Genomic DNA, 134,187 nt, shown 5'->3' with positions numbered 1-134,187 from the left:
GGACCTCCAGCTTGCTCTCGGCTTCCTTAGGAAACACTAACAACGGTTTGAAAGAGAGTGAGCTCTCTGTCATTAGGGGCGTTCAAGAAGACATTGGATGACCATCTGGCCAAGATGTGGTAGAGGAGATTCCTGATTATTTTGCAAAAGTAAAAAGATTTCCGAGGACCTTTCCAAATTTGAGAGCAGAGGACTGTGTGCTTAGGGAGACAGCATGTTTCGGAAGCTGACTGGGCAGAGGCCCAAGCTGAGGGAATAGAGACAAGTCTGGAGAAGGAAATAAAGAAAGAGAGAAGAAAAAATCTGAAAGTGATTGTGAAGACGAAAGCAGATTCTTCGCTTCCAAGAAAGAGACTTGGAGCACCAACAGGGATAAGGAGACAAACTGGGTTGATGCCTGGAGAGGAAGTTAGGGGAAATGTCAATGTTTCTCAAATAGCCTTGCCCAGAAAATGTGTCAACAAACACCCAGCCAAACTTCACCGAATACAACTCAGGCAACACAGCCGAGGAGCAGAGGAGGAGCAGTCTCTGGAGACAGAAGCACTTGAATTGAGTTAAAAATACCTTAAATTCACAATCAATCAAAAATGCTAAAGGCCCAGAGAATATATTTGGACTGGACGTCTTCCATTTCCCTGAAAGTAGGTGGTGTGGGATTCTTTTTTGAGCATTATCTGAATCAACATTGGGGCTGGGGAGGACTAGCCTTGTAGTGAGAAATCACCTTTTAGCCAAGGAGTATCCTGAATGCAATTCCAGAGGGAACTCTAGGGACTATTCCTAAAATGGAAACCAGGTCCAGAATGCATCTTTGCAGCCTGGCAGGCTGAAGGGATAAACAGATTCAGGTGAAAAAAAAAGGATTCCTTTTTACAGTATCCTACGGGATGCCTTTTTTTCCTGAAATCCTTTTGAAATCTCCTTCAACTCCTCTTTTCAACCATGGGGTACAAAGACTTTAATAAGTTTCGAAAAAAATGTTTCAAAATAACTCCTTTCTTACACATGTAAAACATTGAGAAAATATAGATGCACCAAGAGAAGGGAATACATATTCTGTTTCTCTACTACCCAAAAATAAGCATTTTGCTATGTCTACCACATTTAAAATTGTTTTAATTTTTGGTTTTGGCATGGTTCAAAATCAAAGTGGCATTAAAAAGATATTCCTTGAGAAGTATTGCCCCTCCCCTTCCCCCTCCATCATGTTTCCCACCCACTTCCACCTTCTCAGGTAAACTCTGATTGTTTTTACATCCTTCTAATGTTGTCTAATGCAAATACAAGTACAAACATAAATTCTTATTTTACCCCTGTCTTACTACAAAAGGTAGCATATCACATACATTGCATTCAGCTTTTTGACTTGACAATATATTCTATTGCTTTTTATTTTCCATGTTTATGCAAACATTAGTTTTTACTGAAATGGGATGATACTTCTGTAACTTGCTTTTTTTTTTACTTAAAAATTGTTTGTGGACCTCTTTGCATATTTTCAAATATTCTTCCACAGTATCATCTTCAAAAGCTGCAATGTCTGGAAAAAGCCCTGGAATATCGCTGTGGCTGTTTTCTGCCTCCCCCAGGATAATCTCACTTGGAGTTGAGAGGTCTGTGGATGACTTCCAGCTCAGCCAGTTACCAGATGTGAGAATTTAGGCAAGGCCGAATTTAGGCTCTGAGCCTCAGTTCCCAATACTAACACTTCTCACTCATAGTAATGCCAGATTTGCCTCTAACCCAGGGCAGTAGTGAGAATTAAACGAGACAATGGTCAGGAAACCATCACTTAGGAACCAAACACTTTCAGTAAACACTTTTTCTCAAAACTTTTAGTTTTCTAAAAGCATTTTTCTTATTACACATTTAATGTATATGCATTATAGAAAAATTAGAAAAAGTAGTAAACCAAAAATAGAAAATCAAAATAATCCATAAATTTGCAAAAAATCCTTTCAGATAGTTCATATATATACATATACATGTGTGTATATATATATATATATATATATCTGTGTGTGTGTATATATCTACATACACAATATATAATTTACAAAACTTGTTCATATTGTACCTTTTGGTTTTGTAACCTTTTACTCCCACTCAACAATATATTTAAATACTCTTCCATATTCATAAATATAATATTTATTGTTATTGGCTACATCAAATTCTGTTGTATTCGTGAACATACCATGCTTTTTCTAACCAACCTGAAAATGTAAGTTCTTTTGAGGTTTTTATTGTGTATAATGTTATGCTGCACGTCTTTATAGTCAAATATTCGCATACATTGAAGAAGTCAATTTAGAATGCATGTTGCATGTTTTCTTTTTTTCACTCAACAAACGCTGTGGAGCACCTACTATTCTCCATGAGCTGTCTGGGTGCTAGAGTTACGAAGATGAGTCTGGTACAGGAACTGTTAATCTAGGAAAGAATACCAAATCGTTATTACATTTTGGGTTCGCTGACCTCTCTAGGGTTCCTGATGTGCCTGGCGGGACTTTTCACAACCCTAAGCTGTATTCATAGAGCCTGACTTCATTTCCCAACTTGAAGTGACCCTTTCTCTGCCTGGCAAACTTCTACTCATTTGTCAAGACCCAATGCAAATATCTCCTGCTCTATGGCACTTTCCCTGATACCCCAAAAGAGAATAAGACTCTCCTAGAGAATTATACGGCCCCAGAGTACCTGTTACATTCCATTTGTAATTATCCATATACTTTCCTATCTTATCTCTTCCCCTGCACTTTAAGTTTCTAGGAGTTGGTTCCTAGCTTCCTAGTTTCCTGTCTTGCTTATTATCTCCAGCCGTGCCCAGCGAGATGCCTAACACATAGCAGATGTTCTCGCTGAACACTTATTGAGTGAATCACCAGTACCACATGGTTAGTAAAATAATAAATACAACAACTGAAGTTACATTATTGGCAAAGAAGGGCTGTTAACAAAGACCTGTGGTCAGCAGCCAGCTTAAGGGATGGCTCAGCTGTCCTGGCCTATGGGCTGGGTCAGCTTTTTTTCCATGTCCCAATTTTGTCACTCTCTCTCTTGACCATGACTGTTGAAGGCTGGCGACTGTTGAAGGCCTTCATTCCTTGGTGCCTTGGTTCACTTTTAGGCAGCCAAGGGGCAGCAGAGGCTCAGCAGGGAAATATCTACGGCCTAAAACTTTTATACAGTTATAAAAGTTATACAGTTTATACAGTTATACAGTTATAACTGTATAAAAGTTTTAGGCCTCTTGCAACAAACATCCAAGTCATAAGTACAAAGGAAAGGTCTCTTTTATTTATTTATTTATTTATTTATTTATTTATTTATTATTTTTGTGTTTGTATGTGATGGAGTCACTCTATTGCCCAGGCAGTGCAGTGGTGCGATCTCGGCTCACCGCAACCTCCGCCTCCCAAGTTCAAGCGATTCTCCTGCCTCAGCCTCCTGAGTAGCTGGGATTACAGGTGCTTGCCACAATGTCCAACTAATTTTTTATATGTTTAGTAGAGATGGGGTTTCACCATATTGGCCAGGCTGGTCTCGAACTCCTGACCTCAGGTGAGCCACCTGCCTTGACCTCCCAAAATGCTGGGATTACAGGCATGAACCACTGAGCCTGGCCAGAAAGGTCTCTTTTAAAGGAACATATATATGGCCGGGTGCGGTGTCTCATGCCTGTAATCCCAGCACTTTGAGAGGCCAAGGCAAGCAGATCACCTGAGGTCAAGAGTTCGAGACCAGCCTGGCCAACATGGTGAAACCCCATCTCTACTAAAAATACAAAAAATTAGCCAGGCGTGGTGGCGGGCAACTGTAATCCCAGCTACTCGAGAGGCTGAGGCAGGAGAATCACTTGAACCCTGGAGACGGAGGTTGCGATAAGCAGAGATTGCGCCACTGCACTCCAGCCTGGGCAACAAGAGCGAGACTCTATCTCAAAAATAAACAAATGAAAATATATATAAAATCATGAATACCAAATTTGGTATTAAAATGTTTATTTCGGCCGGGTGCAGTGGCTCATGCCTGTAATCCCAACACTTTGGGAGGCTGAGGCAGGCAGATCACGAGGTCAGGAGTTCGAGACCAGCCTGGCCAGCATGGTGAAATCCAATATCTACTAAAAATACAGAAATTAGCTGGGCATGGTGGCACGTGCCTGTAATCCTAGCTACTCAGGAGGCTGAGGCAGAAGAATCGCTTGAACCAGGAGGCGGAGGTTGCAGTGAGCTGAGATCATGCCACTGCACTCCATCCTGGCAACAGAGAGAGACACCATCTCAAAAAAAAAAAAAAATTTACTTCAACCAAGAAATCAAAACAACTTACAAATCTTTAAAGCTGGACCATATCACAAGACCCTATCTGACACACCATTCTAATATTTTTTTAATTTTTCAGCTATTCTGAGGGAAAAAATACAACATTAATCTGAAATTAAGGAGTACAAAAGAACAACACAAATAAATGGCTACAATCTGGGGCAGGAAATAAACACGAGACTGTAGCATCTTGTAGTGCCAGAAAGTAAGGAAATGCTAAAAAATAAATAAATTTTTAAAAATTGGTGGTCATATTTCAAAGGAATAAGAACTAGGTGAAAGAACTCCCAATGGCCAAAGCTGGAACAACTTAAGCAGCAAAATTAACAAGTACAGGAATATCTCATCGTATTGTGCCTCACTTTATTTTTTTTAACTTTTAAGTTCAGGGGTACATGTGCAGGATGTGCAGGTTTGTTACATAGTTAAATGTGTGTCACGGGGGTTTGTAGTACCTATTACTTCATCATCCAGGTAATAAGCCTAGTACCCACTAGTTATTTTTCCTGATCCTCTCCCTCCTCCCACCTTTCGCACACCAGTGGGCCCAGTGTGTGTTGTTCCCCTCTATGTGTCCCTGTGTTTTATCATTTAGCTGCCACCTATAAATGAGAACATGCAGTATTTGCTTTTCTGTTCCACATTAGTTTGCTAAGGATAATGGCCTCCAGCTCCATCCATGTGCCTACAAAGGACATGATCTCATTCTTTTTATGGATGTGTAGTATTCCATGGTGTATATGTACCACATTTTCTTTATCCAGTCTATCGTTGATGGGCATTTTGATTGATTCTGTGTCTTTGCTATTGTGAATAGTGCTGCAATGAAAATATGTGTGCATGTGTCTTTATGGTAGAACGATTTATATTCCTTTGGGTATTTACCCAGTAATGAAATTGCTGGGTGGAATGTACTTCTGTCTCTAGTCTTTGAGGAATTGCCACACTGTCTTCCACTGTGGTTTAATTTACACTCCTACCAACAGTGTAAAACTGTTTCTTTTTCTCCACAACCTCACCAGCATCTTTTTTTTTTTTTTACTTTTTAATAATAGCTATTCTGGCTGGTATGAGACAGTATCTCATTGTGGTTTTAATTTGCATTTCTCTAATGATCAGTGATGTTGAGTTTTTTCTCAGATGTTTGTTGGGCGCACATATGTCTTCTTCTGAGAAGTGTCTGTTCATGTTCTCTGCCCACTTTTTAATGGGGTTGTTTTTTTCTTACAAATTTGTTTAACTTCTTTATAGATGGTGGATTTTAGACCTTTGTCAGATGCATAGTTTGCAAAACTTTTCTTCCATTCTGTAGGTTGTCTGTTTACTCTGTTGCTAGTTTCTTGCGCTGCGCAGAAGCTCTTTAGTTATTTAGATCCCATTTGTCAATTTTTGCTTTTGTTGCAGTTGCTTTTGGCACCTTTCTCATGAAATCTTCGCCGGTGCCTAGCACCTAAATGGTATGGTGTTGCCTAGGTTTTCTTCTAGGGTTTTATAGTTTTGGGTTTTATATTTAAGTCTTTAAATCATCTTGAATTGATTTTTGTATATGGTGTAAGGAATGGATCCAGTTTCAATTTTATGCATATGGGTAGCTAGTTATCCCATGTGCTTCACTTTATGGCGCTTCACAGACATTGTGTGTGTGTGTGTGTGTTGTTTTTTGTTTTGTTTTGTTTTTTACAAATTGAAGGTTGTGACAAACCTGCATCAAACAAGTCTATTGGTGCCATTTTTCTAATAACATTTGCTTACTTTGTGTCTCTGTGTTGCACTTCAGTGATTCTCACAATATTTTAATACTCAATTCTTTTTCATTATTTTTATATCTATTACAGTCTTCTGTGATCAGTGATTTTTTTTAGATGGAGTCTCACTCTGTTGCCCAGGCTGGAGTGCAATGGTACAATCTCTGCTCACTGCAACATCTGCCTCCTAGGTTCAAGCGATTCTCCTGCCTCAGCCCCCCCAGTAGCTGAGACTACAGGTGCCCACCACTACACCTGGCTATTTTTGTATTTTTAGTAGAGACGGGGTTTCACCATGTTGATCAGGCTGGTCTTGAGCTCCTGACCTCAGGTGATCCACCCGCCTCAGCCTCCCAAAGTGCCGGGATTACAGGCTTGAGCCACCGTGCCCGGCCATGTGATCAGTGATTTTTGATGCTACTATTGTAATTGTTTTGGGGCATCATAGGGCAAATTTAATCAATAAATGTGTGCGTTCTTACTGCTCCACCAGCTTGTTGTTCCCTGTCTCTCTCTCTCTCTCTCTCCTCCTTATTCCCTAAGACACAATATTGAAATTAAGCTGATTAAAAACCCTACGATGGCCTCTGAGTGTTGAAATGAAAGGAAGAGTCGCACATCTCTCACTTTAAATCGAAAGCTAGAAATAAGTAAATTTAGAGAGGAAGGCATATTGAAAGGCAAGATAGGCCAAAAGCTCTTGCACCAAACAGTTAGCCAAGTCATAAACGCAAAGGAAAAGTTCTTGAAGGAAATTAAAAGTGCTCCTCCAGAGAACACATGAATAGTAAGAAAGCAAAACAGCCTGTTTGCTGATATGGACAAAGTTTGAATGGTCTGGTTAGAAGATCAAAACCAGTCACAACATTCCCTTAAGCCAAAGTCTAATCCAGAGCAACTGGATTAACTCTCTTCAGTTCTATGAAGGCTAAGAGAGGTGAGGAAGCTGCAAAAGAAAATTTGGATGCCGGCAGAGGTTGGTTCATAAGGTTTAAGGAAAGAAGCCATCTCTATAACATACAAGCGCAAGGCAAAGCAGTAAGTGCTGATGGAGAAGCTGCAGCAAGTTATCCAGAAGATCTAGCTAAGATTGTTGGTGAAGGTGGCTACACTAAACAACAGAATTTCTTTTTTTTTTCGAAATGGAGTCTCGCTCTATTGCCCAGGCTGGATCTGGCATCTATCCAGGCTGGATCTGGCATCTATCGCCCAGGCAGTGGCATGATCTCTGCTCACTACAACCTCCCCATGCCGGGCTCAAGAGATTCTCCTGCCTTAGCCTCCCAAGTAGCTGGGACTATAAGTGCCTGCCACCATGCTCGGCTAATTTTTGTATTTTTAGTACAGACAGGGGTTTCACCATGTTGGCTAGGCTGGTCTCAAACTCCTGACCTCAGGTGATTCACCTGCCTCGGCCTCCCAGGCCTCCTGTTGGAAGAAGATGCCATCTTTTCTTTTGTTTTTTTTTCTTTTTGTTTTTTTTTTTTTAACAGTCTTGCTCTGTCACCTGGGCTGTAGTGCAGTGGTGCGATTTTGGCTCTCAGCAACTTCCACCTCCAAGGCTCAAGTCATTCTCTCACCTAGTAGCTCTCTAGTAGCTGGGTCTACTGGCACAAGCGATCCTGTCACCTAGGAGCCTCCCTAGCAGCAGGGACTCCTGGCACAAGCCACCACCTGGCTAATTTTTTTTTTAGAGATGAAGTCTCACTATGTTGCTCAGGCTGGTCTCTGACTTCTGGGCTCAAGCAGTCCTGCTGCCTCAGACTCCCCAAGTGCTGGGATTACAGGCATGAGCCACCAAGCCTGGCCTAGAACTTTAACAACTGAGAGAAGTCAATGCCTGGCTTCAAAGCTTCAAAGGAAAGACAGACTCTCTTGTTAGGGGCTAATGCAGCTGGTGACTTTAAATTGAAGCCAATACTCATTTACAATTCCAAAAATCCTAGAGCCCTTTAGAATGATGCTAAATCTACCCTGCCTGTGCTCTAGAAATGGAACAACAAAGGCTGGATGACAGCACATCTGTTTACAGCATGGTTTATGGAATATTTTCAGCCCACTGTTGAGACCTACTGCTCATAAAAAAAAGATTTCTTTTCAAAATATTACTGCTCATTGACAATGCACCTGGTAACCCAAGAGCTCTGATGGAGATGTACAAGGAGATTAATGCTGTATCCATGCCTGCTAACACAATATCCATTCTGCATCCATGGATCAAAGAGTAATTTCAACTTTTAAGTCTTATTATTTAAAAAAATAAATCTTGTGAATGCAATAGCTGCCACAGCTAATGATTCCTCTGATGGATCTGTGCAAAGTAAATTGAAAACCTTCTGGAAAGGTTTCACCATTTTAGATGCCATTAATAACATTCATGATTCATGGAAGGATTTCAAAATATCTACATTAACAGGTATTTGGAAGAAGTTGATTCCAACCCTCATGGATGACTTTGAGGAGTTCAAGACTTCAGTGGAGAACGTAATCTACGGTTACTGGTAGAAATAGCAAGAGAACTAGAATTAGAAGAGGAGCCTGAAGATGTGACTGAATTGCTGCAATCGCATGACCAAACTTGAACAGATGAGGAGTTGCTTCTTACGGATGAGCAAAGAAAGTGGCTTCTTGAGACGGAAACTACTCCCGATGAAGATGTTATGAACATTGTTGAAATGACAACAAAGGCCTTAGAATATTACATAAACGTAGTTGGTGAAGCAGCAGCAGGGTTTGAGAGGATTTGTCTCCAGTTTTGAAGGCATTTAACATTTTACTCTGGGTAAAATGTTATCAAACAGCATTGGGTGCTGTAGAGAAATCTTCCATGGAAGGAAGGGTCCATCGATGCAGCAAACTTCACGGTTGTTTTATTTTAAGAAATTATCAGCCAGGAGCGGTGGTTCATGCCTGTAATCTGAGCACTTTGAGAGGCTGAAGTGGGTGGATTGCTTAATTCCAGGAGCTCAAGACCAGCCTGGGCAACATGATGAAACCCTATCTCTATTAAAAATACAAAAAATTAGCCAGGCATGGTGGCACATGCCTGTAGTCTCAGCTACTCGGGAGGCTGAGGTGGGAGGATCACCTGAGCCCAGAAGGTTGAAGCTGCAGTGACCCAAGATCGCCACAGCTTCCTCAACCTGCAGCAACCACCACCTTGACTAATCACAGCCATCAATATCAAGGTAAGACTCTCACCAGCACAAATATTATGACTTACTGAAGACTTGGGTGATCATTGACATTTTTAGCAACAAAGTCATTTTAATTAAAGTATGTACATTTTTTAGGCCTAATGGTATTGCACACCTAATAGACTATAAACATGTATAGTGTAAACATAACTTTATACACTCCAGGAAACCAAAAAAAATTATGTGACTTGCTTTATTGTGATATTTATTTTATTGCAGTGGTCTGGAACTGAACTCACAATATCTTCGAGGTATTCCTGTATTGGATTGTAAACCAAAATATAAACTAAATATCCAGAGTTCACATTGACATAAATGATGGAAGGAAGGAAGGAAGGAAGGAGGGAGGAAGGAAGGAAGGAAAGAAGGAAGGAAAGAGGGAGGGAGGAAGGAAGGAAGGAAGGAAGGAAGGAAGGAAGGAAGGAAAGAAGGATCTTCCATGGAGAAGAATTTCAAATAAAGTACATAGATGCTGCCCACTTGAGGAGGGTTATGTAACTCCCCACTCCTTAAGCGTGGGCTGTGCACAGTAACTTCATTCCAAAGAGCACAGTTAGGTCAAGGGGAAATGGGAAAAGTAGCTTTACAGTGGAGAAACCTGACAAACGTTACCCCAACCAGCAGATCAAGGTCAACATTAACGGTGACAAACTATATTAATAGATTGACACGATGTTAAGAAAATGGCACTTTACCTCTGCAGACTTCCTCCCAAAGACCCATAACCCCAGTTAAACAATGAGAAAAACAAATTCCAATACAGGGGCATTCTTCAAAACTTGATCAGTACTCCTCAAAACTGGTCGTCATAAAAAAAAATGAAGGTCTGAGAGATTGCCATAACCAAGAAGAGCTTAAGGATACATGGCAACTACAAACATAATGTGATATTTTGGATGAGAGCCTGAAACAGAAAAAGAACATTAGGCAAAAAGTAAGGAAATCTGAACAGAGTATGAACTTTAGTTAATGGTAATGGATCCATCTTGGTTTGTTAACTGTAACAAATGTACCTTACTAATATAAGGCATTAGTAGTAGGGAAAAACTGGGTGCAGGGTATACGGAAACTCTGTACTGTCATCTCAACTATTCTGTGAATCTAAAACCATTCTAAAAAATAAAGGCTATTATGAAAAAAGGCTGTAACCTATTGAACTCTATAATTGTATAATGAAATTATTCTTAAACTACATAACTTCACTTGTGAATGATGGTGTGTTGAAATTTTATCACAGGAATGCTTGTTCTTCAGGCCATTCTGCTCCATCAGGAGACATGGCCCCTGTTCTCCTGTGTAGAACCACCACACTCTATCAGTAGTGAGGGGTTCCTCTATCTTACCTGGAAGCATTCTTGAAAATTAACAGATAAAACTGAGGTGCTCCTGTAAAAGTAGGAATGGGGGCCTAGAGACCAGAAAATTGGCCCTCTTCTCCCGAGCCCTGCACGAGAGGCAGGGACTCCCCAAGGCTTTGAGGAGTGAGTCTGATCATTCATTCAACAAATATTTGCATTGCTAGGGGGAACAGTGGTGAACAAGAGAGACATCCCTGCTTTCTGTAAGAGGTGGTCTGCAAAATCCTAGACCGAGCCAATGGTTCTCAATCGTGGCGGAACTTTAGGATCTCTTCAGGCGAGCTTTAAAAACATACCAATGCCTGGGCCTCTTCCCAGGCCAATTACTTGAAAATCTCCGAGGGTGGAACCCAGAAATCTGTATGTGTTAAAAGCTCCCCCAGGAGATTCCAGAATGTAGCCAGGACTGAGACACATTAACAAAATGATCTAAGAACAGCTGACTCTAAAACGGGTGTTCTGTGATCTTTGTCATCATGCAACCAGAGGAGAAAAGGGCTGAGGACCAGACCCTGGGGCGTGTCCCCTCCCCCCCCAGGGAGTCTGGAGAGAAAGGAGCTATGGTAGCAGAGGTTCCTGAGCTGAAGGCAAGGCTGGTGCTGGCAGAAGTGGGGGCGAGGGGAGTGTGCTGAGGAGCAGTGCGTAGCAACCCACACACTTGCTCGTTTTAGAACAAATCAGCGCTTCTCAGACATATGTACTGAAGAAGCCTCCTCCTGGAATTTTCCAGAGGACTACGGAGCTGAAGACAACTTCCAGCATAAAAAGCATCCAGCCTAGATTCTGCCTATCTTGATACAAAGAATCTCAAGACTGGAAGGTCTGTAAGGGGTCACCAATGTCTCTCTCTTTCTATTTCTCTCTCTCTCTCTCTCTCTCACACACACACACACACACACACACACACACAGAGACAAGGTCACACAAATGCACACGTTGTGAGCTGTGTATTTAGAGCAAGTTTTCATGGTGCATCTGAACATACCATGTGGCTATTTGATCTGTCTTTTGGCATTTTTACAGCCACAAACAAGAACAGAGCTAAGGAGAAACCTGGAAAACATGGGTGAGGGATAAAGAAAGGGAAGATCAGATGACCAGTGGCCTAGAGCTGAACAACTACCCCTCTTCTTACACCCTTGTGAGGAAGGTATGACTCTCTCCACCTTACAGAGGAGAAAACTGTACCTTAAACAGTCAAATGTCTTCTTCGGGGTCATTTAGTTAACATAGGACAGAGCAGGATCTACTCATCGTCACAATTTCATCCCTGTTTCCAGATGAGGAAACTGAGGCAGGAAGATGGTGGAAGCAAAGCTGGGCTTTGATGTTGAGAGTAGGTCAATACTTTCTCCTGGGTATCACGGATGCTATCGATCTGGGAGGCACCATCTGCTTCCCGCACCCCCGCCATGCACACGCCACAAGGAAAGGCGCAGGAGAACTCTCTGCACTATCTTTACAGCTTTTCTAGAAATAGAAAATTATTCCAAAATTAAAAGTTTATTTTAAAATAGCACATATTCAAGATGATTGCACTCAAAACTCTTTCATATACTATGGATAAACAAGGTAAAAAATTTTCAAATATTGGTTTATTGATCTTTATGCATTTTTCAATATCAATTTCGGTGTATGCTTTATAATATACGTATCAATATAAAAGCATAAATACAGGTTGTATTCATCTCTTAAGTCTGAAAAACAAAGCACCACAAACTGCATGGCTTGAAACAACAGAAATTTACTGTCTCACAGTTTGAAGTCCAAAGTCAAGGTGTCAGCAGGGCCATGCTCTCTTTGAAGCCTCTAGCGGAGGATCTGTTTCATGCTTTTCTCTCGGCTCCTGGTGTTGCCAGCAATTCTTGGTGTTCCTTGGCTTGTAGACACATCACTCCAGTCTGCTTTGTTGTCACACAGCCTTCTCCCTGGGTATCCCTCTCTGTTTGCCTTCTCCTCCTCTTCCTTTTTTTTTTTTTTTTTTTTTTTTTTGAGATGGAGTCTCACTCTGTTGCCCAGGCTGGAGTGCAGTGGCTTGATCTCGGCTTGCTGCACGCTCTGCCTCCCAGGTTCGAGCAATTCTCCTGCCTCGGCCTCCTGAGTAGCTGGAATTACAGGCATGCGTCACCATGCCTGGCTAATTTTTTTGTATTTTTAGTAGAGATGTGGTTTTGTCATGTTGGCCAGGCTGGTCTCAAACTCCTGACCTCAGATGATCCACCCACTTCAGGCTCCCAAAGTGCTGGGATTACAGGGATGAGCCACTGCACCCAGTCATTCTCCTCTACTTATAGGGACACTGATCATACTGGATTAAGGCTCACACTACTCCAAAATGACCTCATCTTAACTTACATCTTAGCTGTATCTACAACTACCCTATTTCCAAGTAAATCACATTCTAAGGTTCCAGAAAGGACACACATCTGGGGGGGGAACACTCACTAACCCGGTATAGTCGGCCCCAGGGCACCACAAAATTCATGTTCATCTCATGCAAAAATACATTTGCCTGATCCCAAAATTTTAAGCCATTCCACTATCAACTCCAAGTTCAAAATCTCATCTAAATATCCACTTTCAGGCCAGGCGAGGTGGCTCATGCCTGTAATCCCAGCACTTTTGGAAGCCAAGGCAAGAGGATCACTTGAGGTCAGGAGTTCGAGACCAACCTGGCCAACATGGTGAAACCCCGTCTCTACTATAAATACAAAAATTATCCGGTCGTGGTGGCAGGCGTCTGTAACCCCAGGTACTCAGGAGGCTGAGGCATGAGAATCGCTTGAACTCAGGAGGCGGAGGTTGCAGTGAGCCGAGATCGTGCCACTGCACTCCAGCCTGGGCAATAGAGAGTGAGATTCAGCCTCAAAAAAAAAAAAAAAATCGACTTTAAAAGTCCCAAATTTCATCATCTAAATCAGTTATGAGTGAGAGTTGGGGTATGGTACATCCTGGGAAAAATTCTATCTGTGGACCTGTGAAATCAAAAACAAATTATCTGCTTCCAAAATACAATGATGGACAGGCATAGAATAGACACTTCCATTCCAGAAGAAAGAAAGAAGAAGGAAACAAAGGTGTCATGTGTCCCAAGCAAATCTGAAACCCAGTACACAAGTCTGTACTAATGTGTGATAAAAGGGACTACTATTTACATATATATATATTTATTTATTTATAAATATATATTAAATTTATTTATTTATATTATATATAAATGTATATTTAAAATATATATTTTTTATATATAAATATATAAATATATATATATATATATATTTTTTTTTTTTTTGAGACCAAGTCTGGCTCTGTCACCCAGGCTGGAGTGCAGTGGCATGATCTCAACTCACTGCAACCTCTGCCTCCCAGGTTCAAGCGATTCTCTTGCCTCAGTCTCCCGAGTAGCTGGGATTACAGGCACGCGCCACCACACCCAGCTAATTTTTTGTGTTTTTAGTAGAGACAGGGTTTCGCTATGTTGGTCAGGCTGGTCTCAAACTCCTGACCTCAAGATTCACCTGCCTCGGCCTCCCAAAGTGCTGGGATTACAGGTGTGAGCCGCTGCGACCGGCCTATATATATTAAATATATATAAGATGCTACCTACTTTGTCCAAGCAGGTTGTGTCCTGTGCCACATATTTCCTAGCCATTGTTACAAATAGCCCTGTTGCAAGAGGTGGCTGCAATTTCAAGCGATATCCAGCCACCAGCCACTGATCCCCACTAAACAGATCTATTGGGATTGGGAAGATTTCTAAGAATGAAATGAAAAGTTACCTTTTTCGGATGAAAGTCCTGGGTCTGTCAGGCTTTCAGGACAGTGATTTGCATTCTTTCTTTTCTTCTTTGGATGAATATAATGGCAGCTCTAAAGAAGGCAAATTCTGGCCGGGCGCGGCGGCTCACGCTTGTAATCCCAGCACTTTGGGAAGCCGAGGCAGGCGGATCACAAGGTCAAGAGATCGAGACCATTCTTGCCAACATGATGAAACCCCCGTCTCCACTAAAAATACAAAACTTAGCTGGGCTTGGTAGGACACACCTGTGATCCCAGCTACTGGGGAGGCCGAAAGAGAAGAATCGCTCGAACCCGGGAGGCAGAGGTTGCAGTGAGCCGAGATTGCACCACTGCACTCCGGCCTGGCAACAGAGCGAGACTCCATTTCAAAAAAAAAGAAGGCAAACTCTGGAATGTATTATCAAAATAGATTGTGATCACAGAACTAATTCTTTTAGCTAAGGTAGTATCCTCAGCAATCAGAATCTGTAGAGTTGTTTTGCTTTAAGTATTGAGTTAAAATTCTAAAACTGTACATCAATCTGGGAGGGACATTACTCCTACAAATAAATTAAATGTGATTTAAAATGAAACATCCCTATTTACGACTTGGGGCAAACTAGGATTGGATTAAACTGGTTGATAATACAATGTTGAAAATTATCCAAGATAACTCATAAAGTTCCATCTACATGTTTGTATCTCCAAACACTTGCTCAATACATATACTTTTTAAAGTTAGGATTTGGTAATAATGTTTAAGTTCAACCATTTAATAGAATGTTTACTTTTAAAAAATAAAATCGGCTGGGCATGGTGGCTCACGCCTGTAATCCCAGCACTTTGGGAGGCTGAGGCAGGCGGATCATGAGGTCGAGAGATCAAGGCCATCCTGGCCAACATGGTGAAGCCCTGTCTCTACTAAAAATACAAAAATGAGCTGGGCATGGTGGCTCGCACCTGTAGTCCCAGCTACTGGGGAGGCTGAGGCAGGAGAATCGCTTGAACCCGGGAGGCAGAGGTTGTAGTGAGCCAAGATCATGCCATTTGCATTCCAGTCTGGTGACAGAGTGAGACTCCATCTCAAAAAATAAATAAATAAAATAAAATAAAATAAATTCACAGCTAAATGCAAAAATTCCAGCAACCTAGCATCAATCAGTGCCCCTTCTGTTGGACCATGCATCCTTCACCCACAACTGTTTTTATTAACTGGGATACTATCCATCTCTGTGTAACTTTATGAAATGTGTTTTGGCTTGGAGCACAGAAAATCCATTTAGACATTAATAGTGTAGTTGCCAGTTATGTTATTCATTCACAAGAGTAACAACAGTGTGCTGTGATTTTTTTTCCAGCATTTTCCCCCTAATTTTATTGGCTAATAAAATCCAAACACTGGAATCTTTTGCCCAGAAAGTGGCGCCAAAGGAAAGCAGCTACCCACCCAGACCCCCAGGGGCTCTCTAAGTAGGGCCTCGGAGTCCTGGGTGAGGCCCCAGGGGAGAGAGGAAGTCCTGCTCTCCAACTTCCCTACAGGGTCAGCCAGAGGTTTTTCCTATGGCTTCCTGGTTGAAGGAAGAAAGTTCAGGTCTCCCTCCAGTTCTTGAAATCGAAAATGGTGGTATCACTGCAGTACACTCCTTCATTTCATTCTTTCGCTCAAATGTGTTTTTTTTTTTCTAAAACCTCAACAAGCAATTTTGAGCAAATATTATGTAGCAGACCCTACGGAAGATGCTGGGTATAAAGAAAGGAGCTCATAGCTCAATAGGAGAGGACAAGTAAACCAGTAATTACAGCACAACCTTATGAGTAGCATAGTGAGATATGAACAAAGTACATGGCAGCCCGATTCAGATTAGCACAAACCTAACTAAACCAAGATTTAAAAGGAGAAACACCTGACCAGTATGACTATTTTTTTAATTGTCAAAAAGTTACTACTTATACCATATAAAAGTAGGTAAATATATATATGAGAGCATCACCTCAGTCCCATGAGACAAAATGGTGAAAGACGTCAGTAGGAAATTAACACAAGAAAAAATGAAAATAATAAACTAAGCTGGGTGCGATGGCTCACGTCTGTAATTCCAACATTTTGGGAGGCCAAGGCAGGAGGATTGCTTGAGCCTAGGAGTTTGAGACCGACCAGGCTGGGCAAAATGACAAGATCCTGTCTCTACAAAAATAAAAAATAATAATAAAAAAATTAGTTTGATATATTTCTATATATACATCAAATTTATCTTTTATTTGTGGTGGCATTCACTTGTGATCGCAGCTACTCGGGAGGCTGAGTCAGGAGGATTGCTTGAGCCTGGGAGGTTGAGACTGCAAGTGAGTCAATGATGGCACAAGTGCACTGCAATCTGGGCAAGCGAGACTCTGTCTCTATTAAAAAATAATCACAATCAGGCCGGGCACGGTGGCTCATGCCTATAATCCCAGCACTTTGGGAGGCCGAGGCAGGCGGATCACCTGAGGTCAGGAGTTCAAGACCAGCCTGGACAACATGGTGAAACCTGTCTCTACTAAAAATACAAAAATTAGCCAGGCATGGTGGTGGGCACCTGTAATCCCAGCTACTCGGAAGGCTGAGGCAGGAGAATTACTTGAACCCAGGAGACAGAGGTTGCAGTGAGGCAAGATCACGCCACTGAACTACAGCCTGGGCGACAGAGCAAGACTCTGTCTCAAAAAAAAAAAACCTAGTAATAATAATAATAACCCACAAGCAGTTTTTAAAGATCTTCTACCCTATTAACCTTCCAAGGTTAAAACAAAAATTAAAACAATGAAAACAAAAATCTATAAAATCCAGTTCTCAGAAGTCTGCAGGAAAACTGAAACTCCACTTAATCTGGTAGCAATATAAATTTGTACAACCTGTAGGAAGACAATTGGTCAATATGACACGAGTCACAATAATAATCTCTTTAAACTCAACATTCCCAAATTCACAGAATTTATCCTAAAGAAATAACTGTAGTGAAGAAAACAAATTGTATGTATAAAGATATTGGTCACAGTGTTATTTATATTTGCGATAAACTGGATCTAACATACATACCTAATACAAGGAAAACATTTCAGTAGATTATGAAAAATAATTATGAGGGCTCTCTGTAGCAACACAATAAATGGTCTACTTCTTAATATAACATTTCATCAAAGGAACACAGAAATGTATATGCATATAACTCAAGCCCTCAGATCTAGCAGGGTCTCCAGCATTAGAAGCCCTTAGCGAAGTACAAAAATCACAAGCATTCTTATACACCAATAACAGACAAACAGAGAGCCAAATCATGAGTGAACTCCCATTCACAATTGCTTCAAAGAGAATAAAATACCTAGGAATCCAACTTACAAGGGACGTGAAGGACCTCTGCAAGGAGAACTACAAACCACTGCTCAATGAAATAAAAGAGGATACAAACAAATGGAAGAACATTCCATGCTCATGGGTAGGAAGAATCAATATTGTGAAAATGGCCATACTGCCCAAGGTAATTTATAGATTCAATGCCATCCCCATCAAGCTACCAATGAGTTTCTTCACAGAATTGGAAAAAACTACTTTAAAGTTCATATGGCACCAAAAAAGAGCCCACATCACCAAGTCAATCCTAAGCCAAAAGAACAAAGCTGGAGGCATCACGCTACCTGACTTCAAACTATACTACAAGGCTACAGTAACCAAAACAGCATGGTATTGGTACCAAAACAGAGATATAGATCTATGGAACAGAACAGAGCCCTCAGAAATAACACCGCATATCTACAACTATCTGATCTTTGACAAACCTGAGAAAAACAAGCAATGGGGAAAGCATTCCCTATTTAATAAATGGTGCTGGGAAAACTGGCTAGCCATATGTAGAAAGCTGAAACTGGATCCCTTCCTTACACCTTATACAAAAATTAATTCAAGATGGATTAAAGACTTACATGTTAGACCTAAAACCATAAAAACCATAGAAGAAAACCTAGGCATTACCATTCAGGACATAGGCATGGGCAAGGACTTCATGTCTAAAACACCAAAAGCAATGGCAACAAAAGCCAAAATAGACAAATGGGATCTAATTGAACTAAAGAGCTTCTGCACAGCAAAAGAAACTACCATCAGAGTGAACAGGCAACCTACAAAATGGGAGAAAATTTTCACAACCTACTCATCTGACAAAGGGCTAATATCCAGAATCTACAATGAACTCAAACAAATTTACAAGAAAAAAACAAACAACCCCATCAAAAAGTGGGCGAAGGACATGAACAGACACTTCTCAAAAGAAGACATTTATGCAGCCAAAAAACACATGAAAAAATGCTCACCATCACTGGCTATCAGAGAAATGCAAACCAAAACCACAATGAGATACCATCTCACACCAGTTAGAATGGCAATCATTAAAAAGTCAGGAAACAACAGGTGCTGGAGAGGATGTGGAGAAATAGGAACACTTTTACACTGTTGGTGGGACTGTAAACTAGTTCAACCATTGTGGAAGTCAGTGTGGCAATTCCTCAGGGATCTAGAACTAGAAATACCATTTGACTCAGCCATCCCATTACTGGGTATATACCCAAAGGACTATAAATCATGCTGCTATAAAGACACATGCACACGTATATTTATTGCGGCACTATTCACAATAGCAAAGACTTGGAACCAACCCAAATGTCCAACAATGATAGAATGGATTAAGAAAATGTGGCACATATACACCATGGAATACTATGCAGCCATAAAAAATGATGAGTTCACCTCCTTTGTAGGGACATGGATGAAATTGGAAATCATCATTCTCAGTAAACTATAGCAAGAACAAAAAACCAAACACCACATATTCTCACTCATAGGTGGGCATTGAACAATGAGAACACATGGACACAGGAAGGGGAACATCACACTCTGGGGACTGTTGTGGGGTGGGGGGAGGGGGGAGGGATAGCTTTAGGAGAGATACCTAATGCTAAATGACGAGTTAATGGGTGCAGCACACCAGCATGGCACATGTATACATATGTAACTAACCTGCACATTGTGCACATGTACCCTAAAACTTAAAGTATAATAATAATAAAATAAAAAAAAGAAGCCCTTAGCAAATTATTTAAAAGAAAATAACAGAGGCTGGCAAGATTGTGAAGAAAAGGGAACACTTATATACTGTTGATAGGAGTGTAAATTAGTTCAACCATTGTGGAAAGCAGTGTGACAATTCTTCAAAGAGCTAAAAACAGAACTACTATTCGACCCAGCAATCTCATTATTGGGTATATACCCAAAGGAATATAAATTATTCGGCCATAAAGACACACGCACATGAATGTTCGCAGCACTATTCACAATAGCAAAGACATGGAATCAGCCTAAATGCCCATCAGTGACAGATTAGGCAAAGAAAATGTGGTACCTATACACCATGGAATACTATGCAGCCATAAAAAGCATGAGATCACGTCCTTACATGTATGGAGCTGGAGGCCATTATCCTTAGCAAACTAACGCAGGAACAGAAAACCAAATACCGTATGTTATCACTTATAAGTGGGAGCTAAATAGAGAGAACACATGGACACATAGAGGGGAACAACAGACACTAGAGCCTCCTCAAGGGTGAAGGTTGGGAGGAGGGAGAGAACTATCGGGTGCTAAACTTAGTTCCTGGGTGGTGAAATAATCTGTACAACAAACCCCCGTGACATAAATTTACCTACATAACACGCCTGCACATGTACCCTTGAACCTAAAATAAAAGTGAAAAGAAAAGAAGGAAAGAAAATCTGCTTTAAAAAAGAAACCCACAGTGAGAACAGGTTTCAAAGGGGCTTTGGAACCTCGAGGCTGGAGAATTCCACAGTCGGTATTAATCAGGCCTTCCCCTTCATGCTTCCTTCTTCCTAGACACCCCCACTTGTCATCCTGTGCTCTCTTTATTCCATTTTAAGATTCTCCTTTACCTCTCAGTGTCTCCCTACCCCCCAGAGAGTAGAAACTGTGAGAACTATGAAACTATGAGAAAATAAGAAAACTCATTTTCGTAACCACCCACCCCTTAACCAGCCTCTAACAAGTTCAATAAAGTCAGGATTTATTTAGTTTATTTAATGTAAAAGCATGTATGAGAGAGAATGCAGAGAAATGATCATGCTTTTGTTAGGCTGGTGGAACTGAGAGAGCATTTTTAAATTTTCCTTTTATGTTTTGTTTTACAGCCTTTTTTTAAGGTAGAGTCAATTCTCAGACAGGATTTCACAGTGGTATCTGAAATCAGTCTCTGGGCATTTACATTGCATATAAGTAAGCAAGTTTATCTGGCATTAAGACAAGAAAAAACATTTTTAGAAAAAAGTAAGAAAAAAGACCTTATTCTGTAGATATTCTAACTTCTTGTAAAGTTGCAATAATCATGTGAGTGAGAAAGAAGCCAAACATTCAGACACCTTCACATTCAGTGTGACTGTTGTTTTATGATCGCTGGAGTAGGTCTGACTGTCAGACACAGAGCAAGCACGCGAAGTGTGCGATAGTGCTGGACACCCACACATTTTTCATTGTGAGCCACGGTGAGTCTGAAGGGTCACACTTGGCAGAGTAGCAGAGGACCTACCTTGGCTAGGACTCAAGTTCACACTGAGGCTTCATTTATTTCTTTTCTCCTGTTGTCAGTAATTCTCCAAAATGTTCCAGTTTTATGATATGGCTTTTAAGGGAATTAAATTTGAATAGCACAAAATTGTATAATTATCTTACAATTCCATTGCAATTATTAGCAGATCCAAGTCTGCTACATCATTATTAGGTAATAATGATGATGATGATAATAATGACAGCTAACATCCATAGTCTGTTTACCATGCACCAAATACCATGCTAAGCAATTGGGAAGATGATTAGGTCTACCAGCCTGCTATCATGTGTGTTAGTTACTTAGCATAAAAAAAATAGAAAAAAATCTAAGAATTTCAGGTCAACCACAGTTTGGGGGCAGATGAGTCACATTTAGCTCCCAGAATACATATTGGATGCATGGCCCCTAAAGCAGTGCTCACGCCCCCTCATGGCAACAATAGGCAGGAGCTGAATTTTGAGGTTCCCTTTAGACAGGGCATGTGCTTCCTAATTCACCACATCCCCACAGCTCCCTGTCGGGCTTATATCCAGCCCTCTTCATTCACTTACATAGTTTGCCTATCTTCTATATGTTTGAGTTTTCCACCCCCAAACCTAGACAATATACCTGCAATTCAGGCATCTGCCACTAAATGGTACAATGCCAATAGGCAGGCATAAGGCTAGCAGGGACATTGGCAATCATATGGCCTAACAGTTTTCCCAGCCTTTTTATGGGAGTCGAGTATTTCTTCCAATAAAATGTTACTCAAAGGTCCATTGTATTAGTCCACTTTCACACTGCTGTAAAGAAATACCTGAGACAGGGTAATTTATAAAGGAAAGAGGTTTAATTGACTCACAGTTCCACATAGCTGGGGAGACCTCAGGAAACTTACAATCATGGCAGAAAGTGACGGGCAAGCAAAGACCTTTTTCACATGGCGGCAGGAGAGAGAATGAAGGAGGAACTTGCACATTTATTAAACCATCAGATCTCGTGAGAACTCACTCACTATCACGAGAACAGCATGGGAGAAACCACCCCCATGATCCAATCACCTTCCTCCTTCAACACATGGGGATTACAGGTTCCTCCCTCAACACATGGAGATTACAATTTGAGATGAGATTTGGGTGGGGACACAGAGCCACACCATATCACCCATCTCTAAACACAAAAAAGAAGCTCTTTTGGCTGAGGATGGGGTAACTCCCAAGAAGTACCCAACCCGCTTGGCCCTCCATCCTTCTCCCCAGCACCGCTTGACATTTTAGGGATGCTGGCAACAGAATTTAATCCCCTCGTCCAAAGAAGAGGGCACAAACAAGTGAAGCTATCTATCCTCAGTCACACAGCTAGTTAACGGTAAAGAAACGTAGTCTCTGATAAATAACTCAGTATTTGGCAATTCCATCCACTAAAAATTTGTTGCATTTGTAGAAAGTAAAAAATAATAACAATGACTAATAATAGTTACTATCCATCTACTTTTTTCAAAGACCTGTTGTTATTCCTTGTCATATACCAGCAGATATCTTTATTAGAAAAGTTTAAACTTAATAGTCAATTATAGAATTATAAAAGTACTCAGTTTTATACTGATCTGAAAGGAACATTGAAAGTTTTTTTTTTTTGTCTCACCTCTTCATTTTACAGACCAAGAAAATGAGGAAGTGCTTGAAACCAATTCCCCCTCTTAAGTGTTCCAAGTTATCGTCCTGTTCAGTATATCAAGTACACACTATTACATCTGGACTTGGTGGTCAGAAGCCAGAAATTTCTATTTTAACCAGTTACTCCATGAAAATCATGAACCGTTAAGATATAAATTAAAGTTGTGATTTCTTTTTATGATTCTCTTCCATTTTTGAAGCACACACTCTCAGCTGGGGATTCAAACATCTTTTTACTCCAGAAAGTGCATTTATAAACTTATGGGAAGATATTCCAGACTGAACTTTTTCAAGAGAATTCAAGTCAAACTTCTGTGGTCAAAGAGTTTTATGTTAAAATTTCCAATTCATTGCATTGTATACCAATACTTTGATAAAATGCACTAGAATCAAATTATTAGACACAGGTACAGAAAGACAAACATGGCATGTTCTCACAAATGTGTGGGATCTAAAAATCAAAACGATTGAACTCATGGAGATAGAGAATAGAACAAAGGTTGCCAGAGGCTGGGAATGGTAGTGGGGGTTGGGGTGGATGGTTAATGGGCACCAAATAATAGAAAGAATGAATAAGACCTAGTATTTCATAGCACATCAGGGTGACTATAATCAATACTCATTTAATTGTACATTTTTAAATAACTAGAAGAGCATAATTGGATTGTTTGTAATACAAGGATAAATATTTGAGCGGATTAATACCCCATTTTCCATGATGTGATTATTATGTATTGTACACTTATATCAAAATATCTCACATACCCCATAAATATATATACCTGCTATGTACCCACAAAATTAAATATTAGAAAATTTTTTAAATTATTAGACAAATAAAATTTTATTTTTATTTTTATTTTTTAATTAATTAATTTTGTTTTGAGATGGAGTCTCACTCTGTCAGCCAGGCTGGAGTGCAGTGGCACAATCTCAACTCACTGCAACCTCCACCTCCCAGGTTCAAGTTATTCTCCTGCCTCAGCCTCCCGAGTAGCTGGAATTACAGGCACCCGCCACCACACCTGGCTAATTTTTGTATTTTTAGTAGAGATGAGGTTTCACCATGTTGGCCAGGCTGGTCTCGAACTCCTGACCTCAGGTTATCTGCCTGCCTTGGCCTCCCAAAGTGCTGAGATTACAGGCATGAGCCACCACACCCAGCCAACAAATGAAATTTTAAAAGATAGAAAATACAAATTCATTTTATTATTAGATATTAATCACAAAATTACTTTATCAAGTTGCTATAACCATTTCTAAATGCCTGCTTCCTATTCCTGTATTCACCCCATCTTGTACCAGTAACAAGCATTTCACAGACTAACCAGCTACCAAAGCACCACCCAGATGGTTGGTCTAGATACAGGGAAGTTTAGTACCGCCATTCATATAACCGGGTAATGTTTCCCATCATTTAACCCCAGACCTAGACGGCCATTTTGAAAATGTGGTTGTAGTCCCCAAAGGTGTGGGGTACGGTCACCGTATGGTTCATGGGAAAACAGAAATACACAACCTTCCGATTGCACTACTCAGAAAAGAGTAGGGAAGGGTTCAGATCATAGAGGGCTTGCAAAATGGATTAAGGAATTTGGGGACTTCATCTTAAAAGCTGTTGAAAGTTGTTTAAAAAAAAAAACTTGAGTCATATTTGGGTTTTTTAAAGATGGGTCTGCCTGCAATGTGGAGCATGATTTGGAGGAAAACAAGACCCAGCAGGAGGCACGTGCAATTGTTTAGGGAAAAGCTGATATGGCCTGAACTAAGGTAGTAGCAGTAAAGACGGAGATACAGCTTCAAGAGCAGCTTAGGAGGCTTGGTTATTGATTGGCTGTAGGTGATGAAGAGCAGGGAGGGGTCCACAGTGACATCCAGGTTTGGGGGTGAACTATTAGATGCCTAGTGGTGCTATTCCCTAGGATGGGAGGCCCAGGAGGAGGAGGCTGCTGGAAACAATGAGTTTAGCTCCTCATAGGCTGTGTTTGGACTTTCCTGACCCTGTGCTGCTGCTCATGGTGGTCTCTTTTTTTTTTTTTTTTTAGACGGAGTCTTGCTCTGTCGCCCAGGCTGGAGTGCAGTGGCGCGATCTCGGCTCACTACAACCTCCTTCTCCTGGGTTCAAGCGATTCTCCTGCCTCAGCCTCCTGAGTATCTGGGACTACAGGCACGTGCCACCACGCTCGGCTAATTTTTCTTTTTCTTTTTCTTTTTTTCTGGGGGGGTGGGGGGAGATGGAGATTTACTCTTGTTGCCCAGGCTGGAGTGCAATGGCGCGATCTTGGCTCACCGCATCCTCCGCCCCCCGCAGGTTCAAGCGATTCTCCTGCCTCAGCCTCCCGAGTAGCTGGGATTACAGGCATGTGTCACCACGCCCGGCTAATTTTGTATTTTTAGTAGAGACGGGGTTTCACCGTGTTGCCCAGGCTGATCTCGAACTCCTGACATCAGGTAATCCTCCCGCCTTGGCCTCCCAAAGTGCTGGGATTACAGGCGTGAACCACTCACCCGGCCACGCTCGGCTAATTTTTTGTATTTTTAGTAGAGACAGGGTTTCACCATGTTAGTCAGGATGGTCTTGAGCTCCTCCTGACCTCGTGATCCGCCAGCCTCAGCCTCCCGAAGTGGCGTGAGCCACCGTGCCCGGCCCGGTGATCTCCTACTGGACTGCCCTTGCTTTAATGTTCACTCATCAAATCTCAACCATAAAAAGGCTTGGCAATCATAAAAGGGTTTATTAAGAACTTTGAAGAAATGCGGGGAAAAAATTTATTAAGTAATGTTAGGTAAAGTAATAAAAATGCAAATTATAAGAAAGTTCTTCTCCTGTTAAATTGGCCAAAAATTTTTTTTTTATTAAAAGACCCAAAACTGCCAAGGTTGTGGGAAACCTGGCACTCTCACACATTGCTGGTGGCGATGTAAATTGGTACAAACTTTTTGGAAGAAATCTGGCAGAATGTATCAAGAATTATAAAAAAGTGTGTATCTTGTGACCCTGTAATTCCTCTTCTGGAAATCTATTCTACAGAAATCACTCAAAATGTGGGAGAAAACACTTCATACACAAAGATGTTTATCACAGCCGAAACTGGAAACAACCAAAATGATTAATAATAAGAGATTGTTGAAATAAATCATGATGTTTATTTGCTGACTTCTTATACACAATGAAATTTATGGCCATGAAAACTGTTCAGTAATGAAGAGGATTGCTTGTACTATAATGTTAAGTATATATGTATAATACATGTCTGCTATTATCCTAATTATACAAATAATCTCCATAAGAAAAAGACAAGAAGGAAATGATAATAATTATTGGGCTAGGGTGGTGGGTCCACAGATAACTTCTAAAATCTTCTTTAATTAGTTTCCTCAAATTTATTATAAATAGTTAAAATGCATACGTAATGGAAACCATGGAGTATTATGCAGAAAAATATTAAGTAAAAGAAGTAAGATAGAAAATGTTATCTGTGTTAGTTACAAATAAATATATATATTTGACCAAGAATGAAAAAGACCACAGGTAAAAGGAAACAGTTGATTTGTCTGCATGAAGGATTTTTGAAAATTCTTCATTGCAATTACAATATTGTTTGTGAAATAATATTTGTTTCAGGTCATCTACCCAATCTTGAAAACCTGTCTCAAAGACTTCCTCTTTTTTTAAGACTTTCCTCATCTTCTGACCAGACATTATTGCTTCTTTGAACCACCGTGGTATTTGGTTTTAGTTGTTGTATGATGATGATGCAATGGTTCTCAAACTTCAGTGTGCATTGAAACACATGGAGGTGTTTGCTGGGCCTCACCTCCAGAGTCTCGGATTCAGGAGATCCAGGGTAGGGTCCAATAATTTGCATTTCTAACAATTTCCCTAGTGATGCAGACATTGCTAGTCTGGGGAGCATACTATGCAGTAGGATACTCACCCCAGGACTAATGTCTATTATCTTCCTCCTTTAACACTTGTCCATGGTCAATTAGTCCAAGAGTAGAGATAATTAAGCTAAAATGTACCATTCCAAATATATCATGCCCCTGGGCACACAGTTGGTCCAAAGGTCCAAAGCTCCCAGACCAATCAGAGCCCTTTCCCAAGATCTTTAAGAGCCGTTAAGATGTATGCATGGGGCTGGGCACAGTGACTCATGCCTATAATCCCAGCACTTTGGGAGGCCAAGGTAGGTGGATCACTTGAGGCCAGGAGTTCGAGACCAGCCTGGCCAACATGGCGAAACCCCATCTCTACTAAAAATACAAAAATTACCCTGTAATCCTAGCTACTTGGAAGGCTGAGACACAAGAATCACTTGAACCCAGGAAGCAGAAGTTGCAGTGAACCAAGATCAGGCCACTGCCCTCCAGCCTGGGTGACAGTGCAAGACTCTGTCTCAAAAAAAAAAAATATATATATATATATATATGCATGGAGCTGGCCACTTAAGAGCCTTTCTGTAGTGGAATGAAGCCAGCAGGTAGAAAGAAACTCAGATAAAATACAGAGCCCAAAGGTGTTTGTTTGAGCCTGTACCAATTTGGATTCTTTGAGATGAAAGTAGCAGATATTGAACTCAAACCATGAATAAAATGAAAATAAAATTCTAAGAAAATTAAATGCCTCACACAACCTGAGATAAGCTGGGCTCCAGGGCTGTCTAATACAGCCACTGAAGGACGTCACCAAAGACCTGGGTTTTTTCCCATCACTCTGCCCTTATATTTGGACATTATGATTGGTTTAGTCTAATCAGTGGGGTAGAACATTAACGGACATGTGAGAGTTAGACAGGCAAAGACAGTGAGTATAACCAACACAGCCCCAAGCTGTGTTACAGAATCATTCACAAAGATCTCCATAGAATCCAGAGACTGTCCTGGAAAATCTGTCGTTCACCTCTTCACTTGATCCTATGACTCCTCTAGTATCTTTCCTTTTATTCTCTCTGTCTCTCCACTTGCTTTGGGTTGCTGTTCATTGTCATCAGAGTCCCAATATCATAGTATACCTTGGAGTATCTCATTTTTTGCCACCAGTTTCCATTCACCCTTTAGTTAACCACAACCCTATTCTCCTTCCCAATCTTCAGCCCATGGCTTCAGCTGGGGTCCTATCCTTGGTTCAAAGATGGAGCATGTAACCTAGACCTAAGCTCATCAGCACATCATCTTCTCTCCCCAACCACTGCAATGTTTGGTTGAGAAATGAGCATATGGCCTGGTTACAGCTAGTGATGCATTATTAAGCTTTTGCCAATAATCCCAGGAAAGAAACTGGGAAAGCTATTCTGCCAGACCAATCAGAGCCAGTCAAAAATTCTCTATTTCCCATTAGATACGAGCCAGAGAGGTAGCGCAGTAGCTGCTAGGAATCACCTTGCAACCACAAGGGTAAATCCTGTCTGAGAACGGCAGCAACCCAGAAAGAGAAGACCTAGGTCCTGAGCCCCTAGCCCCTGTTGTGCCTTTTGATGCCTCTTTCTTTGCTTAAGTCATATGGAGGCAGAATTTTCAGCATGTACAAAGACAGGAGTTACAACTGAGAAGTCCTTTTCCCCATCTCTCTTGTGGCAATTAGATAGCATGCTTTTTGAAAGCAGAGACTAGATCTTGTCTGCAGTTGCATTTCTCCACAGTCGTATTGGTGCTCAGCACATAGTAGGTACTGAAGCAGAATTTCTTGGATGAGCTTGAGGCAGGCTCATCAGGCCCCAGAGCTGGGGTAGCTAGGAGAACCTTTGTCCCTTCCCTGGGCAGTTACCGATGCAAGGCCAGGACCCTTCCTCTGTGTCATCATCAGAGATGCATATAGTTTTTCGTAATGAAGGAAGTTCAGTGTGGGTTATCAATGAGTGTTACACTTGAAGATTCCAGTTGGACCTATAGAGACCAGGTTCACCCATCTAAATTCCCACACTCACCGAAAATAGGCCTTGAAATGCAGCAGTTCTCACAAGAGCTATTTATTTTGCAGCTGAGCAGAAGGCCTTTCTTATATGTTTTGCATAGGAGCTCAATATTAAACCCAAAGTCAAGGACCCCACGACTGCCATGCACCTTGTTTGCCAGACTCTGTCAGGATTCCCACATTCCAATAGATCTTCATTTCTGGCAGAGCCTGGGGCTTAGAGCAGAGAGAGAATTCCTGGAACAACTTGAGTTCCCTCCAAGACCAATGGACAATATCACATCCCTCCCCTTTGGGCTCTGGCCTAAGACTCCTGTAGCCCAATTTTAGGAGGCTAGGGGCCCTCTTGATTCCCAACATGTCTCTGACCCATCAGAAATGCTTGACATAGGGAAATTTACTTTCTAAGAACAAACTAGCCTGGAAGGGAGTGCTGGGGCTGTTCTTTCAGGGGAGAGATGTTTAACTGATTGTTTTTTGAGAGAGAGGTTCATGCTTTGTCCTTGGACAGCATTGCAGCATTGCAGAGCCCTGAGTTGCTTTAATTTTGACTCCGCTACCAAGAGGTGAGTCAGCTTAATGATATCAATGTAAGAACAGAGATGACGAAAGAAGAAGTGATTAACCTACAGCAGTCTTGCTGGTTAATATTAGAGCTGACCAATTCCTGAGGCCCTCTGTCTCCCAGTTCTGCAGATGCCGCTGTTAATAGGAGATCATCAGAATCTAGCTAAAAAGTATGCTAATCACATCACCCTAAGTTACTCTGGAGACATTTAGACCCTTCATAACCTAGACCCTTCCTCTCTCCAGCCCCATCTCTCATCATGATTCATCTCTCAAATAATATTCCAGTGATAACCTTTTTGGAGCTGATCATTTAAAGCAAGCTACATCCCTCCTCTATGCCTTTGTTTACACTGTTCCTTTGCCCAGATTGTCTTTCAACCTGTATCCTATTCCTATCTCTATTTATCCAAAACCCTCTCATCTTTCAAAGCCCAGCTCATATATCATCTTCTCTATCAATATCTCTATCTTTCTTCAACTGATCCCCTTCCCTATACCACCATAATCTTTCAGTTCTGAATGCTAATGGTAGCTTGAGGCTATATTGGTTATACTCACTGCCTTTGTCCATCGTAACTCCTGTACAACTTTAATATTCAGTTCAGTTTTCACCTCCTCCAAGAAACCTACCCTGTTGCTCCCAGGCTTAGCTGAGAACCCCATCAAGCTTCATGCCTTGTGTGTGTCTGTGTGTGTGTGTATCTTCCTCACTAAGCCGTAAGGACCTCCATGGCAGGGACAGAGTCACAATTATGCATATCTCTCCAGAACTTAACATAATGGGGATAACTCTTGGGAGCTTAATTGAGCCAAAAATCCTTGCCACTTGGGACATCTCCTCAGAGATGACATTTGCAGGGAGCAGTTACCTGTGGCCAACAAGGAGATGTTTACCCAGTACCCATTACCCAGTGCACTGCATTATTCTGGAGATTAAAGAAAGCAAGCCTGAGGCCGAGCATGGTGGCTCACGCTTGTAATCCCAGCATTTTGGGAGGCCGAGGCGGGTGGATCACCTGAGGTCAGGAGTTCGAGACCAGCCTGACCAATATGGTGAAACCCCGTCTCTACTAAAAATACAAAAATTAGCCAGGTATGGTGGTGCGCGCCTGTAATCCCAGCTACTCAGGAGGCTGAGGCAGAAGAATTGCTTGAACCAGGGAGGCGGAGGTTACAGTGAGCCGAGATTGCGCCACTGCACTCCAGCCTAGGCGACAGAGCCATACTTTCTCTCAAAAAAAAAAAGAAAAGAAAAAGAAAAGAAAAGAAAGCGAGCCTGGGCAACATGGTGAAACCCCTTCTTTACTAAAAGTAAATAAAATTAGCCAGCCAAGTGTGGTGGTGTGCGCCTGCGGTCCCAGCTACTCCAGAGGCTGAGGTGGGAGGATCGCTTGAGCCTGGGAGGTGGAGGTTGCAGTAAGCTGAGATTGCACCAATGTACTCCAGCCTGGGCAACAGAGAGAGACCCTGTCTCAAAAAAAAATAAAAAATAAAAATAAAGAAAGCAGAACCAGTCAGCCTAACACAGCCAAAGACTGAGTTTACTGCTGTGGTTTCTCCCTGGTATCAAGGGAGATTGTCCCATCTGCTTTCAAAAATTCAAATAAAGTAACAGACACTGAACAAGGCACTCGATGTGGTGTAGAAGACACATAATTATAAATAAGGCATTGTTCTGTCCCCAAGGTCCCCTCGTGGCAGACACAAAAGAGTGCAGTACACAAGTCCCATGGATGAGCTTGAGGCATCAGCTTTGCTTTGAAGAGTTAAGAGAAGCCTCACAGAAGAAGCGATATTTGACCTGGGTCCTCGAGGATGAGGAGGAATCTACTAGGCAAAGATGGGAACTAGGGGAGGACAATCTAGGCTGAGGGACCAGTCCGTGCAAAGGCTCACAGGCTGGCATGGACATGGCACGTCTGGGGGATGGCACATGTCTAGCTCGTAGGTGCCAGAGTCTTCGTGGAAGGTGAAGGAAGAAACGGGGGCAGAAGTGGAGCTTGGGACCTGCTTGTGGGGAGCCTTGAGCATTGTGTTAAAGATGAGGCTCTTATTTGACAAGCACTGGGGAGGCTTGAATGCTTCTAAGCATAAGAATAAAAACTGGCAGCAGTGCTCAGGACAGACAAGAGGGGCAAGAAGGCGTATCAGAGAGTATTGCTATAGTTGGTGAGAATGATAAGGATTAGGACAGAGTGCTGTGCTAGAGGAGAGGACGGCGCATGGCTTGAGAGATGTTGTGGGGGTGGAACCGCAAGGAGCCAAGCCTGTTCGGCATCCCGAATCCTTCCAGCACTACCCACATGGCCCCTATTCCCCCGCTCCCCAGCACATCCTTCTTCCCTCCTTGGCTGTTAAACCCTAAGGCAAGGAGATTCCAAATGCTGACTACATCTTCCTTGGCCCATCTCAGCTTTTGGCAAATAAATTGGTGCCATTCCCCAGAAAGCTTTTCTTGAACTTCATAAAGTTAGCAAAGAGGAGAAGTGTTAACAGTATGATCTGTTGAGTACCAAATTCTAATCCCAGCCCTAACACTAACCTAGCTTTTTCACTCCCTGAAATCCTGCCAAAATCAAAAGAGAAGGTCTGTGCCAGACACAAGTAATTTCAGCTGAACAAGCACTCCGAGGGTCACAGAGTGCTGTTTTGCTCGAAAAATGTTCTGCTGCTTCGGAACTGGCTTTGGGCTGCTGGTGGTGGCTCATGTGGATGACACAGTCAGAGGAGCATGGAAAGTATTTTTCTTTGGTAAACAAATATTTCAGTGTTGATGCTGAATTAAATCAGAAGCTCCAAGAATACAGGTGTCATTCATTTATTAACAGAATAGAAGAAGAGAGAAGGCATGATTCTGGACTGGCTCCTTCTAATGAGAACCAAAACTGATTCATCCCCAGCAGCTAGAGAAAAACCAAGCTTTGGGGAAGACAGGCAACACACATTCTTCAATGTCTATTATGCATCTAATTCTTTTAAAACACTATTGTTGGCGGGGCGCGGTGGCTTACGCCTGTAATCCCAGTACTTGGGAAGCTGAGGCGGGCGGATCTCTTGAGGCCAGGAGTTTGAGACCAGCCTGGCTAACATGGTGAAGCCTCGTGTCTACTAAAAATACAAAAATTAGTCAGGCATGGTGGCTCCTATCTGTAATCCCAGCTACTCAGGAGGCTGAGGCAAGGGAATCACTTGAACCCAGGAGGCAGAGGCTGCAGTGAGCCAAGATCGCACCATTGCACTCCAGTCTGGGCAACAGAGTGAGACTCTGTCTCAAAAAACAAAAAAATTCATTAAATTCCCAAAATGTTTCTATAAAGCAGCTGGTATTATGCCCATTGCCCAGATGATGAAGTTGAGGTATAGAAAGATAGTCCCATGCCCAGTGGAATGTGTAAGCAAACTTTGCTGTAGTGAAGTTCAGACTGTATAACAACATTCTTATTTTGAGAAGCCAGAGGAAAAAAATGATGTTGATTCCTGTAAATTTGTATGGGACTGCAGTTTTCCAAGCACACTCACATGCATTATTTTCACATCATACTCAGAATGGCTGTGTGAGGAGAATAGTAATATTCCCATTGCAGAGATGGAAGAATTGAGAGTCAGGGAGAAGAAAGGATTTGGCAGCCAGAAACAAGATTTGAACATCGAACTGAGTCCAGACCCAGTGCCTTTTCCATGGAAGAAGGCTCTGTTTTTATATGTAAATAAAACCTTCTATAGCGTTTGATAAGAAAGAGAAGGGCATTCTCAGGGGAGAGGGGATCAGGAGTAAAAAGGTCTTTGGGGAGAACTTAGGATGTATGATTTAGAGTCTGAGGTCCACACGGCCAGGTTACACTGATACACAATGGTGTCATCATCACATGCCAGCCTGGAAGCCATGCCACCTGGACTTGAACCCAGATTCTGCCTTTTAGCACTCATGCCTCGGTTTCCCCTTCTGTCAGTGGTGCTAATCATAGTACCTGTACCTCCTTCATAGAGAATGTTGTGAAGAGTTAACATAAGAAAAGTACTTAGAAGAGGGCCTGTTATTTAAGATAAATAAGCTTAATGAAGATGTGCTATTATTACTATCATTGTTACTACTACCTCTTCCACTAGAGGGTCCTGGGAATGAGGCTTGGTTGACAAGGAAGGCCTTAGAATCTCAGGTTACAAAGTTTGAACCCAAAGGAACAAAAGTAAGAGAAGGTCAATTTTAGTTGAAACAGGATAAAAGTGTTTAGGACAATGAAACCAGTAGGAGTGTGTAGGCCTCCCCAACACGTCTCTCCATCTGGATTACGGTCCCAGCTAAGGGCTTCCTCCATCATCACACTCACCCCAAGACACTGTAGTTGCCTGTCAATTACCTGCCTCCCCAGCTGGACCATGTCTGTGTTACGGGTGCATCTAGTGTCTAGCGCAGTGTCTGGCACTAAGTGCTCCACAGATGCTCTTCTGATGAATGAAGGAATAGATGAATGGAGTAGAATGATAGTTTAGAAAAGGAAGAGTCTATGGGGATACCAGCCCAGGGGCAGGCTCTGGGCTAGGATGAAGATAGAGGGAGTGAGAGAAAAGTAAGAAATGCAAGAGGCATTTGGAAGAAAGGACAAATAGGAATTTGTGAATGACAGACTATGGGAGTTAATGGGAAAGGAAGAGTCGTTGACTGCAAGCCTGGGCTCCTGGATGCTGGCAGTGGCCCTGTTAAAGATGAGAAGAAAGAAAGAAGTTGGTTTGAGGGAGGAGATTTGCCCTTGACTTTACCCTTGTTGAGCTTTATAGAAGTTACTGGTGGTAGCTCACGTCTGTAATCCCAGCACTTTGGGAGGCCGAGGTGGGTGGATCACTTGAGGTCAGGAGTTCAAGATCAGCCTGACCAACATGGTGAAATCCTGTCTTTACTGAAAATACAAAAATTAGCCATCTGTGGTGGTGGGCACCTACAATCCCAGCTACTTGGGAGGTTGAGACAGGAGAATCACTTGAACCCCGGAGGCAGAGGTTGCAGTGAGCTGAGATCACGCCATTGCACTCCAGCCTAGGCAACAGAGTGAGACTCTGTCTCAAAAAAAAAAAGTAGTGGGGGTAAATGGGGTAACACAGGGCAGCGTTGGGTGAGAGGTGTTGGCTGGAGATGGAGAGTTGAGGAGAACCGATTTGGTAACCTCAAGGAATACCTCTTTTTCTGGAAAAAGGGTAAGTACCAAGGTAGTAGTGGGCTGACCAGTCAGAACCTTGGAGGAGCCCTGGGGAAGACAGGCTGAAATAAAACACAAGCAAGAGGAGGGAATATTCACCAGGTGTCTTAAAAGAAGAAGGGCAGCTCTTAGCTCTTAGGACCACTTGCTCCCCTTTTCCTTTCTTCGTCAATCCACCCTTTGCCCAAGACTTGCCAATGGAAGAATTGAAACAGAAAGGAAGGCCATTTTATATCAGAAAGCCGATTTAGCTTAAAGTGAAGCATAAGAAGAAGAGCAAGCCATTTCGGGTTTTGTTGCTGTTGTTGTTGGTTTGTTCAGTTTCCTGGAACCATTTTATTATAATCATGGCTATCATGAACCCATAACTTCTCCTTTCTGAGTTTCTACAGGAAAGCTACCACTGCTGGGTTCTCAGGAGGACAAAAGCACAAGACCATTTCTGCACTTTTCTGCTTCCTGCTGGTAGGTGGGAAATCAGGGAACAGAAAACTAATGCTCATTCACACTATGGTACAATGGAAAGAAAATTGGCCTTGGAGTCGAATAATCTTAGGTATGCTCTGCAAGGAATGGGCTGACTCCGCACCTTTCTGGGCTGGTTCCCTCAAACACTGCTGATAATGATTCTGAACTCAGGAGATGGTTATGATGACTGGATAAAGGGGTTAAGTACCTTGCACAATGCAGATGCTCCAGGCACACCAGCTCCTGGTAATTCTTGCTGTTTCTCACAGGAACCTCACAGGCCTCTGCCATCTGCAAGCTTCAGACGAGCCACACAAGAGAGGCAAGCTAGGAGCTCATCCCCAAGGGAGCTTTCAGACTCATGGTTTCAAAGAATTTTCACTTTATTACACATTTGTTCAGGCTTCAGTCTGATTTGACTAAAATGTAAAGACAGGGCCGGGCACAGTGGCTCATGCCTGTAATCCCAACACTTTGGGAGGCCAAGGTGGGCAGATCACTTGAGTCCAGGAGTTCAAGACCAGCCTGGCCAACATGGCAAAACCCTGTCTCTACTGAAAGTACAAAAATTAACCAGGTGTAGTGGTGCATGCCTGTAATCCCAGCTACTCAGGAGGCTGAGGGAGGAGAATTGCTTGAACCTGGGAGGCGAGGTTGCAGTGAGCTGAGATTGTGCCACTGCACTCTGTTGCCTGAGCAACAGAGCGAGACTCTGTCCCAAAAAAATAAAATAAAATAACATGTAAAGACAACCTCACATATTTGGGGTGGCCAGGGCAGCCTGGCTTCCTAAGCTAATCACAATGTACGGGTTCAAGTTTAACCTCATCTCCAAACAAAATGTCTATTTCTTGCCAAAAGAAGGCTCAGAAAGACTAAACTGTCTACCTCATCAGTGGTGTACTCATTTGGAAGGGATCCAAGAGTGTTGGAGTCTGGGCCAGCCAAAAGCACCCCAGCCACTTTTGGAGAGAGCAGGCGGAAGTGAGGGCTCTGATTTTCATGTTAAATCCTCATTTGGCCTCGGAAATGTTAAAAATAAACTTTCACCTGCATCTGATTTTCCTCTTTGTTATTGCAGCCATTGTCTGTTTGAACAAAGAGGTAGCAAGAGCCTCTTTGAGCAGTTCATAGAGTTCAAGCCAGAGCCCAAATTGGAGGGACACAGATGTTAATGAACAAGAGGACCAGCAAGAGTGCCACTGGGAATTAAAAACTCCCCTAGGATTTTCAGGTCCCTGATGGCAGGCAGGGGAACTACAGACCCCATTTTTCTGTGCCAGCTGCCCCCACCTGGCTTTCAGAAGGACTTGGGAGCTGCATATGGATTTCCCCCTAAGCAACTTGATACTAAATTGAAATCTTGATGATTCAGCCCCCCATTACCCCAACTCTTCTCTCCTGTCTGCTTGTATTTTGGAGGCTCCATCAGATGTGGGTGGGATGGGGTTTCCAATAGGATAAGAAAGCACAAACTAGGCACTACAGAATGTGTTGTTGAATTTAGAGGCAGTGTGTCATTGTAGAAAGATCCTGGGTTTAACAGCTAGATAAATCTGGGTTCAACAGCTAGATAAATCTGGGTTCGAATTCATTACTTTTCAGCTGTGTGACCTTGGGCAAGTCACTCGACTCTCTGGGCCTCAGTTTACTTCTCCATAAAATGGGCATAAAAATACTGTACTGATTAAGGTGATGATAGCTGCTATAATAAACACACACCCTCAAAAATGTCAATTGCCTCTAATGTTATGGAAGTTTATTTTGTGTTCACATAAAATTGAAAACAGGTGCTCCTAATCTGTGAGCCGCTCTCCTCTAAGAGGGAATTTAGGTGGCTGGGCTCCACCAAAGTCATCAGCATGGACATCAGTCCAAAGGTGAGGGGAAGATGATGGAGGACTGTGGCAAGTGGAAGAGATTTATGCCAGGCCTAGAAGTGTCACACACCACTTCCACTCACATGCTAGTGTCTAGAACAGTCCTACAGCTGTAATTAATTTTTTAATTACAGTGTTTTTGTAATTGCAAAAAACGCTGAGAAATGAGGTCCAGCTGTGTACCAAAGAAGACAAGGAAACCAAGATTGGTAAACATCTAGCTAGTCTTTGCCACATACACCAACTTTTCAGGGAGATACTAAGCTTAAATAAAAGAGTGACTATGAGGCCAGGCGCAGTGGCTCATGCCTGTAATCCCAGCACTTTGGGAGGCTGACATGAGAGGATCCCTTGAGCCCAGGAGTTCGAGACCAGCCTGGGAAACATGGTAAAACCCTGCCACTGCTAAAAAATAATAAAAAAAATTAGCCGGGCATGGTGGTACATGCCTGTAGTCCCAGCTACTCGGGAGGCTGAGGCAAGAGGATCACTTGAGTCTGGGAGGTCAAGACTGCAGTGAGCTGTGATCATGCCACTGCACTCCATTGTGGATGACAAAAGAAGACCCTGTCTCCAAAATAAGTAAATAAATAAATAAAAATGATGACTATGAAACAGTACAGTTTTCAACAAATGTTGGTTACTTGCTTCTTTCTTTTCCCCATGGCCAAACATTTGCCAGAAGCAATGAGGGAATGCTTTATTTGTAATAACACAGATAGGAGTGAGGCCTGCTGACAAGCTCCTCAACCCCTTCACCCCACAGCCAACACCCACTACTTCTCTATAAAAGGGGCATAAAAATACTGTACTGATTAAGGTGATGATAGCTGCTATAATAACACCCAATAGTTCCCCACTGCCAAAGAGGAGGACCCTGGCATTCTGTGGGTGCTCCTTCCCCTCGTGATCAGGCCAGTCACTCACGATACCTACAGCTTCACCAAGTCCCAGCCCTTCCACAAAATCAGAGGGTTCAGGAATTAATCCTAAAGTCAGAAAACCACCATTTAGTAATAACTGACACAAGTTACATCTGGGGTTTTTTTGTTGTTTTTTTTGTTTGTATTTTTGTGACACAGTCTCGCTCTGTCGCCCAGGCTGGAGTACAGTAATGCGATCTCTGCTCACTGCAACCTCTGCCTCCCAGGTTCAAGCGATTCTCCTGCCTCAGCCTTCCAAGTAGCTGGAATTACAGGCATCCGCCACCACGCCTGGCTAATTTTTGTATTTTTAACAGAGACGGGGTTTCACCATGATGGCCAGGCTGGTTTGGAACTCCTGATCTCAAGTGATCCGCCCCCCTCGGCCTCCCAAAGTGCAGAGATTACAGGCGTGAGCCACTGCGCCCAGCCACAAGTTACATTTGACTGTCAATGTGTTTCTATTTAAATGTATTTGTATTGCCTTTAGGTGGGTCGCACGGTCTCCTGTCGGTACAGTCGCCACCACTCCCTTCTGTGCTACATCTGGCTTGTTTCCTTCATCTACCAGCCCGGCTCTTGGAAACCTTTGGGTTTGATCCCCCAAGACCTCCTGAGGGCTCTCTCGATTTCCACGCAGGGCTTCCACACTCAGCCCCGTGACCCCTGTCTTGCCCCCCGTTAGCCACGCAGATCCACGGCCTTGCCGGTAGCCTGAGGACACCGTGGCTCCGCATTCTCTTTCTGCACATGCGCGAATGTTGAGCCCGCCCTCCGCCAAGCACTGCCTTGTCCTCACCCCAGTGTTAGTTTCGTTATTCTCTTGTGTGTGCATCTGGGAGACAGGATTAACAAGCAATATCCTATGGAAAGTTGTGGTTTCACAGCATATGGGTAGATGGGTTTCACCAACTTTTAGAGTTGATCTTTATACAGTGTTGCACATTAGCATTTATACATTGTTTCTAAGGAGAATATGTCCAAATTCCAAACAACTGAATTCTGAATGAATCTGATGACCGAATCCTTTTATAACTTGAGAACTCTGCCCTTGTGTGGTCTTGATGGGACTTCAGAGCTGCAAGCGTCCCTTGGTTGGGAGGGAGGATCGAAGTTCTAGTGTGTGGTGAAAAGCTCATGGACTTTGGAAACATACAGACTTAGATTTAAATCCTGACTCCTAATAACTGTGACTTTGAGCACGTTACCTAAACTCTGTGAAGTATGTTTCTTTATCTATAAAATGAGAAGATAATCTTTCTTAGAGTGTCGATATAAGATTCAATGAAAGTGTATACCTTCATCTCTTAGAGTGGCTAGGACGTAGTAAACACTCATAAATAATTATTATATTTGTTATAAGGAAGACAGGACAATCGATAAATAATATTTGTTAAATTTTTAAAATAACTCTTGCTTATGTAAAAGTTCAACATAAAAGTAACAATTTTTTTTTTTTTTTTTGAGACTGAATCTTGTTCTATCGCCCAGGCTGGAGTGCAGTGGCGCAATCTCGGCTCACTGCAACCTATGCCATCCAGGCTCAAGCGATTCTCGTGCCTCAGCCTCCCTAGTAGCTGGGACTACAGGCACGCATTGCCACACCCGGCTAATTTTTGTATTTTTAGTAGAGATGGGGTTTCACCATGTTGGCAAGGCTGGTCTCGAGCTCCTGACCTCAAGTGATCCGCCCGCCTCAGCCTCCCAAAGTGCTGTGATTACAGGCATGAGCCACTGCACCCGGCCAAAACTAACAATTTTTATTATGGAAAACTAGGGGAAAGAAGAAACTTAAAATAAGGAAAATAGAAATCAACCAAAATTTTACTTCAATGAAAACATTTATTAACATTTTGGCATATTTTTCCTTCCAATGTTTTACTATGTATATGTAGTTTACACAATTGGGATTAGGCTAGATATAATGCTGGATATAATCCAATATTTTTCACTTAAAACATAATTTTTCTCAGTAAAAATTCGTCACAAATGCTAGTTCTAAAGAATTTACAGTTTAAAGGAATTTTTAAACTTCAATAATTTAATTATCCATTTCTTAAATGCTGAACATTTTGCTTACTTCTATATTTTTGCTCTCATGAAAAAATACTTTCATATAAAATCCTCAAAATTATATTTTTATCTATATTTGTGTTTATTTACTTAAGATGGTTTCTTAGGAGTTTTGCCAAGTAAAGGGTGTGTACATTTTTAATCCTCTTGCAACACTCAGCGGGGCAGCCCGTCAGAAATGCTATAGCAGCCAAGGTGCAGTGGCTCGCGTCTGTAGTCCCAGCACTTTGGGAGGACGAGGCAGGCGGATCATGAAGTCAGGAGTTCAAGACCAGCCTGGCCACCATGGTGAAACCCCGTCTCTACTAAAAATACAAAAATTAGCCAGACGTGGTGGCGGGGCGCCTGTAATCCCAGCTACTCAGGAAGCTGAGGCAGGAGAATCACTTGAACCGGGAGGCGGAGGTTGCAGTGAGCCGAGATCGCGCCACTGCACTCCAGCCTGGGTGACAGAGCAAGACTCTATCTCAAAAAAAAAAGAAAAGAAAGAGAGAGAAAGAGAAGAAAGAAAGAGAGAGAGAGAGAGAAGAAAGAAAGAAAGAAAAAAAAGAGAGAGAGGGAGGGAGGAAGGAAGGAAGGAAGGAAGGAAGGAAGGAAGGAAGGAAGGAAGGAAGGAAGGAAGGAGAAAGAAATGCTATAGCAACTTCTACTCGAGATGGTTTAAAATTCATGTTATTGCCTTCCTGCTCACTCCTATGAGGAGTCCAAGTCAGGACTACATTGCCAGAGTGTTCTGCTCTGTTACTTGGGAGAATGGACAGTGCCTGAGGGCCGTTCAATACGCACTTCCTAACAGTGCCCCAGTTTCCTTTTAGTGAATTGTCTCTGCCCCTTGTGTAGTCTTGATGGGATTTCAGAGTTGCAAAGGTCCCTTGGGTTGGGGAGAGGATGACAAGCAGTGTGGCCAGCGGAGAAGCCAGCAGCAGGAGCACCAGCATCCAGCAAGGCTCGGCCCCGGCTGCCAGGCGGAGAAAGGGCAGGCCCTGTGCTCTGCACTCCTGGAGCAGGGTCTGAGACCCCTCTATGCAGAAGGCTCACCCTTAGCCTGAGGGCCTTCCTCTGCATGGGGCGAGCCAGTGCTGGAGTCTTTGGATAATCCCTTGGTCCTCCCTTTCCTTCCCTTAATCTCAAATCCGGCACGGAGAAGGCACTTCACCCCAGAGAAGGTGACCAGCGCATGTCTGTCGAAATGGCCACGGAGGGTAACCGACAAGGCTTTAAGATGCGCCGTATAACTATCTCCTTTGGCTTTATTCCCCAAAAAAGCCCGGGGAAAAAATCACCTGGGATGAGGCTGGAGCGATCCTTTCTTATGCTGGACTCATACTGCCATCTAGTGGTGGGAGAAGGAAGCTGGGAAGGGACGGGACACCGGGCAGCGGGCGGTTAGAGCAAGATGAACCTGCAGTCCAGGAGGCCAAGGTCAGGCGACACTGGGAACCGCCCAGGGGGCACTTCAGAATTTTGGGAGGCATATGAAGGAGGCAAGGGGAGGAATTATGCTCAACAATAATTATAGCTGTTTTTTTGCCGGGCGCCGTGGCTCATGCCTGTAATTCCAACACTTTGGGAAGCCGAGGAGGGCAGATCACCTAAGGTCAGTAGTTCGAGACCAGCCTGACCAACATGGAGAAACCCTGTCTCCACCAAAAATACAAAATTAGCTGGGCGTGGCAGCGCGCGCCTGCAATCCCAGCTATTCGGGAGGCTGAGACAAGAGAGAATCGCTTGAACCCGGGAGGCGGAGGTTGCAGTGAGCCAAGATTGCACCATTGCACTCCAGCCTGGACAACAAGAGCCTCTGTCTCAAAAAAAAAAAAAAAAAAAAAAAAAAAAGAGAGAGAGAGAGAGAGAGAAGAGAGAATAATTACAGCTGTTTCTTGAGCACTTACTACCTGGCAAAGACTATACAAAGTGCCTCTCATGCTTTCAATCTTTCAGTCCCCCCAGCAGTCCCCAGTGAGGATGGGGAGACCAAGCCTAGAAATCAAGTAACTTGACCAAGTTCACACAACTTGTCAGTGGCAGAGGCAATCAAATCCAGGATTATCTGACTTTGTAGCTTGAATTTCTAGGGTCATTTCTGGAATCACGGAGAGAGATCTTCTGCATCCTTTCTATTCCATCGCCCACACCCCCAACCCTAATCTACTCCTGGACAACAAAGGGTGCTCTTGTTCACTGAGATGCACGGCCCTATTTCCACCTTCTGTGCCTCTCTTGGGTCCCCAAGTCTCTACCTGAACAACTGCAAAGGGAATCCTTTCCCTCCTTTGGCCTGGAGACTGTTGGGCAGGACTGGGAGAGGATAGTGGGTGGAATCTTTTGTCCACTGTCAACAAATATTAAAATGTCTCAGACTAGTTGGAAGTTATTTTCCCTTCTTTGTTATGTGAGATTGAGGTCCCTAAAGTGCACAGTCTCATTTCAGATCAGCCACTGCAAAGTTTGGTTCTAAATCCTGGAAGGACTTCTCATGCTTTCCAGGAACAATTGTTGGGACTGATCCATGACAGCCCTGGCCTGTCTCAGTCTTCTTTTTTTTCTTTTCTTTCTTCCTTTTTTTTTTTTAAGAGATGAGGAAGTCCGGGCATCGTGGCTCATGCCTGTAATCCCAACACTTTGGGAGGCTGAGGCAGGCAGATAGCTTGAGGCCAGAAGTTTGGGACCATCACTTGAGGCCAGAAGTTTGAGACCAGACAGCTAAGCCCTGTCTCTACAAAAATACAAAAAGAATTAGCCGGGCATGGTACTATGTGCCTGTAGTCCCAGCTACTCAGGAGGTGGAGGCAGGAGGATCACTTGAGCTCAGAAGTTTTAGGCTGCAGTGAGCCATGATTGCACTACTGCACTCCAGCCTGGGTGACAGTGTGAGACCCTGTCTCAAAAAAAAAAAAAAAGAGAGAGAGACAAGGAAGGTCTCACTCTGTCTAGAATGCAGTGGCATGATCACAGGTCACTGAAGCCTCAAATTTCTGAGCTCAAGAGATCCTCCTGCCTCAACTTCCCAAGTAGCTGGGACTACAGGCACACACTACTATGCCTGGTTAAGTTTTGTTATTTTTTTTAGAAACTGGGTCTTGCTATGTTGCCCAGTCTGGTCTCAAATTCCTGGCCTCAAGCAATCCTCCCACCTTGGCCTCCCAAAGCGCTGGGATTGCAGGTGTGAGTCACCATGCCCAGCCATCCCGGTCTTAAAGAACCAACCTGCCATCCCAGCAAACACACAAAAAGTCCAGGGACCCTTGGGCCTATAGTCACTCTCCACATGGGGGACCCTGAGGTTATTTAGGGAACAGCAGTCGTTCTTCCTGTCTGGCCCACCCAGATGAGTAATAAGTCATCTATTTTTAGTTTAGGGTTTTGTTTTTCTTTTTCTTTTCCCTTTTTAGAAATTTATCCAGGCCCATTTCCCAGGGCTGAGCACTTAAGTTGCACTAAATTTATTGCTGGGGACTTGGTACTTTGAAAAGGAGAGTGGTCCTCAAATGCACTTCAATTGTGATTTCCCCCCGAGATAAAAATTTGCTTGCAACAACTTCAACATCATTTATTCAATACTTATCCCTGGGAGTTCTAAAAGAAAAAAGGCTGGCTTTTGCCACCACCAAGTCTCTCTCTCCTGAGTGAGATTCCAGGCCAAGGGCTCTCACACAGGCACCACCATCTCTGTCCTTGCTCAGGGACTTCTATCATCACATGCTGGATAGTGGGGGAAGCCCCCTTCCCGGAAGTGGACAATCGCTCGCCCTTAAAAAGTATCAGTTGGTAGTTCTTTTGGGGGGATAAAAACCACACCCCCCAATTCACACAACCAATGCACCTGTTTATTTATTTACTTATTTAGAGACAGGTTCTTACTCTGTCACCCAGGCTGGAGTGCAGTGGCATGATCACGGCTCACTGCAGCCTCAACCTCCAGGCTCAGGTGATCCTGCAACCTCAGCCTCCAAGTAGCTGGGACCAAAGGAGCACAACACCATGGCCTGACTAATTTTTTTTTTTCCAGAGAGAGGGTCTCACCATGTTGCCTAGGCTAGTCTTAAACTCCTGGGCTCAGGCGATCCACCCACCTCAGCCTCCCCCAAAGTCCTGGGAGGACAGGTATGAGCCACTGTGCCTGGCCACTCTTTTCTTGTAATGATAGAATTAACTATTTACTCATTTAGTCAATCAACATTTATTGATCACTTATTATGTACCAGGCACTGGGATAAAGATGACTGTTAGTCACTCACAGTAAGGAAGAAAACTAGCAAATAAGACGATTACAATATGATGTAGAAAATGCTAAGCCAGAGATATAGAAAGGTCCTATTGGGTCCTTCTGTCACCTTGTCTTTCCACATCCCTACCCTTCACAGGCCTTCCCTCCAGCTTCCTGCCCCCGCTCCCCACTGCAGATCCCCTGGATTTTGCCTAGAGCTAAACGAGGAGATGGGCCCCCTGGCCCTGGCATGACTTGAACCCAACCACAGACTGGAAAGGAGCCTTTCGAGAGTGGATCACTTTGATAAGAAAACACATAGGAATGAAGAGAAGTCCACAAATGGCCACCCGTGCTGGTGCTCAAGAAAAGTTTGCAGAATGGATAAATGAAGGATCAAGGAATTAATAGATGAATAATTGAATGGTGGCTCAATAGATGACTTCATGAATGAGTCAGAAAATAAACTTCCAATCTTGAGGCAAAACTGAATTTTAGCATTTCCAATGCTTGTGCTTGTTCATTGAACACCATGTTCCCCAGAAAATTCTCTACAAAGATGTTCATTTTTTTAAGTTAAAAGTACTTAAAAGTTCACTGGGAATTTTGCAATGCAGTTGAGAAAACTGGAGCTGCCTAGGGGAATTTCAGCATTAGGGCTTGAAATTACTCACCCAGGAGAAATCCCAGTATAATCTGCCCTCCCATTAGTGGTAGGAGAGAAGCTCCAAGTTCCGAGGCTTCTCATTTTACCAAACAGGTGTACCACCCTTATCACTAACTAGCAAGTTAAATGTGAATCAAATTACCGTGTTCTATCACCAATGCAGTGCTTCCTACTGAAGAGGCGACCGCAGGAAATCCTTCGGTGTTGCAAACAATTGCATTCCAGCATGTTCTGTCAACATGAATGTTGTGCCGTAAAGAGGAAAAGGATCAGAGAGGAAAGAGGCTGTGTGGTGCAGAGGCCTATCTGAACAGCTGATTTTCTACATGCCCTTGAAGGCTCCCTGGTTCTCTGAGATAAACTGGCTGAAGCTTTTGACTTTGGGATTTAGTTGGTGGGTGAGATTGACATCTCGGTCTGGCTTCATTTCATAGAAACGACACATATTGGCTATTTCCTTTGCTGCAGGGAATCCCAGCTTCTCGAAAGCTTCCGGGGTAATCTTTTAAGAACAAATAAGAAGACAGAAAATGTTATAGCCCATACTTAAAATAGTTTGAAATGACATTATTCACCTTAATGATGACACAGGTCCATAATTCTTTTTTTTTTTTTTTTAAGACAGTGTCTCACTCTGTCACTCAGACTGGAGTGCAGTGGTGCGATCTCGGCTCACTGCAACCTCTGCCCTCCGAGTTCAAGTAATTCTCCTGCCTCAGCCTCCTGAGTAGCTGGGATTACAGGCACCCGCCACCACGCCCGACTAATTTTGTGTATTTTTGGTAGAGATGGGGTTTCGCCATGTTGGCCAGCCTGGTCTCAAACTCCTGACCTCAGGTGATCTGCCCGCCTCTGCCTCCCAAAGTGCTGGGGTTACAGGTGTGAGCCACAGCACCCAGCCAGGTCCACAATTCTTTAGCCTAACTCCAAAATCCAAGAGACTCTAAAGTTTTTTTTCCCCCATAAGCCATTTGGCAGCAAACTGACCTTTTTGAACTAAATTAGTGGCAAACCTGATCTAACTATGTGAAGCTATTTATGGTCTTTAATCATACCATTTAGTGGAAACATTCAAATATTTGCCTGCAGAGATATAGATGTGTTTGATTACAGGTTCCTGCTCCAGCCCGTGCTGGTGATGTTATATATGTAGACAATAACCTATCTAAAAGCCGAAAGATTCCTAAAGCTGAATTGTTTCTGGCCCCAAGCCTTTTGGGTAAGGTACTGTAGATCTGTACCAGCCTTCATGTGAATAGCACCTCACAGTGCTCTTGCCTATACTTCCTCTTCGTATTCCCCCACCAGCCCTCTGAAACCGTCCACCCACCTGGGCCTCCATGCGGCATCAAGATCCCCCCTCTCTGGCACCAGGCTCTCCTTCTCACCTGGCTGATGGCCCATCCATCCTCGCTCCCTTTCTTGGTTAGAGGTCTGTATTTTACCTCCAATTGCCCCAGCCTTTGCCAAGGCCAGGCCCAAGCAGAAATGGAGCCCATCCCACGCCAACTGAGCTGCCTTCTGTCACCTTCCATAAAATCCACTCCTTGAATCCTTTCTAACACTAACTAGATCCATAATTCCCCCTACTGAATTAGCTAAAAATCATTTCTATTGGATCCAGTATAATCTGTCTTTAGCCCTCAGAGATAAACTCTGACTTTGCAATTTTACTTGGCCTTTAAAAAAGGTGACAGACACAAACAACTTAGGCAAAACAATGATTGTCACATGCATTCATAATAATGAGAAAATTAAGAACAACCTACATGGCCAACAATACAGAAATGGTAGAATTAATTGTGGTACATCTACTCTCAGAACATAATGCAGTTTAATGTTTTTGGAGAAGTTTAACAAAATAGAAAAATTCTCATAACATTAACTGAAAAGGCCAGAAACAAAATGGTACATTTAGTGTTATTTTAACTGTGTTAAATATATGCATATGTATATATATGTGTGTATATATGTATACATTTAATACAATAATACAATTTAATAATTGTATTAAATATATACATATATACACATACTTATATATACATATACATATGTATATATTTAATACAATAAATATATATAAGTATATACAGTATATACATATATAGATACTTATATATACTGGAAAAAGACAAGACAATCTGTCAAATCTTAACAGTAGCTATCTCTGAGAGATTGAACTACGTGTGATTTGTATTTTCTTTTTCATAATTTTCCGAGTTTTCTTCAATAAGCAGTTGCTATTTTTGAAATCAGAAAAACGTTGAAAATTTGAAGTGAGTTTGGAAATAGAAGTCTATGTGAGAAGCATGGAAGATTCTTTCATGTCTGTCTCCTTGAGTCACTCTTTCATCCATAACTTTGATACCACATGTACTTCAGTAAAATAAGGGATTCTTTTACTGCAGATTTTTGAAGGAAAGAGGTCTGTTCTGTTATGTCTCACTTTCTGAGAAAACCATCTTCCTTTGGGGGTTAGACAGTTTCAACTAGACATTTCACACCCACTTGAGGAGGTAGGAGGAAGTCAGACCGTGAGGGCTGGAGCGCCACCTTGTGGCCAGATGCACCCTTCCCCGGAATTGTCAGACCATTCTACAGAAGTTCCAGCCTCTGATGCCCTACAGTCTGTGGTGCCAGAGGAGCTTCAGCTGCATTATAAAACAATTTGTATACCAAGAAGTGTCAGGGACCAAGTATATGACTAATAGATGCTTGGAAGGTTCTGAGCAATTCAGAACAATGTCTACTGCATCCTCTAAGAATCAATACACACACTCATCCCCTACACTCACGCTCTCTCTTTCTCTCCTTCCTTACAGAGTTCAAAACCACAAGACAAAATGAACATATGACCCAAATGCAAATGGCCTGGGAGAAGGGTCACTGAGAAGTGAATGTGTACTCAGGTGCAAGGAACCTTGCAGATCTTCTTGTGAGCCCATCTTTGAGTGGGTGGCTGCCTTCTTGGGTTCAGGAGTAACAATCTCTCCGAGAAATGTGTGTGTGGCTTCAATGAGATAACCAGATGTGGTTTTGTGGCTGGATTGACTCCCACACTGGTTTTCCAGAAAAAAAAAAATATCTCTTTGCCTCCTCACAACTTCAGTACCCGAGGCTGAATTGGGAATCTAGATATCCCCTCTAGAATCATTGGACCAAGAGCTGTTGATCCAAACAAGAACCAACTTTCTATCCCTAATTCTAGGAAATATTCTAGAACATATGTCAACAAACTATTTTTTTTTTTTTTGAGACGGAGTCTTGCCCTCTCGCCCAGGCTGGAGTGCAATGGCGCGATCTTGGCTCACTACAACCTCCACCTCCTGGGTTCAAATGATTTTCCTGCCTCAGCCTCCCCAGTAGCTGGGATTACAGGTGCCCACCACCATGCCCAGCTAATTTTTGTATTTTTAGTAGAGGCGGGGTTTCACCATGTTCGCCAGGCTGGTCTCAAACTCCTGACCTCGTGATCCACCCTCCTTGGCCTCCCAAAGTGCTGGGAAACAAACTTTTTTCTAAAGGCCTAGATATAAATATTGTAGGCTTTGTGGGCCATAAGTTCTCTGTTGGAACTACTCAACTCTATCATTGTACCCTGAAAACAACCTGTTTTCTTTTCCCTTCCTCTTGTCAATACCTGCTTGGGGAAATGGCTGGTGATGCCCAATATCACCAATTCTCACTCTTCTGTAAAAAGTCTGTCCTGGCCAGGCACAATTTCTTGGAGAAAATAACTTACCCCCAAGCCCAAGAAGGCAGCCCCCCACACAAGGAGGCCATTCCTGCATGATTTATAGCATGATCAGTTGCTGAGGGCTTACTAAATGCCAGACCCAGTGCCAAGCACCTGCTGTACAGATCTCATTTCATCCTCACAATGATCCCATGAAGGAGGTATAACAACTTTTTTTGGAACATATGAAGACACTGAGATGGAGAGAGGTTAAGTAAATTACCAAGGATAGAGGCAGAGCCAGAATTTGCCTCCTTCCCGTACTGCCTCTGGTTTGTCGTGTTTATTCCAGAATTAGCCAGGCCAGCCTTCTTGATGCCTCCTCTGTCTATACATGGTCATGTTCCCTCAAGGACCAACTCAAGCCCACGTCTTCCATGAAACCTTCTTCCACTGTTTTCTGGTCATCTATAGCACAGATAGTCTGAACAACACAATTAAGCACCTATAGTGTTATGTCTTATAATGATCATGGCGACTTGATGGGCATCAATATTTTTACTCCAACCTTGCTGCAAATTCCTTAAAGTAGCATTGGGTTCATAATAGAGACTCAATACATCTCTGCCATGTGCCAAACACTATGATAAGCCCTTTAAATATATTCTCTGTAACTTTCACAAGAACATCCAAAGTAGATACTATCATTCCCCACTTTGCAACTGAGGAAGCTGAGGCTCAATGAAGCTAAGTGTCTTGTTCCACATCAGCTAGCTCTGGACGACCGAAGTGGTCAGCAGCAAGGACTTATGAGAGGAGTTGGGATCATGTGTGTAAAAAGGCTGTATCTCAATCTTCACATTCTACGTTCTTTCCACTCAAAAGTAATTTTACTTTTACAAGTCAATTAACCCTAAGCCAAAGAAATAAAGCCATATGGGAGAGATTCCACTGCACCAATCGATGAAGATAGATTTATGGAACCACAATCCTTCTCAATTTCTTCTGAAAGTTTAAGTTCAATCCTGCCTAAATCCACAGAGAGTCTACCAAAATTTGTAAGTCAGTGGAATGTTAACCAAGGTGGCCTCTTGTGATCACATGGATGTCCCCTAAGAACTCACCTTTGCATCTCGGACTTCTTTCCCCAAAACCTTGGACAAAACATCAGCATATTGCTGTATTGTTAGTGCTTCTGCACTGAGCCCCACGGCCTTGCCTAAAAATTCCTCTGGAGAATTAAAAATGCTAGAGACGGCTGCTCCAATATCAGCAACAGAGATACCATCCATTGGTACATCTCCCATCGGTACAGCTAGTTTAAAAAAAAATAGAAAAAGATAAATAGTTAATTACATCACATCCTTGGTAGGTCCCACCAACCCAAACTAATCAATCATTTAAAGAAAAGGTGTGGGACGGCAATGTAAAACCCAGTGACCACAATCTATACACAGTTACAAGGTTTTGTTTGAGAAATTACAGGTTGAGCACGGTGGCTCACGCCTGTAATCCCAACACTTTGGGAGGCCGAGGCAGGTGGATCACCTGAGGTCAGGAGTTCGAGACCAGCCTGGCCAACATGGTGAAACTCTGTCTCTACTAAAAATACAAAAATTAGCCAGGTGTGATGGTGCGTGCCTGTAATCCCAGCTACTCCGGAGGCTGACGCAGGAGAATCACTTGAACCCAGAAGGCAGAGGTTGCAGTGAGCCGAGATGGTGCCACTGCACTCCAGCCTGGGTAACAGAACAAGACTTCATCTCAAAAAAAAAAAAAAAAAGAGAGAGAATACTACAGTGCCTGGATATTGATTTAAAAGAGCAACCATTTACTAAATATCTTCTCTATGTAAAGTATGATTAAATGTATCTCCAGCCAAAACTTCTGCTGAATTCCAGACTCATGTGTCCCACTACGTACTCAAATCCTTACCTGACTGTTCAATAGACATCTTAAACTCAACAGGCCCCAAACTGAACTCCTACACCCCACAACCTGCTTCCCTACAGCCTCCCACCTCAGCTAATGGCAACCCTATCATTCTGATTTCTCAGGTCACAAATCTTGCAGTCAGCCTTGACACTTCTCTCACATCCCATATCCTTTTCTTTTTTTTTTTTGGAAATCATATGCATGATATGTACAAAATCTGGCCACTTCTCATCATCTTCAATGCTACCACCCTGGTCCAAGCCACCATCATCCGTGACTTGAGTTATTGCAAAATTTGTCTCCTTGTTTCCACTCTTGCCCTTTTTTTTTTTTTTTTTTTCAGATGGAGTCTTGCACTTTCACCCAGGCTGGAGTGCAGTGGTGCGATTTCTGCTCACTGCAAGCTCCGCCTCCTAGGTTCACACCATTCTCCTGCCTCAGCCCCCTGAGTAGCTGGGACTACAGGTGCCCGCCACCATGCCCAGCTAATTTTTTGTATTTTTAGTAGAGACGAGGATTCACCGTGTTAGCCAAGATGGTCTCAATCTCCTGACCTCGTGATCCGCCTGCCTTGGCCTCCCAAAGTGCTGGAATTACAGGCACCCACTACCACACCAGGCTGATTTTTGTATTTTTAGTAGAGACAGTGTTTCACCACGTTGGCCAGGCATCCCGTCAGAAATGCTATAGCAGTGGAGGCACGGTGGCTCACGCCTGTAATCCCAGCACTTTGGGAGGCCGAGGCAGGCGGATCATGAGATCAGGCGATTGAGACCATCCTGGCTAACACGGTGAAACCCCGTCTCTACTAAAAATACAAAAAAAAAAAATTTTTTTTGAGACGGAGTCTTGCTTTGTCACCCAGGCTAGAGTGTGCTGTGGCGTGATCTCAGCTCACTGCAACCTCTGCCTCCTGGGTTCAAGCAATTCTCCTGCCTCAGCCTCCCGAGTAGCTGGGATTACAGGCACCCACCACCACGCCCAGCTAATTTTTGTACTTTTAGTAGAGACGGGGTTTCATCATCTTGGCCAGGCCAGTCTCAAACTCCTGGCCTCAAGAGATCCGCCTGCCACGGCCTCCCAAAGTGCTGGGATTACAAGCATGAGCCATCGCACCCAGCCCTGTCTGCTCAGAACCTTCTGATAGTTCTCTGTGTCCCTCAGAGGAAAAGCCGGTTGTTTACAAAGCTTACACAACCAGACCCTCTGTTAGTTCTGACCTCACCTCCTACTACCCTCCCCTCCCTCATTCTATTTCAAACAATCCTGTCACCTAAGCCTCCTGAGTAGCTGGGACCATAGGCCACCCCTCCCGGCTTCTGGTGAGTATTAATTCTGAATCTAGGAAGAAAGCCTGAATTGTCATTGGTATTCCCACATTCCCCCCACTGCACAAAGGCCAACTCTGACCATGGCCACAGAAAGTGTCCCCAAAGGGAAGGGGAATGCCGGCCAGTGGACCAGCAGCTTTGGAATTACCAGGAGTCCTTGTTAAAACTAGGCCTCAACCCAGACCTGGACTCAACCCGGAATTGGACTCTCTGCAGGTAGGGCCTGGGAACCTGTCTCCCAGGCAGGTCACGGTCCCTCTCAGCTCTAATTCTGACCATGGGACCCAGATCAGAAGAACACTTTTCCTCCATTGTTGCCACAGAAGTTCAGATGGATGAGCTAGAAGGGTCTTAGAAGTCATCCTGAGGCTGGGCATGGTGGCTCACACCTGTAATCACAGCACTTTGGGAGGCAGAGGTGGGAGGATCGCTTGAGCCCAGGAGTTCAAGACCAGCCTGGGCAACAAAGAGAGACCCCATTTCTTCAAAAATAAAATAAAATAATAATTGGCCAGATGTGATGGTATACACCTATAGTCCTAGCTACTCAAGAGGCTGAGGTAGGAGGATGCTTGAGCCCAAAAGTTTGAGGCTGCACAGTGAGCAATGAAACCCAGTATGGGCAAAAGACCCACTGCATTCCAGCCTGGGCAACAGAGACTCAGACTCAAAAAAAAAAAAAAAAAGTCATCTTGTCCAATTTTCCCGTTAAACCTTGAGGAATCTGCCAGGCGTGGTGGCTCACACCTGTAATCCCAGCATTTTGGGAGGTTGAGTTGGCTGGATCCCTTGAGTTCAGGAGTTTGAGACTAGCCTGGGCAACATGGTGAAACCCCGTATCTATTTAAAAATGCAAAAATTAGCCGGGCATGGTGGCGGGTGCGTGTAATGCCAGCCACGCAGGAGGGTGAGGCACAAGAATCACTTGAACCCAGGCTGTGGAGGTTGCAGTGGGCCAAGATTACGCTGCTGCACTACAGCCTGGGCGACAGAGCAAGACTCCATCTCAAAAAATAAAATAAAAATAACCTGAGGAAACTGAGGCTAGAGGTCACATAGCTAACTCCAGTACTTACATTAAGGACGGTCAGTATGTTAAGATTGGAAATGTAACCCTTTGTGCTTCTGATCCCAGATCTAGTTCTCTGCCCTAGAAGAGCAACTTAGTGTAGTGCCCTAGAGAAGCTGAGGACAATTTGGCATCCCTCTCAGCACTTCACATAGGGCTAAACACATAGAAGGCACTCAGATGACAGGTGTCCACTGCAGAGGGGCAAGAAGGGAGAGAGGGAGGCAGGTGAGTGGAGAGGAGGGCAACCAGGTGCCTAGTGAGTTTTCACTTCGTTTTACCCAAGGTGTAGTAATCTCCATCAGAGGCTTTCACGGGCCGCCACGCCGCGAGAAAGTTTTCAAAGTAGGCCGCCACGCGGACACTGGTCATGGGGATGCCAATGGACCAGAAGTACTCCTCCACCTCGCCCTTGCTGTCAAAGTGCGGCACCTCCAGCTTGCCATCCGTCAGTCGCTTGACGTTCTCCAGGCCGCTGTACACCACGTGCTTCAGACCCAGGTGCTTGGCGGAGTCTGCCACCAGCTTCCCCTGAAGATCAAAAGTAAATCCTCATATAGGCCGCTGTATTTGTATTTGCATTTGGACAGATGTTAAGAGCAGGATCTCTTCCATCTCCTCACCTCCCCTCTACCCCCTCTCCCCACTGCTTTTTTTTTTTTTTTAAGACAGAGTCTGGTGATTTCCGCTCATTGCAGCTTCCGCCTCCCGGATTCAAGTGATTCTCCTGGCTCAGACTCCCGAGTAGCCGGGGTTACAAGTGCGCACCACCACGCCCAGCTAGTTTTTTGTATTTTTTAGTAGAGATGGGGTTTCACCATACGGCCAGGCTGTTCTGAAACTCCTGATCTCAAGTCATCTGCCTACTTCGGACTCCAAAATTGTTGGGATTACAGGCCTGAGCCACGGCGCCGGGCCCACTCTCTCCTTTTCTTATTACCCCCATCCCTATGGAGAGGAAGCTCTACCAGCCTCAAAATATATTCAATTTACCTTACGAGAGGCCACCACAGCCGCATTGGTGAGCAGAGGCTCCACTCCAAAACCCCCAACTCCTCAGCCTGCTCCCAAAGGGGCTGTCAGCAGAACACCGGAGGTGGGGGAGTAGTAGAATAAGAAATTAGAGAGGTGGCAGAGGAGAAAGGAACCCCAGGTACCTGTTTGAAGCCAAGAAGCAACCTGGTGGGAACTGACCAGGAAGAGATGGCCTTTTTCTCTGGGCTCTCAGTGTCTTTGTGATCAACTGCAATCGCATTTATTTATTTTCTATAATTGTGTCTAGTAATGGAATATATCTACACACCATTTGGATATTGAGGGCATAATGGAGGCATATATACACACACACACAAACACACAGGTATATATATTCTCTTTTTTGTGTGTTTTTAGATCCAAATTTTCCAAAGCACTTTCATCTCTCTCTTCTTTTTTCCTTTCTTTTTGCTGTTAACTTCTTACTTTTCCTTAAAAAACCTTATGCGGCAGGCAGAGAAGACATAATTAACCTGGGTTAGCAGAGGCAGGAAGTGAAGCAGAGAGGTGACTTGTATCCCTACATTTCCTAGTAAGTAAATATCAGAAGTAGAATTCAAGTCTCCTAAAATAAGCCCTTCCAGAGTTTATCACTAAAACAGAGGCTGTGAATGGTATAATTAATTCAAGAGACATTCCTGGAACAGTTTGATCCTGCTCTCGATTTTTTGAATTGTGCCATTTCTTCAAGTGGCTAATACCATCCATTATATTTTTTTAAATCTAATCTTCATTTTTTCTCAAATGTATACATATACATAGTTTAAATTTTCAAATAGTACTGTCATGGGTTGGGAGGGAATGGATCTTATAATGAAAAAGAAATTCCCGGCCGGGCGAGGTGGCTCACGCCTGTAATCCCAGCACTTTGGGAGGCCGAGGCGGGCGGATCACGAGGTCAGGAGATGGAGACCATCCTGGCTAACACAGTGAAACCCCGTATCCACTAAAAATACAAAAATTTCTCCGGGCGTGGTGGCGGGCGCCTGTAGTCCCAGCTACTCCAGAGGCTGAGGCAGGAGAATGGCGTGAACCCAGGAGGCGGAGCTTGCAGTGAGCGGAGATTGTGCCACTGCACTCCAGCCTGGGCGACAGAGCGAGACTCCGTCTCAAAAAAAGAAAAAGAGATTCCCAAGAGGCTGAGGTGGGAGGATTACTTGAGGCTAGGGGATCAGGACCAGCATGGGCAACACAGTGAGACCCTGTCTCTAAAACATAAAAGAAAACAAATAAAATAAAATAAGTTCCCTGTGCCCCATGCTGATTACTGTTCTCCAGAAGTAACACTAATTTCATTTAGCTGTTTATTTTTGTAAACGTTTATACCACTAATTGTTGATTTTTTCAATTTGAAATATCATCTACTAAATTCCTACTATGAAAGATGAGGATTTAATGATTGTCTCTCACTCACTCGCTCTCTCTCCTCTCTTACTCACTCAGGTTGTCCACCACCACCACCACACATATACACAATTCCCTTGTTTCATTCTCCCAATCATTGTTTTTGGCTAGATCAATATTCAGTGCTTACACACAGCTGAAGCTGAGTTATGTGATATTCAATGGTTACATTTATTTTTTCTTTTTCTTTTTTATTTTATTTTATTTTTTTGAGATGGAGTTTCACTCTTGTTGCCCAGGCTGCAGTGCAATGGTACGATCGTGGCTCACTGCAACCTCCACCTCCCAGGTTCCACCGATTCTCCTGCCTCAGCCTCCCAAGTAGCTGGGATTACAGGCATGTACCACCATGCCCAGCCAATTTTGTATTTTTAGTAGAGATGGGGGTTTCACCATGTTGGTCAGGCTGGTCTCGAACTCCCGACCTCAGGTGATCCACCTGCCTCGGCCTCCAAAAGTGCTGGGATTACAGGCATGACCCACTGCACCCAGCCTACATTTACTTTTTCTACAAACTTTCATTTTCCCTGAATTTAATTCATTGTGGGTTTATTTGCTCTTTTATTTCTTTTTCTATGTACCCATCCCCAAATTATCTATCTGAAGTATAAATGAAGTGTAAATTACATCTTTATTCTCTCCATTTCACTCTCAAACTAGCCTCAAATTTGGGGGTACCCTTGCCACCACCCCCCCCATGCCATGTACAAACAAATGGTGAGAAGTGGAGAATCCAATGACTAGCTTCATTAAATGCTCACTCTGAATACTCAAGGTCTCGAGACCTAGACAGATGCTACATAACATTAATTTTACAAAGATACCTTTAACAAGTACTTAAAGTACATATTTTTTATAAATGCCAAAAGGGATGTAAGACATACATTTGCCCAGACTGAAGGCCTGTCCCCTTATAGGAAGGAAAGAAGCTGCTAGGGAGGGTAAGAGGAAAGGGCTCAAGAGGAAAAATGAAACAATTTGGTTTCTACCCGACACACTTCCTTATCTTGGTTGAGAGGGTCCCAGAAGTTGGTCACCAAGAAGGCCCCATAGACACCTTTTAAGGCACTGTCCACCGATGCTTTATCATTCAGGTCACCTTTGACCACCTCAGCTCCAAGGCGCTGGAGCTCCAGGGCATTTGGTCAAGTCACATCCCTGGTCACTGCTCTCACTGCAAATTTTTTGCTCTCCAAAATTGCCCTGGCCACAGAGCCACCTTGAGCTCCTGCAGGGTCAAGAGAAGAAGAAACACAGGAAGGATCAGGAAGAATGTTCACTGAAAGAAGGTCAGAAATCTCATAATTCAGAGTAGAGCTGCTGCAGTACCTACTGCAGGGGGTGCTACATGGCCCTTCACATATCCCCATGGCTTTCAAACTAAGTTCTTTGTGGCCTCTTCAGAGGCATTTTTGCAGAGGACATGGGAAGAGAAGAGTGGGAGAGGCTCGAGGCAACAAGAAGGGCAAGTGAGCAGGGTGTCAAAATGAGGGATGCCCACAGGTTCTCCAGATTCCATAAGGGCGATTATTCTTCTTTTACCTGGTTATAGATCTTATATTGGGGTTATTAAGACAATTCTTCAAAAGAGGTTCCTGTGCTCTCTGTCTCTCTATGTACATATATACATACATATTTATATTTATTTTTATATATTTATATATGTGTGTGTGTGTGTGTGTGTGTGTGTGTGTGTGTTTGAGATGGAGTTTTGCTCTTGCGGCCTAGGCTGGAGTGCAATGGTGCAATCTCAGCTCACTACAACCTCTGCCTCCTGGGTTCAAGCAATTCTCCACCTCAGTCTGTGAGTAGCTGGGATTACAGGCATGCACCCAGCTGATTTTGTATTTTTAGTAGATACAGAGTTTCGCCATGTTGGTCAGGCTGGTCTCGAACTCCTGACCTCAAGTGATCCACCTGCCTTGGCATCCCAAAGTGCTGGGATTACAGGCATGAGCCACTGCACCTGGCCCTGGTCTATATTTTTTTAGAAATTTAAAAACTTGTAAAAAGTTTGTTTTTTTTTTTTGAGACGGAGTCTCGCTCTGTTGCCCAGGCTGGAGTGCAGTGGTGCGATCTTGGCTCACTGCAAGCTCCGCCTCCCGAGTTACACCATTCTCCTGCCTCAGCCTCCTGAGTAGCTGGGACTACAGGCGCCCGCCACCATGCCCGGCTAATTTTTTATATTTTTAGTAGAGACGGGGCTTCACCGTGTTAGCCAGGATGGTCTCGATCTCCTGACCTCGTGATCTACCCGCCTCGGCCTCCCAAAGTGCTGGGATTATAGGCGTGAGCCACCGCGCCAGGCAAAAAAAAAAAATTGTAAAAATTTTTTACCACATTCAAGACCAATTACGATATGATCATTACTTGCCTAATGTATTCACCCTGCAAATATTTATGGACTATCCTGTGATATAGGCCAGGTGCTATGCTGGGTTGCTAACATTTGTGTTGCTCCATCAAATTGGCTGGATACCTGTCCTGGATACTTTTTTGTGTTTCCAGCTCCATATTCACTTTCTCTCTTCTACTTAGTGCACTCAACAGCTGATCCTTATGGATTCCATCAATGGGCTCTCGTGCCCTCAAGTTGGTTCTGGGCAATGAGAGACCCAAGGGCAAGAGAGATGATCCCCTTAACATCGCTACTGTCCCCAAGCTCTGGTCATCTCTCTTGCCCTTTTCTCCTTCCTCTTGTTGCTTACTTATTCCTTATTGGTCTCTTCCTTGTCCACCGTTATTAAATTTTTCTCAGCTTCTCTGAAGGAGTGTGGCACCTGTTTCTTGTGGGACTCCAGCTAATACACCACTGATAACCCTATAGGAAGGTCAGGGGTTATTCAGTGAGCTCTGTCTTTGCACACAGAGTTTCATAGTAAATTGTCTACTAGTAAATATGAACACACAGCCAAAGTTCACCAGATGTTTGAGGTAAGCCTCCAACATGAAAGGCAAAACCAAAATAAACAAACTGATGGAAACAGAAACAGTCCAGAGAACTGAAGAAAAAAATTAAAAAGAATTAATATCCTCTAGGGCCAGGCACGGTGGCTCAATCCTGTAATCCCAGCACTTTGGGAGGTGGAGGTGGGCAGATCACTTGAGGTCAGAGTTCAAGATCAGTCTTACCAACATGGTAAAACCCCTTCTCGACTAAAAATACAAAAATTAGCCGGGTGTGGTGGCAGGTGCCTATAATCCCAGCTACTTGGGAGGCTGAGGCAGGAGAAGCATTTGAACCCAGGAGACAGAGGTTGCAGTGAGCCAAGATCTCGCCACTGCGCTCCAGCCTGGGTGACAGAGTAAGACTCCAAATTAATATCCTCTGAGATTAGAAAAGGTTTTGCATTCCAAACACTATATCAGCCCAAAAAGAGGAGAAGAAGAGACAGGAGAAAGAGAGCAAGCATTCAAAAGATAAGCAGCTGCTCTCAAAAATTTATTATAGCAGAAATAAAATGTCAGTAGAAAAAGTTGGAGAACTCTCCCAGAATTAGAAGGGGAAAAATAAAGCAAGTAAAATAAGAGAGAGAAAAATAATTAGAAGATCAAGCCAGGGGAATTATAGAATGAGAAATAGATGGAGGTATTGAAATTATCTAAGAAAATAGTAATTTCTTGGAGTCCAAGGATATTAACTGAGCTTCCAGATTGAGAGGTCACTGAGTGCCCCATACAATGATAAATGAACTCCCACTTTATGCGCATCACTGTGAAATTGCAGAACACTGACTGCTGGTGTGGATATTTGTCCCCTCCAAACATCATGCTGAAATGTGATTCCCAATATTGAAGCCTAATTGGAGGTGTTTGGGTCATGGGAGCAGATCCCTCATGAATAGATTAATGCCCTCCCTCAGAGGTGAGTTCTCATCTATTAGTTCCTGTGAGAGCTGGTTGTTAAAATGAGCCTGGCACCTCCACCCTCCCTCTTGCTTCCTCTCTCTCCATGTGATCTCTGCACATGCCAGCTCCCCTTTACCTTCCACCGTGAGTGGAAGCAGCCTGAGGCCCTCATCAGATGCAGATGCACAATCTTGAACTTCCCAGCCACGAGAATCATTAATCAAATAAACCTTTTTTTCTTTATAAATTAGAGAAAGTAAAACAAAACCCTTTTTCATCCCTCCTAGGATGGCCATTATATGGAACCATTCACAATTAAAAAGCAGGTGGGTTGAATATTTTACTCTGACTTTATAAAATAAAAATCTAAACAAACTGAAGTACTTTCTATTTGAGTATAATTTGTGCTTTTTGCAGGGGGTTGGGGGGTGCTGGAGTAGGTAGGGTGGGTCATGGTCCTTGAAAAGGATTTTTATAGGGAGGTTTCTGTTATTGTCCTGGGACCATGTTTTTGAATGACTTTTACATGCTGTGCTATGCCCTGGGGATGTAGTGGTAAACAATAGCAGGTTTGAACAAGTTGGATATAAGATAAAATTTATGAAAGACATTATATATTGGATTATGGCCTAATGAGTTCAAGGATTTACCCCAGATTATACAGCTGCTTAAGTAAGGATTTCAGGATTCAAACCTGAACATGGCACCTGCCAGCACAGAGCTTAAAGACTAGCAGAGGAGATCATTAAAGAGCAATTATAATACAGCGTGATATGTGCTATTAGGGGAGGAGGTAAAGGGCTGAGGGCACACAGGAGGACATAAGTGGAGCATCTAACCCAGACTAGAGAGAGGCTTCCTGAAGGAAGTGGTAACAGAAATGAGCCCTAAAGAACAGGCAAGAATTGGGAGAAGAGAGGCATGTGGAGTGTGTTGCATGCAAAGCAATTGCAAGTGCTTTATTCTAGAGGTGACAGAGAAGGGAGTGAATTCAGAGAACTGAAATGAATCTGACTGAGAACTGCAGGTCAATGTCACACATGAGGCTGGAGAAGCAAAATAGGCCTAGAGGGCTGCACTTTGTTCTGGGAGCAGGAGATTTTATGAAATTGAGCAGTATGTTCAGACTTACATGCTGGGAAAGTGCTCTGGTTAATGGAGAGTGTGGAATAGGATAGAGAGACCACAGACAAGGGTACAATTAGTGGGCTTTAAAATAATCTAGGTAAAGGTTGATAATGACCTGTGCTAGAAGGGGTTATTCAGGTGGAGGGAATAATGCAAATTTAAGAGATACTCAGAATATTAAAGGATACATTTTTAAAGAGTAAAATGATAATTTGTACACACATAAAATGAATGTGTCAAAATTTTATTTAACTCATTAATTAATGAGGGAACCAGTACAATGTTATAAGAAAAATTCAAAGAACACACATATATGTAGGCAATCAAGAATGCCAAAATGCTAAAATGAATGTACAATTAGGGACAAAACCAGTCAATATCCACCAGGCAATAATCAATTGTGGTCCACCAGACACAATTCATTTGTATTTCTTTTTTTTTTTTTTTTTTGAGACAGAGTCTTGCTCTGTTGCCCAGACTGGAGTGCAGTGGCGTGATCTCAGCTCACTGCAACTGCTGCCTCCTGGGTTCAAGCGATTCTCCTGCCTCAGCCTCCTGAGTAACTGGGACTACAGGTGCCTGCCACCATGACTGGCTAATTTTTGTATTTTCAGTAGAGACGGGGTTTTACCATATTGGCCAGGCTGGTCCCAAACTCCTGACCTCATGATCAGCCCACCTCGGCCTCCCAAAGTGCTGGGATTACAGGCATGAGCCACCACACCCGGCCTTCATTTGCATTTCTATGGACAAGAATCGGTTGCGTTATTATCTATTTGCTACAACTTATAGAGTTATAGATATCTTAAAAACAAGGAAAGGCTCACAAAAGTGAGAACGGTGCCCTGGGCATGGACACCCAGCAACCTTTTTTTCCCATTTCAAAGTCTTTCACAGTTTTCCTTTTTTTTTTTTTTTTTTTTGAGACGGAGTCTCGCTCTGTCACCCAGGCTGGAGTACAGTGGCGCGATCTCGGCTCACTGCAAGCTCCACCTCCCGGGTTCACGCCATTCTCCTGCCTCAGCCTCCCGAGTAGCTGGCACTACAGGCGACAGCCGCTACGCCCGGCTAATTTTTTTTTTTTTTTTGTATTTTTAGTAGAGACCGGGTTTCACGGTGGTCTCGATCTCCTGACCTCATGATCCGCCGGCCTCGGCCTCCCAAAGTGCTGGGATTACAGGCGTGAGCCACTGCGCCGGGCCTTCACAGTTTTCCTTGACAAGATGATATCAACAGGATTTTGGTGATTAACTGGATGTGGTGATGATGAACAGGGAGGATTGAGAGAGAAAAGTCAAGTGTGACCATTTATTCAAAGAGGTTGAGGGGGCATTTAGCAAGATGTTGATGTTGGAACAGAAGGGTACCGTGAGAAGGTTTTGTAGGCAAGGGAGTCTGAGATGTGGGGTCAAGGAAAGGATGCGTGGCGAAATATAGGGTTGAGACTAATAACCAGAGGGGCTTACATCTTGAGCAGTAATGAAGGAGAATGGGAATGTGATACAAGGTGGTATTAGCTGTCTACAAGGTTTGAAAAATTAATCAGATTTGAAAGATGGTTCTGTTTAAAGGTGGAACATGGAGAGAAGGCAAATGGAGTGTGGAAAAAGCTTCTAAGAGGGAGAATGGAAAAAATCAGAGAGATTTAGAAGACAGAATTAATAGAGTGACTGGCCACTCCCAAAAATCTTATCCAACTGCCTACCCAGTCTCTGGATGCCTAGTTGGCAACTCAAGTTTAATGAGACCAATTCAAGTTTAAGGAGTTCCTGACCTCCTCCTCCCCACTGTCTCCCATATTTCAGTGAATCTCAACTTTATTCTTCCAGTTACTCAAGCCATAAAACTTCAGAGTCATTTTCAACTCTTCCCTTCTTACCCCTGATATCTGGTCCACCAACAAATCCTGCCAACACAACTTTTAAAACCTCCACAGAATCTGACCACTCTCCACAATCTCATTGCTACCACCCTGGTCTAAGCTACTATCATCTCGCCTATTTTATGACAACCACCTCCTAACAGGTCTTCCTGCTTCAGCCCTTATCCCCTATAGTCCCTTCACAAAGCATAAGCTAAAATGATCCTTTTAACACCAAAGTCATGTGATTCCTCTGCTCAAAATCCTTCAGTGTCTGGTATGCTGTTGCAATCCTGCAGTCCCAGCTACTTGGGAGGCTGAGGTGGGAAGATCACTTGAGCCCAGGAGTTTGAGGCTGTGTACTATGATGGCTCCTGGGATGGAGAGTCACTACCCTCCAGCCCAGGCAACACAGTGAGACCCTGTAGCTAAACACAAACACACTGAAAAAACCAAACCCTTCGATCACTTTTCTCTTTCAGGAAAAGCCAACATCTTTACCATCACCCTAACGCTTAATAGAGTCATCCCCCGCTCCATTGCCTCTTCTTCTCCTTTTAATATCATACTTGACTGTTGATTTTTGAGAATTTATTTCACTCTGCTTCCTGCTTTAGCCCTTGACTTCCTCCAGACAAATTCCTGTTCTCATAGAGCTTATATTCTAGTGTGGAAAGACAGGCAGAAATAGAAGAATTGAAGTAAGGAAGGGAGCCAGACATGGGCAGGGTGGAAGCAGAGTTGCAATTTCAAATATAGAGGTCTGGAAAGTCCCCATGGAAAAGGTAACATCTAAGCAGAGACCTGAATGGCATGAGGGGGAAAGCAGTGGGTAACTGTGTTAGTTCTTTCTCACACTGCTGTGAAGAAATACCCAACACTGGGTAATTTATAAAGAAAAGAGGTTTAATTGACTCACAGTTTCACATGGCTAGGGAGGTCTCAGGAAACTTACAATCATGGCGGGAGACACCACTTCACAGGGTGGCAGCAGAGAAAATGAGGGCCCAGTGAAGGGGGAAGCCGCTTGTAAAACCACCAGATCTCATGAGAACGAACTCACTATTGATACGAACAGGAGACAGGGAAATACTGGGTAGAAGAGGGTGGTTCCTGGCAAAGGCCCCACCCTTAAGCCTGGATACCTGCTGCCCTAAGTAATAGGCATTCCTGTTTTTGCACCCCAAAAGTTGCCTTCTGGCCTGCCACCACCCCTATCCTGTATCCATATAAGCCCCAAACCCCAGGCTCCAGAAGCAGACTAGGAGACAAGGAGACAAACAGATGGCAGAATGGTGCAGCAGAGGAGAGAAGAGAAGGAACGTCAGGAGGAGTTTGGCTGAGGATGTTCGGAGAATCAGCCACTGGACAGCCAAACTCCAGGGCAAGATCATATTTCTACTCCATCCCCTGTCTAGCTCCCCAACCATCCCACTGAGAGCCACTTCCACCACTCAATAAAACCCCTGCATTCATCCTTCAAGTCCATGTGTGACCTGATTCTTCTGGGATGCTGGATGAGGGCTTGGGATACAGAAAGTTGTCACACTAGCCCCCTCCTTTTGCAAAAAGGCAGAGGGTTCACTGAGCTGGTTAACCCTTAAGCCATCTGTGGATGGCAAGGCTAAAAGAGTGCACTGTAACACATGCACACTTGGGCTTTGAAAGTTACAGACACCCACCCCTAGATGCTGCCATAGGGCTGGAGCCCAAAAGCACTTGCCCCAGTTCCTGCACCTACCGGTATGCATGCTCCCCATCTCTTAAAGAGTTTGAGCTTGCAGTGGCAGAACAGAGAGCCACACCCCTGTGGCACACCCTGTGGTGGGGGACCAGGACCAGGGAACTCTCTCTTTTCACTATCATGAGAACAGGCTGGGGGAACCGCCCCCAGCATTCATTTATCTCCACCTGGTCACTCGTATGACATGTAGGGATTGTGGGAACTACAATTCAAGATGAGATTTGGGTGGGGACACAGTCAAATTATATCAGTAACAGAGGGAGATCATTCTAGGTTGAAGAAGCAGCCAATACAAAGGCCAGAGCCTTTGTATTTGTGGGATTGTTTTGGAGGAACAGCAAGAAAGCCAGGGTAATGAAGCGGAGTGAGAGGAGGGTGGCAGGAAGAGAGTTCTGACACAACATTTCCAAGGCCCTGTTGCAGGGCATTAGCAGGACTTTGCACTTTACTGGGAGTGCCATGGGGCTGGGATCTTTTAGAGGGTTTTGAGCAGAGGCCTGACATGATCTGACAGTTTCAAATGGATCCTTGGGAGGCTGAAATGAGAATAGATTGAAGGAGAAAAACCTGATTTGATTTATATTGTGCAAAGATGGCTCTGACTGTTGAGGAACAAACTGTAAGGGAGCCAGGAATGCAAACTTCCCACACACTCCATCCTTGCAGACTCCCTGGAAGATTGGTCAGGCATTGGATATTCACTACAAACCCCCAGGCCCCTCACACTTGTACCTTTTGCTTATTAGGAAGTGAGTGGAGAGAAGACTTCAGAGTATAGCTTATGTTGAAATGAGACTTATACCAACCAGTTAGCCCCATGACTGGGAAAGGGAGATTACGTCAGTGTCCTTGTCCTGCTGAGATCAAGTTACAAATCAAATCATGCCACCCCTTTACCACATCAAGAACTAAAGCAATAGGATACTTTAAAAAATTTCTTCCAAAGAGCTCTTTGTTCAGCCCACACTTGCAGGCTCTAAAGTTACAAACAGGAAGACAGGAGAGTGAGCAAAGTCAGCATGCCCTAAAAATTAAAGACTTTTTACCTGTTGCTCCAAACACTGTAATTACTTTCTTGCTGGCCATGTTATCAGGAAAAGAGAGAGTCAGTGGAGTAACAGAACTTTCCCTGGAGCAGCGACACCAGCCGAAATGCTGTGTTTCTTCTCTGGTGAGAATTATAAACCCATTCCAATTACCACGCCTTTTATTGTGCCCCTCCTTGTTCCTGTTACCACTAGTCCACTTACTCACTGTGACACTGCAATTTTCAATTTTCTTTTTTTCTTTTTCTTTTCTTCTTCTTTTTTTTTTTTTTTTTTTTTTTGAGATGGAGTTTTGTTCTTGTTACCCAGGCTTGAGTGCAATGTCACAGTCACAGCTCACTGCAATCTCCACCCACTGGGTTCAAAGGATTCTCCTGCCTCAGCCTTCCAAGTAGCTGGGATTACAGGCACGTGCCACTATGCCTGGCTAATTTTTTTTTTTTTTTTTTTTTTTTGTATTTTTAGTAGAGACGAGGGGATTTCACCATGTTGGCCAGGCTGGTCTCGAACTCCTGACCTCAGGTGGTCCGCCCACCTTGGCCTCCCAAAATGCTGGGATTACAGGCATGAGCCACTGCACTCAGCCAACACTGCTGTTTTCTTTCTTTCTTTCTTTCTTTCTTTCTTTTTAATGGAGTTTCACTCTTGTTGCCCAAACTGGAGTGCAGTGGCGCAATCTCAACTCACCGCAACCTCTGCCTCCCGGGTTCAAGCAATTCTCCTGCCTCAGCCTCCCAAGTAGCTGGGATTACAGGCATGCACTATCACACCCAGCTAATTTTGTATTTTTAGTAGAAGTGGGGTTTCACCATGTTGTTCAGGCTGGTCTCGAACTCCCAACCTCAGGTGATCCACCCACCTCGGCCTCCCAAAGTGCTGGGATTACAGGCATGAACCACTGCACCTGGGCTGACACTGCAATTTTCTAAATGAAGACTGATTCACTCACATATTTATTTGTTCAGCAAATGTGCATTGAGTGCCTTTGGTATACAAGGCATTGAACTAGATGTCCTGGTGATGTGGCTCTTGTAAGGGGGCTAAGCTCATAAATAAATAAAACTGTAGTACAGGGCAATGGCAAAGGAAACTCAAGGGACCTAAGTCATGGAGGAGAAGCACAAAACCCAGAATTAGGGAAGGTTTTCTCAGAGGAGATAATGCTGCAGTTGGCCTGAAGACCCAACATGAGTCATTTATTCAGGGAGTGTAGGGAGAGAAACCATCGCAGGCAGGAAAAACTTCACACAGCCAAGCCCAAAGGCAGGGCAATGATCCCACAGGGTCATGATGGCTGCAGCAATGCTATGTGAGCAGCAGGAAATAAGACGGAAGGAGAGCAAAGGCCCAGAACACAAAGGGCATGCTAGGCATGGTGAGGAGCTTGGCTTATCCCAACAGCCACAGCAGTATTATGAGATCTTCTGGCAGCAGAGTAGTGGCTGGGTTGAAATAAGACAATGCTGGAAGCAGGGACAGTCCTAAGCTTATCCTGAAGAAATGACATAGGTGAGAAACACTAAAGGCTTGAACAGAGGCAGCGTCAGGAGTTGTATTGTGTCCTCCCTCCACCAACAAAATCCATGGTGAAGTCCTCATCCCCAGTACCTCAGAATGTGACCTCATTTGGAGATAGGGTTCTTTTTTTTTTTTTTTTTTTGAGACAGAGTCTTGCTCTGTTGCCCAGGCTGGAGTGCAGTGGTGCAATTTTGGCTCACTGCAACCTCTGCCTCCCAGGTTCAAGTGATTCTCCTGCTTCAGCCTCCCAAGCAGCTGGGCATACAGGTGTGCACCACCACACCTGGCTAATTTTTTGCATTTTTGATAGAGACAGGGTTTCACCATGTTGGCCAGGCTGGTCTTGAACTCCTGCCCTCAAGTTATCCGCCCGCCTCGGCCTCCCAAACTGCTGGGATTACAGGCGTGAGCCACCATGCCTGGCCTGGAGATAGGATCTTTACAAAGCTAATCAAGGTAAAATGAAATAATTAGGGTGGGTCCCAATCCAATATGACTGGTATCCTTGGTAAAAGGGGAAATTGAGACACAGATAGGTACTGGGGAAAGGCAATGTGAAGATACAGGGAGAACACCTATGATCATGAAGCTGGCTATCTACCAGCCAAGGAGAAAGGGCTGAAGCAGAGCCTTCCTTCGTAGCCCCCAGAAGGAACCAACCCCGCCAACACCTCGACTTCCAACCAACAAGAGACAATGGGACAATACGTTTCTGTTACTTACGCCACTAACTTGGCGGTACTTTGTTATGGCAGCCATAGCAAATTATTACAGGTGGTGACAATGGGAGTAAAGTGAAAGAAATTTAAGAGGTAAACTGAGAAGGTCTTCATGATTGATTGGATGTGGAGAAAGGGAAAGTAAGGAAGAAAAAGGGCTAAAAAAATGACTCTGCCAACTGGATGGGGAATGGTGAGCAGGAGCAGGGGTCACGGGGAATGACTTCAGAGTTGGACTGGTTGGAATTGAAACTACATCTTGGGAGGTGAGGAGGTGAAGAATACAAGTGCAGATGCCTCCTTTGAAGAGCCCTGCCATGAAGGAAGGACAAGTGAACTGTGGTTACAAGATAAAGTGGAATTTTTTTTTGAGACGGAGTCTTGCTCTGTTGCCCGGGCTGGAGTGCAGTGGCATGATCTCAGCTCACTGCAACCCTGCCCCCTGGGTTCAAGTGATTCTCCCACCTCAACCTCCCGAGTAGCTAGGACTACAGGCATGCACCACCATTCCCAGCTAATTTTTGTATTTTTTGTAGAGACGGGGTTTTGCCACGTTGCCCAGGCTGGTCTCAAACTTCTGAGATCAAGTGATCCTCCTGCCTCAGCCTCCCGAAGTGCTGGGATTACAAATGTGAGCCACCAGGCCTGGCCCTGTAATTATTTTAATAGGAAAGATATGAACATGTTTCTGAATTCTGCCTCCACGCCCTTCAGCTTTCTCAGGAACCTAACTCCACCAATCATATATTCATAATAGCATATGAATGGAATTGAAAATAGCAGTTGAGGCCAGGCGCGGTGGTTCACGCCTTTAATCCCAGCACTTTGGGAGTCCGAGGCGGGCGGATCACAAGGTCAGGAGATTGAGACCATCCTGGCTAACACGGTGAAACCCTGTCTCTACCAAAAATAAAAAGAAATTAACCGTGCATGGTGGCGGACGCCTGTAGTCCCAGCTACTCGGGAGGCTGAGGCAGGAGAATGACATGAACCCAGGAGGTGGAGCTGGCAGTGAGCCCAGATCGCGCCACTGCACTCCAGCCTGGGTGACAGAGCGAGACTCCGTCTCAAAAAAAAAAAAAAGAAAATAGCAGTTGAAATAGAATGGCATATGAATGGACTATAATAGCATATGGATGGAAACTGAAAATAGCGGTTACCTAAATGATACCTCAGCTTTGTTGCCAAACAGAAATGAATACAGACCCAAAACAGGGGCAAATCATGGATCTACAGCCCCTCTGCCCTTTACCTGTCCCTCTACTCTTTCATTTACATCTCCTGCTCCTGCCCGATTATTCTCCCAAGAGGAAGCAATTCTAAGTTCCCTCCTCCACAATTGTAAACCGCAATGAAACTGAGAGGTAAATTCTGGAGTTGTAAAGATTAAAAGAGTTGGTTATACACAAGTGTTCATTTCTTGAGGGCAAAGTTGCAGTGGCTGGCCTGGACAAGCTACATCCAGAGGGCCCAGGTAAGTGGGAAACTGTATGTTCTCATTTCCAAGATGAAGATACTAATGGAATAAAGCGAGATATGTCACAAGAAAGATATATAGTGCCTCTGCTACCCTAAACTACAAGTCCCACACTAACCATACAGGGAATTTTCAGTCCCATTCAAAGCAGAGGCGCAAAAGAGACAAAGATTTACATCCAAGGTAGTTTATCCACAGCATTATTTGTATTGACAAGAACTGCAGATAAGCTAAATATCAACCATTAGGGGGTTAGTTAAATAAATTGTGGTAGAGCCATAAGACAGAATGATAGAGATCTCCATTAAAAATTACATTTTGCAGGAATTTTTATAAAGTGAGAAATGCTCACAATGCAAAGTCATACAGAATCAATGACATAGGAGTTAAAAAGAAATTACTTAGGCAGATAGTGAGGATAAGGAAGTCCTTAGTAATGTTTTCCCTTTAATGAAAAGCAGCCCCAACATCATTTTCTTCTCTAACAAAGAGCAGCCTGTAAAATCAAGCTGCAGACATAGACAAGCAAGCTGGAAACTTGCACAGGTGAATGTCGCCAGTCGTGCCAATAGGAAAAGGCTACCTGGGACTACGCATGATCAAAATGGCAGATCCATCTTCCCTTCTCTTTGCCAGCCATGCATACAGCAAGGAGCAGACAAGATGGCACTGGCCAAGTGGAAAGCCCATTTGCATAATAAGATTAGGGTGGGATGACCAGCCTTCCCCACAAGCTAGGTAAATGTCACACCTGGTCAAACCAATCTGTGGGCCCTACATAAATCATACATTGCCTCCTCAAGCCTACCTGTAAAATCTGCTATGGTCCACCGCAGGCCAGCTTTTCCCTTTCAGACGCCCCTCTGTCTGGTAAGAGAGAGGAAACTGCTCTCCTTTCTCTTTTTTTTGCCTATTAAACCTCTACTCCTAAACTGACTCCTTGCGTGTGTCCATGTCTTTAATCTTGGTGCGAGACAACAAATCCCAGCTATTTACCCCAGACAATGAAGCCGCTACATCAGCAGTATAGAGAACTTCATATATAATGTGATTCAAGGATGTAAAGGAAAAAAAATCTGTACATGCACACACACACACATGAACATGTACACACATACATATTACCTAAGAGTAATCGAGTGGTTTTATGCAATACATTGGTGGTACAGCCAAAGGACTGGGTGGCATGACATGACATGACTGTTGTCACATCTTGATTACAGCATGATATGATGAGCTGCACATCTTAAAGGCTGACTGAAAAAAAAAAAAATCAAAAGTCTACAAGGACATGACCACACTACTTATGGTAGCCAAAAGTTGGAAGCAACCCAAACGTCCAATTCTAAGGATTAGAAGGGTAAAGTGTGGCATAGTCAAACAATGACATACCATACAGCAAAAAGAATAAATTAACTTTAGCAACACGCAACAACCTGGAAGAATCTCACAAATATAATGTTGAGCAAAAAAAAGTAAAGGAGTGTATAGCACATGATTCAATTTCTATAAAACTCAACCACAGGAAAAACTAATCCACAGCGTAGACATCAGAATAATGGATACTTTGATGGAAAGTTACTGAAAGACGCTTAATGGGAACTTCAGAAGGACTAGTAATGTTCTATTTCTTAATCTGGGTATTGACTGCATGAGTGCATTCATTTTGTAAAAATTTATTCAGCTTTACAGTTAAGATGTATGTAATTTTCTATATGTATCTTCAACTTCAGTAAAAAGTTTATTTTTGAAATAATCTGTAAGGAAAAATGAGACGTATAAGTGACTCAACAAGAAAAGCTAAAATGAGCAAGCACCAGTCTATAAACATTTACACTGCGAGCAAGAAGCTGTGGCTTTTTACCTAGGCTAATCTCTACCAGGACAAACCCACTAAACTTACAAACCATTAAAAAAAAAAAGCACTGTGCTCGCAGAGCATCATCAATGATGCCCTTTTTTTTTTTTTTTCCTTTTTTAAGTTTGACAGTTTGTTGAGCTGAGGTCAAGGTGTTTATTTAGGGTCCCTTTGATGAAAGAAGTCTGCTTTTGGGCCGGGCGCCGTGGCTCACGCCTGTAATCCCAGCACTTTGGGAGGCCGAGGCAGGCGGATCACGAGGTCAGGAGATCAAGACCATCCTGGCTAAGACAGTGAAACCCCATCTCTACTAAAAATACAAAAAATTAGCCGGGCGTGGTGGCGGGCGCCTGTAGTCCCAGCTACTCGGGAGGCTGAGGCAGGAGAATGGCGTGAACCCGGGAGGCGGAGCTTGCAGTGAGCCGAGATCGCGCCACTGTACTCCAGCCTGGGCGACAGAGCGAAACTCCGTCTCAAAAAAAAAAAAAAAAAAAAAGTCTGCTTTTGGGGTCTGTCCAATGAAGAAAATGAGCAGGATTCTCGACTCCTAACATTCAGCTGTATAATCGTTTGCCTACGTTTATCTCTTACTTCCAAGTATAATTAGCTCAGCCCAGCTTACTCTGAACTGGAAGGCTGTATATCATAAAGATTAAAGCTTCTGAGCATGACAGTCCTGGGTTTAATGTTTAACACCAAGTTCTGCCACCTACAGGCTGTGACCTTGGGCAAGTTTTACTATTCCTCCCAGCTTCAATGTCCTCATCTATGTAAAATGGGTGTAATAATGGTATTTACCTCATATAGTTGTAGTGAGGATTCAATAAAATTAAACCACTTAATCTATGTGACACATTCAAAAGAAATTAACTGCTGTTATTTCTCAACACATTTTTTTCACTATCAGCCTAGTTTGCTACCCCAACCAGCCTCTCACACTTTATCTTCTCCCACCTCCTGCCTAAAATGGTAGTGCTCAAAAAACAACAATTCATTTATAAAGAGAAATAAGGCCAGACGTGGTGGCTGTCACCCGTAACCCCAGCACTTTGGGAGGCTGAGGCGGGCAGATTGCTTGAGCCCAGGAGTTCGAGACCGTCCTGGGCAATATGATGCAATCCTATCTCTACAAAAAAATGCAGAAAAATTAGCCAGGTATGGTGGCTTGCACCTATAGTCCCAGGGAAGTGGGAGAGTTCCCTGATTTCCCCTTGCAGGATGTGCGACAGGGATGCAACTTGCCTGTTCCGTCACCTTGCAGCTCAAATCCCTAGGGGGAGCATGCAAACAGGCAGGTGCAGAGGCCAGGGCAAGTGCTTTGGGCTCTCAGCCCTGCAGTAGTGTCTAGGGGTGGGTGCCTGCAACTCCAGTGTTACCAAGTTCTTTCAGCTTTGCTGTCTGCAGACGGCTTGAGTGTTAATCAGCTCTTAACACAAGGGCAGAGGGCCAGTGTAACAGACTTCCATATCCCGAGCTCTTGCCCAGTGTTCCAGAAAAATCGAATCACACACAGGCTCCAAGGATGAGTGCAAGGTTTTGTTTGTTTGTGTGTGTGTTTGTTTGAGGTGGAATCTCACTCTGTCACCCAGGCTGGAGTGCAGTGGCGCAATCTCGGCTCACCGCAACCTCCGCCACCCGGGTTCAAGTGATTCTCCTGCCTCAGCCTCCCAAGTAGCTGAGATTACAGGTGCCTGCCACCAAGCCAGGCTAATTTTTGTATTTTTAGTAGAGACGGGGTTTCACCATATTGGCCAAGCTGGTCTCAAACTCCTGATCTCAGGTGATCTGCCCACCTCGGCCTCCCAAAGTCCTGGGATTACTGGCATGTGTCACTGTGCCCAGCTGCGTGCAAGGTTTAATTGAGTGGTGGAGGTGGCTCTCAGCAAGATGAGTGGGGAGCTGAAAGGGGGGATGGAGTGGGAAAGTGATCTTCCCAGCAGCTGGCCTCTTCCAGCAGCTGGCTTCTTCTCCAACGGCCCCTGGCCAAACTCCCCTCGGCATCCAGATGTCCCGCCTCTTCTCCCTTTCTCTGCCTGGTTGTTCTGCTGTTGCTGGTCTGCTGGTCTGCTGCTCTGCTGCTCTGCCGGTCTCCTCTGGAGCCTGAGGTTTGGGGTTTCTATTGGGGCAGGATAGGGGACCTGGCAGGCTAAAAGGCAAATTCTGGGACACAAAAACAGAAATGCCTGTTCTCATTTAGGGCTGCAGGTATCCAGGCTTGAGGATAGGGCCTTTGCCAGGGAGCCGCCCTCTTCTACCCAGTATTTCCTTGTCTCCTGCCCATATCACCAGCTACTTGGGAGGATAGGTGGGAGGAATGCTTGTGCCTGGGAGGCTGAGGTTGCAGTGAGCCGTGATCATGCACTGTACTCAGCCTGGGCAACAGTGCAAGACCTTGTCTCAAAAAAAAAAAAAAAATCACAATTCTAAATAAAGACAAGCTCCAAGAGGGCCACAACCTATGCATCCATCAGTGGATGAATAGATTTTTTTTAATGTGGTATATATACACAACGGAATACTAATCAGCCATAAAAAATAATAAAATCATGTCATTTGCAGCAACATGAATGGAACTGGAGATCCAGTTCCTTATATTAAGTGAAATAAGCAGGCATAGAAAGACATGCCTGGGAGGCGGAGGTTGGAGTGAGCTGAGATCACGCCACTATACTCCAGTCTAGGTGAAAGAGTGAGACCGTGTTTAAAAAAAAAAAGTTATTCTCATTCTCATGAAGGTAGAGAGTAGTGGTTATCAGAGGTGAGGAAGAGATGAGGGGGCTGAAGACAAGTTGGTTAAGGGATAACAAAATATAGTTAGATAAAAGGAGTAAGTTCTAGTATTCGATACAGTACAGTAGGAAAATTATAGTTAATAATAATTTATTGTATATTTCAAAATAACTAGAAGAGATGTGAAATGTTCCCAGCACAAAGGAAAGATAAATGATTGAGGTGATGGCTATCCCAATTGCCCTAATTTGATCATTACATATTGTATGCAATTATCAAAATACCATATGATCCCCAAAATATGTACAACTATTATATATCAATAAAAAAAGAAAAAGAAAATCAAAATTTTACATTTTTTGAGGAACTCAATAAACATCTCTACAATTTATTTAAAAGAATAAAGTTTCATAAATAACTAAGTCAATCTTTTAAAAAATATAAAGAAAGTGTATTGGCGTTAAGACAGAAAAACAGTACCCTCCCTATATGGGAGATATATATTAAGAGAATTATTCCAAGAAATTGGCTCACAGAATTTGTGTGGGTTTCCCCCAACAAGTCTGAAATCCATACAGCAGGGTATCAGGACAGGCAGGCTGGGATTCTCAGGGACAGGACTCTGCAGTCCACAGGACTAATTTTTTCTTCCTTAGGGAAGCCCCACCTCTGCTCTTTAGATCTTTAAACTGATTGAATTAGGCACACCCAGTTTATCTAGGACAAGTTCCCTCACTTAAATTTAACAGAGTAATGGATTTTAATCACATCTACAAAATACCTTCCTGGCAACACCTAGATTCATTTTCATTGAACAACTAACCAAACTGACGCATCAAAAAGATAATTGCAAAGGGAGGCTCGTCTTACCAGTTTTAATGACACGCCCATAAAGCCTTAGTAATAAAATGTTTTAAGCAATATTGTTGCAGGCACAGTCAAGTAGACAAATGGAAGAGTAGAGAGCTTAGAAATAGACATGTGCATATATGGAAATATACAATAAAAGTAGCACCACAGAGGAGCCAAGGACAAGTTATTTCATACCCAATGTTGGGAAAACTGGTGATATCTATATGGAGAAAAATAATACGATCTATATCTTATACCAAACAAAATTTCCTAGTACACTGGTAGCCAGTTTAAGACTTAATAGAAGGTCGGGCGCGGTGGCTCAGGCCTGTAATCTCAGCACTTTGGGAGGCGGAGGCGGGCGGATCAGGAGTTCAGGAGATCGAGACCATCCTGGCTAACACTGTGAAACCCCGTTTCTACTAAAAAATACAAAAATAAATAGCTGGGCGTGGTGCCGGGGGCCTGTAGTCCCAGCTACTCGGGAGGCTGGGGCAGGAGAATGGCATGAACCCAGGAGGCGGAGCTTGCAGTGAGCCGAGATCGCGCCACTGCACCGCAGCCTGGGCGACAGAGCGAGACTCCGTCTCAAAAAAAAAGACTTAATTGAGAGGAGCTACAACAAAAGTACCTAAAAAAAAAAAATCCTTAATAGAGAGGGTATTTTCATGCACGTCCCTGTGAAGAGACCACCAAACAGGCTTTGTGTGAGCAACATGGCTGTTTATTTCACCTGGGTGCAGGCGGGCTGTGTCCGAAAAGAGAGTCAGTGAAGGGAGATAGGGGTGGGGCCGTTTTATAATATTTGGGCAGGCAAAGGAAAATTACAGTCAAAGGAGGTTTGTTCTCTGGCGGGCAGGAGTGGGGGTCTCAAGGTGCTCAGTGGGGGAGCTTTTTGAGCCAGGATGAGCCAGGAAAAGGATTTTCACAAGGTAATGTCATCACTTAAGGCAAGGACCGGCCATTTTCACTTCTTTTGTGGTGGAATGTCATCAGTTAAGGTGGGGCAGGGCATATTCACTTCTTTTGTGATTCTTCAGTTACTTCAGGCCATCTGGGCGTATACGTGCAAGTCACGGGGGATGCGATGGCTTGGCTTGGGCTCAGAGGCCTGACAGGTATCAAATAGAAGAACAATATCAGCACAGTCTCCGTTAAGACACTTAGAAGTAAGCCACGCAGTCTGAATTAGAGCCCCCAATTCCCAGGGTAGTGGCAGGCAGTGGTAGAGAAGTGCCAAAAGGAGAAAGCAAGCATCTCTCTAAGGACTCCCTAGACTAATCAGGAAGGGTTGGGCTGACTGGGGATGGGAGGCAGGGTTTTAACTAGTTCAGCATTGAAAACTCTTTTATAACTGGTCATGTGACCTTTAACCTTGTCATACTGCTGTTGTCTGTGAATATCTGTGTTACTTTTTTTTTTTTTTTTTTTGAGACAGAGTCTCGCTCTGTCAGCCAGGCTGGAGTGCAGTGGCACGATCTCAGCTCACTGCAACCTCCGTCTCCTTGGCTCAAGCAATTCTCCTGCCTCAGTCTCCCGAGTAGCTGGGATTACAGGCGTGGGCCACCACACCCGGCTAATTTTTGTATTTTTAGTAGAGATGGGGTTTCACTATGTTGGTCAGGCTGGTCTCGAACTCCTGACCTCAGGTAATCCGCCTGCCTTGACCTCCCAAAGTGCTGGGATTACAGGCATGAGCCACTGCACCTGGCCTTTTTTTTTTTTCAGTGTAGAGATGGGGTTTCCCACTGTTGTCCAGGCTGGTCTTGAACTCTTGGGCTCAAGTGATCCTCCATCCCTGATTGTTCAAAGTGCTGGGATTACAGGTATGAACCACTGTGCCCGGCCTGTGTTACATTTTTTTTAAAAACTCAGTCCACTCTTTGGGTTTTCTTTTAATGGTGTTGGCCCCATAAATATTCTATCTTAAGCAAAAAAGTTGCTTAAGGAATCTATCTTAAGCAAAAAAGTTCTGGCGAGGACAATATTAACATTAAGACATTCCATTTGACCATAGAAAATCAGTAAAAGACAATGTCTTATATCAAATTTGTCATCCTCTTTCTCTTCTGTTCAGTTCAGAAAATTCGTTCCTGCACTGAACCTTGTTTTCTGTGGTTTCTCCAGTGTTTTCGAAGTGAGAACTTCCCAACTGCTGTCAAATGTTTAAAAGAAATCACTTTTTAAAACCTAGAGGAAAATGTAAGGATACATGTCATCTCAGAGTGAGAAAAGACATTCTAAGCCTAAATGTAATAAAATTTTAACAAAGAATATTTGTAGGTCTGAGTACAGAAAAATTTTAAACTTCTTGTGGCTGACACAAATCGGAATAGCTGCTCAGCTCACAATGATTTCTTACTAACTGTATTTGTGTCACTGTTTATTCCAGTAATAGACCTGCCTCCAAGGAAGAGGGGTAGACACATGACCCCGCTTAGCCAATCATAGTACCTTTCCCTTCCTACTTCCTATTCATTTTTTTCATGCATTCATTCATTCCACAACCGTTTATTGAATGGAAATTCAGCAATAAGCAAAAGATTCCTACCTTCCTGAAGCTTAGAGTTTTGGGGGAATAAGCATTAATTGAACAATTCCATTAGTAAATATATAATTTCAAGTAGAAAGAAGTGGCTCAGAAGATCACAAGTCTATGAGAACATCTATCAAAAAAATCAGACATATTATTGGAGGCAAGAGGAAGGCAGTCAATACTGAGGGGTGTCACTGGAGATGAAAGATGAAGAATGGGTAGGAATCAACCAGGTGAAGGAGATAGTGTGGGTGGAGAGAGCACAGCAGGCAGGGAGAACCACAGCCATCATCATTTCATGGTAAAAGCAGTAAGGGATTAGCGGAGATGATCCATGTCACTTGTAAAAGAAATGCAAATTAAAACTACAAAATGCTATTTTTCACCTATTAAAAAACTTTTTAGTTATGATGGCAATGGTGTAGTGAACAGTCATTGCTACTAGGAGTGTAAATTAATGCAACTTTTCTGGAAAGTAAGTTGACAATATGTTTCAAAAGTCCTAAAAAAGATGATACTTGTTGACAAAGTATTTTCTCTAAGTATTCTTCTTTTAGGAATCTATCTTAAGCAAAAAAGTTTAAAACTCAGATATAAATTTATATACAAAAATACTCAATTTTGTTATTTAAAATGTTGAAAAACTAGAAAAAACAAAGAAAATGATTAAATAAATTATGTACAGCCATATGGTAGAATATTATGCAGCCAGTATTATACATGCAAGATATAACATCACTTTCATAATCAGGACAAAAAAGCCAATTACAACATTCCATTGCCAACAAAAAAATTCAGTGCTCAGTGTATAATTAGTCACTTAATTACTCCATGTTAAATAAAAATTCATGGATGAAAGCAAATATGATTTATAACTTCCAAATGTATAATAAGATTTTAAAGAATATCCAGTTTTATATTTGTATATTCAACTGCCTACTTGACAACTTCTACTTTGATGTTTCAAAGCATCTCAAACTTAATTCAAAATCAAACTCTTGTCCCTTTAGCCCTGCCCAAACTCCTTCTTCCTCAAGTTTCCCCATCTCAGTATGGGGCACCATAGACCCTCTTGAGTTCTTGACATCTCCATCCCCTTACCCTATTACAAGTCCACTCAATTCTGGACTCAAAATAGATCTACCACTGCCCTTTTTTCTCTATCTCCTTTGCTATTACTGTGTTGCAATGGTCTCTTACCTGGACAAATGCAATAGCTTCCTAACTGGTATCCTAGCTTTTACCTCCTTCCAACCCATTCTCCATCCAATGGGGAATGTAATCTTATAAAAATAAAAACTGAGTCAAGACATTCCCCCTAATTAAAACATTTCGATAGCTTCCCATTGCATTTATTTAATTATTTATTTATTTTTGAGGCAAAGTCTCACTCTATTGCCCAGGCTGGAGTGCAGTGGCACGATCTTGGCTAACTGCAACCTCTGCCTCCCGGGTTCAAGAGATTCTCCTGCCTCAGCTTTCCGAGTAGCTGGGGTTACAGGTGCCTGCCACCACGCCTGGCTAATTTTTGTATTTTTTTAATAGAGGCGGGGTTTCGCCATGTTGGCCAGGCTGGTCTCGAACTCCTGACTTCAAGTGACCCATCCACCTGCCTTGGCCTCCCAAAGTGCTGGAATTACAGGTGTGAACCACCGTGCCCAGCCCCCACTGCACTTAAATAACATCTGACATCCTTTCCATGACCTGCATAATCACTGCTGACTTATTATGAGTTAGACATTGTTCTAAGGGCTTTTTATGTAAAATAGTAATTCTTTGGATCCTGACAACAAGCATAGGAAGTAGGTATTATTATCATTCCTATTTCACAGATGAAGCCACAGAGGCACAGAGGTTACACTTGCCCAGGGTCTCTCAGAGAGCTACTGTGGAGGCAGGAAACAACCCCAGGAAGTCCAAGCCCTGCTCTCTGTACCACAGTCTCTGGTCCTCAGATGGACCCACTGGGATCCCATGGTTGGGTCTCTCTGTTCCTGGAACCCGACAAACATCCTCACCCCAGTGCCTTTGTGACCTTGCTAATCCCTTCCCAGGAACACAGTTTTCTCTGCTTTTTAAATGGCTGGCTTCTCACCCTCCAGGTCTCCATAAATAGGAATGGTATAATAGGTTATGGCACATATTTGCAACGGAATACCATACAACTGTTTTAAAATATGAGATAAATCTATGTGTACTGACGTGGAACAATATTTAGCATATTTTAGATTGCTAAGTGAAAAAGGCAAGTTACAGAATACCATGTTAAAATTTAAAAATATGAGCGGGGCATGGTGGCTCATGCCTGCAATCCCAGCACTTTGGGATGCTGAGGCGGGTGGGTCACCTGAAGTCAGGAGTTCGAGACAACAGCCTGAGCAACAGAGTGAGACTCTGTCTCAAAAAAATAATAAATAAAAATTAAAAAATAAAAAATATGTATAGCATGATTCCATTTGTTTATGAAAAGAAAATTTTAAGGCTGGGCTCAGTGGCTCATGCCTGTAATCCCAGCACTTTGGGAGGCCGAGGCGGGTGGATCGTGAGGTCAGGAGATCGAGACCATCCTGGCTAGCATGGTGAAACCCCATCTCTACCAAAAATACAAAAAATTAGCCGGGTGTGGTGGCAGGCACCTGTAGTCCCAGCTACTTGGGAGGCTGAGGCAGGAGAATGGCATGAACCCGGGAGGCGGAGCTTGCAGTGAGCCGAGATCTTGCCACTGCACTCCAGCCTGGGAGACAGCAAGACTCCGTCTCAAAATAAATAAATAAATAATAAAAAAATAAAAATAAAAATTTAAATTTATCTATCTAAGGTCTAGAAGGTTATGCACTACATTTTTTAACTAGGGTGACCTCTGAGGAGCGAGACTGGGAAAGAGAGGATAGAAAATAGGGTTTGCATTTTTCACTTTGCACATTTCTTATTGTTTGAATTTTTATCCCCACCCTATATTAGTAACATAATAATAATTCTAAGACAAAACATTTTCTTCATATGTTTAATGTTTGAGCTCTAAATTTTGTTATTTGGGTATTCTAATTTTTATTCTCTTCCTCTCTTTCCCAGATTTATCTTAAGTATCTGGAGAAAGTCTTTTATTTCATTCTTCTCTCTCTCTCTTTTTTTTTTTATTTTTTTGAGAAGGAGTCTTGCTTTGTCGCCCAGGCCGGACTGCAGTGGCGCTATCTCGGCTCACTGCAAGCTCCGCCTCCCGGGTTCATGCCATTCTCCTGCCTCAGCCTCCTGAGTAGCTGGGATTACAGGTGCCCGCCACGGCGCCCGGCTAATTTTTTGTATTTTTAGTAGAGACGGGGTTTCACCGAGTTAGCCAAGATGGTCTCGATCTCCTGACCTCATGATCCGCCCACCTCGGCCTCCCAAAGTGCTGGGATTACAGGTGTGAGCCACCGCACCCGGCCTCTCTCTCTTTTTTTTTTTTTTTTTTTTTTTTTTTGAGACAGAGTTTCACTCTTGTCACCCAGGCCGGAGTGTAATGGTACGATGTCTGCTCACTGCAACCTCTGCCTCCCAGGTTCAAGTGATTCTCATGCCTTGGCCTCCCGAGTAGCTGGGATTACAGGCATGCACCACCACGCCCGGCTAATTTTTGTATTTTTTAGTAAAGACAGTGTTTCACAATGTTAGCCAGACTGGTCTCGAACTCCTGACCTTAGGTGATCCACCTTTTTTAGGGTTCAGAACATTGAAAGTGATTGGTTGTTTCAACTCAATTATCTACAATACGTAGCCATAGTCAGCATAGTAACTCAATGTTGTTCTTAATTTCCACTCAGTCCTAAGCTGGTTCGTGAAGACCTGCCTTAATGAAGTCTCAAAGTTTTTGACTTCCACATTCATACTTCCAAGTAGTGAGTGGGTGTTCAGTCACTTTTTATACAGAGATGCATTAGTTCTCTGAGAGCACTCCTACACCACTCCCTTGAAGATCTCACTTACACAAAGTAAGGTTTCCTTGACTATCTCTATACTAGTAATTTCATTTCCGTATATTCCACCCAGCTATCCCCTGAGCCCCAGACTGCTCTAACCAGTACTCACTTGATGTCTCCATTTGGAGATGGTACCACTGATACCATTAGCTAGGAAGAAAAATGAGGTCAGGAGGGATAAAATGATGAGCAGTTACTCTAGCTTCCGTTTCTCCTTCACCTCCACATCTCAGTAGTATTTTGAGAGACCACTCCTGGCAAAAATTCTGAATCAGTCTGTCCATTCTGAATTCTGATGTCTCCAATCAGGAGAGATCAAATACACAGTAATTTGAATAGGGGAAGTTACATATATGTAATTACTAACTATAAGTTAGTAATAGGGGTACTGAGGTAAGTGAGGATGGGGTAATGACGGATTAACTAGTAAGAAGTAAAGAGAACTCTTAATAATATGGGAATAGCAGGTACAAGGAGGAGCCCTAGCTCTAGGTCTGAGATAGAGTGCCCAAGAAGAACCTCCTTTTCCCTCAAGAGCTCAGATTCAGACTTTGGAGCGGGCACAGCCATGGATCTCTGGAACACAGAAAACTTGCCGTGATGCCACACTGGCAGAACTTCATGAAAACCTGCCCCTGGGATTTTCCAGAAACCTTTAAGGTGTCAGGGACAGTTGTTTATGGGGTGCATCTCACCTACAAAGCTATCTGATGTGGCTCCAGGAGAGGCTGCCCTCTGCTGGTTGCTGCTGGGAACTACACACTGCAGGAGCCAGACACTGAAGAAGCTGCAAATGTTACGAAACCTGGCCAGGGGTGGGAACCGGTGCTCTAGAGGCAGCTGCTGGCTACTAGGTGCTGCTGACTGCCAGGCACTGCAGGAGCCGGGAAACTAGAAACACTGTCAGCATACTACAGAAGCTCAGTGTTGGAGAGAGCTATGCTCTGCAGGAGCTGGTCCCTGGGGAAGCCTCATGTGATGCAGGAGCCTGTGGCACACACACAGGAATCAGGAAGTAAAAGCTTTCCTCCTGTAATGCCTGTCCAATTCTGACAAAGCTTCTGTGCCATCTGGGAAAGAAAAATATTGAAAGGTTCCAGATCTGTTTTCACAGAGCAGGCAAAAAGTATGAATTGGGAGCAACTAGCACAGCAAGTCATCTCCATCCTCTCTAACCTCATTGGCCACTGCCTTAGGTCAGGTTCACTCACTTGCTTGCTCTTTTTATTCCTTGTCTGGACTGTTGAAAGAGTCTAGGAACTGGGCCCCTGGCCTGGCTGCCACTGGCCCAAAGGATGACATGTGAATGTGAAAAAGGAGGCCCTTCCTTCGGGTGTACAGAGCACAATGCCCGGCTCTCAGCTCTTACTGACCCTTGCTAGGTACACCGGGCACAGCTCAGAACAGAAGCCTGGCTCCTCACCTGCTCCCGGTCTCCAATCTTCCCTGCTCATATCACTCCTCAAACCCATGCACCACACTGCCACCACTTTTCTCAAACTTAAAATTGAAAGTATAATTCACCTTTTCAGCACCCCTCAATACTTCTCTACTGCCCATTAAATAAAATCTGAACTCCTTAGCTAGGCATACATGGTCATCTGTGATCTGCTCCTTGCCTGTTATCCAGTATGTTGAATGACTAAATGAGAGAAGGCAAAACAAAACAACAACAAAAAAAACAAAAACCCCACTAAAGACAGAATGCACTAGTGAATCCCAGGGCAGAAGTTGAAAATTAAACAAGAAATGCTGGAGGAGAGAGTCTATGACTCTGGAAGGAGACAACAACAAACAAATTTGAGTGCAGCCTCTGGCTTGGCTCTAAGCTACAGGAGTAAGCCTGTTAGACAGCATTCCCTGTTGGGTGCATTATTTTCTCTGTATATATCTCCCCTACCAGGACTAGACATTTTTGTTGTTGTTGTTTTTGTTTTTTGAGATGGAGTCTCACTCTGTCATCCAGGCCGGAGTGCAGTGGTGCAATCTCGGCTCACTGAAACCTCCACTGCCCAGGTTCAAGCGATTTTCCTACCTCAGCCTCCTGAGTAGCTGGGATTACAGGTGCCTGCCACCACGCCCAGCTAATTTTTGTATTTTTAGTAGAGACGGGGTTTCACCATGTTGGCCAGGCTGGTCTCGAATTCCTGACCTCAGATGATCCACCTGCCTCAGCCTCCCAAAGTGCTGGGATTATAGATGTGAGCCACCTCACTCAGCCTAGGGCTCAAGGTTTTTACAGTCATTTCTGACTATCCCTTTCCCCATATTCCTATCACATTGGCCAGTCAAGCCCACCCTTTCATAGTCTCCCTACTCCCTGCTTAGTCCTCATTCTTGCTGCCTTGGGAATCTAATCCTCACTGCCTCATATTTACAGTACTGGATCCATATCCCACATGGCCACTCATTCAACAGCATGGCCCTGCGCTAGATGCTGGAGACACAGACATGAATGACACAAGACCTGCAGCCTGACCTTCCTATCTTTGCCAGGACAATCTTGCCTACTTTTAGCAAGTTAGTCTCCTGCTCAGGGACCTCTAAAGGCACCCTGATGCCTACCCAATCAATTCTAAATTCATACGTTGCTTTCTTTTAATCACTCAACAAGTACTACTAAAGGCTTACTGTGTGCCAAGCACTACGTATAAGGCAGTGGTCAAAAGAGGCACTGGCCCTGCCCTTAAGGAACTTATTATCTAGTGTGGAAGACAGACATAAAAACTATATTCACAGAAATAATAATGCAAATAGGGCTGAGCGCAGTGGCTAATGCCTGTAATCCCAGAACTTTGGGAGGCCAAGGCGGGCAGATCCCAAGGTCAGGAGATCGAGACCATCCTGGCTAACACAGTGAAACCCCGTCTCTACTAAAAATACAAAAATTAGCCGGGCGTGGTGGCGGGCGCCTGTAGCCCCAGCTACTCCAGAGGCTGAGGCAGGAGAATTGCTTGAACCCAGGAGGCGGAGTTTGCAGTGAGCCAAGATCGCGCCACTGCACTCCAGCCTGGGCGCCAGAGCGAGACTCTGTCTCAAAAAAAAAAAAAAAAACCCACAAAGAAATAATAATGAAAATAAAATAATTATATAATTATTATTCTTTAATTATAGTTGTGAGTAATATGAATGTCAAGGGGTGCCATAAGAATGTATAAACAAGAGATCTAATCTAAGCCAAAAAGTAAGATAAGGCCAGAGATCTGAGTAGGAGTCCAGGTTTAGGTGTGTGTTGGGAGTACAGGTGTTCTCAGAAAAAGGGGACAGCTCATTCAGAAGTTATTTAGTCACTTGACACTTGAGTCATCACCAAATCTCTGGATCTCAGGTACCTCAAATATTGATTCTGTTCTGGATGACTATTTTACCAAACAAGAGCCAAATTGCAAGCTCTTATAACTCAATAATAAAAAGATAAATAACCCAATTAAAAATGGGCAAAGTATCAGAATATTCGTTTCTCCAAAGATCTACAAATCACCAATAAACGCATGAAAGCATTATCATTATCGCTAGGGAAATGCAAACCAAAACCACATCGAGATACCACTTTAAACCCACTAGAGTGGTTATAATTTTTTTTGAGACAGATTTTTGCTCTTGTTGCCCAGGCTGGAGTACAATGGCACGATCTTGGCTCACCGCAACCTCCGCCTACCAGGTTCAAGCAATTCTCCTGCCTCAGCCTCCCGAGTAACTGGGATTACAGGCATGTACCACCACGCCCGGCTAACTTTGTATTTTTAGTAGAGACGGGGTTTCGCCATGTTGAGGCTGGTCTCAAACTCCTGACCTCAGGTGATCCGCCCACCTCAGCCTCCCAAAGTGCTGGGATTACAGGCATAAGCCACCACGCCTGGTCAATTTTTTTTAATACAATATAACAAGTATTGGTGAGGATGTGGAGAAATTGGAAGCCACATACACTGCTGGTGGCAGTGTGAAATGTAAAATGAATGCAGCCACTGTGGAAAACTGTTTGGCAGTTTCCCCCCAAATTAACCGTAGGGTTACTATACAATCCAGCAATTCCATTCCTAGGTGTATACCTAAGAGAGATAAAAACATGTGCTCGTACAAAAATTTGTACATGAATGTTCACAGCAGGATTATTCATAAGTTAAAAAATGGAAACTATCCAAATGTCTATTAAATGATGAATGGATAAATAAAATGTCATATATCCATACAACTGAATATAACTTGACAATGAAAAAGAATGAAATAGTAGTACATGCTACAACATGGATGAACCGTGAAAACGTACGCCAAGGAAGCCAGTTACAAAAGATACATACCATATGATTCCATTCATATAAAATGTCCTGAATAGGTTAATCTATTGAGAAAGAAAGATTTGTGATTGCCTAGGACTGGGAGGGTTGTGAGGAGTGGAGAGGAGGAGGGATGCAAAATGACTATTAATGAGTGTTTCTTTTCTTAATGTGATGAGACTACTCTAAAATTGTGGTGATGGTTGCACAATTCTGTGAATAAAAGCCATTTGAACTGTACACTTTAAATAAGGGAACTGCATAGTAGGTGAGTCGTATCTCAATAAAGCTGTTAAAAAAAATCAGGAGTTGGGGATATGGGGCTGAGGCAGGAGGAACACTTGAGACTGGGAGGTGCAATGAGCCACCGCACTCCAGCCTGCACGACAGAGCCAGAGAGACCCTGTCTCAAAAAAAAAAAAAAAAAATCAAATGACCCTTTACCAGTATCAAAGTGCCTCATCAGCCAGGTACCACCTTTTCAATGGATGGGGAGACTGAAGTGTAGAGGAATTAAGTATCCGACTTGGGGGTTGGGGGAAGTGGCTCACGCCTGTAATCCCAACACTTTGGGAGGCCGAGGTGGGAGGATCGCTTGAGCCCAGGAGACCAGCCTGGCCAATATGCCAAAACTCCGTCTCTATAAAAAATACAAAAAATTAGCCTGGCGTGTTGGCAGGCGCCTGTAATTCCAGCTGCTACGGAGGCTGAGGCGGAGAATCACTTGAACCCGGGAGGCAGACGTTGCAGTGAGCCGAGATCGCGCCGTTGCACTCCAGTCTGAGCGACAAAGCAAGACTCCGTCTCAAAAAAAAGAAGAAAGAAAGTATCCGACTTGGTCTTGGGCTCTTCTCACTATAATCCAACTATATTCTCTTACGAAATGGCAGAATTAATCTTCCCTCCTTGTGACACCCCTGTAGTTATACATGCCTCTGGCACTTACAATCATTTTTTCTAATTGTGTTTAACGGTTCTAGCACATTACTTTGTAACTTTAGAATAGAGATTGTGTCTGATTCCTGTGTATTAAGGTCCGACCTTTTTTATTTTTATTTATTTATTTTTTAGACAGAGTCTCGCTCTGTCGCCCAGGCTGGAGTGCAGCGGTCCGATCTCGGCTCACTGCAACCTCCGCCTCCCGGGTTCAAGCGATTCTCCTGCCTCAGCCTCCCGAGTGGCTGGGATTACAGGCATGCATCACCACTCCCGGCTAATTTTTTTGTATTTTTAGTAAAGACTGGGTTTCACCATGTTGGCCAGGCTGGTCTCGAACTCCTGACCATGTGATCCGCCTGCCTCGGCCTCTCAAAGTGCTGGGATTACAGGCGTGAGCCACCGCACCCAGCCGATCTGACCTTTTTTTTTTTTTTTTTTTTTTTTTGAGACGGAATCTCGCTCTATTGCCCAGGCTGGAGTGCAGTGGCGCGATCTCGGCTCACTGCAAGCTCCGCCTCCTGGGTTCACGCCATTCTCCTGCCTCAGCCTCCCAAGTAGCTGGGACTACAGGCGCCCGCCACCGCGCCTGGCTAATTTTTTTGTATTTTTAGTAGAGACGGAGTTTCACTGGGTTAGCCAGAATGGTTTCGATCTCCTGACCTCGTGATCCACCCGTCTCGGCCTCCCAAAGTGCTAGGATTACAGCGTGAGCCAGCGCGCCCAGCCCGATCTGACCTTTTTTAAATGAAGACGTATTCAGGAAGGAAATATCTACAAGTAAGACAAAATTAAGTAAGAACCCAATGTACGAACATTCACTTCTCTAACAAAGGAAAGACACAAAACAAGAAACTAATAAGGCGGAGAAAGGAATTGAGATTGGGGGAAACAGCATCTCCTTCCTCCCTGCACACTCGGCAGGTTCCCTGGAAAGTTCTAGAAGGGATTCAGAAGTGGCTGGTGACATCACTGTGGCTCCGTGGCGCCCACTACAGCAGCCAAACGACACGCTAGCTTTCCCGCCTCATAGAGGCTCGTGAATGGGGGTGGGGCCCTGCGAGGGGCGGGGTCACGTCACTTCCTGTGCGGGACGCGCTGCAGCTGGAGAGGAAAGGCAGAGCGAGGAGGGGCGAGGCCAAGAAAGCGCGCGTTTCTGGGAGGGGAGGAGCCTGGCTAAGGAGCGCCGCGTCACATCCGGTAGAGTTAGAGCCCGTGCGGAGGCGGTGCGGAGCATTTCGGCTCTGAGCGGCTGGGCGACCGGCGCGTCGTGCGGGGCTGCGGCGGAGCCTCCTTAAGGAAGGTGCAAGAGGTTGGCAGCTTCGATTGAAGCACATCGACCGGCGACAGCAGCCAGGAGTCATGAGCGACAGCGGCGAGCAGAACTACGGCGAGCGGGTACGTAGAGCTGCGGTAGGGGGTGGCTGTGTGGTCCTAGCTCCTTGCATCTTTTTCTAGGCCCGTCGGCCTCGGGCCAGGAGGCAGGGGCGTTTTAGGCTCCGAAGTCTGAAGCCGGGAGGGCAGGCAAGGGAGACAGCATTTAACCAAAAAAAGCCTTTGTGGATAGTGCCTTAGTGCCTTTGGTCGTGAAGGAGGGAGGCCCCCGGCGGGTTTATGTGGCTTCTGCCCGAGACGGCCGTTTTTCCCGTTATAAGAGGGGGAAGATGAAAATGGCCGCTGCGTCCCCGCGGTGTTGGGGGAGGGGAGCGATATCTTATTTCGGCGTTGCTCTCCTGCGAAGGTCCGCCGCAGCCATCTTGGGCTGGCGGGCTGGGCGAGCTGCCAGAGGCACAAAATGGCGGAGAAGCCGCGCGGCAACGCGGACCCGACCCGCAGCGGGCCGCGCTTCGTAAGGCCGCGTGGTGGGGTGCAAGGGGACAGACGACGTTCTTTTGGGTCTTTGGGCCGGTGTTTAGGTTAACGAAGGACCGTCTTTGCCTCCACGGAAAGGACGGAGTCTGGGATGTCTTTGGGGCCTCTTAAGATGGAAACTAATCCAAGGCCGACTAAGTTCTGGGCCCGTTAGGTGGAGGGGATTGCGTGAGGGCTTTGTGTTTGGCCTAAATGAAGCGCTTTTCTCTGATGCCGAAAGGGCTTCCCAGGCAAAAATCTGTATCAGTATTCTATTAGGACAGACCACAAAGTCGTTAAGATGATTTTGTGGACATCGCATTTCCACGGGATTGTGAAGGAGAAATTGGCGGGCAACCATTTACGGCGCCGTTATTTCCTTTGTTTTGAGGCGTTCTAATACTTAGAACCACAGCGTGTGTTGGCTACAGTTTTCTTTCCCTTAAGTTTCCACCTCTTAAAGGTGTTCAGTGAGGGTTGATTGAATTGCGGGAACAAGACAGTTCTAGGGTTTAAACAGCATACGTAGCTGGTCTGTGGGGCTCTGGGTATTGGATTCGGAAAGCATTGAATGATGCGAACATACGAGGCTTGCTAGAATTAAGAGGAATCTGTTAGAAGGGTGATAGAAAAGCACCATAGAAATTGATTTTTGAGGCTGTGGGAATAATTTGTGCTTTTTTAAAAAAAAAAAACAATTTGTTACCTAAGTTTCCCCTTGTTGGTAAAGCTACCTTAAGATCTGAATATGATTTATCAGGTAAATAAGACTATTAAATGTCTTAGCAAACTTTTGATTAAGATTTTATATGATTCCTCAGAGTATTTTAGGAAGAAATTTTCAGTGATGAAGCGTGAGTTTCCTGCGTAATTTTGGAGCCCAAACTGCTTAATTTGGTTTGAACTAATCAAGCCTTGCGTTTACATACTCGGATGAGCATAGAGTTTTTAGTTTTTGATGTTTTTCCCGAAGCCGATTGACTCCAATGTCACGAGTGTTTTAGATTTTTTTTTAAGTTCTTGCTTTCTTGGGTAAGAAAGTTGGGATTGAGCTCAAAAGTTGTTAAAAAGTCGTGACTTCTGATCATTGGCAGTTGAATCTGTTATAACAGTCATTGGTGTTTGGACTGCAAAGTAAGCGATTTTAAAGTCTTTTGTTATTAAACAGAAAAATTCAATTATTGGGTACCTTTCTACTCTTCAAAAATACTAAATGACTGGCTTCTGACTAGAGCTCTCGATTGAATACACGTGAAGAATGCTTGAGAATGGAAAATTGCCCAGAGTTCATTAGTATATTTTACGTGAGAAGGGAAACAATTGAAACTAGGTTCCAGTTTGAGACTCGGCTCAAGAGAAATTTGAAATTTTCTGATGGGTTATCTTTTTACTAGTAAAAGTACACTGTGTTTTTCGCAATCTTTGAATTGTAGAGGGAGGTTAACTTAATGTGTTAAAAATTGAGTTTTTTTTCTTACATAAGAGTCTTCGCTTTCTGGCCGAGATCTCTAAACTTTTACGTTGTGAAATACTTCCATATTGTTGTGTTTGGTGTTTGCGTGTTTGTGTTCCAATTGGAACCTTTAAGGGTTGGAATACACCTGAATCAAACACGTGTCTAGGCTTCCAAAGCAAGCTTGGGAAAACCATAAAGCTCAATGGAACAGCTTGATCTTAGACATGCCTGTGGTGTAAATGATGCTTCTCTGGAGCCAGAAAAATGAGTGTTATTCAACTCCAGGCTTCTGAACTGGGTCTTAATGTAAATCACTAATCTCTTCAAATCAGTGGAATTCTCCCTTATTTATCTGTCTCTAATCCAGACAACCCCACCCCTCTGTGCCCCACCTTTTCCAGTGACTGTAGGAGTTTGTTGTTGTGTCCCTCCCCTTTAAGGTTGGGTGTGTGGGATAAATTATTCTCAGTTTGATCACTCAATAGAATACATTTGGGTGAATATAATGACATTTAAAGAACTGGTGTGTCCCTCATCCCTCGTTGGTCTGTGGGATTTATTTTTTCCCCCCTCTCAAAGGTAATAGATTAACACTAAAATCTGTCTATAGGGGTCTAATTAGCAGGCTTAACCTGATCTGGCCAAACCACTTTCAAAAGTAAGATCTCGTTTTCATCTCCGGATTCAAGACTCTTCCCCCAAAATTGCTTGCATTTTGTAAAGGGGTTGACTAGCACCATTTCTTTGTAAAAAGAGGCACTCCTGGCCTTTAAGTCACAATTACAAGAAGTTGAATAAAAAGTTGATGAAGTGCAGGGTAATCTTTAGAGCCCAATAATGGTCACAGCGTATAGGTTGTGTGAGATTTGTATGTTGGTCTTGCACGCAGTGTAATGTTCTGAGCCTCTCAATATTGTAATGAGTTTCTACGAGTGAGTCTTTACTAAAGGAATCCAGAAACTAAGGAGACACTGATGTATGGACCAGATGTTAAAGAAAATGTTTTGACCCAGCAGATACTCTGATAGAATACTGGCTATTATTTTTGTAAAGCCGATGTGATTGCAACATAGGCACGTAATCTTTATCATTAGAGATGAATAGCAGCATCTGGACACCAACCCATCAAACTGCTTTTCAAATTCTGCAGTTTTTCTCATCTTCTGCTGAATCTTGGGATGTCTTTTTATATTCCTTGGTTTTAGCTCCTAAACTCTAAATTCTAATTTTCAAAACTGAAACATCTCTGAATCTACTTCTTTCTAAAGAATTGCAGCCATCTCACCAAATTTCCTTTAAAAAAGGATTGAATTGTCAAATAGGAGGAAATTGTTTTGTATTGTGAGTCTGGTTAGGTTTATCAGTCTCTTGAAACCCGGTTGAAATATTTTTTTCTTGGTTTTAAACAAGAATGCTTTAATATTGTGGATATTGTCTGGAACTAGAACGTGACATTTTCAAGCTGACATTACAGGTGATTTTATAAGGTAAGTACTACTGGTTTTGCCAAAAGGTTGAAAAGGAATTCAGGTGGTGGGGGAAGTGTTAATGGGATTTGCCTTACATAGCGTTTTTTCCTCCTTTCTCTACAATAAAATCCGAACGTAGGTGGTAAATATTAATGCTTTCATAGCTATTTTGCCCAGGACAAGGGCAGAGCTACAGCTGTGTATATTTCTTGAGCCTTAGCATTTTATGTTGATCAGTGTTTTTACATATGCGACTGTTTTTTTAACAAGGCATGGTGACTGATGTTTAGGAATTTTAAGTGTTTTGACCCAGGTTAGTATTGGGGGTGTGGGCTATGTAGAATTAGATATTGAAATCACTTAGTCTTGTTTTTAAACTGCAAACCAAAAGAAGTTCTTCACTGTAGCAAATTACAGTCTTGAAATTCCCCCAAAATCTTTGCTTTGAATTGGGTTTTGGAGGTTACATTGAGATTGATGTTATCAACATAGATTGTTACCTGACAGTTTGGATAAGGGGCCCCTTTTTCTCTAATTTTTGTGGTTAGAAATTAGGTTAAAAGGTAGTCTTCTGAAAAGTCAAAAGATATTTATATTTGCTTTTGTTGGGGAGTACTGACTGTTTTATGAATGTAAATTTAACAGTCTGTGCTATATTTACAAGAGAGTTTTTATAAGCACAGGCCTACAACTAATTTCAGATGATGTTTTTTTCCAGACACTATTCTCCAGTTTTTGAGGATTTACTTATCCATTTACTCTTCTGGTAGACAGTTTGGCTGCCAGAAAAAAATATAGTCCTTATTATATTGATATGAGCATTGACCTTTCCATAACAGGATTAATGAGGTTTTCTTTGCCCCTGTCCCTCCCAATTTTTAAAATATTGCCTTGTCAGTCAACTTAATGAGTTTGTGCATGTTTAATGTTAAATGGATTCTAGTTGTATCCCCTAGAAACATTTTAACAAAAATTGTGTTGATAGGACAAGTTTCTGTTTATTTCTAACTAGGGTCTCTTAACTAAATGTACATAACATTAGCCCAAGAGTTGATCTTCTGGTTTTATAAAGTAGCCACTTGAACTTAGCTGAGTTGAATTAAATCTAATATTTATAATAATTTAGTAATGGTTTTGTTCTTAGACTATAAGAGAAGGAACCAGGTTAGGAAGGGGTAATGAAGTAACAGCAGGAAGGTATCCACATTGAAAACAGTTGTGATAGCTAGAGCTATGGCCTCTATTCTTGTATCTTCTGCATCTAAGTGCCCTGTCTGTATCGAAGTTTTAGGAGGCCCTAAGGAAACCTGCTTGGGCATTCTGATTCCATGATTACATTTGTGCTGCCAGAAAACATTTCCCATTGCATTTTAGTGATGGAGATTTAAAGAAAGCCAATTACTGTAACTCCCTTAAATAAAAACATATTTAAAAATTTTCGGATTAAATAAACAATAATTGACTCTAAAACTAGACTGGAAATTATCCTTTTGTTAGGAAAGACATCACAGCACTTGCCAGATTAACGATGGTTGTCTTTATGCCCAGATAGGTATAAAGACTTGCAATTTTTTTAAACAAAGCCTTACATTTTTTTCAGGAGGAAAAACCAGGAGAGGAAGTAATTGACAATAAAATGAAAGATCATCAAAGTGAAATGTAGGATAACAAGAAAAACTAGCATGTTTTATGTAGGCAGTATTTTATTTTGTTTAGTATGTTCAACAGACATTTACAGATCAACTAAATTCAATCTTTTTAATTATTTGAGGAGGTGAGCTGTAATTTAAATAGTGCCACCTTTTAAAGTAGTATTTCTCCTTTGGACATCCAGAAGACTTAATATTTTCTAAATTGAGGGGGAAAATGTACAACAAAACTCTTTGAAAATACCAGTGTTGGATTCAAGTTTGTTCTGCTTTCCTTCATAGCTACTGGCATATTGTAGGTGGTTGACTTGATTTTGTCTTTTTATGATTCATACTATAAAATCTCACTAGAGCAGCTTTTCCAGGGGGTGGGTTACACTTAAGCTCCAAATTGTCAGGTTCCCTGACACCGTCTTTCTGCAGAGCTCTTTAAATACAGTACAAAAATGTGTGACGCTAAATACGTTTCTTTATCCTATCTAGACAAGTCACAATACTGTAAACCTCTTCAACCCTGAGCGTTTGTCATTGTACAAATGAATTGTCCGTGCTTTCCTTTCATGCACTTATGTATTAATGTGTCACTTTTTGACTAGAGGTGTGCTTTTGACACTTAACCTATTTTCTATTGAATATAATAAGAAGTGTGAAATGTAACTAATAGTTCTTAAAATGTTAAATGAACAGTAAATGTTCAGTGGCGCACTTCACATTCAACTTAAGCATGATAAGTCTATTTGGAGTAGAGAAATGAGATTACCATATATTCTAGAACCAGCAGAAAACTATGTAGTTTTCAGTTTTTTGAGCTGCATATTCTAGTTTCTTTTTTTTTTTTTTTAATCCAAATCAACAAAGGGATTTTTTTTTTCTAGTTTCAGTTTTGGCACTGGATTTTATCCTGGAGTTTTAAAATATTCTTCATCCTGTTCTTTTTCTATTAAGGTTAATGTTGAAGAAGGAAAATGCGGAAGTCGTCATTTGACAAGTTTTATAAATGAGTATTTGAAGCTCAGGAATAAGTGAAGCTGAAATTTGAAAAAATAAAAGAAAGAATGCATGCTAATTATCAGACCAGAAGTCCCACTTGTAGAATATTGAGCAATTTGTGTGAAGTGGGGAAGATGAAAGAAGTCAGAATTTGAAACGGAAGAATGAAGAAAAGAAATAAAAATGAAGTTAAGATAAGAAGTAATCTGGAATCAGAAAGCACTACGCTAAGTAATTACTAGTCTGTTTATGTGTCCCTGTATATTTTGCTAAACATGCATGCATTATTTGTTTAATAGAGGAAAATATATACAGGGTAAAGAAGTGCCTTCCAGGGGAAACGTTTAAATTAGGTAATTCTGATTTTAACTGCTTAGTTAAATGATTGAAATGCAATTTTTAAAAAATATTTAGTAGTCAAGCACCAGGCAGCAGTGAGCTCTCCAGCATGGGTAACAGTGGGCTTCATGTTGTCCTCTCTAGATAAACTTTACCTGTCTAATGTTGCTGGTCCTGGGGCATGAGCGAATACCTCCAGGGTTGGAACTGGTGGTCTTTGCCACCTCCCTGGACTCTTAGATTGCACTGTCCCCTTTCCTTCAGTACTGAGCAATGTATAGTAGAATATTTTCTGTTAAACCATTTTCAAAGGAATGTCACCAGGATGGTTATGGAACCAAACCCCCAAAATCCAAACAAAGCATTGAACAAAATAGTTCCCTTTGGCATTAGTGTGTTAGTTTTTTCCATATGGCACTAGTGGAAATCTGTGAGCATTTGGGCCCTAAATTTAAGATGCATATTTGCTAAATACACAGGGATGGTTTTTCAAATTCTGTTTCTGTTTAATGCCTATTTCAGCTGATTGACTAGGATTACTGATAAAATACCGTAGCTTCCCCTTAGAAGAGGTGGGTCACACAAGTGAACAGGATAGCTAATACAAATTGCAGTAATGGCAGATGCTTTCATTCCTATTTCTCCTTTTTTGCTATCAACATTTAGCTATTGTAATGTTAGAGGTAACGGTTACAAAGTAGCTTTATTCTGGTTACCTGGTATCCCTTGCACTTATTGAGAAATTCAACCCAAAAGCTGTCCCTTCTTTTCTGTGTGTTTTGTTTTAGCTGAGTAGAAGGGTCAAGTGATTGGTGTAATGTTACTTTCAGTTGAATGAGACAAGTACACATATCAAAAATAATACCCAGTAGTAGTCAGCCAGCGGTTTTCTACCCAGTTGAGAATGCCAAGGGTATCATGTCACACATGTCTTCCTGAAATAAACTTTCTCTGAGAGTTGTCAGGTCTTCATGCTCTTGGAGAAAGTGACTTAAATGGCATTTCTTGGAGAATCCATTTTCTGATGCTTTCAGGCCTGTTTATTTCTATATCTTGCAAGCAGAAGAAAATTTTCTCTTAAGAAGTTTTGCATTCCTTTGTCAAATTTCTTGCCATAGATAAACTAATGATGATAAATGTTATTTTATGTTCCAAATTACTCAAAGAGCAGGCAGGAAACTGAGGTAAATGTGTGAATGAATATTACATTTTAATTCCAAGCCCATGGATTCTTTTATCAAGAAACCTGACAGGTCCTTGGGGTGCAAAAGAGGAAAAGACCTCTTAACCCCCAGCCCACTAAAGGAAAGAAAGCAATTTGGAATCTGGTTATGACCCAAGCTGGATAGACTTAAGGTGAGAAAACGTTGCTAGTGGACCATTGTGTCCATTTGTTTTTGTTTTCCCCCTTGACCAAAGCATCTGTGGGTCCTAATGTGTCTCCTCCTCGGGCCATAGGGAAGATGAGGAGGAGGCCGGCTTCTGTTCCTGAGAACAGGCAGTGTGTGAAAGACTGCCTTAATCAGAGGTCTGATTAATGCTAAGGGGAGTCAAAACAAGGAAGGGGATGACAGTGTTTCAGGAAGATAACCTTTGCCAAGGGAAAAAAATGAGTAGGAAGCATGTAACTTCTGAGGTTGACTAAGTCAAGTAAGTCAGACTTAACTAGTATGATAAACAGTGTTTTAAGAGATGCAGTGTTTATGAGCCACTATTTTAAATCTAACAAACCACATTCAGTTTTTAAAATAATACAGGGATTGGATGGTTAGTCCTTTCAAATATGTTTTTGTAAGGTGGTTGCTGTTCTCAGAATAGGGAGATGTGGATTATTTTGTTGGAAGGCTAAGTGTGTTGTATTTTTACTTGATGTATTCCCTTTAGGTTTTGTATTAGGATGTGGCTGAGATCCAGTCTGTGAGAGCTTGATTGATTTCCTGAGCATTTTTTCAGGGAAATTTTGGTTTTATTCATGCTAATTTTAGTTTCATGGTCCCTTTTTTTGAGGCAGTGGTGTCCAGTTCTGTCTGTTGGTGTGGTTTTAATGTGTTGACCATGTCAGCCCTGAGAGTGGAATTTGAAGTATGCTTAGATTTAGGGACTTCCCCAACTGGTTTTTATAGCTTTACCTGTCTGCATTGAGATTTAAAGTTAATTATGCTTTTGATTTGGGTGCTAATTTTAGGTCTTATTTCTTGTAGGCAAGTTTTATTCCCTTGCCATATGTATTTCCCAGCCAGTTAAATGGCCAAAATAACTTCAGAAAGCTTTAACTTCTTTAAGAAAATATCCCTGATAAAGGATCGAGACGTTTAGGTGTTACCCAAACAAGTGTCAGTATAGAAAAGGAAGCCTTTGCATTCTGGTATTTCCCTTATTCCTGGCCCAAGAAATGATTGCTTACAAAATATATCTGCATAGTCCGTTAGTTTTGGAGGCTGAGTGAAAACTCCTGTGATTTCAGAAATATTGTATCTGTGATCTGCTAGATTTTAAGGAGAAAACTTCATTAAGTCTTATTTTCTAGGTTAGGAGTACTGTCTCTTCCCTCAGTGGACAGGCTGCCGAAGCATCTTAGCTTAGAATAAAGGTTTTTCTGTTAAAGCCAGGAGCTTAAAGAGGATCTTGACTTGACCCATTCTTCCTTTATACTCAGATTCCTGGGCTGACTGATTTCTGTTAACTACAGTTACTTTATTGGTAGTCTTAACTGTTACTGTGAAACACCCATATTCTGCTTTCACTTCTGGAGAAAATTGTTTCATTTCCATAGAGGTAATCTTTCTAGTGTTGGAGTAAACAGGCTTTTAGCAACTTTTGGGTTCCCCATTTCTATATTCTCACCTATGTTAATTTTTGCCTGTGGTAAAAATAGCAAAAACTACACCCTCATTTTTGAGACTTCCTCCTTTGTCCATGGAGAGAAGGGAAGTGTCCGTTCAGAATACTTGATAGGGAATTCCAAGGGATTGTTGTTAATTGGAAGCCCCAGAGCATCACTACATCCTTTAACCATTTCTTGATGTTAAAGGCAGCTGTTCATATATTTTTCTTTTAATCTTTTTACAGTCAGTCATGGAGGGAGGTAGAGGGGAAAGGCTGTCACATTTCATGTCACCCCACCATGTTTTATAATGGCTTTGAAGTCATTTGAACGTTTCTAGAGTCGTCTGGGGCCTAGAGACCTGAACTCATTTTACTGGATGAGTTAGCCTTTCCTTCTGTGTTAAACCTCAAACCTTAATTTGTCTATTCTGTGTTACATTATAAATGTTTTCCCTGAGCATCAAAGGATCATCCAAATTTTCTCCATTATGTTGTAAACCACAAAACTATCTTCTAAAGTGTTTTGAGCTGTAATTTAGAATAATCCTCTACTGTCCTTTCAAGAATGTCCAGAATACTCTGAAGATGTATCACACAAGGAAATCTCTTGTGATTTTATCTGAAAGCTTCACCTTTGATTCATGCCATATAGTGACTTACTGTAATACTGCTTCCTTTTGAGTCTTGCCATTTCTGCTCTCTGGAGTAGAAAGGCTTACCAGGCTTTACTTTGTCTAAGTTTGATAACCTAAAATAAAGGTTGCCTTGATAATTTTACCTAGCTATCAGACTGACTAGGAGTAGGTTCTGTCCTTTCCTCATCTACTGTTTTGGTGCCTTGGCAGAACTTTTCCTTGGTTTCATTACTTAGTATACCCTTTTGTTGATTATGTGTCTTTAGCTCGTTGGTGACCTAGTTATCCTGGTTACCATTCCTTTGCTATTTTTCATTACAAATCCCCCCTTAACCTGCCAGCCAATCCCAGTTTTGGTTGGGAAAGCTATGAGTACACAATGTTTACCTAAACTTTGGCTTTTGTATGTAGTTTCTGTACTCTTTTGCTTCCTGGGCCCTAGGTTAGGAGCTCCTGATTTAGCTGCCTGGTTTTGATGTGTACTTAAGTAACTAGGTAAGTTAGGTTAATTCCTGGTTTTCCATAAGTTTGCCCTGGCTCATCTCCATTTAGCTGGAGAAGCTGTGGAGGATCTCTGACACCCTCTCTACTCTTATTTGTGTGTAGTTCGCTGTTCTGTTGTAGCTCCATCTGGTTGCTTTCAGTTTTTTAGGGGGCCTCCCACCATGGTTAGATGCAATAGGGTTTTACAGGGTTTAGTGTCCTTCAAGCTAGCCTTTGCTTTCCACTAGGTTTCTGCTTTTCTCTAGGATTTGAAACTGAGATCATCATCTTTATCTCTTATCACTGAATTATAAGTAGTAACTTGAAAGGTCAAGGTCTTTTTAAAAATCAAGCATTTTTTTAAGTAAATTATATAAATTATATAGGATTTTGTTTTATTGATTGCAACTTGATTGAAATAGGTATAAAGTATAGGTGTCATAGTTAATAAGGTTCCGCCTCACCCTAGTCTTTATGGAGTAACATTCTGAAACACAGTCCTTGGACAGTTCCCTTAACTGCTTGACTTTGGCACCCCTTTCTGAAGGAAGTGGGGTCAAATAACTCTTATCCCTGCTCCAAAAAGGTGGAAGAAAGGACAAGTTAATTGACTTATGTCATTTGGAGCAATGAAACTATTAACACCAGGTATATTCAGTTCCTGCCCTTACCTATATTTTCTTATCTTGGAAGGGGATTGCTGTCCCTCACCATTTATCTCACAGCAGCTTATTTGTTTTTAAAGTTGCCCAGAAAGTGTGCAAATTAAACTTTTAACATCTACGTGTAGGAATCCCGTTCTGCTTCCAGAAGTGGAAGTGCTCACGGATCGGGGAAATCTGCAAGGCATACCCCTGCAAGGTCTCGCTCCAAGGAAGATTCCAGGCGTTCCAGATCAAAGTCCAGGTCCCGATCTGAATCTAGGTAAGAAAGACTGTCTTGAGATTTCCTCGTTACTCTTAGCTCTGAAATTGGTGCGTGTTTTGTAAACCAGGAAGGTAGAGAGGGTTAGATTATTTGTTGGCCTATTAAATATTGGTACTAGAAGTGAACTTAAGTTCTGGGAGGCAAGACTAAAAGCGGTTAAGAGCCTGGGCTTTTGGAGTCAGGGTTTTCTATTTTTGCTGGTTTGGGCAGATTAACCTTTCAGCTTTAGCTTCTTTATAAAAGGCAAATTAGTAATACAGTACCAGTTCTTCAGGGTTGTTGTGAGGATTTACTAAATGTAAGTAAACTGCTTACTAGTATGGCAAATATACTGCAGAACATTGGCTTTCAGTAATTAGAATTCTTGATAAATAAGTATATATATGGTGCGCTTTTTTTTTTTTAATGTTGGTCAAAAGTAGGCTATATATACATCCTGGTTTGCCTGGGGCGATACCATTTATGCCTGTGGTCAGGCATAATTAACAGCACCCCTTTTCTTAAATGTGTGTCCTCGTTTCGATGACAATTTAGAGTCACTCTAGTTAGTCAAGAGCCACTCAATTTTTTGTTTTTTTAACTGCTGGGGAATACTCCTTGTGATTTTGTTACTGTATTAAATTAATGGTGGGCATAATGGGAGACAGAAAAGTAGAGAATGGTCTTCTGAGGGGGAAAGATGGGCACAAGCCAAGCTAGTAAAATGCTGCGTGCCTTGATTTGTAAAAGATAAGTAATATGTCTTTAATTGGAAGAAATACTGGAGGAGAGCTTGTGGTTTTTAGAACGCTTCCTAGCAAAGTTGAAATGACTAAATAATTAGAGAAGAAAAGTATTGATCCTACTAAATTGGTAACCATGTTAGCATATTCCTGGATTGTTCCCTCTTTTGGAGTTTAACTTTAGAACAGAGTAATAAAGAAGACAATATTTGTTTTCAGTCATAACCTTAGGAGGTCTTTGTCTTGCAGGTCTAGATCCAGAAGAAGCTCCCGAAGGCATTATACCCGGTCACGGTCTCGCTCCCGCTCCCATAGACGATCACGTAGCAGGTCTTACAGTCGAGATTATCGTAGACGGCACAGCCACAGCCATTCTCCCATGTCTACTCGCAGGCGTCATGTTGGGAATCGGGTAAGATGAAAAACTGGTTTTGAAGCAGTCAACTGCCTAAATTTACTTTTTCTTAAAGTTAGAGCTGATTTTGACAATAGAGCTTTAGCAGTTGGTGCGTGAGTGAAATCTTCAGAGGCTTTTTTAGTGTTTTGAGAGAGTCTTTTAAGTTAATCTTCCATGACGGGGTCTGCATTTGGGCTGCCTGTCAATTAAGCATAATACTGACACAATGGTGTAACTCCTTAGCCCATCAAAAAAAAAAACTTCCGACTGCATTACTATACTGTAGTATAGTATTAGTACATTAGTTCAAAATATAGTTCTATGCTAACATTAACTCTTTCCAGGCTGCATAAACCTAGTTAGATGCTCTCCTGACTTTCCCATTTAATTTGAAGCTAATTTCTTTTGGGTGTTGTTAAGGCATTTTTTACATTTCATGAAAGGCTTCAAATGAGATGATATTTATTGTGATTTCACTGTATAATCCAAGTGGTTTAGGAGGAGGGTGCAGGGGGGGACTTAATGTTTTTAGAGTAGAGTAGAATTTTTCCCTAGTAAATTGTTAGTTTATGAAATAAATGGAATCTTTAGGTAAATTCATCACAGCATCTGGAATGTTAGCAACATATGGCTCACTCTTTATTCTTTCCTCTTGTCATCTTTTTTTGAGACAGGGCCTCACTCTGTCGCCCAGTCTGGAGTGCAGTGGTGCAATCTCAGCTTACTGCAGCTTCTACCTTGCAGGCTTAAGCGATCCGCCCACCTCAGCCTCCTGAGTAGCTAGGACTAGAGGCATGCCACCACACCCAGTAATTTGTTATATTTTTGTAGAGACATGGGGTCTCACTGTGTTGCCCAGGCTAGTCTCAAAACTCCTGAGCTTCAAGCAGTCCACCAGCCTTGGCCTCCCAGAGTGTTTGGATTACAAGCATGAGCCACTGCGCCTGGCCAACTCTTGTTTCTTACGATTGCAAGCTGTTTATGACCTGTAAAATGGTTTGGTACGCATCCCCTCAGGCTTCGTTTATGTACTTACTTGTGTATTGTGTTTCTGAAAAAATCGAACCATACATGCTCATCTTTTTGGCAATTCAGAGCATTCTATTGAATGGAAGGTGTGTCAACATTACAATTTTTTCTAGCTGATAGACACAGTGTGGTTCCAGTTATCCTTGTATGTCATGTTATGAATATGTGAATTTTTCTTAGAATAAATTCATAGAAGGAAAGATGCCAAGTTGCTTTTCGCCAGCACGAGTGCTTGTTTACCTACTTAATTCTAAGGTTGAAATTTTTTCTTTTGCATTCTTTCCTACCCATTCCCAAAAATACTTGTAGTACTTGCTGTAATTTTGTAATTTCTAAGCAGTGTTTGGTCTAATCATTATGTACTTTTCTTGTTAGTGACATTTTGGCTAGTATACAGCTCCCTTTTTAAACAACTTTGATTTTATGACAACTTTTCCAAAGTTTAAAACTTTTTTTTTTCCCTAGGCAAATCCTGATCCTAACTGTTGTCTTGGAGTATTTGGGCTGAGCTTGTACACCACAGAAAGAGATCTAAGAGAAGTGTTCTCTAAATATGGTCCCATTGCCGATGTGTCTATTGTATATGACCAGCAGTCTAGGCGTTCAAGAGGATTTGCCTTTGTATATTTTGAAAATGTAGATGATGCCAAGGAAGTAAGTAAAAGCCCGTTCCTTTGTAAACCATCAGTTCTATTGTTAACGCCAAGTTATCAGTGACCAATTGCTAGGATAAGGACAAGGACAAGTCAGTAATACTTCGAACTTTTTCTCCAACCTCTTGTGGAGACTCAAGATACATGCAGAATAACAAAATTTTGTATAACTTGGGGAAGTTGGTCCTACCACCTGCTTTATTAGTTGCCACCTATTGGGGTCAACTATACCCCAATTCCGCCAGGATATGTAGTCAGTGTTTACACTGGGTTCACATTCTAGAGTCAAAAATAACCAAAAGCAAAGTTATGATGCAGAAGGAAAACATTGTTCCTTTTTTGGCTAGTGAATGATGTCATATTTGGATTTTGATTTGTTTTGAGGCAGAATATAGAGTCAAGATTTGAAATGTGGGGCTAGACCCCATTTAAGAAATTCAGATTTTAGGTACATTAAGGATGGTAGCTAAAGTCATCTCCAAGTATAGAGAAGAGGAAGAACTGAGAAACACTTAATGACAAACGGAGTTTCACTCTTCTTGCCTGGGCTGGAGTGCAATGGCGCGATCTCCGGCTCACCGCAACCTCCGCCTCCTGGGTTCAAGCAATTCTCCTGCCTCAGCCTCCTGAGCAGGTGGGATTACAGGCTACCACACCCAGCTAATTTTGTATTTTTAGTAGAGACGGGGTTTCTCCATGTTGGGTCAGGGTGGTCTCGAACTCCCAACCTCAGGTGATCTGCCCCCCTCGGCCTCCCAAAGTGCTGGGGGATTACAGGTGTGAGCCACCATGCGCGGCCGCCCATTTCCTAATTAAATTTTTGCAGTAGGATCATAGCTCTCGGAAAATAGCATAAATTTTATCTTAATCTCTAGTGCCAGAAACTGCCTGGGCGTAAACACTAGCTTGAACATCTGAACTAGAAGATAGCATAGTATTGGAATTAGAAACTTAAATTCTATTTAGGTGAAAGGATGTTTCCTCAAATTATGAACAAACTTTAATGTGTTTGAAACGGGGTATTTTTATTTTTTAAATGTATGCTGTTAATACATACTTTGGGAAAAGGAACTATATGTACTTAAGGCTGTGCTTCAGTCTTAGCTTTTGGCTTCCAGAGAAGGGCTAAGAAAACTTCCAAGGGTTAAATAATGTGTTCAGGTTTCAGTCATAGGATCTCAGTCGCAACTATTTAACTCTGTTGTTTTAACCCAACAGCAGCCAGATGAATGAGTTGGGGCCCTATTCCAATAAAAGATTATTTTGGGGCATTGGAATTTGGATTTTGTGTGTTTCTTCACTTGTCATGAAATACTGTTTTTCCCCCTAGTTATTTAAATTTTTAGCTTATGGGTTATACAGAAACAGCCAGCTGGCCAGATTTGACCTACAGGCTATAGTTTGCCAATTGTGTGCTGCTTTGGAGCTGGAAATACTGTCAGGATCATAGTTAGGTAAAATAATTGTTTCAAGTTTTTATGAGTAGCTTTTACAAATGAACATTTAGTAGAGGGAACAACACATTTGTAAGTTGTAGACCTTACGTTCTGGCTAACATTAAGATAACTTAATGCACCTAACTGAAATGTCCAGTGGGATCTTACTCATAGCCACAGGATAATTAGTGGCTTTGTTCAGGATGTATGTAACAATTTATTTACCTTTTGAAGGCTAAAGAACGTGCCAATGGAATGGAGCTTGATGGGCGTAGGATCAGAGTTGATTTCTCTATAACAAAAAGACCACATACGCCAACACCAGGAATTTACATGGGGAGACCTACCTAGTAAGTTTATTTTCAAAATAAATATAATTGGCAGTTTTTCACTTGTCAAAGAAACACTTGTATTAGTGGAAAGTCTTCAGCACTTAGGTTTGTGCCATAAACTTGACTGTTGATTGATTAAATGCTCCTCATTAGGGCATTTTTCTCATAGTAGAAGTTCAACCATTACAGGTAAAACTAAATCTTAGTCAAGTCCATTTTTAAATTTTTTGTTTGTTGTTGTTTGGTTTTGTTTTTGTTTTGTTTTGAGACGGAGTCTTGCTCTGTCGCCCAGGCTGGAGTGCGATGGTGCAATCTCAGTTCACTGCAACCTTCGCCTCCTGGGTTCAAGCAGTTCTCCTGCCTCAGCCTCCCGAGTAGCTGGGACTACAGGCGCGTGTCGCAACGTCCGGCTAATTTTTTGCATTTTTAGTAGAGGCAGGTTTTCACCATGTTAGCCAGGATGTTCTCGATCTCCTGACCTCATGATCTGCCCGCCTCGGCCTCCCAAAGAGCTGGGATTACAGGCGTGAGTTGCTGCACCCGGCCTAAATTTTCTTAAATAGAGCAAAGTGATACTATTTTTGTTTCCTCTTAGAAATATGTGGGATATGCAGATTGACCTCTGGCAGGATCTGTGTGCCTCCTTAACCAAAGATTTTTAAAAATAGGTTTATATATATTGAAACAAGGGAAAGGGCAATGTTTGCTCAATATAGGTGAGAATTTTAACAGGAATAATTTTCATTTTCCAGTTAATGTGTCAGAAAAGGCCTACTAGTAGATATAAAAACTCATGTCCAGAAAGATAAGGGAGGTCACCTGAATATTTTTTTCTTCATAGTGGCAGCTCTCGCCGTCGGGATTACTATGACAGAGGATATGATCGGGGCTATGATGATCGGGACTACTATAGCAGATCATACAGGTAAGTTATGAGGTAGAAAGGTCAACGTCTGAATCTCAGTACAGTGTACAGAGCAGCACTATGCTTAAGTTTTAGCCTTTGTTAAAAGCTTTGCTTTAGTACTTTTACTCGAGAAATGCAGAGTAGAAAGTTAAATCAGATTCTAAGGTTCTGTGTCTTAATCAATTTAATGTGTAACTGGATTTCTGTTCAAATATTCTAGAATATAAATGGGATTTAAATGATAACTTGGAATATTAATAATAAAATGTGTTTTATTTTTAAACATTGAATGAGGCCAGGCGCAGTAGCTCACGCCTGTAATCCCAACACTTCAGGAGGCCAAGGCAGGCAGATCACCTGAGATCCAGCCTGGCCAACATGGTGAACCCCGTCTCTACCAGAAATAAAAATTTAGCCGGTTGTGGTGGTGCACGCCTGTAGTCCCAGCTACTGGCAGGTGAATTGCTTGAACCCGGCAGGCAGAGGTTGCAGTGAATTTAGATTGCACCACTGCACTCCACTGTAGGCAACAGAGCGAGAGACTCAAAAAAAAAAATAAATAAATGAATACATAGTGAAAGCAAAATTATAGGCTGAGGCAGGGGAATTGCTTGAGCCCGGGAATTTGAGACCAGCCTGAGCAGCATAGGGAACCTCCACAAAAAATGAGGCAGGAAGCCGGGGAGGTTGAAGCTGCAGTGAGCCAAGTACGCTCCCACCTGAGTCTCCTCCCCCAGAGCAAGACCCCACCTTAAAAGAAAAAATTATAGCCTCTGTCTTAGCCTTTTAAAAGCAAATTTATAATGGCTTATAAAAGCAAATTTCATAAGCCATTTTGGAAAGCCAACACTTTTCAGGCAGTTTCTTGTAATCTCTTAATGCATGCATCGTACACTGAGGGCAGGTAAAATGGATGCCTTGAAAGAGTCCAGAGAATAATTTTAAAGATGTTAATTTAGTATGACAAGGGTATGTGGCTTTTTATTTTTGCCAAAAATTTGGTATTTCGGGGTTTGGGTAGGGAAATGTCAATCATAGTTTAAAAATAAAGATATCTTTGAGAATACTTCCAAAGATAAAAATGAAGTAAAATTGTGACATTTTGGTCCTCCCTTGTCAAAATGTGTAATTTGACAAGTCAAATAATGTAGTTAGTAAGTATTGACCACAGTTGTCATTGATAATGGTATTGAGGTATATGGATGTCTATTTTGTGCATTATTTGGCAATGTTTAAGAAGTTAACAGTTGTCAGTCATTGTCTGAAAGTGAGTCTGTAAGTGTATTGTTCAGCATTTTATCACCCATGAAAACCCTTTTTTTATTTAAAGCATCACTCTATTGAATGGTACTAAAGGTACAAATTTGTTGGGGCTGAGATTTTTTTCTTAGTTTGATTTTTTTTTTTAAGAGCATTTACTTAGGAATGTTCTGTGTTCTAATACTACTTATTTCAGCCACCAGAGAGAACCCTATGCCAGTTTCTAAAAAGGGTGGCAAATCACTTGACCTGCAAGAAACATCTCATTCATGCTCTATGAAAGTTTTTATTTTACTAAATGAATGACATAATTTTTTAAAACTTACAAACTGAATGCGTGTTGTGTTGCCTTTCTGTCTTCACAGAGGAGGAGGTGGAGGAGGAGGAGGATGGAGAGCTGCCCAAGACAGGGATCAGATTTATAGGTATGCCAGGAGAGGACTTAGCATCTGTACAACAGTATAAAGCTTCACATAAAGATGTTTGCCTAGTAATGTTTTGGTAAATTATAAGTGGAATACCCAAAATCAGACTGTTTGAAGCTCATGAAAATATTCTAACGGAAACTAAATGTATAAAGTCTTTGTATATTTATAAAAATTAATTGGTTTTGCAATAGATTATTTAGTGATACCATTTTATACCGTGATGAGGTACAGTGATGTTAGTCACTGATAACTCATTTTTTTTGTCATTATGTTCTTGTATTACATTTTCCTTGCTTTTTAAAAGTAAGCATCTCAAATAGCACAAGAACATTCAAGCCAGCCTTTTTAACACAAAGCTAAATCCTGAAGCACTTGTGAAATTAGTTTTGGGTGTTCAAGAGGGTGCTGTTGGGATTATTTAATGGTATGGGAATTTTCTCATTTTTATTTTTAATTTTTGGAGACAGAGTGTTGCTCTGTTGCCTAGGCTGGAGTACAGTGGAGCAATTTGAGCTCACTGCAGTCTCTGCATCCCGAGTAGCTGGGATTACAAGCATGCACCACCGCACAGAGCTAATTTTTTTTTTTTAGTAGAGACAGGTTTTCACCATGTTGGTCAGGCTGGTCAAACTCCTGGCCTCAAGTGATCCTCCTGCCTTGGCCTCCCAAAGTGCTGGGATTATAGGCGTTGAGCCACCGCACCCAGCCAGGAATTTTCTTTTACAAAACTCTCTTAACATAGTTCACAAAATTTAAAAAGTAAGTAGATTAAAATATAGCAAGGATTATTTGACCTTAAAGTTATTAAGAGTGCTTATTTGACACTTGGGCCTGATAATGTGCTTCATTCTCAAGATTTAAACAGACCTTGAAGGTTCATGCAGCTTTCCTTTTTTGGGGAACTGATGAAAGGGCAGTATATATAGTCATAAATTTATATGTTTGGTCTAATTGTGATCTATTGAGACTTAGACAATCTTGACATTTGTTTATAGAAGGCGGTCACCTTCTCCTTACTATAGTCGTGGAGGATACAGATCACGTTCCAGATCTCGATCATACTCACCTCGTAAGTTTTTATCTTAATATGATTGTTTATATTGTAGTATGGCTTGCTCTGATGACAGTGTATTCCCTTTATCAGATAATGGATTGGTTTCAGGTAGTTTCATACCTAATGATTCTCCACACATCCTGAACATTTTTTGGTTCAAGAAAGTTTGTGGAAACAACCCTTAGAATCCTATTATTTTTTAAGAAGGAAAAATTGGACAGCCTCCTGAGCCAGAGTAGGCTCGGAGACTCCTGTTGTTTCTAACTGAAATAGTAAATAATGTATTTCCACCATTTACCCAGAGTAGGCTCAGAGACTCCTGTTGTTTCTAATTGAAACAGTAAATAATGTATTTCCACCATTTAGTAGCTTTTCAAGAGTCCTTAAAAATTTTTGGACAGCACAGAAACATGGATTACTTAGCCCTTTAGTTCTCAGATTGAGTTATATACTTCCCAGCAATTTCTGTTATTTAAGATTGCTATCTCATTTCTGGTGTAATACTTACATGGAAGTCTTTCTCTATTTGGGGGTGGTGGGGTTCTGGCACATAGGAATTTCTTAATGGCAGAATATTCTGAAATTCTCGGCATTAAAGTATACTTGATAATTAGTTCACTTAATATTAAAGCATGTTCATTCTTTTCTTCCCAGGTCGCTATTAAAGCATGAAGACTTTCTGAAACCTGCCCTAGAGCTGGGATATTGTTTGTGGGCAATATTTTTTATTGTCTCTTGTTTAAAAAGTGAACAGTGCCTAGTGAAGTTAGGTGACTTTTACACCTTTTACGATGACTACTTTTGGTGGAGTTGAAATGCTGTTTTCATTCTGCATTTGTGTAGTTTGGTGCTTTGTTCCAAGTTAAGTGTTTTCAGAAAAGTATGTTTTGCATGTATTTTTTTACAGTCTAAATTTTGACTGCTGAGAAGTTTCTATTGTACAAAACTTCATTTAAAAGGTTTTTCTACTGAATCCAGGGTATTCTGAAGATCGAAGCCTGTGTAAAATGCTACCAAATGGCAAAAAGCAACAATAAACAGTTTGATTTTTACTTTTCTTTCTAACATATCAATGCTTAGCAGAACTATTCAGATTGTCAGTAGTAAATTTAAAGACAAATGCCCGTTTTCCTCCAGTCCATGAAACATACCATACTTATATACCTGCAACTAAGTGTTTAAAATTATGCTCTGTAACTCTGTACTGCTAGTATTAGAACTAAAAATCTTAAAATACAGCCAGTGCTTAATGCTTATATCAATGTGGATTTGTCGGCTTTTATGTAATCTGTAATATGTATAGCAGGAAATACGAAGAGTTACACAGTGTATGCCTTAAAAGGCTGTTTCTTAAAGGTGTTACAAGGGGATAATGGTATTTCAACTAGTTATCAGCAAGTGACAATACATTCCACCACAAATACACTCTTGTTCTTCTAGCTTTTAGACTATATGAAAAAACCGGGTGCTTCAAAGTACATGATAAGGGAACACTATACCTGTCATGGATGAACTGAAGACTTTGCCTGTTCATTTTTTAAATATTATTTTCAGGTCCTTTGCTTACCAAAGGAGGCCCAATTTCACTCAAATGTTTTGAGAACTGTGTTTAAATAAACGCAAATGAAAAGAAAAATGTTGGTGCAGCTGTTCACAAAGAAGTGTTCTTGTTCTATTATAATTAGAGTTCTTCTGTAGTTTAATCGTTAGGGCAGTGTGTTCCTTGGGCTGAGGTGTATCTTTGCTATTTTGGGCTGGGTTGAGGGGGGGATGAATTTCTGTATTCCTGGAAAATTCAGAGTGCATAACTAGGTATTAGAGTGATCTCCATTTGGGGATGGAGTTACAGTAAATAACTAGACTGCGGGTACTTTAATACATGTTCTTATTATTTTGCATTTAAGTAATTTTCATGACCAATTGTAGGGATGTTGCTACAGGTGGGTTATTTTGTTGCCTTGCTAACCTTTATCGCATCTAGGTATTAGTATGTTTCAGGTACTTTGGGAAGAACTTTACATATAATCTTTAGCAATGAAATGATGTAGAGTAACTTACCTTAGTTCAAATAGCTGTTTAAGTGGCAATGCCACGATCTGAATTGAACCTAGGTGATCTTAGTCCACAGTTCTCTTGATCATGATGTCTCAAATCTGGGTACCTGGGTGATGGAAAATACCAGTAATGGAGCATAGGCAGTATTGGCAGGTCTTAATTTGTAAAACTTACTGTCCAGGGTGTTTTCAGTGTTTGCCAACTTGTGGTAAATTAATATGCTTAGAGAACTACCCTTAGGTTTGTTTCTGATAAGCATGTGGAAACAACTTAGTATATGCCTGATGGGTTATTTCAAATTGTTCTCAATGAGTTTTGAAACAAGAATTTGTAGTATTTATATATAAAGTTGAGTTTTAGGGTGTGGTCCCAGAGGGGGTTGTGTTATGGATGGATACATTAAAGGCTGAGAAACCTGGTTTTATCGTGGTAGTATATACAGGCATCCTTTCCTGAAGTAACTACATTCTCCACCATTTTCTCCCCAACCAAACCTCTCCCCATCAGTTAACTGATGGCTTGCGAGTTCACACTCCTGATAATCTCGAACATAACCCTCGGTTTCTATCCTAAAGCCTGAGTTTTAGCCCTTTAGTTGTGTAGCCATCCTTTATCCTGCTGATTGAAAGTTTCCTTTTTTAGGCTAGTTTGAGTTGTTTTCTGGCTTTTAGATTTGAAAGAATTTTAGCCATTTGACATGGCTACAAAGAGTGTTAACAGGCAAAAGACTGAGGAAAATTTGGAATTTTACCAAGTTGAGATAGACTGAGAAGTAGTGAGACAAAGTGGTAGTCTTTTGATGTGCTGTAATGCTAGTCGCCAGTTTCATGAAAGGGAGGCAGCAGTTACCCGTAGGTAACCCCTAGGTAACTGCTGCCATGGGCAGCTGAATCAGACAAAAGCCATGGGAAAGGATAAATTTGAGTCTTAAAGTTACTGCCTCAAGGCAAAGGGACTTGGAGGCTTTTATATGCCAATACAAACAATCCATTTCTTATAGCTGTAGGGCTGAGACTACTAAAACCAAATGTAAAGTTCATTTGGAAGATTGCTAAGTTAAATAGTTTTATACTAGGCTTTTGTGAAACTTCTCAGGAAATCAACAGGGTCCCAGCAAGTGGAAATAAGGCTGTGTCAAAAGATTTGTAGACCTGGGAGCAGGGGTTTCCGATCTCCTGGCCATGGATTGCCTGAGCTCCGCCGCCTGTCAGATCAGCAACAGCAGATTTTCATAGCAGGAATCCTATTGTGAAGTGCGCTTGAGAGGGATCTAGCTTGCACATTTCCTTATGGAAATCTAACTACATGTTAGAGAATGCTCAAGGTCTGCAATGTTTACATTGTTGCCCCTACATAAGGAATATATGCCTTAAGATAAAACTAATAGCTCTTAGCCCTCTTACACCATTGACTAGGATTCCAATTCTGCAAGGCCCAGGAGGAGAAATTGAGAATTAGAAGTTTCACCGAGAAGAAATAAAAAGATTTGGTTTGCATTATCAAAATTTCTGTAAATTATATGGAAATTTTGAGGATGGATTAGGCTGGATTTATTAGCAGTGGACACGCCTCCAATATTCCTTCAGCATGCCATCTCAGTGGATTTTGATTGGCTCTTGTAGGATTGGACTTAATGCTAGCTTATGCCAAATGTCATCAAAAAGCCAGAATGCTACTACAGTAATGTAAAGGATTATTGTATATAGTGTAAAGGATTATTATGTGTAATCTTTAATATATAATGTAAAGACTTAAAAGTGACAAGAATACTGGATTGGTTCTATTCCACTCACTCTGTCCCTTACTAGCAAGACAAGACCCAAAATAATCCCTTCTCCCCATGAGTAATCAGTTGATGAAGTTAAAACTATTTCAAGAGCTTTACTGGCCTGGCAAGAGGAGATGAATTGAAATGGGATCCCACGTTAGTACTAAGAGACCAGTTAATCACTGTTTTTTGGTGGGGGGGGGGGTTCGTTGGTGTGTGTGTGTGTGTGTGTGTGTGTGTGGTTTTTTGAGACAGTTTCACTCCTGTTGCCCAGGTTGGAGTACAGTGGCACGATCTCAGCTCACTGCATCCTCCACTTCCCAGGTTCAAGCGGTTCTCCTGCCTCGGCCTCCCAAGTAGCTGAGATTACAGACGTGCACCACCACGCCCGGCTAATTTTTGTATTTTTAGTAGAGACAGGGTTTGACCGTGTTGGTCAGGCTGGTCTCGAACTACTGACCTCGGGTGATTCACCCACCTCGGCCTCCCAAAGTGCTGAGGTTACAGGCGTGAGCCACCCATTCCCAGCCAAGACCAGGTAATCACTGTTAGCCCTTAGAAGGTGAAGTTGGCAGGGTTAATAAAGGAGCAAGATAAAATGTGTGTGAAGGGATCTGGCAGGAATTTCAAGCTGTAGTTAACTAGATACTAGGTTCACAGAAATAATAGTCTTTTTGCCAAAGACACCTGTAACTATTGAACTGTTGTAGAAAGATAAATACCCAAACTTACCAAAAATAACAGTTGACCAACATCATGGGTTTGAACTGTGTGGGTCTCCTTACAGGAATTTTCTGCCTCTGCCACCCCTGAGGCAGCAAGACCAGCACCCCCACCCCCTCAGCCTACTCAACATGAAGATGATGGAGATGAAGATTGTGAGCCACTTTGATGTATTAAATAGGTTTTATTTTAACGGATACACATAATATAAAAGTTTTGTGTTACCCGTTATTGGGAAGGCTTCTTACCAACGGGCTGTTAAGGCAGCTCCCAGTCAAAAGATGTGCTCAGCTGGGTATAGAGGATTACAGGAGAACAAGGACTGTAAGACCTCGAGAAGAAAAACTTGGCTCATTGTCTTCGTCTGGAGAAATAGGCATGAGTTTACAGGTATCTTCTGGACAGATCAATATCTAATCATCTTCGTGGTTAAAGGGTTGGAGCAGCAGGATAGATTGGTAACAGCAAAGGCAATGAACATATCTTCAACATGAGTATCCACTCAAGTTTAAACATTACCACAACTGAGCTCCAATGTGAAATATACTTTGATGGGAATAACTGCAATACTAAGTTTCCTTGTGAGGGGGGACAGTAATTTGTTCTCACTGAAAATAACATTCTGTGGATTTGGTTTCTAGTCATTCCTTTATGGGACCTTATATCCATACCTGTATTGTACCATGTGACTTGGCTTCTGTACCAGAGTTCACCTGGAGAAAACCATTTCTATATAGTTGATAGCAACTATACATACTGCTTTTATTGATTTTGTTTTGAGACAGGATCTCACTCTGTCCCCCAGGCTGGAGTACGGTGGTGTGATCACAGCTAAACTGTAGGCTTAAACTTGTGGGCTCAAGTGATCCTTCCATTTTAGTCTCCAAAATAGGGAACTACAGGTCCAGCTATTTTTTTTTTTTTTTTGAGACGGAATCTTGCTCTGTTACCCTGGCTGGAGTGCAGTGACATGATCTCAGCTCGCTGCAACCTGTCTCCCGGGTTCAAGTGATTCTCCTGCCTCAGCCTCCTGAGAAGCTGGGATTACAGGTGCCCGCCACCACGCTGAGCTAAATTTTGTGTTTTTAATAGAGGCAGGTTTTCGCCATGTTGGCCCGGCTGTTCTTGAACTCCTGACCTCGGGATCTGCCTGCCTCAGCCTCCCAAAGTGCTGGGATTACAGCCGTGAGCCACTGGGCCCGGCCGAAGAGATTGTTTTTAAAAATACTTAGGAATTACATGTAACTAGCTTAACCATCAAACCTGTTAAATTAGTGGAATCAAGCTCAAGTTTCTCACTAAAATTTTTGAAAAGTGTTTGTGGAAGATTTCAAAGAATTTATTTTAATTAAATGTTTTAATATTGTTACTAATAGCTTATATTTTATTACATTTTCCTCAATTATTTTATGTAAAGAAACTGCAGGGGTTTTGTTGTTTTGGGTTTTTTGTGTTTTTTGTGTTCTTTTTTTTTGAGATGGAGTCTCACTCTGTTTCCCCAGCTAGAGAGAGTGGCATGATCTCAGCTCACTGCAACCTCTGCATCCCGGATTCAAGCAATTCTCCTGCCTTAGCTTCCCAGGTAGCTGGGATTACAGGCATGAGCCACAACGCCTGGCTAATTTTGTATTTTTAGTAGAGATGGGGGTTTCTCCATGTTGGCCAGGCTGGTCTCGAACTCCTGACCTCAGCTGATGCCACCTCAGCCTCCCAAAGTGCTGGGGTTACAGTCGTGAGCCATCGGGCTCAGCCCTGCAGGAGTTTTTTACTAAGTCCATTATGGGTACCCAAATCACCACCAGTTTACCCCCAGTGTACCTCACCGCTATTGTCATTTTCTGTGTATGCCTTGATGCACAAAAGGTTGGGAAGCTCTGCCCTCCAGTGAAGCCCATCAGCTGATGAGCTTTCCCTTGCACGTCGGGCTTCCATTCACAATCTGTTTTTTTTATTTTTTATTTTTTTGAGACGGAGTCTCGCTCTGTCTCCCAGGCTGGAGTGCAATGGCGTGATCTCGGCTCACTGCAACCTGCGCCCCCCGAGTTTCTGCTATTCACCCTCAGCCTCCCAAGTAGCTGGAACTACAGGCGCCCACCACCATGCCCGGCTAATTTTTTGTATTTTTAGTAGAGACGGGTTTTCACCGTGTTAGCCAGGATGGTCTCAATCTGACCTCGCGATCCACCTGCCTCAGCCTCCCAACGTGCTGGGATTACAGGCGTGAGCCACTGCGCCCGGCCACAATCTGTTTCTTTCTTAAATATGAACAGATAATCAAGGATCACTAGGTTTTAAAATCTTCAAGAACAAAGACGGGAATCTAAACAAACAATTGGAAAAGGGAATTAGGTTAAACAATAACCAGAAAACACTAATAAAAAATATTGCTAAATTATACTTAATTAAAATTTAAAAAGCTTTGTGCTGCAAACGATAACATCAAGAAAGTGAAAATAAAGCCTTCTATAGGGTTTGATAAGAAAGAGAAGGGCATTCTCAGGGGAGAGGGGACCAGGAGTAAAAAGGTCTTTGGGGAGAACTTAGGATGTATGATTTAGAGTCTGAGGTCCACACGGCCAGGTTACACTGATACACAATGGTGTCATCATCACATGCCAGCCTGGAAGCCATGCCACCTGGATTTGAACCCAGATTCTGCCTTTTAGCACTCATGACTCCCTTCTGTCAGTGGTGCTAATTATAGTACCTGTACCTCCTTCATAGAGAATGTTGTGAAGAGTTAACATTAAGAAAAGTACTTAGAAGAGGGCCTGTTATTTAAGATAAATAAGCTTAATGAAGATGTGCTATTATTACTATCATTGTTACTACTACCTCTTCTGCTAGAGAGTCCTGGGAATGGGCCTGGGTTGACCAGAAAGGCCTTAGAATCTCAGGCTACAAAGTTTGAACCCAAAGGAACAAAAGTAAGAGAAAGCCAATTTTAGTTGAAACAGGATAAAAGTGTTTAGGACAATGAAACCAGTAGGAGTGTGTAGGCCCCCCCCTAACACGCCTCTCCATCTGGATTATGGTCCCAGCTAAGGGCTTCCTCCATCATCACACTCACCCCAAGACACTGTAGTTGCCTGTCAATTACCTGCCTCCCCAGCTGGACCATGTCTGTGTTACGGGTGCATCTAGTGTCTAGCGCAGTGTCTGGCACTAAGTGCTCCACAGATGCTCTTCTGATGAATGAAGGAATAGATGAATGGAGTAGAACGATAATTTAGAAAAGGGTCTATAGGGAGCCCAGCCCAGGGGCAGGCTCTGGCCTAGGATGAAGGCAGAGGGAGTGAGAGAAAAGTAAGAAATGCACTGGCCATCAGAGAAATGCAAATCAAAACCACAATGAGATACCATCTCACACCAGTTAGAATGGCGATCTTTAAAAAGTCAGGAAACAAAGGTGCTGAAGAGGATGTGGAGAAATAGGAACACTTTTACACTGTTGGTGGGACTGTAAACTAGTTCAACCATTGTGGAAGAGTGTGGTAATTCCTCAAGGATCTAGAATTAGAAATACCATTTGACCCCGCCATCCCATTACTGTATATACCCAAAGGATTATAAATCATGCTGCTATAAAGACACATGTACATGTATGTTTATTGTAGTACTATTCACAACAGCAAAGACTTGGAACCAACCCAAATGTCCATCAATGATAGACTGGATTAAGAAAATGTGGCACATATACACCATGGAATACTATGCAGCCATAAAAACGGATGAGTTCATGTTCTCTGTAGGGACATGCATGAAGCTAGAAACCATCATTCTCAGCAAACTATTGCAAGGACAAAAAACCACCACACGTTCTCACTCATAGGTGGGAACTGAACAATGAGAACACTTGGACACAGGAAGGGGAACATCATACACCGGGGCCTGTCATGGGGTTGGGGGAGGGTGGAGGGGTAGCATTAGGAGATATACGTAATGTAAATGAGTTAATGGATGCAGTACACCAACATGGAACATATATACATATGTAACAAACCTGCACGTTGTGCACATGTACCCTAGAACTTAAATAAATAAAAAAAAAATACACTTGTCTAGAAGACAGGAGACTTCATTATATTACTCTCTTTACAATTAATTAATGTAAGACCGTTTAAAATATGCCTAATTTTCCAGGCATTGGTTTGCTTTTCTATAAAATGGGAGGATAGAAAATAACTTCCAAATTCTTACAAATCTAAGAATCTTTGGATTTAGATATGGAAATTCATAATTATTGAGATGGAGTCTCGTTACTATGCAATATAGCAAAGTTGGAAATAAATTCTAAATTTTATTTCATTTATATTGATCAATAAATTGTTACATTTCAAAAAAATGCAAGAGGCATTTGGAAAAAAGGACAAATAGGAATTTGTGAAAGACTATGGGAGTTAATGGGAAAGGAAGAGTTGCTGACTGCGAGCCTGGGCTCCTGGCCGCTCGCAGTGGCCCTGTTAAAAATGAGAAGAAAGAAAGAAGTTGGTTTGAGGGAGAAGATTTGCCCTTGACTTTACCTTTGTTGAGCTTTATAGAAGTTACTGGTGATAGCTGAAGCCTCTAATCCCAGTACTTTGGAAGGCTGAGGCAGGCGGATCACTTGAGGCCAGGAGTTCGAGACCAGCCTGGCCAACATGGTGAAACCCCATCTCTACTAAAGTACAAAAAAGAAACCTAGCAGGGCGTGGTGGTGCGTGCCTGTAGTCCCAGCTACTCGGGAGGCTGAGGCAGGAGAATCACTTGAACCTGGGAGGCGGGGTTTGCAGTGAGCCAGATCATGCCACTGCACCCCAGCCTGGGAGACAGAGCAAGATTCTGTCTCAAAAAAATAATAAATAAGTAAAAGTTAAACATAGAATTACCATACAACTCAGCAATTCTACTCCTGGGTTTATACCCAAAAAATCGTAAACATAGGTTCACACAAAAATTTGTACGTGGATGTTCATAGCAGCATTATTAGTGATAGCCGAAAAACAGAAACACCCCAAATGTTCCTTCAGCTGATGAATTGATTAATAAAATGTGATATATCCGGGCCGGGCGCGGTGGCTCACGCCCGTAATCACAGCACTTTAGGAGGATGAGACGGGCGGATCACAAGGCCAGGAGATCGAGACCATCCTGGCTAACATGGTGAAACCCCGTCTCTACTAAAAATACAGAAAATTAGCCGGGTGCGGTGGCGGGCGCCTGTAGTCCCAGCTACTCCAAAGGCTGAGGCAGGAGAATGGCGTGAACCTGGGAGGCAGAGCTTGCAGTGAGCCGAGATCGCGCCACTGCACTCCGGACTGGGCGACAGAGCGAGACTCCGTCTCAATAAATAAATAAATAAATAAATAAATAAATAAATAAAGTGATATATCTATACAATGGAATATTATTTGGCAATAAAAAGGAATGAAGTAATGATACATGCTGACATGAATGAACCTTCAAAACATTTTAAGTGAAAGGAACCAGTCACAAAAGACCATATATTACATGATTTAATATATATGAAATATGCAGAACAGAGAGTTCTATGCAGAGAAAGTAGACTAGTAGTTTCCTAGGCACGGCAATTTGCAGGAGGAAGGGGAAGTGACTGCTAATAGGTATGGCAGTCACTTTGGGCCTGAGGAAAAATATTCTAAAACTGATTGTAGTGATGGTCACTTAACTTTGTAAATATACTAAAAGCGATGGAATTTTGCACTTTAAGCAGACGGATTTCATCTTAATAAAGCTGTTAAGCACTTCCAGTCACCTAAAAACACTATTAAGAGAGTAGGGCCAGGAGTGGTGGCTGACACCTGTAATCCTAGCACTTTGGAAGGCTGAGGCAGGAGGATCCCTTGAGCCCAGTAGTTCGAGACCAGCCTGGGCAATATAAGGAAACTCTGTCTTTTAAAAGAAAGAAATAGGCTGGGCGTGGTGGCTCATGCCTGCAATCCCAGCACTTTGGGAGGCCGAGGTGGGCGGATCACTTGAGATCAGGAGTTCAAGACCACCCTGGCCAACATGGTGAAACCCTGTCTCTACTAAAAATACAAAAATTAGCCGGGTGTGGTGGTATACACCTGTAGTCCCAGCTACTCAGGAGGCTGAGGCAGCAGAATAACTTGAACCCAGCAAGCGGAGTTTGCAGTGAGCTGAGATCACGTCACTGCACTCCATCCTGGCAACAGAGCGAGACTCCATCTCAAAAAAAAAAAAAAAAAAAAGACACTGCAGCTTCTGCCCTCCTCTCTCTTCGGTCACTTGCTTTGGGAAAGGCCAGTCATCCTGTGGAGAATCCATGTGGTAAGGAACTGTGGCATCTTGCCAACACTCAGCCCCATCTTGCAGCCATGTGAGTAAGCCATATATTATCTTGGAAATGGATTGTTCAGCCTACTAAAGCCTGCAGGTGGCCACAGCCCCATGTAACCTCTTTACTGCAACTTCATTAAAGACCCTGAGCTAAACCACCCAGCTAAGACACTCCAGAATTCCTAACCCACAGAAACTGAGAATAAATGTTTATTGATGTTTTAAATCAGTATGTCTTAAAGGAATTTCTTACACAGAATAGTTAAATACAGAACCCAATTTTTAAAAGTGCACAACATCTTGAACAGGCATTTCATGTAAATAAAAAGGATATGCAAATAGCTAATAAGCTTAGCAAGGAAATGCAAATGAAAGCTCCAATGAAAAACTGCTGTATACTCACTAGAATGACTCAAAATTTTGAGGTTTTTTTGAGGCAGGGTATTACTCTGTCGCTTAAGCTGGAGTGCAATTGTGTGATTATGGCTCACTGTATCCTCGACCTCCCAGGCTCAAGCAATCCTCCAACCTCAGTCTTCCGGGTAGCTAGGACCTCAGGCACATGCCATCACACGCAGCTAATTTTTAAATATTTTGTAGAGACAGGGTGTCCCTATGTTGCTCAGGCTGGTCTTGAACTCCTGGGCTCAAGCGATTTGTACTCCTCAGCCTCCCAAAGTGCTAGCAATACAGGCATGGCCACCGAGCCCAGCCCAGAATGATTAAAATTTAAAAATTTACAATAGCAAGTGTTGACGAGAATGTAGGGCAACTAAAACTTGTATACGTTGCTGGCAGAAGTATAAATTGGTACAACCACTTTGAAAAACTATTTGACAATATATATTAAAGCTAAACCTTCATATACCCTATGACCCAGAAATTTCACCCCATAGAAATGAGTGCTTACATCTGCAATAAACATGTACAAGCCAGGCATGGTGGCTCACACTTGTAATCCCAGCACTTTGGGAAGCTGAGGCAGGTGGATCACTTGAGTCCAGGAGTTTGAAACCAGCCTGGCCAACATAGTGAAATCCCATCTCTACTACTACTACTACTACTACTATTACTAATAATAATAATAATAATAATAATAATAATATAGCCAGGTGTGGTGGTGTACACCTGTAGTCCCGACTATTCAGGAGGCTGAGGCACAAGAAGATCTTGAACCTGGGAGGCAGAGGTTGCAGTGAGCTGAAATCATGCCACTGCATTCCAGCCTGGGTGACAGAATGAGATTCTGTCTCAAAAAAAAAAAGTATGGGAATGTTCATAGTAGCTTTATTCATAATACATCCAAACTGAAAACAACTCAAATGTCCTTCAATGGGAAATAAATTGTGGTATATTTATATGATGAAATAGAATACATCAATACAAATAGGGAATACCGGCTACAATTGGTTACAGGGATGGATCTCACAGACATAATGTTGTTGAGTGAAATAAACCAGACATAGAAGAGTACGTAATATATGATTCCATTGATATGAAGTTCAAGAACAAGCAAAACTAACGGTTGTTGAAAGAAATCAGAAGAGTGGTTGCTTCTTGAGGTTGTATTGCCTGAGAAGGCGTGTAAGAGAAAGCCTTTCATGGTACCAGAAATATTCTATATCTTGATCTATGTGTGGCTATACAGGTGTAATCATATGTAAAATTCATCAAGCACTATAATCAAAATTGTATATATACATTTAAAATTGTATATTTTTCAGTATATAAATTATACCTCGATTAAAAACTTTAAACTAGGCCGGGTGCGGTGGCTCATGCCTGTAATCCCAGCACTTTGGGAGGCTGAGGCGGGCGGATCACGAGGTCAGGAATTCGAGACCATCTTGGCCAAAATGGTGAAACCCCATCTTTACTAAAAATATAAAAAACTAGCTGGACATGGTGATGCATGCCTGTAGTCACAGCTACTCGGGATGCTGAGGCAGGAGAATCACTTGAACCCAGGAGGCTGAAGTTGCAGCAAGCCGAGATTGCACCACTGCACTCCAGCCTGGGTGGCAGAGTGAGAATCCATCTCAAAAACAAAAAATAAAATAAAATAAAATAAAACAAAACCAGGAACAATCAGAGAACAAAATAGAGCTCTTAAAAATTAAAAACAGGGCTGGGCACGGTGGCTCAGGTCTGTAATCCCAGCACTTTGGGAGGCCAAGGTGGGCAGATTACTTGAGGTCAAGAGTTCAAGACCAGCCTGGTCAACATGGTGAAACCACCGTCTCTACTAAAAATACAAAAATTAGCCAGGCGTTGTGGCACACAGGTAATCCCAGGTGCTTGGGAGGCTGAGGCAAGAGAGTTGCTTGAGCCCAGGAGACGGAGGTTGCAGTGAGCCGAGATGGCGCCACTGCACTCCAGCCTGGGTAACAGAGCAAGACTCTGTCTCAAAAACAAAAAAAAAATAAAATAAAACCAGGAACAATAGGAGAACAAGATAGAGCTCTTAAAAATTAAAAACAGGCCGGCTGCGTGGCTCGTACCTGTAATCCCAGCACTTTGAGAGGCTGAGGCAGTTGGATCGCTTGAGCTCAGGAGTTTGAGACTACCCTGGGCAGCATGGCGAAACTCTGTCTACACAAAAAAATATGAAAATTAGCTGCAGGTGGTGGTGCTCACCTGTGATGTCAGCCACTCGGGAGGCTGAGGTGAGAGGACCGCTTGAGCCTGGGAGGTCAAGGCTGCAGTGAGCTGTGATTATGCCATTGCACTCCAGCCTGGGTGACACAGTGAGACCTTGTCTCAAAAAAATAAAATAAAAACACCATAGACCAGGCACGATGGCTCATGCCTGTAATCCCAGCACTTTGGGAGGCCAAGGCAGGTGGATCACTTCAGTCCAGGAGTTTGAGATTTGGGCAACATGGCAAAACCCCAGGTCTGCAAAAAACACAAAAATTAGCCAGGTGTGGTGGCACATGCCTGTAGTCCCAGCTACTTTACAGGCTGAGGTGGGAGGATCACCTGAGCACAGGAGGTTGAGGCTGTGGCAAGCTGAGATGGCGCCACTGCACTCCAGCCTGGGCAACAGAGCAAGACCCTGTCTCAAAAAAAAAAAAAGGAAGAATTAAAAACATTATAGATGGGATTTTAGTTCAATCAAAGGTTGAAATGTAAAGTTGAGGAAACTCCCAGAAAGTATAATAAAACACAAAAACCAAAGAGATGGAAAATATGGGTAATAAAAAATTAGAAATTTATTCCATGAGATTGGGAATAACAGATGTTGCAGAAAGAGAGAACGTGGAGGCGAGAAAATTATTTCAGATATGGTACAAGTAGATTTCCCCCAGCATCATGAATGTCACCTCATTGGAAGTCACCATATTGAAAAGGCCTACTGTGTACCCAGCACACAAAGCCATGTTGTGAAATTTAAGAATACAGGTAGGGAAGGAAGAGAGGGAAGGAAAGAGAGAGAGAGAGAGAACACAGTTCTCATTCAAAGAAATAGAAAACAGAATCAGAGTGGCACTGAAACTTTTCAAAAGCAACACAGGATGCTAAAAAACAGTGGAGAAATGACTACAAAATTCTGAAGAAAAATTATTATTATTATTATTATTATTATTATTTGAAACAGGGTCTTGCTTTGTCACCCAGATGGAGTACAGTGTCTCAATCTTGGTTCACTCACTGCAGCCTCAACCTCCTGGGCTCAAGGAATCCTCCCACCTCAGCCTCCCGAGTAGCTGGGACCACAGGGATGTGCCACCACGCCCGGCTAATTTTTTTGTATTTTTTGTAGAGACGGGATTTTGCTGTATTAGCCTAGGCTGTTTCAAACTGCTGACTCCTGAGTTCAAGGGATCCACCTGCTTCGGCCTCCCAAAGTGCTGGTATTGTTACAGGCATGAGCTACTGTGACTGGCCAAGAAAAATTATTTTCAACCTAAAATTCTAAATTTGAGAGTTGAATAAGGACATCTTAAGGCATACAAAGACTTCCCTTCTTAAAAAAAAAAAAAAAGTCTGGGCGAAGTGGCTCACGCCTGTAATCCCAACACTCTGGGAGGCCAAGGTGGGTGGATCACCTGAGGTCAGGAGTTCGAGACCAGCCTCAACATGGAGAAACCCCGTCTCTATTAAAAATACAAAATTAGCCAGGCGTGGTGGTACATGCCTGTAATCCCAGTTACTTGGGAGGCTGAGGCAGGAGAACTGCTTGAACCTGGGGGGCAGAGGTTGCGGTGAGCCGAGATCACGCCGTTGCACTTCAGCCTGGGCAACAAGAGCAAAACCTCCGTCTCAAAAAAAAAAAAAAGATAACCTGGCCAAGCGCGGTGGCTCACACCTATAATCCCAGCACTTTGGGAAGCCCGGGTAGGCCAAACATGAGGTCAAGAGATTGAGACCATCCTGGCCAACATGGAGAAATCTCATCTCTACTAAAAATATAAAAATTAGCTGGGCATGGTGGCACACACCTGCAGTCCCAGCTACTTGGGAGGCTGAGGCAGGAGAATCACTTGAACCCAGGAGGCAGAGGTTGCAGCGAGCCGAGATTGCACCACTGCACTCCAGCCTGGCGACAAAGCGAGACTCCATCTCAAAAAAAAAAGAATACCCTATGCAACTTTTGAGGAATCTCCTAGATGATGTGCTTTGGCAAATAAGGAAAATGGAACTCTTTTTGTATTCAGAGACACTACTGAGAGGCTTTCACAGGTTTGAAGTAGTCAAAGAAAATTAGATACGTGCACATAAAAAATTTAAAAAATGAAAAAAAATTGGAATTCTAGGATATAAAACAATATTTGTAGGGAATAAGAAAGCCATTCATGGCTGGGTGCCGTAGCTCACACCTGTAATCCCAGCACTTTGGGAGGCCAAGGCAGGCAGATCACTTGCAGTCAGGAGATTGAGACCAGCCCGGCCAACATGGTGAAACCCCGTCTCTACTAAAAACACAAAAATTTGCCGGGTGTTGTGGCGGGCACCTGTAATCCCAGCTACTCGGGAGACTGAGCGGGGAAAATCGCTTAAACCCAGGAGAAGGAGGTTGCAATGAGCCAAGATCATGCCATTGCACTCCAGCCTGGGTGATAAAGCGAGACTCATTCTCAAAAAAAGAAAAAGAAGAAAAAAGGAAAGTCATTCATGCTATATTATAGTACGTGTCTCAAAAGTGAACAATATTGAGATGGTCAAAATAAGGTAAACACTTCCTATCAACTCTGAAAAGTATCATATCCCTAAATGGTGAAGCTGGGAGGAGGAAAACTGTGGGTGTATGAGAAAAGCATGTTCAGTCCTCAAGGAATTGATTTCACTGAAAAATATAGAAACTGATTATACTTGACTTGAAGTAGAATAAAAAATAAATGTGCAAAAAAAGTGTGTATGCAGTTGTGTGTGCGTGTGTCCTAATATTGGCATGCTTTTTGTACTTTTTCTGCATTAAATTTTTGCTTTCAAAGGGGTTAGTTAATGCTTCTGAATTTCATGTGGTCTGGGAACTCTGAAAACAGGCTCCTCTGTTTGATGTCCCTCTTCTTTCTTTCTTTTTTTAATTTTTTTATTTTTTTTATTTTTTGAGACAGAATTTTGCTCTTGTCGCCCAGGCTGGAGTACAATGGCGCCATCTCGGCTCACTGCAATCTCCACCTCCTGGGTTCAAGCGATTCTCCTGCTTCAGCCTCCAGAGTAGCTGGGATTACAGGAGCCCGCCACCACGCCCAGCTAATTTTTTGTATTTTTAGCAGAGACAGGGTTTCAATATGTTGGTCAGGCTGGTCTTGAACTCCTGACCTCTGGTGATCCACTCACTTCAGCCTCCCAAAGTGCTGGGATTACAGGCGTGAGCCACCATGCCTGGCCACAGTCCCTCTTATTTCTACTGAGAACTTTACATGGCTCAGCTGTGTGGCCTTTCAGGAAATTTAACTATACTGATCAAACTATACAGATCAAAACTGACCTGTCAGGAAATCAAGAAATGGACAGAGGAGCGGTTTGTTATAGCTCAAAATAGCATGGAAAAGAAAATGAAGCTCTACTTAGAATAAGCAAAGGATATGAGAAAATAAAACTCATTCTGAAGGATCCGGCTGTGTTTATGAGCTGCAGTCTTGCTAGTGATTTAAGAGATAGGCTTGTTCTGGAGGATTTACATTAGCAAAAGTTGCAAACCTGAAGTGTAGGATTGTAGATTTAAAAAGAAAATACAAATTTCATGCTGTATACACAGCAGTTCTATGAACAAAGTGGGTTTGTTGTTGTTGTTGTTGTTTTGTTTTTGTTTTCTTTTTGAGATGGAGTCTCGCTCTGTCTCCCAGGCTGGAGTGCAGTGGCACAATATTGGCTCACTGCAACCTCCGCCTCCCGGGTTCAAGCAATTCTCCTGCCTCAGCCTCCTGAGTAGCTGGGATTACAGGCATTCGCCATGTCGCCTGGCTAATTTTTGTATTTTTGGTAGAGTCGGGGTTTTGCCATGTTGGCCAGGCCGGTCCCAAACGCCTGACTTCAAGTGATCGGCCACCTCGGCCTCCCAAAGTGCTGGGATTACAGGTGTGAGACACCGTTCCTGGTCTGAACAGTGTTTCTATCGTTTTAAATTTGGTAAGGCCGGGTGCAGTGGCTCACGCCTGTAATCCCAGCACCCTGGGAGGCCGAGGCGGGCAGATCACCTGAGGTCGGAAGTTAGATACCAGCCTGACCAACATGGAGAAACCCCGTCTACTAAAAATACAAAATTAGCTGAGTGTGGTGGCGGGCACCTGTAATCCCAGCTACTCGGGAGGCTGAAGCAGGAGACTCGCTTGAACCTGGGAGGTGGAGGTTGCAGTGAGCCGGGATCACGCCATTGCACTCCAGCCTGGGCGACAAGAGTGAAACTCCATCTCAAAATAATAATAATAATAAAATAAAAAACGAGGCTCGCTGGAAAGGAATTACAGATGTTTCTGACCCTTGTTAAGGGATTAATCAGATTTACAGAGTTAATGGTGCAGTCTGGATCTGAGGGCTGGAATCAATTTCCCTGAGACACTCACTTCCATCCAGCAGAAAGTAGGAGGGTGTCCAGTGAGTCACTCCCTGACCGGAAACTGCTGACACCAGGCACCAGCAGGTTGCTGACTCAGGCCAAGGGGAGCTCCAAGCCCTCATCACCCTCAGTGCATGAATCTTCACAGCAGCCATTGGAGCAGGGCCAGGCTTACAAATGGCCTTTCATGCCACTTACCAAGAGTGAGTGTTCACTAATTTTTCTGCCCCAGGCAGAGGAATAAATGACAGTGACTTTCTTGGCATTCTCTCCTGAGAGAAGTACAGTGAGTTCAAAATGTAGAGAGTCAGGTAAACTTTGCATTTCTGTACAGGTCCAAGTCTAGAAGTTGTGCAAATATAATCACATGTGTGGGTTTGCCTATTTATTATCACATCATTGAAAACAGCTAGATGAATGAAACATTTATGTGTGAAGTTTAAAGACAGGGAAAACAATACCATATTTGTGGAGACACCTACATATGAAGTAAGGTGATAAAAACAAGCATGAGGATAGTAAATGCAAAGAGAGGCATATATACGGAGCTTCTGCTTGTATTTGTATTGCTTTATTTTGTAGTCTGAGTGATAATGATAAGGGTGTTTCCCATTATTCTGTATACTCTTGTGTGTGCTTATATTTAATATTTAATAATATTTAAACATTTAATACTTTTTTGTCTCAAAAAGTATTTTACCTTTTTCTGAGCTTTATTGGAGTATAATTTACATGCATGGCTGGGCGTGGTGGCTCACACCTGTAATCCCAACACTTTGGGAGGCCAAGGCGGGTGGATCACATGAGGTCAGGAGTTTGAGACCAGCCTGGCCAACATGGTGAAACCCTGTCTCTACTAAAAATACAAAAATTAGCCGGATGTTAAATTAGCCAGATGTGGTGATGCGCACCTGTAATCCCAGCTACTCAAGAGGCTGAGCATGAAAATCGCTTGAATCTGGGAGGCAGAGGTTGCAATGAGCCGAGATTGCGCCACTGCACTCTAGCCTATGTGACAGAGCAAGATTTCACCTCAAAAAATAAATAAATAAATAAATAAAATAAAATAAACATCTACATGCAAAAAAAGTACCCTTATTACACAATTCAATGAGTTCTGACAAGTGTATAGTCACATAACTACCTCTGAAACTCATGATTTAGAATATTTTCATCACTCTCCAAAATTAAAAATATGAAAGCTGAAAGGCAAGTATTTACACTTCAAGCCATGACAGAAACTGATACTCAACCAGCTCTCCCTCAGTAAACAGCTATAAAGCTGGACAAAATACATGAAATAACTGTTGTACCTCAGGCAACACAGCACCATGATTCTTCAGCAAAGGGAACAAACAAAACGAGCCCGCATGCCATGGCTTTCTCTCTGGAGCCAATTTCTGGACTGTGGTGTCTGAGGGGTAGCCCAACCAGAGGACAAAAGTCTCCCTGACTTAAGAACACGGAAATCAGAGTTCAGGACTACCTTGTGTCTGGAATGTGTAGGGCAGATTACCAAAGAGAAAGAACCAATGCCAAGGAGGACCTCCAAAAATCTGCGTCGGGACCCTGTTGAGTCTTCGTCTAAATACTAAACTATGCATGCACAGAACAAGTCTCCAAGAGGCTGGGCAATGAACAATTACCAGAGAAATAACAACTATCATTTAGCTGAGAGCTAAATAACTACCGAATCTCATACAGGTCTGAAAGATGTTCAAGTTTCAACCAGCCAGAGTGGAAATACTTTATAAAAAATGAGACCACAGCAGACATCTCAGAAAGACCCCATCTTAGGAGAAAGACTAATCTAGCCCTAGAGTTAAAGGTTTCTCTAGACCCACCCTAACAAAGCTAAAAAATAAGTTTCAAAAGTATTAAGCTAATTCCCAAGTAAATTAAGTCCCTGAAAAAGAAAATCTAAAAATCTATCAAGGAAGTTAAAAAAAATTTGGACACTCAACAATTTAGCATCCATAATGTCTAGCATATAATTTAAAAATTACTAGATACAGAAAGAAGCAGGAAAGTATGATCTATAATGAGGAAGAAAGTTAGTAAATAGAAATACACCCCAACATGATGGAAATGATGTTATTATCAACAAGGACTTTAAACCTGCATTATAAACACATTAAACTATTTTAAGGAAAAGATGAACACAATGAGAGAACAATTGGGAAATGTCAATAGAAAGACGGAAAATGCAGAAAAGAATCAAACAAAAATTTTAGAATCTAAAAATAAAATATACGAATGAAAAATTTAAGTGGATAGGTTTGTTGTTGTTGTTTGTTTGAGACGGAGTCTTGCTGCTCTGTCACCCAGGCTGGAGTGTAGTGGCATGATCTTGGCTCACTGCAACCTCTGCCTCCCGGGTTCAAGCGATTCTCGTGCCTCAGCCTCCCAAATAGCTGGGCCTACAGGTGTGCATCACCATGCCCAGCTAATTTTTAGTATTTTTAGTAAAGACGGGGTTTCGCCATGATGGCCAGGCTGGTCTCAAACTCCTGGCCTCAAGTGATGCACCCAGCTTGCCCTTCCAAAGTGCTGGGATTACAGGTGTGAGCCACTATGCCCGACCTGAACAGGTTTTTTTTAATTATTATTATTTAATTAGAGACAAGATCTCACTCTATCACCCAGACTGCAGTGCAGTGGCGTGATCATGACTTACTGTAGCCCTGAACTCCTTGGCTCAAGTGATCCTCCCACCACAGCCTCCCCAGCAGTTAGGACTACAGGCACATGCCACCACACCCAGCTAATGGTTTTGTTGTTGTTGTTTCACTTTTTATAGGGATAGGGTCTTGCTGTGTTGTCTAGGCTGGTCTTGAACTTCTGGCCTCAAGTGATTCTCATGCCTCAGCATCCCAAAGTCCTGGGATGACAGGTGTGAGCCACTGTGCCTGGCCTTGATAGGCTTAACAGCAGACTAGACACACAGAAGAAAGATCAGTGAATTTGAACACATGACAATAGAAACTATCCCAACTGAATCACATCAAGAAAAAAAAAGTCCAGAAAACTGTTGTCAAATTATCAGCAATCTATTGGACGATATCAGGCCATCTACTAGGTGTGAAGTTTAAGTACCAGGAAGAGAGGTGAGAGATACTCAAGCAGAAAAAATATCTGAATAATATTTAAAATATAGCATGTGAATAATTGTCAAAATGGTTTCAGAATTTTGAAAATATAAGCCCACAGATCCAAGAAGCTCCGAGAACCCCAGGAATGATAAAAATCAAAGAAACATGCCAAGGAACATCAGAATTAAATGTCTCAAAACCAAACCAACCAAAAACAAACAAACAAACAAACAAAAAAACAAACTTAAAACCAACCAGAAAAGTCCAGTGGTTGACGTCTGTAATCGCGGCATTCCGGGAGGCCAAGGCAGACAGATCACTTGAGGTCAGGAGTTTGAGACCAGCCTGGGCAACGTGGCAAAACTCCACGTCTACTAAAAATACAAAAAGAAAAAAAAATTAGCTGGGTGCGGTAGCTTGTGCCTGTAGTCTCAGCTACTTGGGAGGTTGGGGTAGGAGGATTACTTCAGCCCAGGAAGTGGAGGTTGCAGTGAGTGCCACTGCACTCCAGCCTGGGTGACACAGCAAGAACTTGTCTCAAAAAAAAAAAAAAAGAAGAAGATGAAAAAAAAAAAAAAAAAAGCAACCAGAGGAAAAATATGCATTACATAGAGGAACAGTGATAAGAATAGCCTCTGACGTCTCATCAGAAATAATGCAGCTCAGAACACAATGTAACAACAATTTAAAGTGATGAAAGAAAAGTAAAACCTGTCAAACTAGAATCTATATCAAGAGAAAATGTCTCCAGGTGTGGTGGCTCATGCCTGTAATCCAAGTGCTTTGGGAGGCCTAGGCGGGTGGATCACTTGAACCCAGGAGTTCCAGGCCAGTCTGGGCAACTTAACAACATCGCTTATCTACAAAAAACTTTCAAAAAAACTAGCTGGGCGTGGTGGTGTGTGCCTGTGGTCCCAGCAACCTGGGAGGTTGAGGTGCGATCACTTAAGCCAGGAGGTTGAGGCAGCAGTGAGCCATGATCGTACCACTGCACTCCAGTCTGAGTGGCAACGTGAGACCTCGTCTCAAAAAAAGAAAGAAAGAAAGAAAAGAAATGAATGAGAGGAGCTTCCCTTCACGGGTCTTACTGATGCTAATAAAAACATTAGGTTAGTTAACAAGAGAATGAGAAAGGCAAAAGGGAGAATCAAAAGACTCATCCCAAGAAGGTAGAAATTTTTAAACAATTATTAAGTAATCAGATGAATAAAGAAAACATTCAGCCAGGTGTGGTGGCTCATGCCTGTAATCCCAGCAGTTTGGGAGGCCGAGGCAGGAGGGTTGCTTGAGCCCAGGAGTTCGAGACCTACCTGGGCAACATGGTGAAACCTCTTCTCTATAAAAAATGCAAAATTAGCCAGGAGTGGTGGCATGGGCCTGTAGTCACAGCTATTTGGGAGGCTGAGGTAGGAGGGTTGCTTGAGTCCAAGTGGTCAGGCTGCAGTGAGTTGAGATCATGCCACTGGGCTTCAGCCTGGGCAAGAGAGTAATATCCTGTCTCAAAAGGAAGAAATGTATGCCAAAAAATTTGAATACCTAGATGAAATAGACCAATTCCTTAAAAGACACTATTTTAAAAATGGAATTTAAAATTTTTCGATTTGGCTGGGTGTGGTGGCTCATGCCTGTAATCCCAGCATTTTGGGAGGCTGAGGCAGGCAGATCACTTGAGGTCAGGAGTTCAAGACAAGCCTGGCCAACATGGTGAAACCCTGTCTCTACTAAAAATACAAAAATTAGCCAGGTATGGTGGCATGCGCCTGTAGTCCCAGCTACTCGGGAGGCTGAGGCACTAGAATCACTTAAACCCAGGAGGCAGAGGTTACAGTGAGCCAAGATCACGCCACTACACTCTAGCCTGGGTGACAGAGAGAGACTGTCACACAAAAAATAAAATAAAATAAATAAATAAATAAAATAAAAATTTTCCATTAAAAATAAAGCTCCAAAAGCAAAACAAAAGCCGGGCGCGGTGGCTCACGCCTGTAATCCCAGCACTTTGGGAGGCCGAGGCGGGCGGATCACAAGGTCAGGAGATTGAGACCATCCTGGCTAACACGGTGAAACCCCGTCTCTACTAAAATACAAAAAATTAGCCGGGCGTGGTGGCGGGCGCCTGTAGTCCCAGCTTCTCGGGAGGCTGGGGCAGGAGAATGGCGTGAGCCTGGGGGGCGGAGTTTGCAGTGAGCCGAGATTGCGCCACGGCACTCCAGCCTGGGCAACAGAGCAAGACTCCATCTCAGAAAAAAAACAAAACAAAACAAAACAAAAAAAACCCCTCCAGACTAAGATAACTTCACTAGTGAATTCTATCAAACATTTAGGGAAGAAATAATACCAATTTCATATAAATCTTTTTTGTAAAATAGAGAAAGACACACTTCTCTATTTTACATTACTCTGATATCAAAACTAGATAAAGGCATTATGAGAAAAGAAAATTGCAGGGATATATTCCTGATGAAAATAAGTACAAAATCTATACCAAGATAATAACAGATTGAATTAACCTATATATTAAAAAGATTACATATCACAAATAAATGACCTTTTCTGAGGCATGCAAGTTTGGATTAATACTCCAAAATCAACTGATGCTATTTACCACATTAACAGAAAAAAAAGGAGTAAAGCTAGATGACCATTTCAATAGATGCAGAAAAAGCATTTAACAAAACTCAACACCCATTCATGATAAAAACCCTCAGCAAATTTAGAGGAAAAAAATATTCAACCCAATAAAGGGCATCTATGAAAAACTTAAAGCTAACACCATACTTAATGATGAAAGACTGAACGCTTTTTTCCATTATATCAAGATGAAGTCAAGGCAGTCCACTCACTATTTCTACTGAACATCATCAATACAATGAGAAAAGAAAAAAAAAAAAGAAAAATCATACATATAAGAAAGAAAGAAGTAAATTGATTGATTGATTGATTGATTTTTTTGAGACGGAGTTTCACTCCTGTTGCCCAGGCTGGAGTGTAATGGTGCGATCTCGGCTCACTGCAACCTCTGCCTCCTGGGATCAAGTGATTCTCCTGCCTCAGCCTCCCAAGTAGCTGGGATTACAGACATGAGCCACCACGCCCGGCTAATTTTTTGTATTTTTAGTAGAGATGGAGTTTCTCCATGTTGGTCAGGTCGGGAATTTATTTTATTTATTTATTTATTTATTTATTTATTTTTTAGACAGAGTCTCGCTCTGTTGGCCAGGCTGGGGTGCAGTGACACAATCTCAGCTCACTGCAACCTCTGTCTCCTGGGCTCAAGCAATTCTCCTGCCTCAGCCTCCCGAGTAGCTGATATTACAGGCATGTGCCACCATGACTAGCTAATTTTTGTATTTTTAGTACAGACGGGGTTTCACCATGTTGGCCAGGCTGGTCTCGAACTCCTGACCTCAGGTAATATGCCCGCCTCGGCCTCCCAAAGTGCTGGGATTACAGGCGTGAGTCACCACGCATGGCCGTAAAACTCTTTTTTAATTTAATTAATTTATTATTTATTTATTAATTTTTGAGACAGAGTCTTGCTCTGTCACCCAGGCTGGAGTGCAGTGGAGTGATGTTGGCTCACTGCAACTTCCCCCTCCCGGATTCAAGCGATTCTCCTGCCTCAGCCTCCTGAGTAGCTGGGATTACAGGCATGCACCACCACAACTGGCTAATTTTTGTATTTTTAGTAGAGACAGGGTTTCACCGTGTTGGCCAGGCTGGTCTCAAACCCCTGACCTCAGGAGGTCCACCTGCCTTGGCCTCCCAAAGTGCTAGGATTACAGGCGTGAGCCACCGTGCCTGGCTGAAATGGACCTACTCTTATGTGATCAATTGGTTTTTTACCAAAGTATTAAAGGAATTTAATAGGGAAATTAAGTCTGTTCAACAAATGGTACTGGCACAGTTGTCTATGTAAACAAGACATATTAAGTAATTTGCTTTCCAGTTTTTTTTTGAGACGGAGTTTTGCTCTGTCGCTCAGGCTGGAGTGCAGTGGCGCAATCTGGGCTCACTGCAACCTCCGCCTCCCGGGTTCAAGTGATTCTCCAGCCTCAGCCTCCGAAGTAGCTGGGATTACAGGTGTCCACCACCATGCCCGGCCAATTTCTGTACTTTTAGTAGAGATGGGGGTTTCTCCATGTTGGCCAGGCTGGTCTCAAGCTCCTGACCTCAGGTGATCTGCCCGCCTTGGCTTCCCAAAGTGCTGGGATTACAGGCGTGAGCCACCGAGCCCGGCCCCAGTTTTTTATTATCAAAGATATTTAAGTGCTAATCAGAGTTTTTAAATTAACAGGATGATTCCACTTAAGTTGATGTTATAGCAAGATGATTTGGCTTTATTATTTGGTCTTTGTGACCTCAATGAAGGGAAAAGTATAAACTTTTTTGTTGTTTTTGAGACAGAGTCTCACCCTGTGTCACCCAGGCTGGAGTGCAGGGGCGCGATCTCAGCTCTCTGCCTCCCAGGTTCAAGTGATTCTCCTGCCTCAGCCTCCCAAGTAGCTGGGATCACACGCACGTGCCACCATGCCTGGCTAATTATTTATTTATTTATTTATTTTTTAGTAGAGTTGGACTCCTGACCTCAAGTGATCTGCCCACCTCAGCCTCCCAAAGTGCTGGGATTACAGGTGCGAGCCACTGCGCCCAGCCTATGTTTTGTTTTTAATACTGAAAACATCTTTTGTTTTCCTGTAGATGTATCTGTACATAACGTGTTATGACAACAACAACAAAAAACTACAAACAAACTAATAAAAATAACTACATCTTATTATCCCTGTTTAACAGATAAGAAACTGAGATCCAAGGACACACATCCAGGACTTGGAAGACTAGAAGACTGAACTGGGGTCTACCTGATGCCACCACCTTTGCTCTTACAAAATTAACTGTAAGTATGTAGGACTTCAGCAGGGAGGAGGTTATCCGAGTGAGAGCCTGGCGTTAGCATTAGTCATCTGTAGAAATCACTATATCCAGGAGGGTGGGATAACTGGAATTGTTGGTCCATCAAATACAATTTTTGATAAACAATCAGTATCAAAACATTTTAAATGCTCATACTTTTGTTGTGGTCATTTCAGCCTTAGGAATCAATCCCAAAGAGAAACAGACTTGTGTTTGCCAAATCAGATTTTCATTACAGCATTATTTATAAGAGCAAAAAGTTGGGAACATTAGACATATTCAACAATAGAGAAATGTTTAAATAAATCCCAGCATATTCATGATGAATGATTATGCAGCCATTCAAAATCATTTTTGAAGAATGTTTACAATATAATGTTAAGTGAAAAATATATAAATATATAATATATACAATAATATATAAAGCCATAAATAGAGTATACCCAAGTTTCTTTCATCTAAATGGTTTTGCCAACATTTTATTATCTTGACCCTCAAAGACCAACTTTCAGGAGAAGAAAGATATTTATCTTTCTGTTTTATAAAACAAAACAAACACACACACAAAATCGATTTACTTCCACCTGGATCTTTGTCCAACTTGACCCAAGCAAGCTTCCTTTAGGAAAACTGATACTCTCAACACTGAGATTTGTTTTGCATGAAAGGATCCCAGTCTGGGTTCCTCACTTATGTGTTTCTTCTCACTTTTAGCTGAAGTCAATTTGTCCCAAGAAGAAACAGTACTTGCCAATTACTGAGCTGCCTTCCAGGTGTGGAAAGATAGTATCTCGGGGCCCAGCACTGTGTCTGGTCTGCAGAATCTGAACGGTTGCCTGGAGCAGTGGGAGTAAACCTGGAGATTTCAGCTTGGCAGCCTGGGTGGGTCTCTTCTTTGATAGGTTTGCTTCCACACCCTCCATATATCAGGCAGCAAATATCAACAGGGCTGCCATCTTCAGAAAAGGTCTATCTATGTCAGAGTGTTGGGCGGCATAAGCTACCCTACCTTAAGGATCCTCCTGCCCAGGAATTTTGCAGCCATCCTCCTTCAGCTGTAGCCTTCGGGGGCTACTGAGAAAGTTCAACAAGCAGACATCTAGATATAGGTGCACCTGCTAAGGTCTGGGACTACTAGCACCCTGCTACTAAAGGTGACAAAAGTAGGGTGGTCTGTTCCACCAGAACAACTGGCTATGGTCTTAGCAGGATAATTCCACCCTTATGTTGGGTTCTGCAACGGCATTGCTCAAGTAGACACTACAGACCATCCAAACCCTGATTGTGGACATAGTGACATCCACTGGACCCGCATTTAACACAATTCCCTCTAAACAACAATCATTGCAGCACTTGTCAGCACCTGAAAGTTAACTTACTCTACCTGCTCCAACCCTACATACCTTCATAATACAAAATCATGATGGACTCCATCATGAGTCCATCTTCCTCTTGTAGCCACAACCTAACTTAGGCCAGAATAGCAGTTCCAACAGTATTTGCTGCCTAGAATATCCTACTGAGAAATATACCGTTTTAATTTTTATTGGCATATAAATTACATACAGTAGGGTATAGGGTACATAAAGTGCACTTAAGTATGTACAGTTCAATGAATTCATGCATATGTATACATCCATGTGACTATTCTGCAGATCAGTATAAAACATTTTCATACTCCAGAAGGCTCCTCTATTCTCCCTAGTGAATACAGAGGTTACCACTATTCCGACTCTTATTACTAGAGTTTTCTTTTCCTTTTTTTTTTTTGAGATGGAGTTTTGCTGTATCACCCACGCTGGAGTGCAGTGGCACGATCTCACTCACTGCAACCTCCACCTCCTGGGGTCAAGTGATTCTCCTGCCTCAGCCTCCTGAATAGCTGGGATTACAGGCACATGCCACCACGTCCAGCTACTTTCTGTATTTTTAGTATAGA

The 134,187-nt window shown here is 42.6% G+C and overlaps 1 protein-coding gene and 1 pseudogene across 4 annotated transcripts, besides 11 other annotated features; one reads left to right on the top strand and one right to left on the bottom strand.

Annotated features, from left to right (window-relative positions):
* Positions 40,705-41,226: an enhancer, noted in NCBI's record as "H3K4me1 hESC enhancer chr3:185701333-185701854 (GRCh37/hg19 assembly coordinates)". NCBI's record gives its function as "activates a minimal SCP1, AML or CMV promoter by ChIP-STARR-seq in primed H9 embryonic stem cells {active_cell/tissue: H9 hESC(primed)}" and the evidence as "EXISTENCE:reporter gene assay evidence [ECO:0000049][PMID:30033119]".
* On the bottom strand, positions 43,893-64,827 carry NMRAL2P (NmrA like redox sensor 2, pseudogene; annotated as a pseudogene). The gene is made up of 4 exons (NR_151491.1): positions 64,692-64,827; positions 52,906-53,155; positions 49,414-49,604; positions 43,893-45,112 (listed from the first exon to the last, which is right to left on the bottom strand). The product of NR_151491.1 is annotated as an NmrA like redox sensor 2, pseudogene (transcript).
* Positions 57,816-58,110: an enhancer, noted in NCBI's record as "tiled region #2251; HepG2 Activating DNase matched - State 5:Enh". NCBI's record gives its function as "activates a minimal TATA promoter and a strong SV40 promoter by Sharpr-MPRA in HepG2 cells {active_cell/tissue: HepG2}" and the evidence as "EXISTENCE:reporter gene assay evidence [ECO:0000049][PMID:27701403]".
* Positions 71,411-71,934: an enhancer, noted in NCBI's record as "H3K4me1 hESC enhancer chr3:185670624-185671147 (GRCh37/hg19 assembly coordinates)". NCBI's record gives its function as "activates a minimal SCP1, AML or CMV promoter by ChIP-STARR-seq in primed H9 embryonic stem cells {active_cell/tissue: H9 hESC(primed)}" and the evidence as "EXISTENCE:reporter gene assay evidence [ECO:0000049][PMID:30033119]".
* Positions 73,849-74,791: an enhancer, noted in NCBI's record as "NANOG-H3K27ac-H3K4me1 hESC enhancer chr3:185667767-185668709 (GRCh37/hg19 assembly coordinates)". NCBI's record gives its function as "activates a minimal SCP1, AML or CMV promoter by ChIP-STARR-seq in naive H9 embryonic stem cells {active_cell/tissue: H9 hESC(naive)}" and the evidence as "EXISTENCE:reporter gene assay evidence [ECO:0000049][PMID:30033119]".
* Positions 74,792-75,734: an enhancer, noted in NCBI's record as "NANOG-H3K27ac-H3K4me1 hESC enhancer chr3:185666824-185667766 (GRCh37/hg19 assembly coordinates)". NCBI's record gives its function as "activates a minimal SCP1, AML or CMV promoter by ChIP-STARR-seq in naive H9 embryonic stem cells {active_cell/tissue: H9 hESC(naive)}" and the evidence as "EXISTENCE:reporter gene assay evidence [ECO:0000049][PMID:30033119]".
* Positions 86,695-87,422: an enhancer, noted in NCBI's record as "NANOG-H3K27ac-H3K4me1 hESC enhancer chr3:185655136-185655863 (GRCh37/hg19 assembly coordinates)". NCBI's record gives its function as "activates a minimal SCP1, AML or CMV promoter by ChIP-STARR-seq in naive H9 embryonic stem cells {active_cell/tissue: H9 hESC(naive)}" and the evidence as "EXISTENCE:reporter gene assay evidence [ECO:0000049][PMID:30033119]".
* Positions 86,695-87,534: a biological region, named in NCBI's record as "NANOG-H3K27ac-H3K4me1 hESC enhancer GRCh37_chr3:185655136-185655863".
* TRA2B (transformer 2 beta homolog) lies at positions 86,756-110,212 on the top strand. 3 transcript variants are annotated; one of them, NM_004593.3, is made up of 9 exons: positions 86,756-86,945; positions 98,036-98,169; positions 99,144-99,306; positions 100,786-100,974; positions 102,644-102,759; positions 103,583-103,666; positions 105,274-105,333; positions 106,332-106,405; positions 107,045-110,212. In NM_004593.3, exons 1-9 carry the CDS (start codon positions 86,910-86,912, stop codon positions 107,053-107,055), a joined length of 867 nt encoding a protein of 288 aa, NP_004584.1. In that variant the 5' UTR covers positions 86,756-86,909; the 3' UTR covers positions 107,056-110,212. The 3 variants fall into 3 exon arrangements, with proteins under 3 accessions (NP_004584.1, NP_001230808.1, XP_047304673.1); XM_047448717.1 differs by lacking the exon at positions 86,756-86,945 and adding an exon at positions 93,010-93,193; NM_001243879.2 differs by lacking the exon at positions 98,036-98,169.
* Positions 86,825-87,284: an enhancer, noted in NCBI's record as "active region_20930". NCBI's record gives its function as "activates an Ori minimal core promoter by ATAC-STARR-seq in GM12878 lymphoblastoid cells {active_cell/tissue: GM12878}" and the evidence as "EXISTENCE:reporter gene assay evidence [ECO:0000049][PMID:35858748]".
* Positions 87,325-87,534: an enhancer, noted in NCBI's record as "active region_20929". NCBI's record gives its function as "activates an Ori minimal core promoter by ATAC-STARR-seq in GM12878 lymphoblastoid cells {active_cell/tissue: GM12878}" and the evidence as "EXISTENCE:reporter gene assay evidence [ECO:0000049][PMID:35858748]".
* Positions 118,889-119,080: a silencer, noted in NCBI's record as "fragment chr3:185623478-185623669 (GRCh37/hg19 assembly coordinates)". NCBI's record gives its function as "represses an EF-1alpha promoter that drives an FKBP-Casp9 reporter gene in an ReSE screen in K562 erythroleukemia cells {active_cell/tissue: K562}" and the evidence as "EXISTENCE:reporter gene assay evidence [ECO:0000049][PMID:32094911]".
* Positions 124,175-124,469: an enhancer, noted in NCBI's record as "tiled region #6530; HepG2 Activating DNase unmatched - State 8:EnhW, and K562 Activating DNase unmatched - State 5:Enh". NCBI's record gives its function as "activates a minimal TATA promoter and a strong SV40 promoter by Sharpr-MPRA in HepG2 and K562 cells {active_cell/tissue: HepG2 | K562}" and the evidence as "EXISTENCE:reporter gene assay evidence [ECO:0000049][PMID:27701403]".

The sequence above is a fragment of the Homo sapiens genome, chromosome 3 (assembly GCF_000001405.40).
Source record: "Homo sapiens chromosome 3, GRCh38.p14 Primary Assembly".
Classification (NCBI taxonomy): domain Eukaryota; kingdom Metazoa; phylum Chordata; class Mammalia; order Primates; family Hominidae; genus Homo; species Homo sapiens.
This window is presented reverse-complemented; position numbering and strand designations above follow the sequence as displayed.

Coding starts and splice junctions, on each gene's coding strand:
- TRA2B (NM_004593.3), top strand. CDS start 86,910: ATGAGCGACAGCGGCGAGCAGAACTACGGCGAGCGG. Junction 99,307..100,785: donor GGCGTCATGTTGGGAATCGG/GTAAGATGAAAA, acceptor TTTTTTCCCTAG/GCAAATCCTGATCCTAACTG. Junction 103,667..105,273: donor TACTATAGCAGATCATACAG/GTAAGTTATGAG, acceptor CTGTCTTCACAG/AGGAGGAGGTGGAGGAGGAG.